This window comes from Biomphalaria glabrata, chromosome 1 (genome assembly GCF_947242115.1).
Source record: "Biomphalaria glabrata chromosome 1, xgBioGlab47.1, whole genome shotgun sequence".
Lineage (NCBI taxonomy): Eukaryota > Metazoa > Mollusca > Gastropoda > Planorbidae > Biomphalaria > Biomphalaria glabrata.
In genome coordinates this window covers 14,855,647-14,983,076 of record NC_074711.1, presented here as the reverse complement: position 1 = coordinate 14,983,076, position 127,430 = coordinate 14,855,647, and the positions used below count along the sequence as shown (strand labels likewise).

The window sequence follows — 127,430 nt, the reverse complement described above, 5'->3', positions numbered from 1 at the left end:
AGTTCTATAGTTCCATCCGGACCTGCATTCAACCTTTAGTCAATACAGATTCTAGGACATACTATTTTACGCTAGTGACTTTTTCCCCTCATCGAACTCTAGGTTAGGTTAAATTTCGGTCTTTCTAAGGAGAGAGGTCTTGTCACGATCAAGTATTTCCCTGACAGTGATCGCCCCTTTATTTCCCCGGCAGTGATCGCCCTTTACTCCCAGCTTACTACACTAGTCTTGCCTTCAGTGCGAATCTGTTTATTAACAGCCTGGGACGCTGGTGGGTGAGAGAGAGACCAAACAGGGGGAGATGACTTTATTGAACAAAGTTCTATGTTTACAGACAGGGCTAGGCCGGAATGTGGACGTGTGGACATCTTCACTTTCGCAGTTCTTGTCAGTTCATCTTCTTCAAGACTTTCTAGAATGCACCCCCTTCCCTATTTCGTGATTTTTCCCCCCTCCAGCAAACCAACCATCTTTATAATCGACCCCTTAGTTCCTCCTTCCTTCTCCCTCTCTCCTCTCCTTCGTTTCTTTCCGTGAACTCTTCTCTTAGAGTCCCCTTGTCAGCCCAGTGCTAATATTGAAGGAGGGACGTATTGAGACAAGGGAGGGCACCGTGAGGTGTCTTGAGCTGAGATGCCAGCCAGAGTTGTGGGACGTTAATGAAGCAAGTTTAAACAAATGCTGACGTCTTGAACAGAGCATGTCAGAAAGTGTTCTCTGGACGAGATTTGAACAAAAGACACAAACTAAACGACGGTTCAGATAGGCAGACTGTAAGCGGATATGACCTGATTATTTGTGGTGTAAAAGAGAACAACACATTTGAGTCTATAGGAATGTAAACCCAATACAAACACACATTTCTTATTCCATATGCTAAGACAAACCTGTACAAGTGCTTCATCTTCTCTGCTGCTATTAGAGCATGGAATGAGTTGCCTAAATGGAAACCAACGACCTGATTTTAAGTCACCGATTAACAATCATGACTAGACTGACATAGGTATGCGGCTTAGGACGTAATTATCTTCTCTTTTAAAGAAACGTCTGTTATTTATAAGATAAGATACGATACACAAATTTTAGGGCTATAGAGGTTTTAAAAATCATTTTTTAGCTATGCATGTTTTGAAATTAATCGCATGGACTACAGACTTAAGACGGGGGCGCAGTCGCCGAGTGGTGAAGCGCTTGGGTTCCGAACCTGAGGGTCCCGGGTTCGAATCCTGGTGAAGATTGGGCTTTTTTATTTCGGCATCTTTAGGGCTCCTCTGATTCTACCCAGTTCTAATGAGTACCTTGCATTAGTTGAGGAAAAGTAAAGTGGCTTGGTCGTTGTGCTGGCCACATGACTCCGACTTTATTTACAGTCTTAAGATAAGCATTTAGTTACTTGTTTCTGCGATTTGAAAAGATGTTTATGGGGATATAGGCCAGGGTTACATTTATATTTTATTTGGGTAGACCTACGTATCAAAGACAAATGGTTCAACAAAATTTTGATCACTTGACAGTTGGCTGACAAATGGTTCACAGACAGCTGGTTCAACAGCAATAGGTTCACTTGACAATTGGTACACAATTGGCAATTGGCTACCGGACAAATAGTTTACCGGCAAATGTTGCCCAGACAATGGGCTCACGACAAATGGCTAAATTGTGGATTGAACCAATTGTCGGGAACGAAAGATAGGTAAACTTTAGAATCACATTGGCGAAGACTTCTTTAATGATTTCTTTGAAAGAACACTCTGAATGATCTTGTTGCAGACGCCTATCACTAAACAGAAGGCACTACGATAAGTCTTGCTTTGAAGATGCAGCGGAGTCATTGAATTCAACATTGGTAATCATCTTCTTTTGATCTGATTTGTTACCAGACAAACATATTGTGAATAACTAACCATTTCCAGACAAACATATTGTGAATAACTAACCATTTCCATTTCCAGACAAACATATTGTGAATAACTAACCATTTCCATTTCCAGACAAACATATTGTGAATAACTAACCATTTCCATTTCCAGACAAACATATTGTGAATAACTAACCATTTCCATTTCCAGACAAACATATTGTGAATAACTAACCATTTCCATTTCCAGACAAACATATTGTGAATAACTAACCATTTCCAGACAAACATATTGTGAATAACTAACCATTTCCAGACAAACAATTAACACTGTGAACAATTAAACATTTCCAAATAAAATTTATTGTAGAGAACCAATCCGCCTCAGACAAGGTTCAATGAAGAAAAAAAAAACTTTAAAAAATTATCTCAATATTGTAAGATTTATTTCCATTTTTCTATATCAAATAAAATAAACTATATAATTAATTGGATTGATTTATATTTTGTTTAAGGGGGGGGGGATGAATACCTATGCAAAGAGAATGGGAAAGGGTAGAAAAAACAAGTAAAAATTTTTACCAGACAGACAGACAGACAGAGTGAGTTGATAAAATCTTGTAAAAACTCTTATTGACTTTTAGGAGATCAACAAAATACTCAGACACGTAAAAATAGTAACAAGAACACAGACACACGTAACAATATAACCAAGAACACAGACACACATACAATCATACAACCAAGAACAAAGGCACACATACAAACATATAGGGTCGCCCTGAAGTCTTTGCCTTGCTCTGCAGAAACAGGAACTTAAGATCGCAGTGATGACATCAATATTTATAATAGCAATATTTCAGGTGACAGCACCATTCCTCCGGACCATTGTTACCCACAGGTGGAGACGATAGGACAGATCAATAGATCAGTTAATGGAGACAGCAGCTGAAAGTGACAGGCCATGTTTTTCACATCTCCGGCCAACAATAGGGCTTAGCCAGGGTGCAGGGGACACGGTGGAGGTAGGGGTGCTCCGAGCCCGAGACATAAAATTATTATGTCCAAAGAAGAATGATCAGACAGATAAACGAAATGAAAATGACAGCACAATACAACAGCCTTTGGATAGAACAAAAAAAAAAAAGAAAAAAAAATTGATTATCATATTGTTATTGTCAATTGCTTATTGTGTTGAATTTGATATGATGAGATTTTTTGTTAGTATTTTTACAGAAAAGGTGGTGAAAATATATCGGGTTAGTTATAATTATTTTGTTTTCCCGTACATAGAATGATTCTCCTGTTACTGGACACTGTTATTACAATTAAATTGTTTTAAAATGTGTAACTTACAATATGTTTAGTTAGAGAATCAGTAGTTATAAATATTTCATAACCAGTGTCACAGATTACATTATAGAATTGTTTGTACATTTCACTTTTGAAAGTAATATAAGCCCTCGACATGAGTCTCGGGATTTAATCCTCAAATTTAGACACTTGACATTCAAGTCAGGATTTACCCAAGGGACGTAATTAGTATGTTTGAAATATATTGGTTGATTTGAATTTAAACAAAGACATTTTTGAAAAGAGTTAGCGCCAGAGAATTGGCGGTAGTAAGAAAGAAAAGTCAGTCGAATAAATAATGTCCTGGTAGTCAGTCACGTTTCTAAGAGCTCTGTTTGAAAAGCCTTTGTAATATGTTCCATGCTCATTGATTTGTAATTTGTACATAAACTGTACTTACGTTGTATTTAATAAAGTTCCAGAGTTTTGTTTTATCAAAGAATTGTCAATTGTGATTCTAGATCTTCATTTTTTGTTAACTATTGCATTCAAATAAAATCCCCGGCATCACAACACATCCTGACATCATACCATCAAAATGTTGTGACATATTTGGCACTCTCCGACTAACAAAAGTTCATGGACAACTTTTAACGAAATTTATTCAAGATCTAGATCTGGGACCAATTTCTAAACTCTTCAAAGGAACTTCATTCTTATTTAACGGAGGACAGAATTTCTGTGTTTAACAGGTCAGTTGGTTATCGATAATTCTTTTATAAAGATTTTCGTTAGAGTTACGTCTAACTCACGAAAACTATTATTATATGTAATTGGCAAAAGGAATAAGACCAATATACATAATAACTGGCATTATTAAAAGACCAGTAAAGCAAATAACTGGCATTATTAAAAGACCAGTAAAGCAAATAACTGGCAATATTAAAAGACCAGTAAAGCAAATAACTGGCAATATAAAAGACCAGTAAATCAAATAACTGGCATTACAAAGAAGACCAGTAAATAATCATTTGTGCAGCACAAAGTAAACAGAAGACCAGATTTAACCAACTGTTAAACCAGTAAAAAGTACATCGGCTCAATAGATCTATATTATTATTATATCTGAGATAAAGCCAAAATCCAGATATTGAACATTTTGCTCCAATACAAGAAACTAACAAAGAAATTAAATATGGCTTCCAGTTCTAGAACACAACGATTCTTCGAATTAATAGAATTTGCCAAAGAAAAGCAAATTTCAAAGCCAGACCAGTGGGCAGAGAAACAAGAAGAAAAAGAATATCAAGAGCAAGAAGCTGAAAAACAAAGGCAAGATTCTGAAAAACGCATGCAATTAGAAGAAAAAAAATTGCAAGACGCCGAGAAACAAAGGCAACATGAAAAAGAAAAAATGGAATTCGAAAAACAAAATAAAGAAAATAAAGAAAGCATTCCAATTCAAGGTCAATCAAATATGTTTGACAAATACAGATTAATGAACAAAATATCGGCTTTCAACGAAAACATTGACAATATGGACTCGTATCTCATAAGATTTGAAGAAATAGCTACAACATCCGGTCTACCTGAAGCACATTGGTCGAGCTCACTCCTCACCCTTTTGACTGGCAAAGCTGTCAACATTTGCTCACAACTGTCCATCAATGAACGCAGCACTTACTCTGATATCAAGGAAGCTCTACTGCGCCAATACGGAGCAACCTCAGCCAACTATAGAAAGAAATTCTATAATGAAAGGCCACAGCAAAATGATGATCCTCAAATTTTTGTAGCTAATATGTCAATGTGGTTTGATAGATGGGTATCCATGGCAAAAATAGAAGAAAGTTACCAAGCTCTTCGTCAACATATTATTATCGACAACATCACCCATGCTCACTCAGAAGATATTCAATCCTACATTATAGAGAGAAATCCTACTGATATACAGACATTAACCAAGATCATCAGACAATATAGAGCAGCCTATCCAAACAAGTCAGTCAAACCATCTGTTGAAGAAAATTTTGTCTGCTTTGCTCAAGACAAAAATGCAAGATATAAGTCAGATGACAAAGTCAAATGCAACAAATGTCATAAACTAGGGCATTTCACGTCTCAATGCCGCAGCAGAACCACAGAATGTTCATTTTGCCATAAAAAGGGTCACCAAACTCATGAATGTTGGAAAAAACAGGCAGTCTCCAAAAATCAAAATTTTGATAGACCCACATCACCAACTCAAAGATACAGCAATAGAGAGCAATACAATCTCAACAAAGCACCTGGAAACAATAAACCAGACAACAACAAACCTCGCTACAGAAGTCATTCACAGGACTCCAGACCACAATATATGCCAAACAGAAGCTCATATAACAGAAGCTATTACAATGAGCACTCAACTATGACAGTCATTGCAAAGTCCAATGGTCTCAAATTTTATCCAGGCTTTGTAGGAGACAAGAAGGTGGAAGTTCTTCGTGACACCGGAAGCACGTCCACATTAGTACATGAACGCTTCGTACACGCAAACCGTTTCACAGGCAACCACGTCCAAGCCACTGCATTCAACGGAACTGTCAGCAAGTTGCCTGAAGCCATCATTTATGTTACCACACCATTCTTCAGTGGTCAAACAAAAGCATTAGTAACACCCAATCTACCAGTGGACCTAATCATTGGAAACATAGAAGGAGTTAAAGAATGCACTCCTCAAGAACTTACTGAATGTACAAATGCCATAGAGCAAGGTCAAAAATGTTTGGCAGTAATGACAAGATCCATGTCCAGACAACAAGAACATTTGGCACCTGAACAAGTTAGCCAAATTAATCACATGGCTACCTCAGTTACTCAAGTTATGCAGAATGCAACAGAACCAGTTACTAGTCCAGTAGCCAACAACAATCAAGAACACTCAACATGGACACCCCCAGTTACATCAAGCCCATCCCTACCGGTCATAAGTCCACCTCCAATTCCCGAATGTCCATTGTTGAACTTTGAAGAACAAGACGACATGCCCAGAGTCTCTAGCAATGATACAAGAACTCTAACTGGTCAAACTGAAGTCAATCAAGACAAGTCATATTTCACACATGATGACTTCATGCATCAAGACTTGAATAACACTGCATCTGCATCATTACCTACCAATACTATGGTATGCATTGAACATTTCTGCTACAATCAAGACAAGTCTCATGAACCAGAATCAGAAGCAGATAACAAAGAAATTTTTATTCAATCAACTTTGGCTATACCAGACAAAAGAAAAACTATGCAATCTGACTCTATCACTCATACAAGTATTCCTCATTTGAAAGAATATGAGTCAACTAAAGAAGCCATTACAACCAAGAACATTGGAAGTCAAAGAATATTACATGAACACATGAAATCAAAATATTTTGCTCAAGGAGATCAAGTCAATTTACTGTTACCAGATTTCAGTAACAAACTGTTTTACAAATGGCAAGGTCCATTTACCATCACCAGAAAGATTTCCAACCTGCTTTATGAAATCAATGTCAACAAAGTTACCAAAGTATTTCATGTTCATATGTTTGAACATTACCATGAAACAGATAATGAAGACATCAAAGCAGAAGTTGAACATTTTACAAGCTTAGCAACTATTCCTGAGGAAGAAGAAGAAACATCATCAACACCCATTCCTGAGATAGATGTTTCATTACCAGCATCAAATCAAATTGACATTCCCAAGGTCATCACTATGAATGACATAGCACTACAAACAGTGAAGAACATTAAAGTGTTTACAGACCATGCAAATTTCTTTACCAGTGTTTCTGAGACATTTCCAGTACTGCAATTTGAAAGAAACTCAGAGAGCAACAACATTGACAACACCAAGTTTCATCCTCCCTCTACTCAAGGGGCAACTTTTCTTCAGAAAGGAACAAATGAACTTCTTCAACATTGCTATATTGACCGATTGAACTCAGACATGTTCAGTCATTGCTCTATTGAACATTCTAATGCAAAGCATTCTGCTACCATTGTTCTACAGCGTCAAAGTTCATCAACCAGAAAATTGAGTTTTGGTTTCGGACAGTTCTTATTTTCACCAAACTCAAACGCGGTTCAATCAGACATTATCTGTGAGATCATTATGACATGGAGACAACAGCTTCATGAACTGAAAGACCTTTTCTTCAAGTTTAGAAAACGCGTACACACATCCATGACGGACACTCAGAAGTATTCCGAACTTCACACTTACATTTTATATATGTACTACAGCATATTTAGTGCCACTTGATCCATTATCATTCATACTCGTCAAGGAAGAACAGTATTCAGTTGTACTTAATCAATTAATTTGTCTACTCATTTTTTTCACAGGAGTTCTATATCAGATTATGTTATATTTATTTCAGCACCAAGCAACCCACTGAGGAAGGTCATTCATTCAAGATACTTTGTTTATTATGTTTCAGCATCTTTGCATATGACATGCATCAAACATTTTAATTTTTAAATCATGAGCATTTTATTTCAGGTATATTATTATTGCATATATCCTATTATGATAGTACAGATACATGACAGACAATTGGAATTTTTCATGTTGAGATTTATATCACATTGAGTATTATTTTCTCAGAAGATTGTCATGTACTATCACAATTATTTTTCTATGTCAATTTTTCATATGCAATATATTTTTTTTCCATGTACACATTTTCACAAATGAGTTATAATGTCATATTTTAATTTCATCACGAAGCTTCATAACTTATTCAATTCAAAATTTATGCTTTGTACAACTTTTGATATTGTTCATGACAAGCATTGTCTCATTTTCATAACCACTTGAATAGTGAGACAGGTATTCAAAGTCATCAATAATTTTATTCACTGCATTTACATATTTTTTATCTCCAAGTTGACTTTATTTTGTCATATGTTACCTCAACCATTTTTCTATAATTTCATGTATGGTATTTTGTGTATATTTAAATAATTTTAATACATATGAGCATTTCTATTACCATACAAATGCTAAATGGAGAGGGGGGTAATATGTCACAGATTACATTATAGAATTGTTTGTACATTTCACTTTTGAAAGTAATATAAGCCCTCGACATGAGTCTCGGGATTTAATCCTCAAATTTAGACACTTGACATTCAAGTCAGGATTTACCCAAGGGACGTAATTAGTATGTTTGAAATATATTGGTTGATTTGAATTTAAACAAAGACATTTTTGAAAAGAGTTAGCGCCAGAGAATTGGCGGTAGTAAGAAAGAAAAGTCAGTCGAATAAATAATGTCCTGGTAGTCAGTCACGTTTCTAAGAGCTCTGTTTGAAAAGCCTTTGTAATATGTTCCATGCTCATTGATTTGTAATTTGTACATAAACTGTACTTACGTTGTATTTAATAAAGTTCCAGAGTTTTGTTTTATCAAAGAATTGTCAATTGTGATTCTAGATCTTCATTTTTTGTTAACTATTGCATTCAAATAAAATCCCCGGCATCACAACACATCCTGACATCATACCATCAAAATGTTGTGACAACCAGCTAAAATTGAATAACGTTTCTAAGTTTGAATTTCGCAAACAGCCCTAGGAGAAGTCGTTTTCAGAAATGATTTTGCAATATTTATGTCTATCAGAAGGAGAATAATACATTTTTATTAGCAATTATTTTGCAACCTAACGGCGTACAAATAATCAATATTTTTTTATGGCGTATGGTTTCGAAAAAAAAGACAAACATGTATTGCGCTATACAAGTGCAGAGATGGCCTTTGCAGTGGCCCTGGGCTAGTGTCCTATTAGGGTCAAGAATATTGATACCATAGGCTGACGGTGACAAAAGATTCTCTTTACCGCGGACTTCTCCAGGGGAACGGGGCCTGGAGCGGTTGCCCCACTCGCCAGCCCCTAGGGCTGCTTCTGTTACAATCCATGTTGTATACTCTACAACCAAGAATTGTACTGTACAAGACAGGTAGAACGTTTGTAAGTAATATTGTGCATTGCACAAACCTTGTCGAAAATTTTAGAGCTCTTACAGTAAGTTGTACAAACCTTGTTCTTATTTGTCTGTACAGACCATGTCTTGTCTTACTTTGACCATGTCTTACTTTGTTTATCAAGTATGACCACATCTACTACAATTCACCTTCACCTTTCCATTAGCCTGTTGGACCGTTGGGACTTCACACGTGATCTGTCCACCGTCCTTCTCCATTTCCTTTCCATCTTTTGCCAGGATAAGAGTCTCTTTCATTGATAAGTCCGTCCAGTATTTAATATTGTCTTCCTATTGATTCTTTTCTCTGCATCACTTTCTCTACCCTGGTACCGTTCCTTGCTGAAAGGTCTTTCTGAGCCCAGAGGTTCTAGTACCGATTAGTCTTACCTTGCACTTTGGACAGTAATCGAAACTCCATCGTGTTGCAAGGCATAAAATGAGTTATCAACTGTTTTTATGTGAAGCCTTTGAGATAGTTGTGTAGGGTAACACGTCAGGTATACTCGCACTTCTAGGAGGACAGGTCAACAGATCGGCGACAAGAGTAAGAAATACAAGGGAAATAACCTGCATTAAAACAGGAAATTAGATCTTAAGGAAATTTTACTCATAGGCTTAAAAACGCAGAGTGTTTTATTTTTGCTATTTCCCATTTCTTTGGCTTGTTGGATATGCCCATTGATTGAAGGCTTAATTAATTGGATTATATCAAAATCAATAACCGGAGTGGCTTATTTCCCTTGCTAGTTTCGTGATGTGCTTACTTCCCTTACCTTGATCGTGACTAGAGAAGTATCAGGTCGAAATCTATTATTTATGGACATGGAAACAACCGAATCATACAACCAACTTCTATATAGGCAAGTGAATCATACAACCAACTTCTATATAGGCAAGGGAACAGAATCAACACAACATTTATTCCCCCCATGAATGTGTTATGCTACTCAGATAATGACAAGATGATAATTTTAAGATTGCCAATAACGTCAACATTCTTAATTGCAAAGCAATCGTGCTACTTCATGCAATTAACCGGACTATGCAAATAAGCAGAGATTCTGTTTTTTTAATAATAAAAACTTAACTACATTCAATTTCTGCTAATACAAATATCCTGCAATTGAGGGAATTCAACAATTATAAGTTATGCAATTAAGTGGTTTGTACTGTGGTGGAGGGATCTATTGAAGATTTTCTAGACAAACTACACAATGTCAAGGACGCTAGAGTGAACGTTATTGTTACCAACTACATAAAAAGGAATCGAGCTATAATCTATATATAATATCCCATAACTTGACAGTTTATCCTCGTAATGTATATATATATATATATACAATATATATATGTAGTATCGCTAGCTAATTGGCCATTTGTTTTAAAAAAATAAGTTGTAAGTTACAAAGTGAAAGTCAATCCATAGTGAAATGATTTTGCTGATAAAAACGGAAGAGGTTAAACAAAAGTAAATGTTACTCTGCAAGGCCAAAGATTGCACAGTATTATCGGACACCTTTTCAAAAACACAGTTTACTCACACACACTACCTTTTGTTTTTTTACACCGGATATACCAACACAGGTCACTATTTCTAGTTCATCCGCCATGTATGGAAATCTCCAATTGTTTGAGTGTGACAAAAATCAAAACGCATTAATTTCATTTTACCTAAATCTATTTTTAGCGGCCCCCGAAATGAGAAAAGACGCTAGTAGTTTTGTGTGGAATGTCTGTCCGTCCGTCCGCCCGTCCGTCCCATTTAGATCTCGTAAACTAGAAAAGATAGTGAAAATTCGACATCAAGATATTTTAGACCATTCAAAGTTCTGATGCAACGGCTACTTTTTTCTTTTCTGAAAGCGAAAAACCTAATTTTTTAAATCACTTATGCAAGCAGTTTTTTCATAAAATACACCACTTTTTTTTACAACTATTCACTATTAATAGTAACATAAAACGGGAGGCTCTTTAGTAGGAGAGATAAACATTTACCATATTTTTAACATATTTATGCAAATGGTTTTAGATTTTTTGTCAAAAATATTTTTTTTTACATTTGTATTGCTAAGTTAAGTAAGTTCTACATGTAGACAAAAAAATGCTTATTTTTTTAAAGAGAAAAAAATCTATTTAGTATGCATATAAGTTGGACATAATTTAAAACAACAATTGATAAGTAGTTTTTCATATTATTGCGTGAACTGCAATAAGCACACCACACTATACAACTCTGAACTTAAAGAATTTTTTATTTGTTTTTATTTTATGGAAATGTTTTTTTTTCTTGAGGATTTGATGAATAAGAGATTGACCAATTGATTGATCAATTAGATATTCATTATATGACATCAGTTAGGCCAGGTTCTCATCTAACTTTACATTCACTTTCACCTATCCTTTGGGCTGCTGGACCACTGGGGCACTACACAAGATCTGTTAACCTTCTTTCTCCATTCTTCTTTGTCATTTGTCTTTGATAAAATTTCATTCTGATGTTCTTTCTGAAAATATTGAAACCTACCTTTTTACCTGCCTGGGTGGACCTCTTCGGGGGCGGATTTTGAGTTTGTGTTTCCACGCAAACTGTCTCAGTAACCTTGTTTTTGCTTATTTTTATTTAGGTCTAAATATATATATATATATATATATATATATATATATATATATATATATATATATATATATATATATATATATATAATTATTATTATACAATTATTATAATATAATTATTAAATACTAGTCTATTTTCATTTATATGGGCTAGGGCTTGGTATAACCCAGATATGTATAGCTCATAGGATGCTGGACTTTCCTTGTTGACAACGGGTCAGTTGTCTTTGACTTCCATTGTTGACCACGGGTCAGTTGCTAGCAAGCTTAAATGTTGTGGCATAAAGAAAGTAAGGAAGTTGTTTAGTTTAAATGGCAATGTCTGCCTGTTATAGTTTATGCAACGTTACTACTGCTTATAGCTAAGTTGTGTTAATGCTGTCTGCATTAGTCTGTTGTTGTTTATGATATTTTGCTGTATTTGCTGTTGGTCTATGTATAGTTGATTTGGTGTAGCATTGCTGGGGTCTATGTATAGTTGGTTTGGTGTAGCATTGCTGGGGTCTATGTATAGTTGGTTTGGTGCAGCATTGCTGTTGGTCTATGTATAGTTGGTTTGGTGTAGCATTGCTGGGGTCTATTTGTAGTTCACTAGTTAGCTGGCTTTTAGTTCTGTTTTAAAAGTTCTGTGACTCTAGTGGAAAGTATGTTTTTCTTGTTTAGTTTTTGTTTTTGTTTTGAAATGTATTTTAAAAAGTATTTTTTTTTTTTTGTGTTTACAAGCTCAATTAAATTTTTGCTTTAGTTTTTTTATTAGTTGAGTTGTCCGGTAACGTAACTGGTAATTCAAGACCTCGAGTTCAGATTCAAACTCAAGTAGCTGTTTTTTTTTAAAATTGTTTTTGAAAAGGCAGCATAGAAATGTTCTCCCAAATACTCATTCTCACCCCCCTCACCCCCCCCCCCCAAACGGTCCTCAAAAATGATTGCATCAAAGCGAACTTAGAACGAACAGAAACTAGTTTAACGGTAGAAAACTTTCGAACGAATTGTTTTAACAAGAGTAGCCTTTAAATAAATCACTGGTTCTACCCACTAGCTACTCCCGTTGATTTTGTCCCATATCTATCTATCACTATATAATCTTATTTAAAAATTCCAAGATGCATTTCATCACTAATTCTTTGAAATTTGGAACAAGGATATACATCTCACTTGTTGCCCAATGTCAGAGGAAAACTAATGAATCAAACAAGTGAATATTTATTTGAAATGGCGTTAGAATTCCCCTATTCAAGACATGGCTAAAGCTCACTATGGAATGTGCCACAGAAATAGGATTCCCTTTCATTGTAGTGGATCACTTGTTTGTCGCATATCCATTGCATTCAAAGCATCTCTTTATAACTAACACAAAAACTTGGAAGACAGAAAGTGGCCGCGAGAGCTAGTAGAGGGTTATATATTGGATACCTTCCTATACAAACAGACATCTCACGCGTGACAGGAGCTACTTGTATACATACCTCTAGCACTTGGGATGATTATTAGTCTCTTACCCTTTTTTCTCTTTTTCTTTCACTCTTTCTCTGGCTCTGTCTCCTCTCTCTCTCTCCGGCTCCAGTCTGTCTCTACTCCGCTCCCCCCCAGACTCTGTCTGTCTCTCCTTCCTTTCTTTCTCTCTCTCAGACTTTACAGTTTCTCTGTTCTCTGAGTTTCAAGTACTCCGAGACTCTAAAAAAAATTAGAGGTAGTATTGTCTATTACTGCTAAAGGAGCATTTTACAGAGTTCAGAGTTAATGAAGTTCACATATTACACAATCGTGTAAAGAATGTCCATGAATCTCTGGGACTGATCGAACCGTTTCCAGACATGAATAAACCTTAAGAACTAATTGTACTAATTTTGACTTTGTCAAGATTCAACGCCATTTTCTTAACAAATTAAATTGATTTTTTTTCTCACGGGATTTTTTTTCGCGGTGATGTTTGCTGACCTAAGAGCTGCCATTAATTTGTAAAAAAATCTTTTTGTATGTTACCAGACGACAATCGTAGACATAAGTAAGAGACAAACCAAGTCCATTACCCCCTCACCCGTCCCTTTCCCCAAACACATTTTCTATGGCCTGGTCGTGCGGTATCCATGTTTGACTATCGTTGGGTTGTCTCGATGGTCCCAGGTTCATACCCTGCCCGCTGCCATCACACGTCGTCCTGCGGGAGGTTTGGGCTAGGAAGTAGATTGTCTTTAACTCTGAGGGAACATCGGAAACATGTCTAACATTTTACACAAGAAATATTTTGTTACCAGAAAGATAGCCTCTAATGTATAACATGTTACTTTCTCTCGTGTAGCATGAGATACCGCGGCATGTAAGCCAAAACTTTTACAATTTCAATAACTGTGAACCAAAATACTGAATTCTGGAGCCCCAGTGATCAACTAATAACTAAAATTATGTTGACAACTTTAAAAACATTATTTTATTCCAGTTTATGTCAAATGGAGTTATGACGATTACTCGAACTTTATATATTATCTTTTGTTATAAATGGTAGACGTTCATTGAAGAAAGTATATTAATACATTACGTTGATAATAACAATTCGAGATATGGTCCCAGTAGGTCGTTACCTTTTCTGAAGAATAGAATCAGTTCAATGATTTGTATGATGGAGATTTGGGTGTTTATCTGTCACGTACATCTATAAGAAATTAAATGTGTTGTGTGTTTTTCTGGATATTTTCATTCACTTTTTTCTAATTATTTTTATAGACCCATTGTAGTGTTATTTACTACTTCTTTTTACCGCAAAGTAAATTAACAAAAAAACAAACAAAAAAAAACAACAACTATGAATAGACTATTTTAGGTTTAAAAAGTGGCAATATATTGTTGGTATCACATACCTATCTAGACTGGACATGGAGATCTTATAACACAACAAAAACGTAGTGAAATTTAAAAAAAAAAAAGCTGAAACAAGGCGTTGTTTTGTAAAGTACTTACCTATGTATCATATAATACAATTTTTAGATCTAGTAATGGAGCATAAAAAAACAACAACAGCACTCTCGTCTCTATCTATCTATCTATCCATCTACATCTCTCTCTCTCTCTCTCTCTCTCTATATATATATATATATATATATATATATATATATATATATATATACCTGTATATCTATCTATCTACCTTTATAATATATATATATTTATATATATATATATACTTTTTTTTGTAAAAAAAAATAGGTGCCGGTACTCAGTGATTAGGTGTCGGTACTCAGTAGTTGATTGCCTAACTTTTAGCTACTAAAAATTAATAATATAGGCCTACGTTAAATACAAGAAAAGTAATAATTTTTTACGCCGTACCGGTGGGTACCGTCACATAAAAAGCCCTGTATGTAGTCTGTAATCTGATTATCATCGGATAAGAATTTGTTTCCTTTGTCCAGTCTAGGTATACTATACATATATATAGGTCTATTAAGTCCCCTATGTCTAGGTTTATATTTTTCAAGATGTCTCTTAAAACTTGAGTATGTTGGTGTCAAACATTTTTTCTTACCTTTTTTTTTGGTCAGAGAACATTAGCTCTATTGTCTTCTCATTTTACTTTAATCTTTCATTTATTTTAATCTTTTTTCGAAACCAGCAAGTTCCTCTGCTGTCTGTCCTGCCTGTGTTTTCACGTTAGCTTCAGTATTGCATTTCCAATTTCTAAAAATCGATTCCACAGTATCGAGTATTCACCTAGGCTGACCTGTTCATCATTCGAGTAATTACATTAAATGCGCTGAAGACCAAACCAAGAGCTTTCCGAGACTTAGTTCTTCTCTGGCAATCCGCCTTTTTTTTTTGTCCAGTCTTTAAGCCAGATTTTGTGGAAAGAAACAATTCAATCATTTTTTTCCAGGCCAAAAAAAAAAAGGTCCTATAATAGAGCATGAAAAAAATTGCTTGGAAAAAAAAAATCAATATTAATTAAACAACATAAAATAAATTATTCTAGAGAACGTCCATAGTATTGCTTGGAGGGGGGGGGGAAAGGGTAAACATTGAAAAAAATATTTTCTTTTAAATTCCTGAACAGGTGAATGATTTTTCCAATCTCACGCAGAAGAGCTGTTCTCTGACGCTAATGATTTTTCTTTCTTGTCTGGCAGACGTTTGAATAGCTTCAGTCTGTATGTCCTGTACTGACTGCCATTTCTCAGAGTTTAACGATAACATTAATATGTCTAGATGCCGTTTAGCTTTGTCTGCCTTGTTTTAATTAAAACAAAATGTTAGATTACAGAACGACGACCCCCCCCCCCCAACCACAACCACAACCACAACCACAACCATCACAAGTTCAATTCTGAATGCAAATTTATTTGCGACTATCAGGATTCGAAATTGTGACGCTCCGTTCGTTTGTTGATCTGTCTACACCACTCAGCCAAGAGCTACAACATCCAACTACTGCTTCTTCTCTAGTGCTATTAGAGCATGGAATGGGTTGCTTGAGTCAGCCAGGAAAACCAATGACTTAGCAGAGTTTAAGGTAAACCCGATGGGTTTTGGTAATATAATTTTTGAGTCAACTCTCCACTTTCTTTTTTCTCCTACTAGTTAGGTAAGACTTAATGTGTCTGCTACTAGTTAGGTAAGACTTAATGTGTCTGCTACTAGTTAGGTAAGACTTAATGTGCCTGCTACTAGTTAGGTAAGACTTAATGTGTCAGCTACTAGTTAGGTAAGACTTAATGTGCCTGCTACTAGTTAGGTAAGACTTAATGTGCCTGCTACTAGTTAGGTAAGACTTAATGTGTCAGCTACTAGTTAGGTAAGACTTAATGTGCCTGCTACTAGTTAGGTAAGACTTAATGTGCCTGCTACTAGTTAGGTAAGACTTAATGTGCCTGCTACTAGTTAGGTAAGACTTAATGTGTCAGCTACTAGTTAGGTAAGACTTAATGTGCCTGCTACTAGTTAGGTAAGACTTAATGTGCCTGCTACTAGTTAGGTAAGACTTAATGTGTCTGCTACTAGTTAGGTAAGACTTAATGTGCCTGCTACTAGTTAGGTAAGACTTAATGTGCCTGCTACTAGTTAGGTAAGACTTAATGTGTCTGCTACTAGTTAGGTAAGACTTAATGCGTCTGCTACTAGTTAGGTAAGACTTAATGTGCCTGCTACTAGTTAGGTAAGACTTAATGTGTCAGCTACTAGTTAGGTAAGACTTAATGTGTCTGCTACTAGTTAGGTAAGACTTAATGCGTCTGCTACTAGTTAGGTAAGACTTAATGTGTCAGCTACTAGTTAGGTAAGACTTAATGCGTCTGCTACTAGTTAGGTAAGACTTAATGTGTCTGCTACTAGTTAGGTAAGACTTAATGCGTCTGCTACTAGTTAGGTAAGACTTAATGTGTCAGCTACTAGTTAGGTAAGACTTAATGCGTCTGCTACTAGTTAGGTAAGACTTAATGTGTCTGCTACTAGTTAGGTAAGACTTAATGTGCCTGCTACTAGTTAGGTAAGACTTAATGTGTCTGCTACTAGTTAGGTAAGACTTAATGTGTCTGCTACTAGTTAGGTAAGACTTAATGCGTCTGCTACTAGTTAGGTAAGACTTAATGTGTCTGCTACTAGTTAGGTAAGACTTAATGTGTCTGCTACTAGTTAGGTAAGACTTAATGCGTCTGCTACTAGTTAGGTAAGACTTAATGTGTCTGCTACAAGTTAGGTAAGACTTAATGTGTCTGATACTAGTTAGGTAAGACTTAATGTGTCTGCTACTAGTTAGGTAAGACTTAATGCGTCTGCTACTAGTTAGGTAAGACTTAATGTGTCTGCTACTAGTTAGGTAAGACTTAATGCGTCTGCTACTAGTTAGGTAAGACTTAATGTGTCTGCTACTAGTTAGGTAAGACTTAATGCGTCTGCTTCTAGTTAGGTAAGACTTAATGTGTCTGCTACTAGTTAGGTAAGACTTAATGTGTCTGCTACTAGTTAGGTAAGACTTAATGTGTCTGCTACTAGTTAGGTAAGACTTAATGCGTCTGCTACTAGTTAGGTAAGACTTAATGTGTCTGCTACTAGTTAGGTAAGACTTAATGCGTCTGCTACTAGTTAGGTAAGACTTAATGCGTCTGCTACTATCGCATACTTTCGGTTCAAAACAGCGTCTGGCGATGTTAGTGTCCTACTACCGAATGAATACCGTTTTTCAACATCATGGACCACTTAAGTTGATGACTAACAACATTATGGACCAGTTAACTAAAACTACTGTAGCAACATCATGAATTACTTAAAGTTAATGTGTAGCAACATCATGAACCACTTTAAGTTAATATGTAGAAGCCTCATGAACCACTTTAAGTTAATGTGTAGAAGCCTTATGAACCACTTTAAACTATTGTGTACATACATCATGAACCACCTAAAGTTAATGTGTAGCAACATCACAAATAATTATCACGTGACTTTGAACAATTAGATTAAATCAATGAAGTCTCAGAAGTGTTTGATACTTATGAACAATTGAATCTACAGAACACTTGCATGGCCCTGACGGTCGAGACTACGATAACAGGCAACAGGTGACGTAACACATCACTGCACAGTGTGGAAGCTGTTTCGGGTATCCATCAAGAAATGGCTCATTATGCAGACAATTCTAGATAAGCTTGATCAAGGGACAGTCCCGTCAAATGTCTTTGTTACAATTATTCTAATTCATCTTGTTTTGTGACTAAGATGTCTTGAGAGATTTACCGAAGTGTTTAAGGAAAAGTATCCGAGTTAAAATCTACCAGCTTTCTATCTGTGGGATGTCTGGCTTAAAGACATGAATTGTTTGGTGGGTGAAATTCTCCTGTAGATTTGTCATTCTTTGAGTTGTATTCACTGAAAGCCCTCCCCCCGCCCTCTAAAACAAAAGTAAAAAAAGATGGCACCTTAGTTCACTGGGTATGTTATAGAAACATAAAAGATGTTCTTTATAAAAGCAACAAAAACTGTCGAAATAATGAGAATTTATAAACGATGTTTTATTTTTTATTTTTATATCTTTATAAAACACAACGTTTTCTTGTTGGTTCATGTGTTGTCTATTGGGGGATTCTCAAAACTTTTCTGGACGGGGAAGGGGGGTTGTTTTTGTCTTCCTTTCCCCACCCCCTTTTCTATTTTATTGTTCTTTTTCTTTTGACGACTTTTTTCCCGCTGCCAAGACTGTGTGATACTCTTGTCTCGTGGGATTGAATTGAGGTGACGAGCCGACATCTCTAGAGAACAACGCGACAACTCACGCCAGGCCGTGCCACAACTCGGTGAAACCTAGCAGACGACTTGATGTGACGCGCTCCCAGGCTTTGAGACCCCGCCACGTCCAGCCCCTGTCAACTTCTGACTTACCAACATTCAGAACAAACAAAGTGTTGTTTTTTTTTTCCTATTCGAAGGACAAGAGGGAAAGGTAGAACTAAAGGAAGAATAAAAGCTGTATGTGCTTGATCGATTAGTTTTGTCTTTTGTTCTAAATCTCTTACGCAATCAAAGGATTAGGGTTATTATTCTCTTTGTATGCTTGTATATTATATATGAGTGAACAGAAACAAGTTTTTTACTGTCTAGAATAAATATTTCAGTGCTGGTTTTTGCTAATTCTTTTTTTTTTCTTAGAAATTATGTCATCCTTATACGTTCCGGAGTAATCCTTATGTGCTTTCCATCTGCACTGAGTTTGGAAAATATGTTATACGAAGGATTTCTTGATAGCGATTTTGAAAGTAGGCTTCCAAGACAAAACAATGGATGAAGTTTGAGAAATAATAGTGTAAAGAGTGCGTTAGGTGTAGTTAAAGAAACAAAATTTTTTGAGTTTCTTTTCTTGAAAGTTGAGATGGAAAGAAAGAGGAGCAGCAATGCTGACGGCAGGGATGGGGTCGGGGAAAACAACGTGAACCCCGTCAACACGCATGTTTTTATCACAGTGCCAGAGGAAGACCTTGGCTTCTCAGGGAATCTCAAAAAGTACGGCAAGAAGTGCATCCAAGGCAGCAAGCAGAACGCCCTGCTTATCGGCCTGTTGCTCTCGGTGGTGATGGGAATACTCTTGGGCTTGGTCATCCGAAGCACCAAGGATAAGTTCAGCAAGCGGGAGGTGATGTACCTGGGTTTTCCCGGAGAGCTCCTCATGAGGATGCTGCAGATGTTGATCCTGCCCATCATCCTCTCCTCTCTGATCTCAGGCATCGCAGGCCTCGACGGGAAAACCTGCGGCAAAATGGGGCTGAGGACCATTGGCTATTTCACTGTCACCACTTTCATGGCTGTTTTCCTGGGGATACTGCTGGCTATGACTATCCAGCCTGGTGGTAATGCTGACCGGAGCTCTATGAGGCGGTACGGCAAAGCGGAACCTCTCAACTCTGCTGACACTTTCTTGGATCTTATCAGGTGAGATTAGAAACAAGCTAATGCACTTTGAACTCTTTCAATGTCATGTTAGTTAGAAAAAAAAATAATCTTAGAATTTCATGTTGTTGTTGTTGTTTTTTTTGATAATCCAAATTTTCTTAGTGACACACACACACACACATACACACACAAACTATCAAGAAAGAAAAAAAAAAATAAATCGTACACTATAAAAAAATGGAACGAATCGAATCTTTCCGCTAAAATGTACTGACACTAGATTGCATCAGATGTGGACATTTTTACGTATACAATGTTTAAAAACTTGAAAGAGTTTTATTTTATTTGCTTGTAATGTATATCTGAAGGACGGGAAGTGAAATGATTGCTTGCAATGACTTACTGTCTTGAATAGCTTTTGAAAACTACCAACATCACTAAAGGCAACATCCTATAACTGTCACTGACACCACAAGTAATTGAAACAAAAATAGATTGCCCGTTTTTAAAACATATTTTCTTATCTCATAGATACATCAACGTCTTTCAATAAGTGACTAGAACTTACTTAGAACTGGCCCTGCTTAGAGTATATAAACATCTAGTGATAACCCTCTAGATGTAGATTTAGAAGATGGTGCGCAAAATGTTCCTGAACATTAATTTATTAAACTACTAGCCGGATATTACCCGCGGCCTGCGGGCGTTAGTTTTTTTTTATTTTGTCACGAAAATGAAAGTAGGTTGTGAACATGGGTTTACCCGCTCAGCAGATATTTTCATATCAAAGACTGAGAAAATGGATTTACCCGATTTGTTAAAAATAGATATATTTTCATTTTTTTTTACTTTTGTGGGTGGAACATTTAACATACACTAAGATCTCCGCCATGATTCAAGGAACATTTATGCCAAGTTTTATCAAGATTGATCCAACGGTTTTGATTTCTATACGGGACATACATAGATTCATTCATTCATACATACATACATACATACATACATACATACATACATACATACATACATCGCCTTACTTTCTGATTTATATATTAGATTAAAATACGTTAAAATTCCCGAAAGCGTAATCTGTATAATATATAGTTTGAGTAGTACTCTAGCCAAATTTAAATATTTTTTTTAACTTTGAAACATTATAGTGGTCAAACTAGAGTTTCCTCAGTGTGGCCTAAGAACTAGAATCTTTTCCTATATATTACAACTTTCAAATTTCTATGAAAATCGCTAGAGCCGTATCGAGATCCGTGTCGAGTTTTTTCCACTCTGGTTTTGCTGATGAGTTTGTCAGCTGAATAGTGGAATTTTTCAAAATAAAAAAAAATCAATAATGAGCTTACTTGGAGCTTCTTGCACGACTCAAGAAAACGACAAAATAAACACACACACAGATAGACCTATAAATCCTATTTATAGACAGGCATAGTTTGACCTTTAAACTTCCTGAAGAAATCGACATATATGTATATTACAATGCCTCTGTCTATGTGCTAATCATAGGTAATGACTTGATTGTTAGTGCCATCACATTGACTCCTACAGTCGTAGACTCGCTGACTGTTGTATTGCCCTCGCAGTAGTAGAGGTATAGAATTTTTCTTCTTTTTTTTAAATAGGAGACTTCTTTCAAAAGACGACTTCATTCAATAGGTGACTTCTTTCAAAAGACAACTTCATTCAATAGGAGACTTCTTTCAAAAGACAACTTCATTCAATAGGTGACTTCTTTCAAAAGACAACTTCATTCAATAGGAGACTTCTTTCAAAAGACAACTTCATTCAATAGGAGACTTCTTTCAAAAGACAACTTCATTCAATAGGTGACTTCTTTCAAAAGACAACTTCATTCAATAGGAGACTTCTTTCAAAAGACAACTTCATTCAATAGGAGACTTCTTTCAAAAGACAACTTCATTCAATAGGTGACTTCTTTCAAAAGACAACTTCATTCAATAGGTGACTTCTTTCAAAAGATAACTTCATTCAATAGGTGACTTCTTTCAAAAGACAAAAGACAACTTCATTCAATAGGAGACTTCTTTCAAAAGACAAAAGACAACTTCATTCAATAGGTGACTTCTTTCAAAAGACAACTTCATTCAATAGGTGACTTCTTTCAAAAGACAACTTCATTCAATAGGAGACTTCTTTCAAAAGACAACTTCATTCAATAAGAGACTTCTTTCAAAAGACAACTTCATTCAATAGGAGACTTCTTTCAAAAGACAACTTCATTCAAAAGGAGACTTCTTTCAAAAGACAACTTCATTCAATAGGTGACTTCTTTCAAAAGACAACTTCATTCAATAGGAGACTTCTTTCAAAAGACAACTTCATTCAATAAGAGACTTCTTTCAAAAGACAACTTCATTCAATAAGAGACTTCTTTCAAAAGACAACTTCATTCAATAAGAGACTTCTATCAAAAGACAACTTCATTCAATAGGAGACTTCTTTCAAAAGACAACTTCATTCAATAGGAGACTTCTTTCAAAAGACAACTTCATTCAATAGGTGACTTCTTTCAAAAGACAACTTCATTCAATAGGAGACTTCTTTCAAAAGACAACTTCATTCAATAGGAGACTTCTTTCAAAAGACAACTTCATTCAATAGGTGACTTCTTTCAAAAGACAACTTCATTCAATAGGAGACTTCTTTCAAAAGACAACTTCATTCAATAGGAGACTTCTTTCAAAAGACAACTTCATTCAATAGGAGACTTCTTTCAAAAGATAACTTTATTCAATAGGTGACTTCTTTCAAAAGACAACTTCATTCAATAGGAGACTTCTTTCAAAAGACAACTTCATTCAATAGGTGACTTCTTTCAAAAGATAACTTCATTCAATAGGAGACTTCTTTCAAAAGACAACTTCATTCAATAGGTGACTTCTTTCAAAAGATAACTTCATTCAATAGGTGACTTCTTTCAAAAGACAACTTCATTCAATAGGTGACTTCTTTCAAAAGATAACTTCATTCAATAGGTGACTTCTTTCAAAAGATAACTTCATTCAATAGGTGACTTCTTTCAAAAGATAACTTCATTCAATAGGTGACTTCTTTCAAAAGATAACTTCATTCAATAGGTGACTTCTTTCAAAAGATAACTTCATTCAATAGGAGACTTCTTTCAAAAGATAACTTCATTCAATAGGAGACTTCTTTCAAAAGACAACTTCATTCAATAGTCAATAGGAGACTTCTTTCAAAATACAACTTCATTCAATAGGTGACTTCTTTCAAAAGATAACTTCATTCAATAGGTGACTTCTTTCAAAAGACAACTTCATTCAATAGGTGACTTCTTTCAAAAGACAACTTCATTCAATAGGTGACTTCTTTCAAAAGACAACTTCATTCAATAGGTGACTTCTTTCAAAAGACAACTTCATTCAATAGGAGACTTCTTTCAAAAGACAACTTCATTCAATAGGTGACTTCTTTCAAAAGACAACTTCATTCAATAGGTGACTTCTTTCAAAAGAAAACTTCATTCAATAGGTGACTTCTTTCAAAAGACAACTTCATTCAATAGGTGACTTCTTTCAAAAGACAACTTCATTCAATAGGAGACTTCTTTCAAAAGACAACTTCATTCAATAGGAGACTTCTTTCAAAAGACAACTTCATTCAATAGGAGACTTCTTTCAAAAGACAACTTCATTCAATAGGTGACTTCTTTCAAAAGACAACTTCATTCAATAGGAGACTTCTTTCAAAAGACAACTTCATTCAATAGGTGACTTGTTTCAAAAGACAACTTCATTCAATAGGAGACTTCTTTCAAAAGACAACTTCATTCAATAGGATACTTCTTTCAAAAGACAACTTCATTCAATAGGTGACTTCTTTCAAAAGACAACTTCATTCAATAGGAGACTTCTTTCAAAAGACAACTTCATTCAATAGGAGACTTCTTTCAAAAGACAACTTCATTCAATGGGAGACTTCTTTCAAAAGACAACTTCATTCAATAGGTGACTTCTTTCAAAAGACAACTTCATTCAATAAGAGACTTCTTTCAAAAGACAACTTCATTCATTAGGTGACTTCTTTCAAAAGACGACTTCATTCATTAGATGACTTTTTTTCTATAGGTGACTTCTTTCAAAAGGTGACTTCTTTCAAAAGGTGACTTCTTTCAGTAGGTGACTTCTTTCAGTAGGTGACTTCTTTCAGTAGGTGACTTCTTTCAGTAGGTGACTTCTTTCAAAAGGTGACTTCTTTCAAAAGGTGACTTCTTCAGTAGGTGACTTTTTTCAATAGGTGACATCTCTTAGGTGATTTTTTTTTCAATAGGCGACTTGGCACGTCTATGAATAAGGGATGCCGGGCATGTTAGAGAAATGAAAAAAACAATTTGTGCTTATTAACCACCAAACTGAAGTTGAATGTTATTTAGTCATAACCTTTCTACATGTATTAAAGATTTACCACGAAACCACAGAGAATCGTGAATTACATTCAATGGTGAATTATTGCAGTTTAGGCGTGTAACTCTTGCCTTAACCAGCAAAACGTCTTGGCCTTCTAAACACCTAGAAGAAGGAAAAACTCTGATTTCAAACCTCCAGCCCTGCAGCTATACCCAAACATGGAAAAGCCCTCGTAAATCAACCCCGAAGAAAAATCAGGAGCCGGCGACCCCTTGGTAGCTTGCAGCAGAGCCCGCAATCCCAATGATCTTAAACTGTATCGGCACCAGCCGCGTGGAGAAGTGGAGACTGCTGAGTGGGCGACATCGCTCCGACCATAGATAATGCCCAGGTATCGGCACCTGTCGTTAGCCGCGTGGAGAAGTGGAGACTGCTGAGTGGGCGACATCGCTCCGACCATAGATAATGCCCAGGTATCGGCACCTGTCGTTAGCCGCGTGGAGAAGTGGAGACTGCTGAGTGGGCGACATCGCTCCGACCATAGATAATGCCCAGGTATCGGCACCTGTCGTTAGCCGCGTGGAGAAGTGGAGACTGCTGAGTGGGCGACATCGCTCCGACCATAGATAATGCCCAGGTATCGGCACCTGTCGTTAGCCGCGTGGAGAAGTGGAGACTGCTGAGTGGGCGACATCGCTCCGACCATAGATAATGCCCAGGTATCGGCACCTGTCGTTAGCCGCGTGGAGAAGTGGAGACTGCTGAGTGGGCGACATCGCTCCGACCATAGATAATGCCCAGGTATCGGCACCTGTCGTTAGCCGCGTGGAGAAGTGGAGACTGCTGAGTGGGCGACATCGCTCCGACCATAGATAATGCCCAGGCATTCATCTCATTTCTTTGAGTTGATCCAAAGTCGCTTCGCAAGTCAATGCAATTTACAGCACTTGAGCGATTCCGGTATACCATATTTAAAATAATTCGTTGTAAAGACATTTTGATTTTGCATTGGGACCTCAGTACAATGTAGCCTATTCTCCAATTTTCTAATAATTGTACTAACATTTGTGAGTAGTACAGGGCTCTATATCAAATCTGCATTATGTAGTCTATGATGTGAACATTAGCCCTAAGTAAACTCCTTTAGGTCTGTTCTAGATAGTAAAATAAAAAGAAGATACCGATCGAAGTGTATGCTGACAACAGAGAAGCTTTATGTCTGTTCTAGATAGTAAAATAGAAAGGAGATACCGCTGGAAGTGTATGCTGACAACAGAGAAGCTTTAGGTCTGTTCTAGATAGTAAAATAAAAAGGAGATACCGATCGAAGTGTATGATGACAACAGAGGAGCTTTAGGTCTGTTCTAGATAGTAAAATAAAAAGGAGATACCGATCGAAGTGTATGCTGACAACAGAGGAGCTTTAGGTCTGTTCTAGATAGTAAAATAAAAAGAAGATACCGATCGAAGTGTATGCTGACAACAGAGAAGCTTTAGGTCTGTTCTAGATAGTAAAATAAAAAGAAGATACCGATCGAAGTGTATGCTGACAACAGAGAGGCTTTAGGTCTGTTCTAGATAGTAAAATAAAAAGGAGATACCGCTCGAAGTGTATGCTGACAACAGAGGAGCTTTAGGTCTGTTCTAGATAGTAAAATAAAAAGGAGATACCGCTCGAAGTGTATGATGACAACAGAGAAGCTTTAGGTCTGTTCTAGATAGTAAAATAAAAAGGAGATACCGCTCGAAGTGTATGCTGACAACAGAGAAACTTTAGGTCCGTTATCAGGGGCGGACTGGCTATATAGGCAAACGGGCAAATGCCCGGTGGGCCGGTACCAAATGGGCCGGTCTGGTCGCGACCAAAGAAAAAAAAATTAACGCAGACAACTTAAAAAAAAAAGGGACAGCAGCAAGACACAAGGCCGAACACGTTTTCTTGTTGTTTTTTTTAAATTCTTATTACAATTAATTTTGTTTGAAATTCATCAAGAATATCATCAAAAAAAAAAATACACTATACACTGTATGTGTTATCATTTGCAAAACGTTAGACCGTACTTTCCGTAATGCACGAGCGGCATGGACTGCTTTGATGTCTTCGAGGCTGTGTTTGGCCTCATCATTTTGCTGGTCGGCATGGACCTTTGATGGCAATCCCATTTTATTTTGCTCCTTCCCTCCCCCGTCTTTTAATGGTTCCAATGAAATTTAACCAAAAAGAGGGATGAGAGAGGTTACGTTAGAAAACATTGCTATAAAACAGCAAAAAAAAAAAAAAAAACGCGAAAATTAGAAATTAACTTTAACACATACACACAGCCGCGAAATTGCAATCCACCCTACTTATTCACATCTCAATAGGGGTATAAAGCTATTCTTTCTGCGATTTGATAAGAAAAAGTAAGTTTCTTTTTGTTTATTTTTAATAACATAGATCTAAAAATACTACACTTAATTAAAATATTTAATAAAAAAAATAAATCTATATCTAAATCAATTTTTATACAATTATAATTAATGGCAAATTTATGCTTAGTAAAAATAATACGGCTAGTCTTCGAGTCCGAAGATTAGTGAGGAATGCAGTATTTCCCTTAACTGCGCAGCCCCAGCTCAGACCAACATATTTTGACACATCCAGGGCAAACATAACCATTGTCCGCAGGTGGTCGATTTAGATTATACTTTCGCCATCTACGTTTGTCCTCGGCAGCAGATTTTCTTCTGCGCTCAAATGTGTATCCCGCGGCCTTCGTGAGTGACCTCCAGCTGTCTCGTTCTGAGGCCGCATTCAACCAGGTGCTCTCTTCTACGCCAGCCAAGGAAAGTTGACGCCTAAGCTGGTCTTTGAATCGTTTCAGTGGGACGCCTCTGTTACATCGACCACCTTTTAACTCACCAAAAAAGACTGCCTTCGGCCTACCCAGCGTAACTGTCGGACCAAAAGAAGTCCCTCTATACTGTCCATACCGGCGTTCGCAGAGGACATCGCTATTTGTAGTGCGGTCTTGCCACCGTATGTCCATGATAGAGCGCTAGCATCTTTGGTAGAAGCGCTCAAGAAGTCTTAGATGTTTCCTGTATAGTGTCCATGTCTCAGAGCCATACAGAAGGGTTGAGAGAACCACCACCTGGTTTTTGTAGGCATGCGGAGCGATCTGTTCCGCCAAACTCTCGCCTGAACGCGTCCAAAAGCGCTACTAGCCCTGGCCAGATGGTTATCAACTTCCCTTGAAAGTGAGGCGTCATTTGACACTATACTACATAGATATGTGAAGTGGTCTACCACATTAAGGGGCATGGAGTAGCTCCGTTATAACCATCTCCTTTGTTTTTGTATGGGATAGTAGACGTCGAAGATTGAACATATTGCCGTCAGAACGAAACCGGATATAGATGCCTTCGTGCAATCGCTGCCTCATTTGACCCAGCATTACGCCAAAGAAGATAGCGAATAGAATAGGAACAAGTACACAGCCCTGCTTCACACCATTTTCTATTGGGAAGTGATAAGAAAGGGCACCATTGTGTCTGATCAGGCCTCTTTGACCCACGTGAAGCTGCTTGAGAATGGAAAGGAACGTAGGTGGGCATCCCAACCTAGCTTAAATCCTCCACAAACCATCGCGACTGACTGTGTCGAAAGCCTTGGTGAGGTCCACAAAGGCAGCGTATAGGTTTAAGTTCTGCTCTTTGCATTTTTCTTGTAATTGTCGCAGAACAAATATCATGTCAGATGTACCTCTACCGGCTCTGAAACCACATTGGCTTTCAGATAAGACCTCGTCCACTAAAGAGTGGGTTAGTCGGTCGAGCAACTTAGTATGAAGTCATTAATGATGAAAATTATTACAATAATTACAATAAGTACCTGGATGACCGATCCTAGCTCGGTTAAATAATTTCCTAAGTCATTTTGGGAATATTTTTGTAATTACGAAAATGAACGATCATATAAATACTACTAATCTGAAGAGTTACATTTAGTGTTCTGTTAGTTCTAAATGTAATTATACATGGCGATTAAATATAAAGTCTCTTATGTCCTTCTATAGTCTAGACAAACCACAGCTCACATCCGTCTTATAGTTTTACAATCCATTTTTTGTGTAAAACTATTGTAGGTCTACTATTACTGGCTTAGAAGAAAGTCTTTGCAGTGTAACTTCTTAGATGGTTGCGTTCAAACATTTCATTATGGAATTAGTATACATTCATTATGTCTTTAGTACGAAACATCAAGTGACGCAAATCTCTACGTTATAGGGTAAAACAGGCACTTTGTGACAAAGTAAAATGGCGCATTTTTTCTTAATAGACTTAAATCATTGCATTAGTTTTCTAAAGAAACGTTTCCATGGGACACCTCTGTTACGCCAAACAATATGCTCGTTACCCATACGGGATACGTGCCCTGCCCAGCCTGACGGTTGGACTATAAGAAGTTCATACCATCCATCCATCCCAGTGGTGCTACAGCCCGTGGAGGGATATGGCCTGCTTATACACATCCCTCCATTCAGATCTCAACTGGGCCTTCCAACTCCAAGCCCTAACCCCAAGCTTTTTACCGAGGTGTATAGTTAAATAAAAAGAGGCTGCAGCGTACGCAAACTCGTTGGCCGCTGGCTAGATATCATGTTCAGTGTGAGCACGTAAGGCGTAGAGAAGCTGTGTTATGACCATTTCCTTTGTTTTGGTACGGGACAGTAGACACAAAGCACGAACTTATGGTAATAATTCAACAGCAAAAAAAATAATAATAAGGCTTGTCTTCGATTCCTAAGATTAATGAGGATTGCAGTATTTCCCGTGGCTACGCAGCCCCTGCTGTGACCTACAAATTTTGCCACATCCAGGGCAAGCATAACCATTGTCAAACAGTGGTCGATTAAGATTTTCTTTTCGCGTCTGCCTCTGTTCTCGGCAGCAGATTTTCTTTGGTCTCAAATGTGTATCCGGGGCTTTGAATAGAGGTAATTCTTTAAGTCCGTCAGTTACGCTGGACAGAGCGGTATCCTGTATGGAAGACGAATCTCAGACGAACGCATGCCAAAGGCAGTCTTTTTTTGGTGAGCTAAAAAAGTGGACGACGTAATACCGAAACGCTTAAAAGACAAGCTTAGGCGCCAACTTGCTTTAACTGAAATAGAACAGCTGAAGGTCACCAGCAAAATAAACAACAAAGTACAAGGTATCTATCTACACCGCTCTAGGCAATTCAAGTGTTATCAATTTATAAAGCCTTCAAAACACAATAACTAATCGTACATTGGTACATTTAATTTCATTACTTTTCTTTCATAGTTCTATAATAAATCAATCTACAGTAAGATGGTGTGCAAATGTTTAATTACGTCTATTGATCCTTGAGAACTCGTTCTTGTTTGCAAAGAAATATTTTAGTGTACTGCGGTAAGCCTAGTGACGTAGGCAGCGTTTTTCCCGTTCACGTCACGGAAAATTTTCATTCATAAAACATTCTAGCCAAAATTAATTTTTCGATAATGAGGCATTTTCAAACCGATATAACGGTCGACCTCGAGTTTTCCCGATGTGGCCAATGAGTTGAGAATTTTTTTCTCACTATTATGCACATACCGTGAACTTTTAAAGAAAATCGTTAGAGCCGTTTTCGAAATAAAATTTATATATATATAAATATATATACATACATACATACATACAAGAATTGCTCGCTTAAGAGTATAGGATTTATATAGCGCTGTCACATCCGATATTTAATGAAAGGAGTTTTATATTTTCAATAATGGGTCATGGTATATTCGTATACAAATGGCGTTTTTGAGAATGTACTAGGAGGAAGCAAGAGCTTTTCACATTAAGTAAGTGCCTCTCTAACCGTTCTACTTTCTCTTGTCTTTTAATGGAATGGGTTGCCTGAGTCAGCCAGGAAAACCAATGATTCAGTATATTTTAAGTCACAGATCAACATACATGACTAGATTGACACATGAAATGCGTAAGACGTAACAATTTTTTTTTTTGAAGAAACGTCTGTAATCTGTAAGTAATACCAAAAAGCTTCAAACTCATTAGGCTGCTTTTGTATTGTTTATAGTTTTTATAAATAGAATACACTATGTAATCCTACGAATGCATACATCCAGTTTTCGATGCATTATCAAACTTTATATATTTTGTAGAGAATTAGGCTTACACCTATAATATAACAGATGGGCGTAGCCGGGAGGGGAGGGTCTTCAAACCATCACTTGCCTCAGACCTCATTGTCTGAAAAGGAAATTTTACTTACTGCCCAGTGCAGCCAACTTAAGCAAACTACAGTCACCAAATTTCATGAGCGTAGCCAAAAGGGGTTTTGTGGTTTCCCTTCCCCCTCCAGTACAAAAACTAAAGCATTTTACCATTTTCTACCAGTCGCTGGACTCCATTGAATAGCAGATTAGGTTTTTGAATTTTTTTAGCGAAAGAGTAGCAGGCTAATTGCACTGTAGATACCTCAAAATATGCATTTTTAAAGCTTAAAATAACGGAAATAATTCTTTGTTCCGGGGGAAGCCCCGGACCCCACTAGGAGGAGCTCATAGCGCTCCCCCGGACTTCCTAGCTGCCCTTTGGCGGTGTGTACTGTCTTTCCACTAATTATAGGAAGAGAGTATTCTAGGCTAGAAAAAAAAAACGTTTGAAAGAATGAAAGATCCGAATATAATGAAGGTTAATTACATATACACACACAGACACATATATATATGTATATAAATTGCGGAGTGGGATAAAAATCCCCCCCCCAACCGAAAATATATGACATGCCATTTGTGGGCCGGTTTATATGGTAATGCCCGGGCCGATTTTGATACCCAGTCCGCCCCTGTCCGTTATCGTGAGATACAAGGGAGACGTAGTGTAGTAATCAATTAAAAAGTAAAAAGTACGTGGACCACTCTGAAAGAATGAGTGATTGAATGAATGAATGACTGAATGAAAATGTGTGGTGAATGAGAATGAGTAAATGAATGATTAAATGAATGAGTAAATGAATGGTATGTATGAATAAATAATAGAGTGAGTTGATGAGTGAGTGAATGTAGGAATGAATCAGTCAATAAAGAAATATATTTTGTGGATTTACTTCACGATGTTCGCATCTAAATTCGAATGTAGAAAATTGAATATCTGGCAGATGAGTTAGCTCGCTGAACCTGTGTATCAGATGAAACAATGACATAAAGGAACTCAGTGGCATAGCAGGGGTTGGTGGGAGGTGGGTCCAAATTCGAAAGTCCCACGGGCCCCCACTTGCAATGTAATCTTGCAATTCATGGTGTTATATAAGCTAGTGGCCCTGTTACATGTATCCCACACAGATTTACATCTTTCCGGCGTGGTTACTTTCATGGAGTAACCTGCGTTATATATTATTTAAGCTATACATTCATTAAGTACATGATGTTGAATGTCAAAATGCAGGGGCCGACTAAGAGATCAAGCCCTCCCGGGCCTTCTAGTCCCTAGCTACGCCCCTGAAGGAACTGTTGACCTTGAGGAACAATAGACCTATTAACCTACATAAAAGAAAAAGAACAGCTGACTTGAAGGTCAAGATGAACCTGAAGGAAGATCTTACCCCCCACCAACCACGAAGGTCCTTCGACCTGTAGGAGCAGTCTATACCACTTATGACATCATTCTTTATGAACAGTACTATTTCTCATGCCCAGTAGTAGCGTCGCACATTACATCAATGCGTCAACCAATGAAAATCAGAGTACAAATCATGTGATCCTCTCGTCTCCTTAGCCCTGGGGAAAGCCTCTTACGTGTGACACATGAACGGCACGAGTTGTCACAACTGTCACATGGCCTTGTTATATCCGGAATGCCTCTTAAACAGATGACAATCTGCCAACGTGACTAGACCAAGTGACAATAACAACCAGAAGATGTGGTGATAGTACACTTTGCACGTGTGGTCATTGGGTTTTACTGCTAGAATTCATGGAACTTTTCGTTTCCCATCTTTTTCTTTGATTTCACCTCATCCTTAGGTCTTTGAATAGTTTCAAGAAATATGCCTCGCTCACAATTGTTATATGTTAATAAAAGATTGTCTTTTCAATTCAGAGTTTTCTATCAAACTTTATCCATATAAATATATATATTTATATATATATATATACAGTCTTGTATTAAAAGTCCAACAGTGGTGTCAGAACAGTATTAAAACAATCGATAAGATAAGATAAGGTAAGCCAAGATAGGATAAGTTAAGATCATTTTATTGGTCCATGCAAATGGAAATTCCATTTGTCCATCTCAGCACTACTACTATAACTATAAAGAAAACAATGAAACAGTGGTAATGATACCACAGTGAAACAATAAAACAGTAATTACAATGAAACAGTGAAAAACTGAACACGTTAAACGAAGAAAGTACACTGCAACGGGTGAAAAATAAGACCTTGAAATAAATATTATTATAGCTTTTATATAGTGCTACTTTCATGCTTATAGCATGGTCAGAGCGCTCTGGTCAAATCTCATTTGTGGACCAGTGCGGTGGAGGGGGTTTCCTAAACGCAACTCTGCCCGAGCCGGGTGTCGAACCTCGAGCCCCTTCTAGGTAGCCAATACAAGTCAAATTCAAACGCACGTAGCCTCTCGACCACGCTTGCCACATAATAAAAGAATGTAATAAATAAAACAGTAAAAAAAAAATCTGTTTTTTTAAGACGACTTTGAATTGAACTCTTATATTTTAGAAAGCACAAACTGGCCAGTACATCTATTCTACGTTCCCTAGTGAAGTGCGCTGTACGCAGATGCTCCTGACTTGTAGATCTAAGCTTTTAATATGATTATCTTCAGTATACTAGTAGAAAAAAAAAAGCCTCGCCTTTATCTGGGGTCTATCATATCTTTTTTACACAAAAAGAATTATTAAATGAATATGTTTTTCTTACCTATTATAATATATTTTTCCTAGAATGTTTTTTCCTAAAAGCAATTTTCGTCCTTAAAAAGTCCGGATGTTTTCCTGGGGAGTTTTTTAATTATTTCGTCTCGGCTTATTGTCTTTTTTATCACCAGGAGATGATGAGCTAATCTCTTTCTCTCTATCTCCTTGCTTGTCTCTGTCTCTCTATCTCCTTGTTTCTCTCTGTCTCTCTATTCTCATCTTCTTTCTCTCTTCTTTATGATGTAATTACTTCATGGTATAAATTTAATGGACTTTAAGGATTCTAAAGTCTCAAATATCGTTTTATGATTTTCCCCATTTCATTTAAGATTACAATCATGAACAAAAAAATCTACTGTCATCAATAAATGTCTTGATATGATGTTAGTCTCCTACGGTTATGTATTCCCACATGGACTGCTTCTTTGTATTAAAGTGTGGATTCCCCTTTCAGACCTTTTGATCTTTAAGGCAGATGATGTAAAGGTCAATCTGTCTCTATAGACGACTGTTAACGAGAGTGTCAAGTGGCCTTTACTTTCTACAAGCTATCTCATGAATCTATAAGAGTTGGGTGGACTCAGGGGCGTTCTAAAAAATCCCGAAGTTGAAAATATCCGTTTCAACCACGATGGAACACGAGACCAAATCAGTTGGGTAGTCAAGCTCTTTACCATTCAGCCCCCACGTCGCCAGTTTCTTTGTATAAATATATACAATGGATAAAACTGAACTCCTCCCACAGCCCCCACCTCATCCACATCCCCCCCCCAAAAAAAAAAGGAAAACAACAAGTTTTTCAAAACAAGATAGCTATAGTTGACACTTCTTTATTTGCTTCATCATTGGCTGTTAGTGAAACTGCCGGAGTTTAGACCATAGTGTTTTCATAATTGCTTTTGCTTTTGGTTTGCTTTTCATTGAATATGTTTAAAAAAAATGGTTCTATAAGTTAAACTGAAAGTTTCATACGATAGTGGGAAGCGTGGTCGAGAGGGTAAGTACGCTTGAAATTGGCTTTGCTTGGCTATCTATGAAGGGGGCTCGAATTTCGACACCCAACGCGAGCAGAGTTGTGTTTACTGAGCGCCTAAAGGCGGCACGGAAAACCTTCTCCCAGATACCCCCTCCCCCCCACTGGTCCACAAATGAGATTGGACCAAAGCACTCTGAGCATGCTATAAGCATGAAAGTAACGCTATATAAAAGTTATACATTTATGGCATTTATGAATATGACATTCTCCCCCGATTCCTCATGATTGGATGGCTGCCTGGTCGTGCGGTTTGCGCGCTGGACTGTCATTTGGATTTATCGATGGTCCCGGGTTCAAACCCTGCCCGCTCCCATCCCCCGTCGTCCTGCGGGAGGTTTGGACTAGGAAGTAAACTATCTTCAACTCTGAAGGAACATCCGAAATATGTAAAACAAACAAAACATTTTACAAACGATTATATTAGATACTATCTAAAAACCCGGCTTTGCTATGGTTGAGCCACACAAACGCTCCATTTTGTTTCCAGCAAGTGAGAAATCCCCTGCGATTGAATGGTTCAGGGACTTCTTATGTACATATAGACCTATAGGTTTTCAAAATTGTAAATCTACAACGTGAGGTCAATGAACATTCGGAATGAATGATTGTCAGGGTTGTGTTAAAGCCTAGGCTCGTTTGCCCGGGACCCTGACATTCAACAGACACCTTCGTGCTTACAATAAATAATTGACTCACTGTTAACAATGTAATTGTTTAATGACATGAATATAAGTAATAATGACAACTGATGAAGTAATGACATTGAGTCTAAAATATTCTAATATTGTGGTTATAGGAATTAAACAATAATTCTGCACCTTGCTATCATACAACGCAACACAATAATACGTTCAACACTGGCCAACTGCCGATAACAAACTCCAATGTAATCTTGATAATCCCATTTATAACTCCCAGTAAAGACATAAGAAAGACAAATTGAAAGTTCTAGTCCCAAAACGCTAAAGCAGCGAAACAACTGCGAAATGCAGTAATGCCTTAAATACTCACCCTGAACAGGGGAACACAGAAGAATCTCAAACACACGACGTTACACCAGCATAATAACAAAACCAGTCCATAAACTTACAAACAAGGCAACCAAGAAAGTGCGTTCAAAAATTGTGCACTTAATAAACATTGGTGCTAGAATGCCATAACCTACGCACCGACAATGATGTGTGTACAGAATCTATCATTGGTATGTTTTTAGTATACAAATGTATGCGTCCTCTTAGCTGTTATAGTATGAGCCACTCTGCTGAGCACACTTGAAAGCAAAAGATCAAAGAGGTTGAAGAAATGCCCAGACAGGTCGGAAGCCATTGGGGAGTTGAGATGAAGGGGTTAAGTGAAGTATGTCCGTTTGTGCTAGGCCAGAGTGCGAGAAAACTTTGATTGTCGCTGATATAGAAATGACATAAATTAGTTTATTTATAAATAAGTTTCAGGATGCGAGCATGAAATCAGCCAGCCAATGCTCACGCAGCAAAAGATGGGCCAAGAAAAGTCGACAGCAATCCTATCGAGACTGCTACAGCGCTTATCGATCTCGATCTGGTTGGAAGAAGAAAAAAAAACAACTAAAATCACTCATGCGTGTCCGTTCCGACAGAAAAGCCCGACAGCGTAATTAAAAGTAACATCATCAAATAATCTATTCCTAGTGTACATAATACATGAACTGGCCAATCTACGATATCAGCTTCCAGTGACCTTGTCTTGTCAGTAATGTCGTCGAGTGAGATACGAAAGTAAAGTATTTTTCTTTGAAATAGTATTTTTATTCACATAAGTATGTTCTTTAAAAAGGGCATCATAATTTAAAAAAAAATTATCAGAATAGTTTTAATGCCGCAGACTTACCAACCTCCAGAATGTTCTGCATTGCTATCTCCTAATGACTGACAGGTGTACTCCTTTTTCAATGTCATATTGTATTATCAACTTATAAAGTATCTGTTGAAATTGATATAAGTATAAATGAATAAAATATTTTGTTAAATTACGATCTATTTTTCTCTTGATACAATTTATTGTTTATAATGGGGACTAGCATTTTTATAATACCATAATATGCACATGTAAGACAACCATTAGAAAACTGGAAAGTAAGAAGTATACATATTGAGATTTATAGACACAGTTTGTTTTTACAGAGATGAGGCACTGTAATTCATAAGTGTTTAAAATGACACTACTACAGTGAAACATGCAAATACTTTAATAGACGCTCTTACATTCAATCATACATCATACTAATTGGAAATAATACAAATGTTCTCAATATCTCCGTATTGGAATCTTAAAAGGATATAAAACAAAAAGGGAAAAACTGTATAATTCTAATCGGGTTAGCTTTTCATTGAATTTGTTTCAAGAAATAGTTCCAAATGTTAAACTGAAAGTTTCATACGATAACACTATGCACTGACATTAAACAAAATAATAATAAAACCAAACAAAAACAGTATCACGTCTTTTAAAGCATCTTATATTTTGTTTTTGTACTAGGGGAAGGGGAGAAGCAGAGGTGCTAACACATACCCAGCTGTCTGGGTACAAATACTTCCGGCGGCGGGCCTGACATCTAAATGCAGAACCAGGGGATAAAGTCTCATATTTGGATACATTGAGTCTTATCTTCAAAAAAAGAAGATGATTACGTCCTACGCGTCATGCATCTAGTCATGCATGTTAACCAATGACTTAAATTCTGCCAAGTCATTAATTGCCCTGGCTTGCTCAGGCAACCCATTCCATGCTCTAATAGCGCTAGGGAAGAAGGAGTATTTGTACAAAGTTGTCCTAGCATACGGAACAAGGAATGTGCCTTTATCTTTGTATCTTTCTGAGTATTTTATTAGGTTTTGTTTTGGTATATAAATACTGAGATACTGTAGTTGCTATTTTCTTTTTAGAGCGGCCTTGTATTCAATTCAGGTTTCTAAACATGTCTTCTAGATGTATTCTCGTACAAATCACACAAACACCATTTTTTTCTTTCTATTACATAAACTTAAGGCACTGAAATTATTTTTCTTTTATCGTTATAGTGCCAGAGTAATACCGGGATAGTATTTTCTGTACCAATCCTACAAGCTAGATGGTAAGGAGGGGGCTGGGCAGCCAGCTTCTATACAAGGGCGTCTCCAGTAGAAATCATCGTTTGTAGGATTCGGTCATTTCATGAACTAGATACAAACATTGACTTTATGTTCATGTATATGTTTCTATATTCGATACTCAGGACGCTGACATTCATGAAATGGAATACTTACCTATACATGTGCACAGGATTTTAGAAACGCTAGCTTATATATTAAAAAAAAAGAACAATTGGATCTAGTCTACATTTATTAGTCAACAAGCAATATTAAAAAAGAAATTTATATAAAAAAATTATCTTAAGGGAAGACCCGCAAAATCGTTTGCATAGATCTCAATACGTCAGGATTAAGCATCCTTTTCAGATACAATTTTTAATTACCACTAATTTTTTACCTTATTGCTATTTGAATAAAATAGACTCTTGTATCGACATTGATAATAAATAGTTATTCGAAATTTGAACTTGATCCGAGAATGAGAATTAGAAAAAAAAAACTTGTCTAAAACGTAATAAGGGACTTTATACAGCAGCAGTTACTTACCTTGTTCGATAAAAAAAATTAATTATGTAAATAATTAGTACATTTTTTGATTGTTGCAAATTTTGTTAGCTATTACAAATAATAGTGTAAAGTTTCAAATTGATCCAGGAAAGGGTGTGGGAGATATAACGTGTGCAAAAATTGTACCAGACCGACAGAGTGAGTTGATAGAAGCTTTGTAAAAAGAAAGTTCTTAAAATAGTTTTTTTTTATTATTCTAACTGGAGTGCATAAATCAACAAATCCTTTTCCTTATTCTTGTAAAAAATTATAAAAAAAATAAAAAACCGAAAGAAAAAGTTGTGTTCCTCCTTTTTTAAAAAATAAATCACTTTTAATCGGAACTGTTACCATCATGGGCGTAGCCAGGATTTTTTTTCGGGGGGGAGGGTTTGGGGGGGGGGACCGACCTGTCCCCCCCCCCCCGCGAAAAAAAAAAGTATATATATATATGTGTGTGTGTACATAATTAATCTTTATTACATTCTGACCCTTTCGGAAGACGTTTATTGTTTATTGTAGACTCCCCGCCCTTGCTAGCAAGGGGGTCTGGGGGAGTTCGCAGCGCTCCCCTAGCGCGGGGCGAAGCCCCGCCGCCGAGCACTATTTCTGGTATTGAAAGCCAACAAAATGCATATTCTGAGGTATCTACAGTGCATTATCTTGCTATTAAAAAGTTTTATTTCAAAAACCTAATGTGTTATTCTTACTGACTTAGTCCCTCTCGAGCCGTTCGGCGCATTTTCCGGCAAGCTGTTTCCGCAACTCTTATTTTGCGTAATTCATTTTGTCGGAAAACATGTCCCGCAAAACCTCATGCGACGCTCTGTCACAACCTTACTAAGGATTCGACTCCCAGTTCGGCATATGATTTCTTTGATTTAGACCCGATCTCTATGCCTGACTCCTAAAATCTGTCTTAGCCATCTTTGTTGAGACACATTTAATGATTTTAAATTTCGGCAGAAGACTATTCACACTTAATTAATGGAGCCCAAGCCACTGGTAGAAATTTGTAACCTTTCTTGACTACGCTCTTGGAATTACATGCCTGTATTTCGCTTTAGATTTTATATCGACAAGGGAAAGTTTTTTCGTCAAATCATTTGTTGAGAAATCTCTGGAGTTTTTTTTTGTTTTGTTTTTAATTCAAAACCCCATTTAGCTACGATCATAGAATTTGGTGACTGTAGTTTGCTTTAAAATAATATTGAAGAGAGAGGTTTTCAACTCTAAACGCTCTGTAGGGGAATTTTAAACTCAAAACCATCTGGAGGGGTTTTAAACTTTAAAGAAAAAGCCATCTGGAGGAGGGGGATTTAAACTCAAAACCCCTTTGGCTACGCTCATAGATTTTATAGTGTGTAATTTGCTTTTTTTTTTATATTGAAGAGGTATTTTTTAGCTTCAAACCCCAACTGGAAGGGGGAGGGGGGTTAAACTCAAAACCCCTTTGGTTACGCTCATAGAATTTTGAGTGTGTAATTTGCTTTTTTTATATTGAAGATGGGGTTATCGTAAATTTTGGATGGGGTTTTAAAATCAAAATCTTCCTCAACTGTGCTGTTGGAATTTGGGGATTGTTGTTTGCATTTTTTTTGTTTTGTTTTATAGAAGAGGGGGATTTAATTGCAAAAACCACCTAAAATAAATAAAATGAAAGCAAAAATCAGTCACTTAATTCCGGGGGGGGGATTTCATTTCGGGGGGGGGGGGGTTTGAACCCCAAGAACCCCCCCCTGGCTACGCCCATGGTTACCATTTAACCAGCCGGAAGTTTGAAAGCACTTTTAAATCCTGACCTGATAGAAACCATTGTGTAGAATAAGGGGAAAAAAAAAGGATGCCATTGAAGAGTCGAGATTACATGGTCTGCCAAATAGGAGCGAAACAAAGCCAGAATGTGTTTATCAAGTTTTGTATGTTAAGCCTCTAATGCCTTATGGTTTGAAACTAATATTTTTATTTTGAAAGACGTTTTTTTTCCCTAAAACCCTGACAATTATTTTTGTTTCAGTTTATAGTATTTTTATGTTAAGGCTTCTTACATTCGTATGTTAAAGTCTCTCATATTATTTTTTTTTTGGGGGGGGGGGGGGTAAAAACCTCTCAAATTTTTCTTCTAAAGCCTCTAATATTTTTCTCTTTTGAGGCTGTAGTGTAATGGCGAATTGCTGAATAATAAAGTTAGTAATATTTTTATTAAAAGCTTCTAATTTTGAGTCTTGAGTTTGACAGGAACACAGTAAATAATACACATGTTTGTCAAATGCTTGACGTGTTTTGGATGGTCCTTCAGAGTTGAAGATAATCTACTTCCTAGTCCACAACTCCCGCAGAACGACGGGGATGGCAGTGGGCAGGGTATGAAAGAGGGACCATCGATACGACTGAAGGACAGTCCAGCGCGCATACCGCACGACCAGGCAGACAAACGTACTAGGTTAGAGACATTGAGCAAGTAGTCTGGTTAAATATTTCATAGAACCGAGTCCCTGACATCAATCCTTTGGTTCAAACCACTAGCTATTCAATTATTCATTCTGGTTTTATGTTTCCGAATCACGGAATGTACAGTTCCATGTCTGTTTCTAGAGTCGAGACCTCAAAAAGGAAGAACTGATTTTTACAAAGCTTATAACAGCTTACTCTGTATCCGTCTGGCCAAAAGTTGTGTACACGTTATGTCTTCAACACCCAAGTTTGAATCAGGTTACAATTTTGTACAGCTATTTCTTGTACTGACAAAACTATTGATAATTTATAATTTTGTTTGATATAGAACAAGGGAAAGAAATCGTACTTTAAAGATATGGGGGTATATGTTGAATTAGTCCCCTTGAGAAGACTTCTGCCTTGAGTGAAAAACTTTTTTTTAATTATGTATTTAGAAAGCGATCACGGTAACATTCCAATGATACCATTTTCTTCGTGTTTGATAAGTACTATTAAAGCATTACTGTATGTACAAAAGAAAACTCAGTGAACCGTGTGGTCTTTGAAAACAAGTAAACTCCTTGTGTTTATAAATGTTTGTGTGACTTATAAGTTAGTTAATAGTAGCAAGTAAAGTTAGACAATTTGTTCTCTAAGAAACTAAACTGTTAACACAGACATGAAGCTCAGTGTTTTTACAAAGCTTAGATCAGCTCACTCTGTCTGTCTGTCTGTCTGGGCGGAGTCTTGTACACGTTAGTTCTCCCACTTTCCAGTCTCGGGTCAAGTTGAAACTTTAAAAACAATCGCTGATGACATCACATAAATGAATCAAAAATGTAATGAATTAGTTTATGAATTAGTCGTAATTAATTTCAATATCATGTAGGTCGTTGTCACTTCCTTTTATGACATCGAAAGTGTATCATCATTATTATCATAAACATATACTTCTTCATCTGCAATATTAACACATATATGACAATTACATTTAGTTTGCAATGAAACTAGAGTTTTAAGCTCTATGTAGATTCAGATATCACTTCGAACTGTACACATAATAATGTGTAACTTGCACGATGAAATTTATACAGGAATATTTTGAAACATGACATTCTGATTAGTTTTGAACACGAATGAACAGCTGAACATTTTGTTTGTTCTTCCACAGAAACGTGTTTCCAGACAATTTGATTGTCACGTGTTTCAATGCGGTAAGTTTTTTTTTCATTGCTTTTGTGTCTCCAGGGGTTGTTCACTTGCAACGTCCCTACCAATATAGCAATGGCTTGAGTGTCGTTGTTGTTGTTGTTTTCTAATGAAAGTCACTTAAACAATTAGCCTAAGACAGGAACGCTAACAATATTTCCAGTGTGAAAAGATTATTTTAAGATTGTTTAAATATTGTTTTGGGATTGTTTTAGGACTTTTTTGATATTGTTTTAAGATTTTGTTTTGGAATGTTAGCAAATAAAATAAAAAGAGATCAAAGGCTTCGTCTCTTGTTTGTTCTACAAGTTTCTGAAGTCATTTCAAATGGAAAGTTCTAAAACTCTTGTGGAAAACACACGAAGGACCCGGGGGGGGGGGGATAGCGGCAAGCAGGAAACCAAAAAGTAAACAATATGTTGACAAGTCGAGTTAATCTGATTAGATACATTTTTTAGGGGGGGGGGGAGGGGTTAACCACTCTAATTTGACGCACTGTCTCCATTCATGTTATTTAGTTGTTATTTCTTTTTCGGAAATAAATGCGTTTGTAATGTGCATAAGCTAGTTCGACTAAATATTTCATGGTGTACTCAGTAATAGTCGATACTATTAATTCAATATTTATAGTCAAATGGTATTCACCGTCTAGTACTCCCCTACCCCCCCCCCCTCCTTTTATACTTATGTTGCCTCTTTCCATGTAGTACAAAATATACAAATGTGTTTATCTTTATAACAAGCATGTCCTAGGCAGGACAAAATACCTGAACTTGTGTTTTTATAACAAGCATGTCCTAGACAGGACAAAATACCTGAACTTGTGTTTTTATAACAAGCTTGTCCTAGACAGGACAAAATACCTGAACTTGTGTTTTTATAACAAGCTTATCCTAGGCAGGACAAAATACCTGAACTTGTGTTTTTATAACAAGCATGTCCTAGACAGGACAAATTACATGAACTTGTGTCTTTATAACAAGCTGCCTAGGCAGGACAAAATACCTGAACTTGTGTTTTTATAACAAACTGCCAAACTTCTGAGTTTGTTTTGCACATACCTTCTAAAATACAAATCATTGAGTCCTTGCCCATACCATATGCAGGACGTCATTTGATGACTGCAAACTGGATTCAAACTCTGGACCATTGTGTCTATAGTCCGAAGCGTCTACCAAACGACCAGGAAGCCACCCCTCATTTAGTTTTGTTCTGTTTTCCGAGCTGTTTCTGACCATCCTGTCTTCCATATATCTCTTGGACTTTCTTTACCTTTCTTTACTTCTAAGACAATGACAGCTTGTGCTTGCTATTATCTTGTTATATGCACCAATCAATGTCAAGGCTGCCTCTCCATAGAATTTACATTATTCTCTTGTTGACCTTTAACCATTTCTATCATTCTGTAATGTTCAGTCATTTTATTTGGTTTGTCTAGACCACAACTTGTCCCTAGTGCAACAATTTTATAGTTTGGGTTTTGATTAGCAAATGGCAGCACAATTTTATTGACAAACACTATTGAATGCTATTTTCTATTTCTGTGACACGAGCGCATTAAAGGGCTAACAGTTATAACTATGGCTATGTCATCTTATCTGTCTTGTATTTGATACATTTGAATAGTTATTTTTATATGTTGCTTATTACTTGACAAGTGTGGTCATGGTGAACAAGGACACGTCTCATTGGTTCCAGAATACTACTGAGACTGGGACGTACTGGTCGTGGTGGCTGAGTGGTAAAGCGCTTGGCTTCCTTACAGAAGGTCTCGGTTTCGAATCCGGGGGAATACTGTTTTTTTTTTTTTGTATTTTGCCATTTTTCACCCATATCTAATATGTACCTGATATTAGTTGGGAAACGTATAGACCTTTAGTCGTTGTGCTGTCCACACGAGACCCTCGTCAGCCGTCGGCCACAGATACAGACGATCTTTATATCATCTCCCCTATAGGAAAGGCAGAGGCTTCCAAAGACGTTAAACATTGTTCGGTCTCGACAAAATAGCTTTATGTCAATGTTGCTTAGAAGACCAAAGATGATGATTTCAATGTTAGGAATTTCATACATCTATTAAACATACATGACTAGCAGCACCAGGGACCCAGTGTTTAAGAGAGAAAGTAGTGAATTAAAATGCTTACGTTGAGGAATTTCATTGTTGCGACAAAGATTCAAATTTTTATCGGCCATATCATGAAGTTGCTCAAATCGAGTGCATATTTCCATGAATAATCCAGTCTCAGGTGGTATACATTTCTCACCGTAGTTTGTGTGTGTGTGTGTGTCCATACTGAAACTTCACATTTTTCTCCTGGCAGATCAACTTGAGGAGCCCGAATATCTGTACAATTCAATGGAATGATGAGAGCAGCCAATGAATTGTGAATTGTGATTAAGAATTGACTTTTGGAATACATTTTCGACACCGAAGAATCAACCCCTAATGACCACAGAATTATTGTATCTTTGACCTATGCAGCATCTTTACTAGCATCTTAACCTTAATGCTTATGTCTGTGAGAATTCTGGAACTTGCCCAGTTATCATTCCTGAAAAATAGAAGTTTGAATCAGCCTTGAGATGTTAGGTGTATGTGGGACATTTTAACAAGCTTTCTTTGAGACGTCAAGTGTATTGTGGGAATTTCATTCATCCATGAGATGTCAGGTGCATTGTGGAAGTTTGATCCAGCCTTGAGATGTCAGGTGCATTGTGGATGATAAATCGCGAAATGATTGACTTGTTTTTTTTTTGCTATATAGTTCGCCTTCAAAAGTGACAATTCTATTATACAATAAATTACCTATGTATTTGTAATACATGTACATGTAGTCGACCTGGTACTTGTATAGTAAAAGTTGGTCATGTCATCAATCTTGTTTTTACTTTTACCCTGATGCCCACATAGCGTCAAATATTTCAATTAAGGTCAGATAAATTACTTGGTCTCTGTAGAAACACTGATGTATATCGTGAACCAACAAAAAGCTGAGAGAGGAAGCAGGCCTCTCTGCAGCTGACCAAACCTATCCATGCCAGGTATGTGGCCGGCTTTACAAAGCGAGGATTTGACTTTAAAGTCGTCTTCGAGTTCATAGGAAATGAAAAATGTGTGCATCTTCGATAAGGAAGGAGGAGCTCTATATCGTGAAGTAGTGCTTAAAAGTAAATACATACCAGTGGGAGGGGTAGATTTGAAGTCCCTTACAATATGACTGCCTACAGCAGCCCCACTAGCACAATGCTAAGTACACCTCTGGGATTTTCAAACAAAAAGGTAATACTATTAATCTGTTATCTGTTTTTTTTTTTTATTTTTGACATCCGGTTTGCTAAAGTATAGTAAAGGGGTAAAGAAACGAAGACAATAAGGAGAAATGTGGTAGCGATATTATGAAACTTAAAAAAAAAACTCAAGAAAATGAAAAGAGGAAAACTGGAAGAGACTTTGAAATGAATTTTATTTGAGTTTTTATTATTCATCGATTTACCTCTGTTTATGAACATCTTCTATATCAATGTGAGCCAATTTGAAGAAGAATACTTTTTGTTCAATAAAAAAAAAAACTATTGAAAGCCACCATGACTTAAGCATCAGTTTGATCTCCGGAGTCAAAATGACCCGACGAGTTCTTTCATCCCCACAAACCAGGCAATAAAAGCCGAGACCTTTCTAACTCAATAAACGACCATCTCTTTTAATTAATTCAGATTTTTTTTTATTGCAAATAGGCGAAATTCGCCTTTGATATTCTCAATCAATAGTTGTATCGAGTGTGTGTGAAAGTGCATGTGTGTGTGTGTGTGTGTGTGTGTGTTGTGTAACATACAAGCTATGTATCCTCGTACTATGAAGTATTTTCTAGCTCCCAAAACCCAGCTTTTGAAAATAAGAAAATTGAAAGTCTTGTGGCAGCATTCAATTAATATCTAAAATGTAATTAATGGCCTTCTTTTCAAACGACTTCCGCACAAAGATCACCTTATAATAAGAATCTAATCTACACTGTTAATGTAAATGATGTCAACTACAGCAACAACATCAACAACAACAACATCATCACCAACAACAAGAACATCAACAACAAACAACAACATTCACAACAACATCAACAAACAGCATCAACAACATCATCAACAACAACAACATCATCATCAAAAACATCAACAACATTATCAACATCATCAACATCACATCATCAACAACAACAACATCAACAACAAACAACAACAACAACATCAACAACAGCATCAACAACAACAACATCAACATCAACAACATCATCACAACATCAACAAACCACACCAACAACAACATCAACAACATCAACAACAACAACATCAACAACATCAACAACAACAACATCATCACAACATCAACAAACCACACCAACAACAACAACATCAACAACAACATCAATAAACAACAACAGCAACAACAACAACAACAACAACAACAACAACAACATCAATAAACAACAACAACAACAAAAACATCAACAAACCACACCACCACCAACAACAACATCATCACAACATCAACAAACCACACCAACAACAACAACATCAACAACAACATCAATAAACAACAACAACAACAACATCAACAACAACATCAATAAACAACAACAACAACATCAACAAACCACACCACCAACAACAACAACATCATCACAACATCAACAAACCACACCAACAACAACAACAACAACATCAACAACAACATCAATAAACAACAACAGCAACAACAACAACAACAACAACAACAACAACATCAATAAACAACAACAACAACAAAAACATCAACAAACCACACCACCACCAACAACAACATCATCACAACATCAACAAACCACACCAACAACAACAACATCAACAACAACATCAATAAACAACAACAACAACAACATCAACAACAACATCAATAAACAACAACAACAACATCAACAAACCACACCACCAACAACAACAACATCATCACAACATCAACAAACCACACCAACAACAACAACAACAACATCAACAACAACATCAATAAACAACAACAGCAACAACAACAACAACAACAACAACAACATCAATAAACAACAACAACAACAAAAACATCAACAAACCACACCACCACCAACAACAACATCATCACAACATCAACAAACCACACCAACAACAACAACATCAACAACAACATCAATAAACAACAACAACAACAACATCAACAACAACATCAATAAACAACAACAACAACATCAACAAACCACACCACCAACAACAACAACATCATCACAACATCAACAAACCACACCAACAACAACAACAACAACATCAACAACAACATCAATAAACAACAACAACAACAACAACAACATCATCATCATCAACAACATAAACAACAACAACAACATCATCATCATCATCATCAACAACAACATAAACAACAACAACAAAAACATCATCATCATCATCATCAACAACAACATAAACAACAACAACAACAACATCATCATCATCATCAACAACAACATAAACAACAACAACAACAACAACAACAACAACAACAACAATAACACGATTCAAGAGAGACGTGCGATCTTGAAATAATGACGACCATCTCGATTTAATAGATGTCTCAATGGATTAATGAAATATATTTAGTTCAATTGTCTATTTTGTTCGATTCGACAGACTCTTGATAAAGCAAGGGCCCATGAGAAGATTCGAAATTGATGCCCCCGAAAAACTTTATGACAAAAACTTTATATATTTTTTTAAATGATGACGACACTTCATTACTTTTAAGAGTTTGACAGGCTCAGCTCAATGATAATAAAAAAACAAATCAACGCTGAAGTGATTTGATACATCTATGATTTAGCGATTCAGGCCAAACTTTCACTCTCTATGTATTGCTGAGGAAAACTGACGATTCGACTGTCTCAGACTTGTCGAGTTTTGATTCCACAGATCTGGTATGGGAAGCTATTGGCTCTTGATAGGTCTGGAGACATGCCTTCACTAGGTGCAACTGCAGAGTTACTATCCCTGGATTTTAAAAGAGTAGAAATGAGACCCAAAATGTTAATTGCTTCTAGGAAAATAAGTTAGTTTTTGTGTTCGATAAGAACTTATTTAGACAAATATTTCTAACCCTAGTCAACGCTTTGATTTAAAGAACGTTCAGAGTACTGTCAAATTAAAAGGTAAAGCTGGAAATAAGATACCCTTAAATATGAAGATTATTTTCATCTCATAAACAATAAATGTTTTTAAAATATTTTTATAAAAATAAATGTGTTTGAAAACTAGATACTCGGAGGAAATCAATTTGTTTATTTTTAATTGACTCTGTGGCACTCCAGTGTAGTATCTAGTAATGAGGATAACACCATTGCTATACTTGATACGACATTTAATAAGGAAAAAAAACTTGCTTCAAGAAAGGATTGCACTAAATGGTAAATAACTAGAATTTTTCAGATTATCATCATTTTGTATTGCTTCTCAATATCCTCGAGGGCGCCTTCACAATAACACGAGACTCACTGATCTGGCATAATAGCTTGATGATTGGCCAGAAGCTGTAACTTGCAAGAAAATTAAGAAGGAAGCAATTGAAATAAAACTATTGATTAACTATTAACGCGGGCCAGCATTAACGCAGTTCCAGGGTGTTTTAGAGCACATTAAGCGGAGGAGAATTTTTATTGAACTTCAACAGTTTTCTCAGAACATGAAGAGTTTTTTTTTCCTGTTCTATTTTTTTAAAAAATGTTTTATATTTTAAAGTTTAGATGTTAATTTATGTAAAATGTTTTTTTTCTTTCTAGGTTCTTACAAAAACTATTATTGTGTTTTTTTTCAAATATGAATTGTGATAACGGTCTTGTTCAACAGTGCTACTGGGGATAATAAATGAGAGACATTTTAATGAAATTGGTATTAATTTGAATTCCTTTTATCTTCTCTATTTGTTTACTTAGGCGAAAAACTTTTTTTTTTAAATCTTAAAAATTAGAAATTAATATTTAAATTACAGAGAAAAGAAATAACATAGTTAGTTCCCTTTGTCGTTTGAACATTTTGTACATTGGAAAAAAATGGAACGAAATTATGATTACATATTAGTTTTCATGTGAATTTATGATAGCAAATAATGATAGCAAATAATGATAGCAAATAATGATAGCAAATAATGATAGAAAATAATGATAGCAAATAATGATAGCAAATAATGAAAGCAAATAATGATAGCAAATAATGATAGCAAATAATGAAAGCAAATAATGATAGCAAATAATGATAGCAAATAATGAAAGCAAATAATGATAGCAAATAATGAAAGCAAATAATGATAGCAAATAATGAAAGCAAATAATGATAGCAAATAATGATAGCAAATAATGATAGCAAATAATGATAGCAAATAATGATAGCAAATAATGATAGCAAATAATGATAGCAAATAATGATAGCAAATAATGATAGCAAATAATGAAAGCAAATAATGATAGCAAATAATGATAGCAAATAATTAAAGCAAATAATGATAGCAAATAATGAAAGCAAATAATGATAGCAAATAATGAAAGCAAATAATGATAGCAAATAATGATAGCAAATAATGATAGCAAATAATGATAGCAAATAATGATAGCAAATAATGATAGCAAATAATGATAGCAAATAATGATAGCAAATAATGATAGCAAATAATGATAGCAAATAATGATAGCAAATAATGATAGCAAATAATGATAGCAAATAATGATAGCAAATAATGATAGCAAATAATGATAGCAAATAATGATAGCAAATAATGATCAATAATTTAGAAACGTCAACAAAACTTGGATCGCTTTTGTGGCTTTCATTTGTCCCGACCACCCCCACCCCCATGGCCTCTTCGGTTACTTTGTCCAGCTTTGAGCTGTCCAATCTCCTGTCACTTTTGAAATGATTTGGAGATGATGGTCAAGATAAACCCATCCAACTTATCAAGGCGAAACATTTTTGACCCACTTATCGGAAGCCAGATCAGTGACATTCGATGAGATGTCGGTGTGACAATGTTTTACAGCCGAAGCGTCCATGCATCAGAGATGTGAATCTTAATAAATTAAAACATGAAAAGTTATTGATGAGTAAGATGATCATTACATTTCTGAACTTTGTCAAATTTATATTAAATTACATTTTACAACGTTGATATCAACTCAATCTGTCTGTCTTCCCGTCTGTCTGTCTGACTATCTGTCTGGTAAAATGTGTGTACACGTTATTTCACCCACACCCATTCTCGGATCAATGACATAGACAAGACATGAATCAATAAAAAAGTAACCAATATGATAATTAATTACTGGCTAGTATGTATACTGTTCAATAGCAACAAAGGAAACTTATACTTCAGTATTCACAGATATGGCTAAATTTGTTGGGTTTAGTCCATTTAAATAATTGTTAACGCTTTTTGTTCCTCACGCATTCTCCGATCAAGTTGATACACGAAAAACATGAATCAATAAACAAAAATACTCAATTACTCAATTAATTATTGTAATTAATTATTTTGTTTGATATCCAATAAGAGAAATAACTTTAGATACATTAGATCTATTTTTAAGGACGGAGTTTCTTCCCCTTTAGATACGCTTTGTTTTTTTTTTAAATAAGGAATTTTTTAATATTTTGATTGTTTATATTTTCTTGTTAATGTGATTAGTTAGACAATTTCTATTTCTTTCCCTTATTCGATACCAATATTATTAATCCAAAATAATTAATATCTAAGAGTTAATAATCTAATTGGTCATTTCTTTTATTGATTCTTGTGTTATCAGGTAAAAGAAATAATTGTGCAAAATTTCAGCTTGATCTGAGCTTGGGTGTAGGAGACATAACGTGTACAAACTTTTTACCAAACAGATAGACAGAGAGCGAGCTAATAAAATAAGCTTTGTAATAAAAAATATTGGCAACTTTGCTTTGAGAAGCTCCGTGTAACAAAGAAGTCATTGGATGCCTTGTTGTAGAAACTCTTATTCAGGAACAAAAGTTGACTAATTGAATTGAACTCTGATAACAAGTGTTTTATTTCTGTCTGCGGAACAAACAAATGCAACTAGTTTATCTAATTTTTTTTTTTTTTCTGTTTAGTACCGCACCAAGGAAGTCCGTGTACCAATCATGTCAATACCAGTGGTCAACCTTTCAGCTACCACCACATCGACCATCACTACAGAGACGATGACCACAGAGAGTCCACTGGCCACCACCCTCAACGAAACAGGTGAAATTGGAGGTCATTGTTGAGTTTAAAGTGATCATTAAAGGTCAAAGGTTAACAGTCGTTTTTTTTAAATCAAATTATTTCTTTCAAGATGGTTTTACAAAGCAGCTGCTTTAATCTCTCCAGCTGCGAACCTGTGTTTAAATTTTTTAAAGAGAGGGTTGAAACTTGAAAGACTCAAACCTAAAACCATCAGATAAGTAGCGGCGATCTCTTCTCTTGAGCATTTCTAATCTCTCCAGCTGCAAACCTGTGTCTATCAAAATCAAAGAATTAACAAAAAAACTTCATGATGGAAACCTTTTACAAGAAACATTTTTAAAAATGTTGGAAAGCCAAAATATGTTCACCGTGTACTGTTATATTCAACAGTTAACAGCCAATTACTTCATTGGCTGGAGATGGTTCTAGGAAGTGGGAATAGCATAAGAAAAACTAGATGCTAAGTTTAAAACACTAAGCAATTAAGAACAGATCCAAAAATAAAATTCTAAAATAAAATAGGAGAGGATTATTCCTTTTATAGTACACTTTGCCTTGTCACTGTTTATTGTATTCATACTGTTTTGTGTAATCTCTTTATTGGTCGACGTGTATCTGGAGAGTTGGGAATGTTTGATGAATACAAAAGAAGGGAAATAATCACATACATATCAAACTATGAAGTGTACGTAGTGCACAAGGGTCAGAGGTCAAGGCTGATAACTTGTAAAATAATAGTTTGTAGAATCTTTTACATGTTTTGGATGTTCCATCAGATTCTGAAGATAATTACATCCTAGCCCAAATCTCCCATGGGACGATGGAGGATGGCAGTGTTTTGGGTTCAAACGAACCTCAGTCCAGAATGTATACCACACAACCAGACATCCAAATGACTTACCTGAAGCAGAAAATAATTAGGACTAGATCTACATTGCATTTCAAGCGTTTCAAGCGCCCCAAAACTTTCAAACTTTGCCAAAAACTGAAGATAAAGAGATTGAGAGAATCCTTTGTCCTTGAATTATCAGATCAGAAAAAAAGAAGAATCAACATTCAAGCCCTTTGATTCACTCAATGAAGTAAATAGTTACATCTTTACATACTAGTATTTAAAAATTCAAATGGAATTCAAATAATTCTTTAAGGTAAACAAAGTTCAAGGTCAGACGTAATGGATGGCTGCCTGGACATGCGGGATGCGCGCTGGACTGTCGTTTGGACTTCTAGATGGTCCAGGGTTCATACCATGCCCACTATCATCCCCTGTCGTCCTGCAGAAGGTTTGGACTAGGAAGTTAATTATCTTCAACTCTGAAGGAACATCCGAAACATGTAAAACATCCGAAACATGTAAACCTCTTGCGCGTACCAAGACTAGTGACACAGAGATTATGTTTTTCTATGTTGTTGTTTTTTGTTAATTTTTGTTGTTTGAAACAAAAAAAAAAAAAGAAGAAAACGATACTATTCTTATTTGGTTTGTTTTCAGAGGAAGTCCAATACGACATTTCACTACTCAACGAAGGCACGGGAAAACCAAATGTCCTGGGAATCGTCACTTTCGCCATTCTTTTCGGCATCATGCTGGGCAGGATGGGAGAGAGGGGGAAACCCATTCTGGCTTTTTGTGATTGTCTGGTCGAGGTCACCATGAAACTGTTTACCTTCTTTTTGTGGTGAGTTCAGAAATACGTCACGATCATGTGTAGCCCAACATTTGAAGAATGTCCTTGAACTTCATTTGATCATTGCTTTTAGTAGTCATATATTTTTATTTTTAGTTAAAGTTTCCAAAGGTGTGACTGTCATTATTGTTTCTAAAATTGTCATTCTGACTTTCTGAGTGTAAAGTGTTATCTACTTTCTTTTATAAGAAAATGAGAGAATTCAAAGAGTGACTTTGTACACATTGGTTTAGCCTGCACGTTCTTTCAGGGTTATATTTCATCATTCTGACATACAGTGTTTATTTACTTGTCAATATCTGCGATTGGCTACAGCTTGGTCAGCTAACAAAGTGGGGGGGGGGTAGAGTTTGAATCTGAACTTGAGCATAGTTGTGTTTGCTGAGTGCCTAAAGGAAGCCTTCTCCCAGATACAGCCCTCCTCCTCCCACTGGTCTACAAAAAGAGATTGGACCATAGCACACTAAGCATGCTTTAAGCATGAAAAATGCGCTATGTCATTATAATTACAAGTGCATCTCTATATATGAGAGATACGTATTTCGATGTTAATATTTATTATACGTTTAAATTTCCTGATTTATTTTAAAGTTTAAAGTGTATGTTTAAATTCAACAAAGTTCTAGATCGACGTTTTGTTCTTTTAAGTCTCTTATCGAGTTTTTCATTAAACTATTTGAATCTAACTGCAATGTTGTTGTTTTTTAATAAATCATTACATTGGATTGACTTGTGCTACAGGTATTCTCCCTTTGGAATCGCCTTTCTGATCGCTGCCAAGATCGTAGAAATGGAAGACTTTTCAGTTCTGCTGGGCAAAGTTGGCATGTATTTCATCACAGTCCTGATTGGTCTTTTCATTCATGGCTCCATCGTTTTGCCGCTCATTTACTTTGTACTGGTACGGAAAAACCCGTACACTTTTATCTACGGCATCTCCCAGGCTTTAGCCACAGCATTTGGAACATCGTCCAGGTAAGGCGGTCTAAATGTCCATCACACCAACACGAACTGGTCTAAATGTCCATCACACCAACACGAACTGGTCTATATGTCCATCACACCAACACGAACTGGTCTAAATGTCTATCACATCAACACGAACTGGTCTATATGTCCATCACACCAACACAAACTGGTCTATATGTCCATCACGCCAACTCGAACTGGTCTATATGTCCATCACGCCAACTCGAACTGGTCTATATGTTCATCACACCAAATCGAACGTGTCATCTTTGTTTACTCTTAGACTAGTGTTTCTCATCCTTTTTTTTCATTCGCAGGCTTCAAATAGAGATTTACTTTTGATTGGACAGTATTGCTTAACATAGTGCATTGAAAAAAAAAAAAAAAAAGACAATTTTCAGGTTTTTCTTTGCATTTATACTTACAATACGATTGAAATCTACATTTCTACGTCATTCGAATTTTAAAAGACTGTTGCTCTTATGATTGGCCTGGAGCCGATTCCCTGACTAGTATATAACTGCTAAGTATGCATTAGCCATAAATGGACAGTATATGACTGCTAAGTATGCATTAGTCTTAAGTGTCCAGTAGCCTATATGACTGCTAAGTATGCATTAGCCACAAACGACCAGTATATGACTGCTAAGTATCAATTAGCCATAATTTCACCTTTGATAAAAAGACTGTACAAAAAATGTAATGGAATCAATGAGTTCCGTGGTGCGTATTGGGACTAACCTTTATTCGCTGTATTTAATTCATTCGTGTTCTTATGAAATAACTTTATGGCTTTTCTTTTAGATGTAACATTGACATGATATATGTCGCAATCTAAAGTATATATGTCGCAATCTAAAGTATATATGTAAAACGTACATTACTGTCAGTGTTAGTAGCACAGCACGTTATAAACTTGTTGATAACATTAGTTCGGTAATTCTCTATGTTCTCTATTTTTGTTTACCAGTTCTGCCACAATGCCGGTCACATTAAAATGTCTGGAGCATAATAATCACGTCGATTCCCGAGTGGCGTCTTTTGTCATTCCTGTGGGGGCGACTATCAACATGGATGGCACAGCCCTGTACGAGGCTGTGGCCGCCCTCTTCATCGCACAGGTTAACAACCAAAGTATGAACTTCGGAAATATCATCACCATCAGGTGAGTGGACCATAGTGGTCAAGTAGTTTAGCGTTCGACTAAATATCTTGCTTACAAATGGCATCAGTGGTCAAATAGCTCATGCTGCAGTCATAGTAATTGTGTAGTAGTTATGGCATAATACGTTTTAAAAACAATGAGACATGGACAGTATCCAATCAATCGTCGCATCATCATGATGATATTGTTGACAGGTTAAAAAAAAGGCAATTTGCTATAAAGGCTTGTACATAAAAAGATAGCTTGAGTAATTGAAATCCTCAATAACTATGAAAGTGCGGGGCCCAGCGCGGTCGCAAAGGTTGCAGTGCCTCAAGGCCGGCCCTGCAAAATAGCGGCGTATGTTACGCCGTGGGTCGACTAGTTTAGCTTTATTTTAAAAGTAAATTCACAAAAGTAGACCTAATGTGTTATATGAAACTATTTGAACTGACCACGATTCCCATGTCAACGTTACTTCTACAACATACTAGAAAGAGCCAGAATCTATTTTTAATTGCTGTAATTATTTTTAGTACAATGGGAACTTCATCGTATCTTCTCGAACCAAATGTATAGTAAACATCTTCTTTACAGATCTCACGAGACCTTGACATTACGTAACACATTCATAACCGTTTCATTTTCGCGCCCCATCTCTTCCAAAAAAACATTGTCTTTGAATCCATCGTGTAACCAGCTTGTCCTGGTACCCCGCGTGTCCTGGTATCCAGCTTGTCCTGGTACCCCTCTTGTCCTGGTACCTAGCTTGTCCTGGTACCCAGCTTGTCCTGGTACCCCGCTTGTCCTGATACCCAGCTAGTCCTGGTACCCCGCTTGTCCTGGCACCCAGCTTGTCCTGGTACACATATTGTTTAGGCTCATTTCGCTCCTTATCCTGTTCAGGGGAGACAGTTTGAGAACTAGTGCAGCCTGACACACAAAAGAAGCTGGAAAGTACACTTCAAGGGAAATAATTTATTAAAAGAAAGTTCCATTAAGTTTATTGGGTCGTAAGTATTTTTGAGGATTACTTTACGTTTCAAGAAACTAGCCGTACGATGATTGGACAGCAGTTCAATGAGGAAGTGTTCAGCTGTAGATGGGGGCTTGATCGGGTATTACGCTCCTTGAAAGAGATTGTGACACATTCCTAGGAATGGCAACGTAAGGAATGGCACACACACACAATTGTAACAGACATATTTTCTTATATACGCAAGATCATCAAGATGTACCAACAATATATTATATTTATGGTGATTATTTTTTAAAGGATTTATTACCCCTTGTTAGGGTTTATTGTATTATTCATTGGTTTAAGTTTTGTAAAGATGCCTAATGAATTCAATCTATCCAAGCTACCATGTACCCGAGAGATCGTCAAAACATGACCAATGAATCCATTGTCAGTTCATTTTCAGATATTTCTAGTCTTAGACTGTAACCTAAGCAAATTATTGTTGAGATTATCTTATATAGGTCCTATATAAGATTATAGAATAGACTTAAATAAAAACAAAACTGATTAAATGAACTAATAAATAAAGTCTCCATTAAAACACGGGCAGAGCAAATTTCTTTTGAAGAGCTATCTCAAGATATCTCTCTATTGTATAGCTTTTAAAATGCATGCAGCAGTGTATATATAAATGACACTGATTTACACTCAGTCCTGCGATGTACACTAATCACATCAATTTACATCCAAAAAAAACAGCGTACTCATCACAAATATTGAGATGACATTATTTCCATATCTACATTGTTCAATTATCATCCGCTGTCAGTTAGAAATGTAAATCCATGTATTTTTACCAAGGGTTAGAATTGCCCCAGCCGATTCCTTATATCTACCTGAGGCTCATAGGACAGGTTTATGATAATAATGATCTTTATAATCATTAAGGAAATTTATCTAGAGACTTGCGCATTACATAAAACAAAACATGATTGAAACATGCAGTAAATATTACATTACGTCATTTATTTTAAACTGTTTCATTTATATGCTATGAATTGTACATCAAAAATACATCAACGTATAATCAATATAGCGTGATCACTTTGTCTTGTATGGATTTAGTTTCAGAACAAAAATGTATTACTAGTTAATGTCAAGTAAAAAGCTCCATCCGAAAACAAAATGTTGGTCCATCAATCGAGACAACAATTTGCTTGTGACTGGACAGTGCTGCTTAGCATTTTGTAGGGCTTTAGTTTTAGAGATTTAGTTTTACCAGAATTCCATCTCATTCTGTTTTGGATTACTCCCCTTGCGCCTCTGCCACACCCATCCATCTCCCCCCTCCCCCATTCCAAATGAACGTGGCGTAGTTTGACTTTGTATTGCTTGCAAGACTTGCACATATAGTGTGTTAGGTGAAATAAAAGTGTTTTTCTGAGTGTTCTATAATTTTAAAATTCTGTGCATTGTGGTAACGTCTAACCCTGAGAAAGACTACATTCTACACTCTATGCAGTAAAAAGTGTGTTAATAGTTCAGAGAATGTCGTGCACTCTTCTTCAGTCATCTTTCCAGCTTCGACTTCTAATCCCCCCCCCTTGCTAGCCTTGTACAATTCCCTCTCCCCTACTATTTTCTCGATGTACTCACGACATTCAACAATCATTGATTGATCATGGTGAGCTATCGATTGTATTCCAAAAAAAATCTTTTCCCCTGTCAACATTTCATTCGGCCTCTGTTTCCCTACTTCTACCGGAACTCACCCGATTGGCATCCAATGGAAACTTTAAACTGGTGAGCGCCGGAAGTGACCTGATCGGAGACCTACGGAAACACTGAATGCGAGACCCGAAGACCGGAAAAAAAGTTAGAAATACCGGTCGTGTCTAACTCAGCTTTTAAACACTCTTCATGTGCTGTTTGTTTGAGAAGCCAGTGGTTCTTAAAATGTTGATTTAAAAAAATGTATCTAGGCAGGCAATAGATATGAGCTTCTAAGAAATATATTTTGAATGATTAGCTCTCTGCAATATTTTCTAAGCAGTATGGAAGCAACTAGATATTTTTATTTCAAAAGTACAATGTTATTGGTCCAGAAGTCTGAAATCTCACTTGGACTATTTAGCGTCGTATTACATTATACTTTCAGTTTTCATGTTATAACAACTAATGAAACTATAGAATACATTTTTTTAAATATTTCTTTTCCTAATGAAATGCAACTTTTTATATTTAAGTATTTAACTTGTCACACAAAAAGTTTTTTTGTTTTATTCAATCGTTTCCTGCCTTTTGCTGCTAGTGGTCATCTCATTCTAGAGGCCTGTAGTACATATACTGCGTCATTATTACAAGGAGTCTTTCCACTGAGCTCTGCCTAATTAAGTTCTATTAACAGTACATCTAATGACTTCTACACAAGACGGGGCTCATGTCCTTTCTCCTTACTCAATAGAAAGAAACATTGGTATCCAGGGCGGGAATACTTTTGTTCCCAAAGATATACTGAATCTGTCAAATTTCTACGTAAGATTTTAGAACCAATTTTGACATCCGTGGCCATTCTGATTCCTGAACCCAAGAACTATCGGATAGATAATTAGATATTGAACCCAAGAACTATCGGATAGATAATTAGATATTGAACCCAAGAAGTATCTGAAATTAGAGATATTTAAAACAAATGTATATATTGAAAGCAAACAGTGGATTTTTTTTTTAAATTCTCTTCTCACATTGTCACATTGTGTTCTCTGATCTGTGTCACATAGTGTTCTCTGATCTGTGTCACATTGTGTTCTCTGATCTGTGTCACATAGTGTTCTCTGATCTGTGTCACATTGTGTTCTCTGATCTGTGTCACATAGTGTTCTCTGATCTGTGTCACATTGTGTTCTCTGATCTGTGTCACATAGTGTTCTCTGATCTGTGTCACATTGTGTTCTCTGATCTGTGTCACATTGTCTCTTATGTTCTCTGATCTGTGTCACATTGTGTTCTCTGATCTGTGTCACCTAGTGTTCTCTGATCTGTGTCACATTGTGTTCTCAGATTTGTGTCACATTGTCTCTTATGTTCTCTGATCTGTGTCACATTGTGTTCTCTGATCTGTGTCACATTGTGTTCTCTGATCTGTGTCACATTGTGTTCTCTGATCTGTGTCACATAGTGTTCTCTGATCTGTGTCACATTGTGTTCTCTGATCTGTGTCACATTGTCTCTTATGTTCTCTGATCTGTGTCACATTGTGTTCTCTGATCTGTGTCACATTGTGTTCTCTGATCTGTGTCACATTGTCTCTTATGTTCTCTGATCTGTGTCACATTGTCACATTGTGTTCTCTGATCTGTGTCACATAGTGTTCTCTGATCTGTGTCACATAGTGTTCTTTGATCTGTGTCACATTGTCTCTTATGTTCCCTGATCTGTGTCACATTGTGTTCTCTGATCTGTGTCACATTGTCTCTTATGTTCTCTGATCTGTGTCACCTAGTGTTCTATGATCTGTGTCACATTGTGTTCTCTGATCTGTGTCACATTGTGTTCTCTGATCTGTGTCACATTGTGTTCTCTGATCTGTGTCACATTGTGTTCTCTGATCTGTGTCATATTGTGTTCTATAATCTGTGTCACATTGTGTTCTCTGATCTGTGTCACATTGTGTTCTCTGATCTGTGTCACATAGTGTTCTCTGATCTGTGTCACATAGTGTTCTCTGATCTGTGTCACATTGTGTTCTCTGATCTGTGTCATATTGTGTTCTCTTATCTGTGTCACATTGTGTTCTCTGATCTGTGTCACATTGTGTTCTCTGATCTGTGTCACATTGTCACATTGTGTTCTCTGATCTGTGTCACATTGTGTTCTCTGATCTGTGTCACATTGTGTTCTCTGATCTGTGTCACATTGTGTTCTCTGATCTGTGTCACATTGTGTTTTCTGATCTGTGTCACATTGTGTTCTCTGATCTGTGTCACATTGTCTCTTATGTTCTCTGATCTGTGTCACATTGTCTCTTATGTTCTCTGATCTGTGTCACATTGTGTTCTCTGATCTGTATCACATTGTGTTCTCTGATCTGTGTCACATTGTGTTCTCTGATCTGTGTCACATTGTGTTCTCTGATCTGTGTCACATTGTGTTCCCTGATCTGTGTCACATTGTGTTCTCTGATCTGTGTCACATTGTCTCTTATATTCTCTGATCTGTGTCACATTGTGTTCTCTGATCTGTGTCACATTGTGTTCTCTGATCTGTGTCACATTGTGTTCTCTGATCTGTGTCACATTGTGTTCTCTGATCTGTGTCACATTGTGTTCTCAGATCTGTGTCACATTGTGTTCTCTGATCTGTGTCACATTGTGTTCTCTGATCTGTGTCACATTGTGTTCTCTGATCTGTGTCACATTGTGTTCTCTGATCTGTGTCACATTGTGTTCCCTGATCTGTGTCACATTGTGTTCTCTGATCTGTGTCACATTGTCTCTTATGTTCTCTGATCTGTGTCACCTAGTGTTCTATGATCTGTGTCACATTGTGTTCTCTGATCTGTGTCACCTAGTGTTCTCTGATCTGTGTCACATTGTGTTCTCTGATCTGTGTCACATTGTGTTCTCTGATCTGTGTCACATTGTGTTCTCTGATCTGTGTCACATTGTGTTCTCTGATCTGTGTCATATTGTGTTCTCTGATCTGTGTCATATTGTGTTCTCTGATCTGTGTCACATTGTGTTCTCTGATCTGTGTCACATAGTGTTCTCTGATCTGTGTCACATAGTGTTCTATAATCTGTGTCACATTGTGTTATATGATCTGTGTCACATTGTGTTCTCTGATCTGTGTCACATTGTGTTCTCTGATCTGTGTCACATAGTGTTCTCTGATCTGTGTCACATTGTGTTCTCTGATCTGTGTCACATAGTGTTCTCTTATCTGTGTCACATTGTGTTCTCTTATCTGTGTCACATAGTGTTCTATAATCTGTGTCACATTGTGTTATATGATCTGTGTCACATTGTGTTCTCTGATCTGTGTCACATTGTGTTCTCTGATCTGTGTCACATTGTGTTCTCTGATCTGTGTCACATTGTGTTCTCAGATCTGTGTCACATAGTGTTCTCTGATCTGTGTCACATTGTGTTCTCTGATCTGTGTCACATAGTGTTCTCTGATCTGTGTCACATTGTGTTCTCTGATCTGTGTCATATTGTGTTCTCTTATCTGTGTCACATTGTGTTCTCTGATCTGTGTCACATTGTGTTCTCTGATCTGTGTCACATTGTCACATTGTGTTCTCTGATCTGTGTCACATTGTGTTCTCTGATCTGTGTCACATTGTGTTCTCTGATCTGTGTCACATTGTGTTCTCTGATCTGTGTCACATTGTGTTCTCTGATCTGTGTCACATTGTCTCTTATGTTCTCTGATCTGTGTCACATTGTCTCTTATGTTCTCTGATCTGTGTCACCTAGTGTTCTCTGATCTGTGTCACATTGTGTTTTCTGATCTGTGTCAAATTGTCACATTGTGTTCTCTGATCTGTGTCACATTGTGTTCTCTTATCTGTGTCACATTGTCACATTGTGTTATCTGATCTGTGTCACATTGTGTTCTCTGATCTGTGTCACATTGTGTTCTCTGATCTGTGTCACATTGTGTTCTCTGATCTGTGTCACATTGTGTTCTCTGATCTGTGTCACATTGTCTCTTATGTTCTCTGATCTGTGTCACATTGTCTCTTATGTTCTCTGATCTGTGTCACCTAGTGTTCTCTGATCTGTCTCACATTGTGTTTTCTGATCTGTGTCAAATTGTCACACTGTGTTCTCTGATCTGTGTCACATTGTGTTCTCTGATCTGTGTCACATTGTCACATTGTGTTCTCTGATCTGTGTCACATTGTCACATTGTGTTCTCTGATCTGTGTCACATTGTCACATTGTGTTCTCTGATCTGTGTCACATTGTCACATTGTGTTCTCTGATCTGTGTCACATTGTCACATTGCATTCTCTGATCTATGTTAGGAATAGTAAAAGAAAAATAGTCTGGGTTTTATTTATTTTTTTTACATTCAGGAAGATTTAAAAAAAAAAAAAGAAAGACTCCAGTAGCTTAAGTTATTGCATAGCAAATAAAATTTTATAAAATTTTTCTGTAATGAGTCTAGGTCTAACAACTGTTTAGTTTTCTTGTGATGAGTCTAGAACTTTCAATTGTTTAGATTTTTTTATCACAGACTCTTGCACAAGTCTTTTCCATTCATGATCTCTAAGATTAGTCTTGGCTGTGCGCAGTCTCAAGTAATCCTCTTTTTCCTTTCACTTTCTGAATCTAGAGATTAAAGCTTTTCTCTTTTCCTGACAGAATTTTTTTTTTACTTCGTACATTCCAATCTATGTATTGCTAGCGTTTCAATGGTGTTTCACTAAAAGTGTGTTTCACTAAAAGTGTGTTTCACTAAAAGTGTGTTTCACTAAAAGTGTGTTTCACTAAAAGTATATTTCACTAAAAGTGTGTTTCACTAAAAGTGTGTTTCACTAAAAGTGTGTTTCACTAAAAGTATATTTCACTAGTATTAATGTTATTTCTATTTCATTCTTGTTTTTTGTTAAGGTTAATTCTGAGCAGGTATTTCTTAGAAAATGGAATATAGTTCTTGGGAGTGTTCATTTCTATGTAGATAACCTTTAGGTCGTTAAACATTTTACCAAAACATGGAACTTAATAGACACGGAAAAAAGGTGGAACTAGTTCAATAACTCAGATTGATTGTAAGGTAATAGAAGACACAGTAGAAAATAAACTTGGCTGTCAAATGTGTTAATCAAAGGAACTATGTTTCTAGCTATCTAAGGACGGCGGATGTGTTTACGTCTAGCATCGAACCCAATTCCTGGCTGACAAGCAATAATAGCCACATTTATTGAACAAAACAGATGAAGTTGCTCTGACCAACGTTTTAGATTTTTTTTTAGCTAGTTGATAAATGTCTTAAAGCATCTATTTTTTGTCTCTAGAACCAAAAAAAAACACTTGATCAATCATTAATTAAATCTTATAATGAATGTATATATAAACTGTTTATTGCAAGCTATACAGAGGGAATGTGTCCCTACTGACCTAAACTATTACAACATTAGTGAACGCCAGCTTCTCTAACCCATACAAAGATGTATTACAATATAGCGTGACTGCGTTGCTGTCCAAGTTTCTTCCTATAAAAAAAATCTAAGAAATATGACTGTCAAATAATAGAGCCTCTTTTGGGCTTATAATCTGATTTTATTGACTTATGTTGAAAACAATATTTTGATTTGTTTTAGCATCTCTACTAGTAGCGTATGTAGCAAGGTTAGGAAAAGAAATTACAAAGTAATGTCCATATATGAAACAAACTATTACTTATAAAGACAATTTGAATAAATAAGAAATGTGCTTTTATTTTTGTGTTGATCTTTCTTTTTTAATAAAATAAATCAATGCGTAGAATGATTAGTGCACCCCAATTGTATGTACATGCAATATGTGTTTTTATTTTTTTAATATATGTACAATATGTTTGTTGAAAAAAAGATTTCCCTTTAATGATTAGATTTTATTTAAACTCCGCAACCTCTGTAGTTTTTTTTTAGCTGTGATCTGACTTGATGACAACTGAAATGTATAGATTTAAAAAGGAAATCTCTTCCATTGGTTCACTCTGAACATTTGAACAGAGTCAATGAAATGTCTTCAATCACACCAGCTTATCTGGAATTTACCTGAAGCTCAGTTTTTAATTTTTTTTTCATAGGACTTTTAGGTTTTAGTTGTTTTATTTAAACCTCTAATGATCTAACTTTCTACAAAGATAATTCCCGCGCTTTCCTTGCTCTAGAAGGAACTCCATTTCTGTAGTCAAATTCTTGTTAGGAGACTTATGAATGCAGGTCTTGTTTCCTGGGCTGTATGGACACCGTGCTGTGCGCTGATTAGCTTATAAACTATGTCATCCAGAATTGTTCTGACATCTGATCAATAGAAGGGACTGTCTAGCTCGTGGATGGAGTGGCACGAGATGACATTGACATTCAACGTAGTTGCTGGAGCTGCTACAGGATGATTGCTTAAGAAGGTCAACCGGCCATCTAAGTCGCGAGAACAGAAGTTTTATTCTTTAGTTGACTTCAAGTGGTTTTGAATAACTTGAACAAGAAGATTGAAACTCTACAGGGGCAATAATCCACGAAATATTTCTCTACTCTACAAAGGAATATAATCCACGAAATATTCATTCCTATTATAAGGGAGAAAACTATCCAGTAAAATTTCTCCTAGCTCCACAAATATAACAATCCAGTAAATCATTTTCCTTACTCTTCAAATATATTATAAATATTTATCGCAATTAAATAGATCTATCGTCTGACTAAAAACATTAAATGTGTAAATAAGATTTTGTATGAAACTTTTCATTTTGTTTCCTTAAATGTATTATTATACCATAGGCCTCATCCTATACGACCGTAGCATATTTTGTGAATACAAGGACTATCTGTTTCTGCCACTAAAAGGATAAACTGTGTATATTATCTAAAAACCGGTGGACTAACAGGTGCCCTAGAAATCCCGAGATAAAAAATTCCGGTCTTCAACCGGGTCTGTAAGCTAAGTGCCTCCTGTTTATTTTATAGTTTCCATTTCAGACCATAGGGTCTATAAGGCAGATAATGGTAAGGTCATTTGTTTCTGTGGCCAGTGGTTAACTAGCGGGGTGTCATGTGGCCAGCACAACGACCAACAACCTTTACTTTCCCTACTAAAGTCAGGTACCCATTAGAGTTGGGGGTGGTCTCAGAGGCACCCTAAAAATCCCGAAGTTCAAAATCCCAGTCTTCATCGAGACTCGAACACAAGACCCCAGGTTCGGAAGCCACCGTACCCTCCCCCTTTTTATTTTATTTTCTATTACTCCATTTATTATTGCAAATGAAAATGAAAAAAACAAAACAAAAAATGTTGAACAATTCTAAGCTCTGTATTTCTAAATGGAATTAGTTACAGATTATGTATACTTTGGAATTTAAAAGACATTTCAATGTAAATAAAACATCTTCTAAGAAACTAGTTAATATTATACGAAACCTTTTATTCTTGACTTTAATTATTAAATAATACATCTACTTCTTTATTATAAAAGTTAAAGGTGCATAGCTTTGGAATACTTATAATGTTAAAAGTAACACTAATCCTAATGTATGTAATGTACTTTCAAACGTTTAGCCTTTTAGGAATCGATACACTAAAGAAAGATGTGGTATTTATATCTCTATTTATAGACTTATAGTTTATTTGACTTAAAACGTTTGTTTGCTCCTGGCCACGTCTGAACGAATTTGATATTGCTAATAAGGCACGGAGCTGCATTTGCCATGTTGAATGTCGCACAAGTGGGTCGTCTTGTGCGTGTGTGTTAATGGCCGGATCGATCAGACCAGATCTAACAACAATGTATGCCAAACAAGCCTGCTGCTATTTCATGGTGTGGCTTCGTTTGATTGCATTCCTGGCCATTACTTTGGCTAACGCATGCTGGTCCACGGATCAATTCCAACAAGAGTTTGAGGCCCGCGAGCTTATCTAGTATTCAGCGTTCAAACTTTTTAGTTCAAATATCTTTTTTTTTTAATATTTATATGAGCTCTTTTCATAGTTATTACTCTGACAATAGCGCCTTTGAGGCCTCTGCTTTGGAGGCATTTGTAAGAGTATAAAATATATTTGTGTGCGAAGTGCCCAAGGCATCACTGATTTACGTCAGTCAATGTGACAAGGGCAGCAATAAAATATGTCCTGGAAGAACGGGGATTTATTGCTCTAGACCGAATGTGAAATATTCAGAATGTTTGTTTTAAATACTAATTTCATGTCCGAGACTTGATCAGCTAAACCTGTGTTGTTTTATTTATCGCTCCGTTTCTTTTTCAGCATACCATTGTAATATGTATGCTGTTTTGTACTCAAATGAGTTTGATATCAAATTATAGAGAAAAAGTTGTAGAAGTAAAAGTTCTCACCCTTCACCTTCCCCCCTCTCTCCCCACATTTCTCTCCCCACCCCATCCCACCTAACATCGACATAAAATTCACGAACTTAACTAACTGATACAAATCTCAATGAAATAAAAAATTCACTCTAAGTAGGTTTAATCTTTAATATTTATTCGGATGGCTACATGGTGGTGTGGTATGCGCTCTGGACTGTTGTCTTGATTGTCCCGTGTTCGAACCCTGTCCGCCGCCATCCTTCCGCTGTCCTTGGGCTAGGATGTAACAATCTTTGATCTGATGAAATATTTGAAACATGTCAAACAAACAATTAGAATCGCTAGATTTCAATCTCTTCCGGTCTTTGGTTTCTATCCTCAAAGCTGATCTGAACCTCAATGTGCCCGCTGCAGTGATTATTATTAATATCATATTATTATTATTACTATTATTATTCAGGTCGTCATTATTTCCTACATCCAAAATAGTTTCGTCACCATATTGATCAAGATCCATGCATAGTATATATGTATCAACTATCTGATTAGACCATGATTAGACTGCAACTTTAAAACATTGACAAGAGTGCGCTGTGAGGGGACGTAATTCTCAACAGTAAGAGGCTAACTAAACCGTTTGAAAGGCCTGAGGACCACCTCGTCTGATACATACCAAGAGTCTATGGGCAAGGGAGAGTCAGCACTAGGAATACATTCTCGATGGGATTTAGCTATTTGTAAGAATCACAGATGTCACCTATGAAAATAAAGTAGTCACAGTACGACTACCGCATTGGCTGTGAATCCAGCTCCAAGAAGATCTCGACATAGATGTTGATTCAATTGTTGGACACCATCCAAATGGTTCTTCATAAAGGCTCGTAGGAACCATCCTGGCCACAGTTTATATTGCATCCAACACGACCAGGTAACGATCATCTATATATATACTTCTCTTCTTCCCTCAACAGTTTTGTCGAGTAGTAAGAAGTAAGGGAAAGATCACTCTGCGGATAGTTCAGGAGAAAACAAGAGGGGTTAGGGTTAACAACATAGCAGTGCAGAACCGTTGCAATAGCACTCTTTTTTAATTTTTTATTTCTACCTCATGTTAAAAAAAAGGGGGGGGGGGCAAGTAATCTACTCTGCAGTAACTATCGAGGCGACAGAGCACGCTCCAGAGTTTGGACACAATGGAAATTTTTGCAGCTCGGTCGGAGGGATAACAGAGTTATCCTAGGAGATTTGTATGAGTTTTCAAAAGATTTTAATAATTTTCCGGATATTTCCACGACTTTTTCGTATATTTTGCAATTTCAGGAGATTTCCAGGACCTCCTGTAAAATCGACAGGAGGCCGCGGGAAATCTGTTATAAGTTATAAAATGGTTTAATTTAATAATTTATACACCTAAAATTAGCGGGTCCTATAAAAGTGCTGGGCCCACTGAGGTCGCATAGGTTGCAGTGGCCTAAGGTTGGCCCTGCAAAATAGCGGAGTATGCTACGCCACCGGTCAACTAGTTTCAAATAATACTGTCACTTTTCAATGAACACCCTTCCCACATTGCACCTCCAAAGTACGCCATGATCTCTCGTGTTTCAGTGCAGCCAACCGTGGTAACTTTGTACGCTTCACCTGTCCTGATGATTCGACAGTAATGATGTAAATAGTAACACAATGTTGAGTCTGGCATTGGGCGCACGTTTTGATTTTTGATAGTTGATAGTTGATAATTGATAGTTACTTTCGTACCATACTTTAAGTTGAAGACGTGTAGAATGACATTTTTAACGCTTTGATCTCAGAGTACAGTTAACTCTTTACTTGTAACGCTTTGATCTCAGAGTACAGTTAACTCTTTACTTGTAACGCTTTGATCTCAGAGTACAGTTAACTCTTTACTTGTTACGCTTTGATCTCAGAGTACAGTTAACTCTTTACTTGTTACGCTTTGATCTCAGAGTACAGTTAACTCTTTACTTGTTACGCTTTGATCTCAGAGTACAGTTAACTCTTTACTTGTTACGCTTTGATCTCAGAGTTCAGTTAACTCTTTACTTGTAACGCTTTGATCTCAGAGTACAGTTAACTCTTTACTTGTAACGCTTTGATCTCAGAGTACAGTTAACTCTTTACTTGTAACGCTTTGATCTTAGAGTACAGTTAACTCTTTACTTGTAACGCTTTGTATCATGTTTTATGCTTTACATGTTTCGATTGTTCCTTCAGAAAGTGTTACATCCTAGTCCAAAACAGCGGGAAGGACGGCGGAGGTTGGTGTCGTGTAGAAATTCATGCGTCCCTTGTTTAATCACTACACATTAAATGGCTGTTTGTTATAAAGTTTGAAATATATATTGTCAGGTTTAGGATTTATTTGCGTTTTTAACTAGCTGTATACTGTTAAGGTCCCGGGGTTCAACCTGACAAGAACATCACTCACACACAGTCGTACGTACAGTAAACAACTAGGTGAATAGTTTAAATAACAACAAAAATAAATGAATTTAATTGTATGAAACATATATGTGTATGTACAATGAGGATGACAAATAGACAGTATATATATTAGATATATATATATATATATATATATATATAATAGGTATATATAAAGATATTATACAATAATTAATTTAAGCACCTTTGCTACGGCTATTAACTTGTCACCCTGGCTTTATGGTCCACCAGACTCTGACCGACTGGCGTCACAACACTGCCAACCTTGGTAATAGTAAAGTTTGACAATGACAATGAAAAAAACTGCAATATGTATTTCTGAGACGGCAAGCGACGCCCACAACTCCAACACTGGCACCCTATAAACGAAATAAACACAATACTCTCAACTTCTACACTAAAAATAGAAATAGTGACAACCTCATACAACATACAATAATAGATATCACAAACGAATAACTCACCCTAAACAGGGGTCCCAAAAATCCAACTGAATAATAAGTCCGAGAAACAGGTACAGACAAATAACGTTTTACGAGCCAACACACCGTCCGCTACAACCAAACTAGAGGGTGAACTGCCTCATGACAAAGAATGACCGATAGATGTCACCGGACTTTGTGACGTAGCAAAACAATTCAAAACAAAAAAATACAAGACACTCTCGCCCCGTACACGTACTACCAGTAGAGGAAATAAAAAAAAAAACAGAGTTAGGAGAAAGAAATAGACACTTGTCTATACTACACGACATCCCCCCTCCTCGACGAACTGGAAATTTTGAAAGAAATTCCAGTCATCAAAAATCCTTTCGAAGACAAAACTTTGTAGCAAGAACAAGGAAGAACAAAATGATCATAAGTGCATCTATGTGACATTTCAAAATGTAATAATGGAAGAAAAAAAATGATGGGGAGTCACCAATTAATGAACCAAGGAGACACAATACACGTCAAGATAAAAATCCAATAACAAAGAAAAGTTGGTTACCTTGACTTTTAAGGTGATCCATATTAACTTGGGCCAAGAACCAAGTTATATTACAAAATCATATTTACAAATACAACATTAATATAATATACCAACTTATATTTATAGTAGATAAATACACATTATATTCTTGAAATTAGTATCATTTGCATAATATAAAACACAAGTTCAAATGTTATAACACATAGAGACATAATATAAATGGCGGATGGAAGTCTATATCAATCTTGAACAAAGATCAGCCAGCAGATTGTGCTCTCCCTTTACGTGGGCAACGTCAAAGGAGTAGTCTTGTAGCATCAATGCCCATCTTGTGATACGTGCATTTGTAAAGTTTGTGCTCCTGAGATACGATAAGGCCTTGTGATCAGTCAGCAGGTGAAATGTTTTACCTGCTAAATACCTGTCCAGTTTCTTAACAGAATATACTATGGCTAATCCTTCCCGTTCAATAATAGAGTACTTCTGCTCCCGAGGCAACAACTTACGGCTTACGTACTTTATGGGATGTAACACACCTTTGATACACTGACAGAGAATACCAGAAATTCCTTTATCTGAAGCATCGGTCTGAAGAAAAAAAGATAGAGAAGGGTCAGGTAAACGAAGAATAGGATACTTACTCAAACAAGTCTGCACTCTATTCAATGCCTCCGCACACTCATAGTTCCAGTCCACTCTTATAGACTTGCCCCGACGTAGTAACTCTGTAAAGGGAATACTAAATCCGCGTAACTCGGAATAAATTTGCTGTAATAATTTATCAGACCAATCAAACTACGTATTTCTTTCTTTGTAGTGGGTGTTTTAAATTCCATGATCTTTTTTACATTGCTAGGATCAGGTTTGATAACTCCCTGTCCCACATTATGACCCAGAAATTTAACACTAGTGTAGCCCACCTCAAGTTTATCTGGTTTTAGTGTAAAGCCGTTCTCTCTTAGAGCGCAAAAAACATTTCTGACACTTTTCGAGTGTGATTCCCAGTCTTCACTGAAAATACAAATGTCATCGAAGTAGAACAATACATTTTCTACTCCCCTTAGCATACTCTTAACAACCTTATTAAAATGACTTGGAGCACCGCTCAACCCAAAGGGTAAGTAGTGGAACATATAATGCTCCCCAAGAACTCTAAACGCTGTAAAAGGTTTGCTCGTTTCACTGATCGGAATTTGCCAGTAACCCTTTGTTAGGTCCACCAATGTAAAGTACTTGGCTTTATACAACATGTTAAACAAATCTTCTTGTTCAGGAATTACCTCAGCAGGTATTTCAGTAATATTATTTAATTTTCTAAAATCTATACAAGGGCGGAGTGTGCCATCTTTCTTCTTAATTATAACAACTGGCGCTGCATAAGGGGAGTCCGTCGGCCCTATAATTCCCAATTCTAACATGTTGTCGATTTCTCGCTTCACTTTCTCTTTCATATGAATGGGCACCGCATATGGTTTCAGAGCTATAGGCTTCTTATCAATCAATTTAATTTTAAACTTTTCGACTGTGGCCCTGCCAGGAACATTGGATATAATGTCTCTATACTCTGTTAAAATTTCATTTACTTGCATCTTTTGCATATGGTTCAAATTGGGGTTAATTTTGACCTGTGTGAAGACATCCTCGTGAATCTTCTCTTTCTGCGTAATTTCTAGCGTTGGAATGTTAGGTAGCATATCATCATTATATTCATCCTGCTCAGCAACGTCTTCCTCCCCTACAACTGAAACCATATTAGCTGACAAAAGTTCATTTCTATTTTCATCTGCAACAATTAGGTTATCTCCCTTCTTTACCCTACAATGGTATTTCATAAGTCTGTTTATATGATATATCTTTGTCATATTTTCTTTCTGGATAACATAATTAAATTGGGAAATCTTGTTTAGAACCTTATACGGGCCCTGCCAAAACACGGACAGCTTACTGTCTCTGTGTGGTTTGAGGACTAAAACACAGTCACCCACATTTATATCACGCCTCGATGAGTATTTGTCATATTGTTTCTTGTATTTATTTCTGTTTGCCTTACTGTTGAAATTAGCAATAGCAGTCACCTCAGATAATCTTGTCTTCAAATCCAGTAAATAACTGAATACATTCTTGTACCCATTTTGCTCTTCGTTATTTACGAACACTTGCTTTAAGATAGCCAAAGGGCCCCTCATTTGTCTTCCGTAGACAAGCTCAAATGGTGACATTCCCGTTGTTTCGTTAGGAACCTCTCGGTAGGCGAACAGTGCTGCGTTGACTTTCCGGTCCCAATCACAAGGGCTATCCTGACACACTTTCCTTAGAAAAGATTTTAAAGAAGAATTAAGTCGTTCAACCATCCCATTAGAGCTCGGGTGGTAAATGGTAGAATGCACTGGTTTGACAGAGAAAAAATTACAGACCTGATTGTACAATTCCGAAGTAAACTGTGGGCCTTGATCACTTAAAATTTCAGTCGGTAGCCCAATTCTACAAAAAATACTAGTTAGTGCTTCGATAACTGTTTCTGTGTTTATATTTCTCAGTGGTATCGCTTCTGGCCATCTCGTAGCAACATCTACTACTGTCAAAATATACCTATTCTTATTGTCAGTTAACTCCAATGGGCCAATAATATCTGTTGCAACTTTATAAAACGGAGTGGTAATAACATTCATTTGGCCAAGCTCCACTCTGTCACAACGACGTGGCATCCTAGCTTTCTGACAAATATCACACGACCTCACAAACTCTTTTATGTCTCTATCTAAACCTTGCCAGAAAAAATATTTGTAGATTTTACTTTTAGTCTTTCTTAATGACAAATGTCCTGCCAACATACTCTCATGAGCGGTTTTCAACACAATTTCTCTCTTAGCTGAAGGTACAACTAACAGTCTTTCTTCCTCACCAAACTTTCCCCTAAACACTCTGTACAATAGTCTATCAAACACTTTATATTCCACACTTCCATTCTTTTTATTATCTACACAACTGTCCACATGTCGCTCCCATAGATCTTTTAAAGACGGATCACTCAACTGTTCACATAAAAATTCTTCGCTTGTACCTAGCACATCTCGACATTCTTCCAATACTCCACAATCACTTACAGTGCCGCCCTCAATCTCCTTATTTGTCATTGACCTAGTTACTGCTGAGCAATTAAACTCACGACTCACATTACTGTCAACATTCCCAAGAATTAAATCTGCAACCGGATCTTTAAAGCAAGCTACGACATATTTACCGACAATGTAATCCGACTCAATACTCACACATGCCAATGGATAATCCTTCACTGTCCCATCAACAAGTTTTAATTTATAAGTACCAGGAATCATGTCTTTCTCACCAACTAATGAGCTTCTAATTCCTATAACACTCGAACCAGAATCTTTCAAAACAGACACACTTATCCCATTTACTCTCCCCTTTTCAAACTTCAGCTTACCCACAGACTTATCACGTAATGTCTTATCCACATATGAAAAAGTTTTTCTCTTACATGGGGAAAAATACTCATCTCCTTTCCCTAAAGTACAATTTCCACAATTTTGAATATTGTGAGGACCACTCAGTCATCTATAAGAACCTCCTGGGCCTTGATCTCTGTTTTGATATGCCCCAGTACCACCCGTTCTACTGTGCCTGTTATTGTAAGAATTCTCGTATGTAGCATAACTTTGTCTCCCAACACTATTGCCGCGGATTCTTCGACCGTTACCATCAAACTGCCTTTGGTAGCGACCTTGTGATGCATTTCTACTGGGCCTTTGTGTGTTAGTGGAGATTGTGGGTGCGTTCCTATATCTAACATCAGAAGCAGGACTAGAGTTAAGTTGCGAACGTTGAGGGCATTCTGACGCTTTGTGGCCTCCCCTCTTGCACTTAAAACAAATAATTAAGTTACTCTCAATCCCTGGACTTCTATTTCTCACAGACTCACGACACGCTGCCGCAACATGCGCACTTTCTTCCTTACAAATAGACACATCTGACCCCGACTCACTGCATGCTGCTGCAACATATACACTTTCTTCCTTACAAATGGACACATCAGAACCAGCTACCTTAAATCCTTCTATAACTTCTAGCATATTATCTACTGTTCTGTGCTTGCTCAAAACTAGTTGCCTGTATACGTCACTCGAAACACTTTCTAAGATCCTATCTTTGATCAACAAGTCTTTTAACTCCTCCACTGTTTTACCGACTTCGGCCATCTTGCACCAATTGTCTAATGCTGTTCTCAATTCTGTTACATATCTCCTAAAGTCGTTTTGACTTGGTCTCACGAGATGGAATCTTTTGCGGCAGGTTTCCGCGTTGATATCTGCATGGCGAAGAAGTGCAGTCTTGACTTCTTCATAATTCTCGCTAAGGAACAGACTGTCCCTTAGCATGAAGTTTCTGAGTGCGGTGGTCAGTTTATATGACAACAGCAAGGACCACTCTTTTCTCTCTATTTTGCACCTACCTGCAACGGCCTCAAAGTGTGTTAGGTAAGCTAGGAGGTCGTCGTCATCTTTCATTCCCTGGAAACTCTTGTCAAGCCTGTCTAAGACATTCTTGTATCGCACATCCCCTGACTGTCCTGCCGCCCCGCCTGCCTCTGGCGCAGACTTTTCTTTAAGCCTAGCCAGTTCCAACTCCTCTTTCCTCTTGATTGACTCCTTGGCATCTCTTTCCTTCCATCTTTCGTGCTCCTCGCGTTTGGCCTTCTCATCACGTTCAAATCTCTCTTCTTCCTCTTTCTTCCTAGCCTCTTCTTCTGCCTTCGCCTCTTTCTTCAACTTCTCCTGCCGCTCAAACCTAGCCTCTTCTTCTGCCTTCGCCTCTTTCTTTCTAGCCTCTTCTTCTGCCTTCGCCTCTTTCTTCAACTTCTCCTGCCGCTCAAACCTAGCCTCTTCCTCTGCCTTCGCGACTTCCTTATCTCTATCATATTCAGCTTTCCGTTCCTTCACATATTTCTCTAGCCTTTCCCCTTCGTACCCCATAGCACGGCCATCACTAATAAATTGTGACGTTACCGTTAACCTGGTTTCCATGGTCTAAGTGCCTTACTGTGTTAAGCTAAATCAACTAATACTATTATTATTATTACTATGATATACTATAATATACACACATAAGATGTAAACTACAACCTATGAGTGTGTCGTATGGCAAAGAAAGAGAAAACCTATCGGAGCAGTATCCAACGTCGGAGAGAAAACGCCTCACTCCAGGCCGATGCGTAGAAAGGTAGCTGCTACAGGGACTTCCAAAACACCAACACAGGAACGATGGCCTCTAACACATGTATCAACGGTCAATCCCCACACACTTGTCTGTTGTCGGGAGCGAGAAGACACTCGTCACTCGGTCATAAGTGAAGCACAAAATTTCATGAAAGAAAAAATTAAATAAATGAATATAAATCACAATCTTGAAATATCAACACCTATAGTCATATGATGATGAGTTCAAAATCATAAATGATGAATTTAGCATTGGTACAATCCTCAATATCAACAATCAACACATATGGTAATATGGCGGTGAATTCAAACAAATTAATGATAAATTTAGCAATGTTTCAAGCCTCTGCTACTTTTGATGTCCAAACAATTATGAGAAGTACACAAACATTTTTTTTTTCTTCAGCAAATTGTACCCAATAACATCAAATATAAATACAATAAAGGGGTATTAGGCAGTATATATATTTTTTTTATTTTATAAGATAACAAGACTAGATAAGACAATCTATGACCTAGTAGTCACAGCCGGACTCTGAGCCCCCATTTGTCAGGTTTAGGATTTATTTGCGTTTTTAACTAGCTGTATACTGTTAAGGTCCCGGGGTTCAACCTGACAAGAACATCACTCACACACAGTCGTACGTACAGTAAACAACTAGGTGAATAGTTTAAATAACAACAAAAATAAATGAATTTAATTGTATGAAACATATATGTGTATGTACAATGAGGATGACAAATAGACAGTATATATATTAGATATATATATATATATATATATATATAATAGGTATATATAAAGATATTATACAATAATTAATTTAAGCACCTTTGCTACGGCTATTAACTTGTCACCCTGGCTTTATGGTCCACCAGACTCTGACCGACTGGCGTCACAACACTGCCAACCTTGGTAATAGTAAAGTTTGACAATGACAATGAAAAAAACTGCAATATGTATTTCTGAGACGGCAAGCGACGCCCACAACTCCAACACTGGCACCCTATAAACGAAATAAACACAATACTCTCAACTTCTACACTAAAAATAGAAATAGTGACAACCTCATACAACATACAATAATAGATATCACAAACGAATAACTCACCCTAAACAGGGGTCCCAAAAATCCAACTGAATAATAAGTCCGAGAAACAGGTACAGACAAATAACGTTTTACGAGCCAACACACCGTCCGCTACAACCAAACTAGAGGGTGAACTGCCTCATGACAAAGAATGACCGATAGATGTCACCGGACTTTGTGACGTAGCAAAACAATTCAAAACAAAAAAATACAAGACACTCTCGCCCCGTACACGTACTACCAGTAGAGGAAATAAAAAAAAAAACAGAGTTAGGAGAAAGAAATAGACACTTGTCTATACTACACGACATATATATAAGAAAAAAAGTTTCGAGCTACACTAAAAGGTGTTTTTTTTTAAACTTTGTTTAGTGTTTCTAAACTTTCACTAGTGGCGCCTTACCCCCCCCCTCCCCACTGTCAGAAGAAACTAAGGGTCTGGGGGTGGTCCCACAGAGGGGTCGTGGAATGTTTTAAGAATGTAAGTAAAACAATAGAAACGTAATGCCTATAATAATAACACAATGTTCCGGTTTTATTTGCTTTTTCTCTATGTTTGGAATTTACGTAAGAATTTTGAACGAAGCTAGTCCGTCGAGTTTCTTTGTTGTTGTTTTGTTTTGAAATAATATTTTCTAGACGAAAAGGAATCTAAACGCTCTCCTAGCGGGGATTCGGTGCGGAAGTTGGATACTTAGCTGCAGAAATTCTTTCTCCTGGCGTCTACAAATCACAATTTTTGTGGCCAAAAATGCAAAAAAGAGCGCACATTAAAAACTAATAATGTAGGGTCTGGCCGATGTGGGCAGAAGTCATCCTAGCGACATACTAGAGTGTAGTACTAGAGTTGGATGAAAATCGACCAATTTGACATAGGAAAGTCGAGAAGAATCGTGTTTTGCAATGCCTTCTTCACACGTTTTGTAGGCGTTTTTTAGTAGATGAAACAACGCTTCTTATAAGAAATATTTCAATGGTTGAAACGTTGTCATTTGACATGGTTACTATTCCAACCTGGACTGGTAGCGACAAAAATGTCAGGAGTTCGCGCTCCCTTTGAGAGAAGGTCACGTTAGAGAAGCGCTGGCTAGTTGAACCAGAACTTCATCGACCAGATGTTCAACGACTGAACAAGGAGGTCAAAACGACATGTGATAGTGACCAGACCACGTCGTAGAGAACATTTGAACCGACTTCTTTTTTCTTCAACAAAAAGTACGTGCCTGGAGCCTGGTCAGCTCGATTGGTCAGAGAGTTTTCAAACGTTTAGTCCAAGAAAGGTCAGGCGGTATCTCACTTTCTGTCTTTAAAAAGTCAACACTTGCGCATTGTGTTGCCATGGCAACAGTTGGAGCTAAATTCACTGCGTCATTCTGTCTCCTAGTGTGTCCTGTAGAACAAACAAAAGTAAAAGTAAGTCATTGCCTTGAAGTTTTAAGATGTCAATTAACATTGCTGTACCTATAGATTTGTACATTAAAGCGATATCCAAGAGTGAAATAAATAGGTCACATCTGGACCTTCATCATTAAGTAGAAATGTTTAATCTTATTCTTTAGATCTATGACAATGAACTTTAATATGCTATCATTAGTCAAACACTTATCCAGCATGAGGGGCGATCGCACCCCAAAGGCGATCTTTTATTTGACAAGCTTAAAGGTTGATGGTGCCTCTCGTGAGCGCTATAAAGACGCATTTATGCCATCTCTGGCAAAGAAGAATGTAGGTGGCAGCAGATGGCCTCTGAAATAGACTTTTGAAGGATTGTCATGAAGTCGCGGGACACACATTTAAGGCCCAAAGAAAGACCCTTAATTTTCATTCACATTTCTTATCTTATCTTATTATTTTATTTACAAGCGTTTAGTATCAGTAGAAATATACAGAGAACATAGTCGTTTCCTTCACTCTGCAATCAAACGGCCATCTAAAACAAAAATATTGTACACGGTATTTTCATTTTGTAGATATTTCCACTTTTTTTTTCAACAAAATATCTTTTCAAGTGTTTAAAAATAAATCTAAAAAATACCCATAAAAACATAAGCGTGGGAGTTAAAGAAGGTGCGAAAGAAGAAAGCTACTTATTGATCTCAGATCTTCTCTTGAAAACGAAACATCAACGGTAATAGGCTTACAATACATCCACAGGTTCTGAGGTGTAGAAAAAAAAAACCCAACACTTCTTCCCATATTGCACTGCTTACAATACATTCACCATGTCTAGCGTGTTGCAACAAAATAAAAGGTTTTTCCTCCCATGATGCACTGCGTAATCAACAACTCAGTTCTCTTGTAATATCGAAATCGAGTTAAAAACCTCTTCAGCGATACTCTGGAATCAGCGAATCCCTCTCGATGACACCTTAATAAATTGAGATAGCGCGGATCGATACCTTGCTTTATAAAAAAAAAACGAATGAGGGAGAAAAAAAAATTCTTTATTCTGCCTCTAAGATTAGCAAACAGAGGCGGAATCGGTTTGGAGTCCGTAATGAGTAAAATAAAATGTAGAGGCAGAAAAAAAAAAGGGGGGGAGGGGGAGTCGACAGAATGTTCTCCTAACACTCACCACGCTTTCTTTCGTCTGAATCCTGGTTTTGGGTGTCCATCTCATTCCGAGGCCACCCTCCCCCCCCTCTTTTTTTTTAAAGGGTTCACATCGATCTCCGCCAGCTTTTAAAGCATTCTATTCCAATGAAGTAGCACATTTGAGATATAATCATTTCATTACATCTGCAAACCCGGCCTGATGCTTCTCTTTGACTCCAGGCTCGGGGTAAGGGAAGAAACTCTACAGCCTATAAGATTTTTTTTTTGGGTCCCAAACGACTTGAGTGAGTTAAGGAGACACCCTCCCCCATCTGTTATCTCTCTTGATGGAGGGGGGGGGGAACACCTTTTTTAGGGATGCAGAGGGTTAAGGTTCTTACTTTTATTTGGTGCAGGCGGTCATGATCTCTCCCTTACCGCTCCCACCCCGCTTCTTTGAATCGACGTCACAATTTCCTGTTTTCTTGTGTTTTACGGATAAACAGAATGAGTAGTTTCCCTTTTGGAAAGCATTACTAGTGGGAGTAGAATCCATTTATAGTATTTGAAAATGGAGTAGAATTCTTCGAATAGGGATTAGCTACACTTTTAACATTTCATTTCAATAGGTTTTGACTGACAATAAACAATAGTAGGACATGTACATTCCTTCATCAAGCTGTCTTGATCAAAACCTGCGACTTAAATCATAGCTGAGAACTTTGACAGAACTTTTTAAAAAATAAGTACTTTATCAGAAATAAGTACTTCATCAGAAATAAGTACTTCATTACAAATAAGTACTTCATCAGAAATAATTACTTCATTAGAAATAAGTACTTCATTACAAATAAGTACTTCATCAGAAATAAGTATTTCATTAGATATAAGTTACTACTTAATCAGAAACATTAAGTACATCTACAGACATATGTATCTAATTAGAACTTGGCACTTAATCAGAATTTTATTAAAAAACTCATTTTTAGAGCTAACCAGAAAACAATAAACAAAGTTTTAGAATTTCATTTATAAATAATATGTGCATTATGTGAAAGATACTATACTCTACTGTAGTCATTCGTCCGTAAGTAACCTTTTGAAATGGACTATTTAAATTTAAACAATGCTAGAGCGATATGTAACACTTAAGGCAGTCAGATAATATACCGTAAAGAATTGACGGGTCTAGAAACGAAAGAGAAGGCTTTACAGCGTCCACATTGTCTCCACATGAACTCTGTCTGTCGGCCTGGCTAAAAGTTTGTACACCTTATTTCTCCCACACCCAATCTCGGAAGAAGCTGAAATTTTGCAGTATTATTCATTCTACCTCACAAAACAAGAATGAATTAAGAAAAAATAATTAATACTATTGTCAATTAATTATTGTTTGGAATCGAACAAAGGGAAGAAATTATACTTGACAGATGTGGTGGTATAAATTGAATTAGTTCCCTTTTTTGTGTATGTCGTCTCTTATAGGTCTGAAACTAACAATAGATCCTATAAAACATTCTATAGTCATAAGCACTTCGCTGGCACAGTGGTTAGTGTCTTGGCTTGAGGAGGATGGAGCCCTCGAGTTAGCATTGAAGTCGTACAACGTTGTTTTTTAAATAAATGCATTTAAACATTGATCACGGTAACATTCACCCAGATACTCCCTTCATTGAAATCAATTCGTCCCTCTGGTGTTTTTATAAATAATATTTTAGAAGTGAAATTGCCTTTTTAGCGCCATCAAATGGGGAAGTGCCATATTTATTTTTTTGTAAATTGTCGATCCGTCCGCCCGACTGTCAGATTAAGATTCAGGTACTGGAAAAGGTATTGAAAATCCAATTTTATGATATTTAGCAGATTACAAAGCTCAGACACAAGGGGCTATTTTTAGCGGCCCCCGAAAAAGGAATAGACGCTATTAGTTTTGTGTGGTCTGTCCGTCCGTCCGTATTTCCCGTTTAGATCTCGTAAAGAAGTAAAGATATTGAAAATCCAATTTTATGATAAAAATGGCAGATTCCTTATTTTCCGACGCAAGGGGCTATTTGTATTTTCTTGAACCAGACTGTTTTAACTCCATAAAATTAAATATGTCGGCTTTTATGTGTATGTTTATTTTAAAAAATAAGAATATCAACCATATTTAAGTAAAAACAACAACAACGTGGCCACGTAACAGAATAAAACTTTTGATTTTGTTTACTTTTCTTAAATGTATGCCTACGGTTTTGTCATTTGGTACAATAAAGTAATTTATGCCATTTCTCTTTTCAGAGCTACAAATAATTGATCCAGTTTAAATTTATTTTGTTTTGACAAAGTGACTCGTTTGTTTAAAGTGATGGAAATATTGAAACCGTTCTTGTAGCTGCCCATTACTTCAAAAGTCCTAGTGTTGACTTTACGGGGGCTGCATTTGAGTTTGTAATCTTGTTTTTAATTGGGTCTAAATCTCCAGATTAAGTTTTTACCAGTAAAGACCCGGTCACGATTCTTCAGTGGGTCAGTAATTTCACCCGATTCTCATACTTGATCTCACAATTTTATTTTGACACTGGCGCTTTGTAACGATTAGTGCAAGTCATTGATTCCATGTAATTCACAAACGACTTTAGTAGATCATCAGCTGTCATCTTGCGTTTCTGACTTTAATCATTTACCTTGTTAACAAAATAAATTGAAAGAGTAAGTTTGTTTCTTGGTTTTCTATCTTAGAATAAATAAACTTTTAAAAAAATGTAACAATTCTTTTTTTGTAGTAGTAGTATTCAAATATTTTTGGGTATAATTCGACTTTATGGTTGGCCCTAGAGAAAGGCCATTTTGTAATTGCGGCTGTCCTGCCATTCATTTTACTATAGATTAGATTACTTAGACAGGGTTAGAAACCTCGCATCATGTACATCCCAGGCCAAGCACTGTGCTACGGCTAGCCTTGTAGATTTTAACCATTAAAATTTGCTACTTTTGCATGTTATGTGGTGTTATGAAGTGTGGTGGCTAGATGGTAAAGCGCTGGACTCTTCAAATTCAAGTCATGTAACGACCGTCAGCAGTGCATTTTAGGCGTTTACTGATCAAATTTTAGACAATCAGTTGTATTGGCCACTTGACATCCACGCTTTGGTCACTGAGACAAGTGAATTCTACATGACCCACTGCATTGGCGCCAAGTTCTCGAAGGGAAATTGACGACATCGTTCAATCAGCCCTACAGACTGTTCTCGTTTTTTAAATTGTCGTCTGGCATTCCTCACAGGGGCAGTAATTCATATCGCTTTATTTCAAAATGTGTTTTGACATGGTCTCCCCTTGTTATTGTAGCTCACTCACCAGGACAGGAGCAGGCAACTACTTTTAAAAGTGCTCCAAGATTGACGCTGTCTGTTGCTAAACAGCGATCGAGAAGTTTGTCCTGTTCTGCGCGCGTGCACTCACTCACACACACACACACACACACGTCTGACTTCCTCATTATCTCTGGGGCTAGGCGACGTACAGCGACGTCATTAAGGAGGCTCCCTGTCCTCACAAGTGCCGGCTCTAATAGAATAAACCGTGAGGGTCTGGACAACAGGTTCGCCAATCAAGTAGAGACCGCTGGTCAGACAATTAGAGCCCTGATGAGATCAATACAAATAAAAAACCGGTGGCCTGTGAGGATAGACCTGTCTATCGTTTGTTGGAGACGTCAGAATACGAGGCATTTATCTGACATTTAATTCATTTTTTTCCTTATGTTTAAAGAAACATTTCATTTTTTTTTCACCACATGTTCTTGTTCATTCGTGTTCATTTCCTCGTTCTTCTTTTGCGTTCATCTGTTTGTTCCGTGTTGTATAAGACTGTCGGTCTTGTAGTATGAAAGTAGTTGTTCTTTACAGAGCTTGTGTTAAATCAGACGTTGCTCCAGTCTCTCTAGAGTTTAGAATGGAATATGCTTAGCGTTCTGGAGTTGAAGTGGGAGTCTTTGTTTAGCAGCTTCCTATGTCTTTTTCTCAAAACCGAGTTATCACTTTTGAGTGAGACCAACTGCCTTCTCATACCAACATTTTTTTTTCATAATCTAGATTTTTAAAAAATCTGTTAATACTGTTGAAGTGTATATAAATTATAATATAAATTATAATATAAATTATAGATCTAAAAAAAAATTACTGTTTAATAAAAGTGGTCCTTTCTATCGATCACTACGTTTATTACCTTCGATTACATGAGACCTAAATGTAGGCCTACGTTTTGTATTAATTACTGGTGACTGTTCTTATGCCAATATGAATTAAAGTAATGAGAGATAGGAATGACATTCTCTATGGATTTCGTTTTTTTAATTGTATACTCTATAAGTAGGCCGACATTTATAAGTAGTGCCTAAAAATTACCCAGATGTAGTAGAAAATACTAAACATAAACTTTACTAAACGAACGGCAATTTCAAAATAGAAGCATCTACTTAGAGTGAATTAGAAAAGAAGGGTGATCAAAAATAAGTCTACTAGAACAGCTTGTCTGAAAATGGATAAAGTTTTTATCGATCTGTTTATAAAAATCCAAAAAAAATTTTTCTAAGCAACACAAGTAAATCGCGCCCATTTGATGCCATCATTTTATTTGGTAGGCATTGCGGAATGCGCGAGAACATGCGCAAAGAACCTGTTTTCTATACGGTTTTGTAAAAAAACCTCGAATTCGTCGTTCCTTTAGTATACCCGATTAGTTATTGTGTTTAAGTGCTATATAAATACCTAATTAAACCTTTGCGCACCATCTTATTGTACGCTCTATTAGCTTTGTCAACAAAGTAAAAGCTACCTACACGACTTTCTGCAATTCATTGGTCTCCTTCAGTCGTGAAACGACTATGGTTCATCTCGTACACTTTTCCATATGGCTGTGGAGCCCTATATATTGCATGTCAAGGTGGCGTTCGCTTTGGTGGTAGTGTGACAAGTCAAAAACTCGCTGTCAGAGTCACTCTAAATTATCACAGCATTAATTATTATTTTCCATTATTTATTTATTTTATTTCAATTATTTCCCCGTCCTAACCCCAATTTCTTCACCCGCACCACCCTTTCCTCTCCAGGCTAGACTTAGTTGACCACATTGGAGATAGCTAAGGCGCGTCCTTTCATTTATCTGCCCTTGATCGGGGAAAGGTAAACACACAATCTCTTTTGTCTTACCCGCCGGATGTCTGAAGGACGGTCGCGGTTTACACCACCTTGGTTTGAATGCAAGCTAACCCCCCCCCCTTTCTCCTACGTCTCTCTTTGATCTAGGAGATTACTCAAGTCAAAGGGCCTCTCGACGCTCCCATCTTAAGTCTAATTCACCCACGTGTATGATAATTCTTAGCCTAGGACATTTCCTGTGCCCGCCCACATTTTCCAGGCATATATAAAGTGGATCCAAATCAAATCAGACCCTCTTATTTCTCATTGTTGTTGAGCTATTGAGTCTGGACTATATCACTTATTCTCCCTCCTAGAGGAATACCTGGTGGTAAGCCGAACTTAATCACAAGTTCCATCTCAATTACTTTTGTGCTATTTCCATTGGATATTATCATGTGAATTTTATTAGTTCATTTATATTTAATTAGTGCATTGTGTATTTCTCACTGGCCCTCCCTCAGGTGTCTGCCTATTTGCCTACTGGCCTATCTAGGTGCTTAGTGCTATTCAGCACTGCACTAGCTCACTGACCTGCCTATTTGCCTACTGGCCTATTTAGGTGCTTAGTGCTATTCAGCACTGTATTTGCTATTGAGAATCATCTATTGCCTAGTTATTGGATCAACGATCTATTTACCTGCAGTTGTGCTTAGTGCTATTCAGCACTGCACTTGCCTACTGAGATCTACTCAACTCTACTGCTTGGCGCTATCGGCATTGCCCGCCTATTCGACAGCCCACCTGTCAAGCTATTAGGTGCGACGTCCCTATGGATTCAGATCTGTGTGAGACGTCATAGCTACGCCAACCCTCTGCAACTCACTGGACATATCCTGTCAACTACGCTGCCCACGGCAGATCAGCTCTGCCCGCAGTAACCTTGTGCCCACGGTAGCCGGCCACCCGCCCTACTGTGCCCACTACAGATATTAGATTTTGGGGATTGAGACTCCACAAGAACTATATCACCGGCGTCCCTCTATCCGCTAGAGCGCCACCTCCAGCTGCAGAACCTCAAGCCAGGACACAGCCAGCTGCGACATCAACAGGACAACCAGCTAAGTCAGAGGACAAAGTGACATACTCTCTTATTAGGTGCAAGAGTGATGATTAAACATAGAATATACTAGAGATAGATGCAAACCCTCCCCCTTTTTATTATTATATGTATATTTATGTAAATAAATATCCTTTATTTTAACTTTTGTATCTATCTTTCATTGCCTTGTCTCGTTGCGTGTCTGCTCCCGATTCATATGCTGATAAGTGGGGTGTGATAGCTTTAAAAATAATCATCCCCTAGACATAAAACGAGCCAAACACACGTCACATTTCCCCACCTGTCACATTTTGGGGGCTCGTCCGGGATTTAACCCATTAGTACAGCAGGCACGAACAGGCAGCAATAACTAAATTCCATATCAATATTTTTCTTAGAATATTTATAAGTATCATCACTTCGCATTATCAAGAGTGTCACTTCTGTCATATTTTATTTACTTATTATTATTGCATTTCATGTGTAATATTTTCTTGCAGGAATTTTGTGATTAACGTAGGCAGACACCACATTCCTTTTGCACTCTTTCCTATAACCAGCGACTCACTTTCACTAACCCACTTTCTTTAATTCTAGCTCAATCCTATTATCCATTCTATCGGCCCCTCCACCATCCTAGTACCTCTCATTACCCACCCCTCACCACTATGGCCAGTGGCACATTCTCCAAAGAGCACTCTGACTTAATGCAGAAAATAGCTGAATTCAAAGAAATAGCGGCCACCCTATATAATGATGAGGCAGAACGAAAAAAATATGTGATTGAACGTTTTGAGGCATTTCAAAAGGAAGAAAAAAGAAAGGAGGAGGAAAAGGAAAGGGAAGAAGAGGAAGAGGAAGAAAGGAGATTAGCAAGGGAGCATGAGTTGGCATTGAATGCGATTAGACAGGAAATCAGACAGCGCTATAGACCGCAGAGTTTGGAGCTGAGCACCACACCCACAAGACTAGACCAGGAAACAGAGGAGAGCGAAACCACAACTCATGTCCAAATTGAGTACACTGCCCAAACGGAAACAGAAGTTGCTGCTAAGAATGAGACTTTCATACCTGATATCCCTCCTCTCGACAATTCCACATTGTCTACACAGCCCAACCCTCCTGCTCAGTCCAATGGTCCTGCAAACTGCGATGCCCCAATCCAGCCCATGCCCTCAAGCAAACCCCAACCTAGAAAGGCACCAATCCAACAACCAGCATTGCACAAAGACTACCCAGCACGTAAGCCTCGTCATAACCAGAACAACCAAGCCCACCGTGACTGCAACAACAGCACGCGTGGCAACAAAACTAACTGTGCCTACCGTGACTGCAACGACAGCATGCGTAGCCACAAACCCAACCGCCAAAAGCAGCAGACCTCACAGCGCATTTCAGTAATGACCGCGGTCCCCAAACCCTCTGTGACTAATCAGCAAACACGCACTGATAGAGCAGAGGGCGACCCATACGTCATATCAACACTGACTGTGGCCCCTGAACACACTGCCCTTGGCCCTACGAAAACGGAAGTCCTACCGGCACTTCCTCACCCTGTCTCATCTTCCCCCGGGATAGAGACCATTCTGGTTAACGGGCGGTACGTCCGATCCCTATTTGACACAGGCTGTGCGGTAAGCTCAGTAATCTGCAAAGCACTGGTTGATCCGGCTGATCTCACAGATAGAACTGTGACGATTCAGTCCCTTGACCGTTAGATTCCTCCAAAGATTCTTCCTATTGCTAGGGTCCACGTAGAATGCAAGTACGTTCACGGCACCATTGACGCAGCCGTCATGGATACGCCAGTATATGACTTCATTCTAGGCTCCAAATATGTCCCTCTTGGAGTAGTCAACAAACCGTACTTCTCTCTGCCCGTCGGTAGATCGACGAAGCAGAGAGGTGGCCGCAACCAGCAGGTTGGAAGCCCTGGTCGCCACACTAACACGCCTAGTCCCGACTCATCAGCGAAGCTCAAACCACACTGCCCTGGCATTGACACTGCTAGGAAGTCACAGGTTAAGTCGTACACCCGCACTCGTGAGGGTCCACTTGACCCAGGCTACTCAGCCAAAATTAATCAACCTCCCCCTGGCATTGATAGTGTCAGGAAGTCACGAGGTAAGCCGAACCCTCGCGCTCGTGAAAACACTCCTCTTCATGGCTCCTCAGCCACCATTCTAACTCAACCTCCCCCTGGCATTGATAGTGTCAGGAAGTCACGAGGTAAGCCGAACCATCGCGCTCGTGAAGACTCTTCTTACCCTGGCTCCTCAGCCACCATTCAATATCAACCTTCCCCTGGCATTGACCGTGTCAGGAAGCCACGATGTAAGCCAGACTATCGCACTCGTGGGGATGTTCTTCGGCAGAACTCTACATTCTTTATCAGGCCACTCTTCCCTGACATTGATCGTGTCAGACGATACCGAGGTAAGCTGACCACTTACTCTCGTGAAGAAGCGCCCTACAGCGGCTTCGGAGGTAAGCCCCAACGAGCACACGTGCCTTGGGCACCCCGACTAAGCCCCAATCACACTCCCCAATCCGCCCCAGGAAGGAATGATTACTCACCCAATCGCCCAATCTACTCTCCCAAGCAACCCCATATGTTTCACTCAGGTGACTACATACACAGGGACGGGAAGTAGACCACGGAAAGACTTGGACAGACTCTCCTCCTGGCATGGCTTTCTCTTTATTTTCCCAGATTTTTTTTTCTAATGCTGTGATAACAACTGATCTTAAAGTTAGAGTGACATCAGTCTGCTCGCACTTTATGGATCTTTCTGCGATAGATCCATCTTGGCGGCGGCGTATGTGACAAGTCAAAAACTCGCTGTCAGAGTCACTCTAAATTATCACAGCATTAATTATTATTTTCCATTATTTATTTATTTTATTTCAATTATTTCCCCGTCCTAACCCCAATTTCTTCACCCGCACCACCCTTTCCTCTCCAGGCTAGACTTAGTTGACCACATTGGAGATAGCTAAGGCGCGTCCTTTCATTTATCTGCCCTTGATCGGGGAAAGGTAAACACACAATCTCTTTTGTCTTACCCGCCGGATGTCTGAAGGACGGTCGCGGTTTACACCACCTTGGTTTGAATGCAAGCTAACCCCCCCCTTTCTCCTACGTCTCTCTTTGATCTAGGAGATTACTCAAGTCAAAGGGCCTCTCGACGCTCCCATCTTAAGTCTAATTCACCCACGTGTATGATAATTCTTAGCCTAGGACATTTCCTGTGCCCGCCCACATTTTCCAGGCATATATAAAGTGGATCCAAATCAAATCAGACCCTCTTATTTCTCATTGTTGTTGAGCTATTGAGTCTGGACTATATCACTTATTCTCCCTCCTAGAGGAATACCTGGTGGTAAGCCGAACTTAATCACAAGTTCCATCTCAATTACTTTTGTGCTATTTCCATTGGATATTATCATGTGAATTTTATTAGTTCATTTATATTTAATTAGTGCATTGTGTATTTCTCACTGGCCCTCCCTCAGGTGTCTGCCTATTTGCCTACTGGCCTATCTAGGTGCTTAGTGCTATTCAGCACTGCACTAGCTCACTGACCTGCCTTTTTGCCTACTGGCCTATTTAGGTGCTTAGTGCTATTCAGCACTGTATTTGCTATTGAGAATCATCTATTGCCTAGTTATTGGATCAACGATCTATTTACCTGCAGTTGTGCTTAGTGCTATTCAGCACTGCACTTGCCTACTGAGATCTACTCAACTCTACTGCTTGGCGCTATCGGCATTGCCCAGCCTATTCGACAGCCCACCTGTCAAGCTATTAGGTGCGACGTCCCTATGGATTCAGATCTGTGTGAGACGTCATAGCTACGCCAACCCTCTGCAACTCACTGGACATATCCTGTCAACTACGCTGCCCACGGCAGATCAGCTCTGCCCGCAGTAACCTTGTGCCCACGGTAGCCGGCCACCCGCCCTACTGTGCCCACTACAGATATTAGATTTTGGGGATTGAGACTCCACAAGAACTATATCACCGGCGTCCCTCTATCCGCTAGAGCGCCACCTCCAGCTGCAGAACCTCAAGCCAGGACACAGCCAGCTGCGACATCAACAGGACAACCAGCTAAGTCAGAGGACAAAGTGACATACTCTCTTATTAGGTGCAAGAGTGATGATTAAACATAGAATATACTAGAGATAGATGCAAACCCTCCCCCTTTTTATTATTATATGTATATTTATGTAAATAAATATCCTTTATTTTAACTTTTGTATCTATCTTTCATTGCCTTGTCTCGTTGCGTGTCTGCTCCCGATTCATATGCTGATAAGTGGGGTGTGATAGCTTTAAAAATAATCATCCCCTAGACATAAAACGAGCCAAACACACGTCACATTTCCCCACCTGTCACAGGTAGAAGGGCTTTTCTTCAAGAATCGAGGCTCATGTTTTCTGACTGTCTATAGCTTTCTTGGTCACCGTCTCTCTCCAACTAGTGCGGTCTAAGGCTATGTCTTCCCAATGGTCAGTATCAATGTTCACTGATTTTATATCCCTTTTTATTACATCCACGTAACGGAGGTGGGGGCCACCTGTTTTTCTTGAGCTAGACGCAAGTTGCCGTACAGAATGATTTTCGGGATGCGATTGTCCTCCATCCGGCGAATATGTCCGAGCCAGCGCAAGCGGCGTTGCCTGAGGACCGTAAAGATGCTGGGAAGGCCCGTTCTCGCGATGATCTCAGTATACGCACTCTTTCTTTCCATGTTATTTTGAAGATCCTTCGAAGGCAACGCAAGTGAAATGAGTTTAGTTTTCTCTCTTGTTTTGTGTAGGTTGTCCACGACTCGCTGACGTACAGTAGCCTGCTAAGAACGCATGCCTTGTAGACCTCCATTTTGGTGTGGCGTAGAGTTCGGAGTAATGTGCATTTGTTCGCTCTTGTCTGTGATAGTTTCCCCAGTGGTTGATTTGAGAGGTGCTGACTTGTTTTGGGCAGGTCCGAGCGCCTTTTTGATTCCATCAAACATCCTTCTTATGTTGCCTGCTTGAGCAGCGAGCTGAATCCTCTCACTGAGCTCTATCCAGTATTCATTGGCACAGATCCGTGCTGTCCTCTACACAGTGGCTCTAGCGTCTTTCAGAGTTAACAGATTGTATTAGGTAGGTTTCGCCTTGTATGTAGCGAGTGCATCTCTCTTTGCTCTGATGACAGGTGCTAGTTGATTTAGAGTCGAACCAATCGTTTGGCCTTGTATGTAGCCAGTGCATCTCTCTTTGTTCTGATAACAGGTGCTAGTATAGTTGATTTAGAGTCGAACCAATCGTTTGGCCTTGTATGTAGCCAGTGCATCTCTCTTTGTTCTGATAACAGGTGCTAGTATAGTTGATTTAGAGTCGAACCAATCGTTTGGCCTTGTATGTAGCCAGTGCATCTCTCTTTGTTCTGATAACAGGTGCTAGTATAGTTGATTTAGAGTCGAACCAATCGTTTGGCCTTGTATGTAGCCAGTGCATCTCTCTTTGTTCTGATAACAGGTGCTAGTATAGTTGATTTAGAGTCGAACCAATCGTTTGGCTTTGTAAGTTTTCTTCCAAAGATGTCCAGGGAAGTCTTTTGTATGGTGGACTTGAGGTGTTTCCATTTTTCTGTTGCTGTATTTCCAGAAGCACTTTTGTAGTCGCGTTCAAAACATCTTGTTTACATCCGATTGGAGTCTTCCAATCTGCTTAGTATAGTGGATTTTTTAGGGAGAAGATTGATCTTACAACATACCTAGGAATGATCTATGTCACAGTCTGCACTGTGATAGGACCTGGTAAGCTTGACAGATTTTAAGCACTTTTGTCTTACCATGATTAGATCTAGTTGGTGCCAGTGTTTGGAGCGAAGATGCCGCCAAGATACTCTGTGCTGTGGTTTAGTCTTGAAATAGGTATTAGTGACACAGAGGAAGTGTAGTGATAAACCTCGAGGAGCCATTTTCATTTACTTTTCCGACACCAAAACGCCCAATACAGCTGTCCCATGCAGAGGTGTCAGATCCAACGCGTGCATTGAGGTCGCCGAGGATGATAACCTGTTCCGTATTTGGGCTCTCGCTGAGAGCAGACGAAAGGTTGTCATAGAACATGTCTTTGGTCTCTGGTGTGGAACTCAAAGTAGGAGCGTAGGCACTTATCAAAGTTACGTGTCCAATAGATGTGTTAAGGCGTAGTGATAGGAGTCTTTCTGAACAGTTGCACTTCAGCTCTACTTAGTTCAGAAGTGTGTTCTTAACTGCAAAACCATCGCCGTGTTCCCTTACTTCACTTTCGGCTTTGCCTTGCCAGAAGAATCTACTAAGTGTTTGTAAGAGTCTGTGCATTATAAATTACAAGATAAAAAAGATGAATATTTATGAAATGCATTGTAGTGCTTGTAATACTTTAATAGTGAGTACTCTTTTTACAGTGCAACTGTCATTCTTATAGCCTTCACAGAGCGCTATGGTCAAATCTTTTTAGTAGGACGTTGGGTAGCGGGTGCCTGTAAACATAACACTGCTCGAGTAGGGATTAAAACTCGATCCCATTTGATAACTAGCCAAGCGACTCTTGTCACCCAGCCACATATCACACGCCGTATACCTTATGTCAAGATAAATGTTGCATAGAAATATGTTTCTTTTAAGTCGCTTAATAATGAAATATAAATTACAAGTAAAAAAAACTATCCGTTTAAACACAAAGTTATGAGTATTCGTATGTTTGATGGTTTTAGAATGTACTAATTGATGACTCGAATCCCTTCCCCTTTATGTATGAACCTCCCAATACAGTCGATAAATATTTACTTTGACCCATTTCTAAAATTTATTGTGACATGTAAACAAATAGATGTCATCTATACATCTGATAGGTCAAGTTTTCTTTTCAAAGCAAATAACTAACTATTACCAGTATTACCAGTTCAGATAGCTTAGAATAGTTAACTTTAGTCCTATTATACAGGGTAATATTTTATTTTGCTGGCGATTTATCGTAATTTGTACAATTTTGAAAGTCTTCTGTCCCATACCAAAACAATGACATTGAGAACTAACAGAACACAACAGCAACTCTTTAGATTGGTTGTCTTTACCCGACCGTTCATTGTCGTCATTGCCAAATATTTCCAAGATGACTTTTGGTATATACTTCCTTAAGATATTATTCGACCGAGCGAGGTTCGGTCACCTGGTACTTTCTATGAAAGAAAGCAGGTTGGCTTTGTGACGTTTTTTTCCTTTGAGCGAAAAATAGCCAAGAGTTTTGGAAATAGATGCACTAGTTTTAGACTTAGCTACTTAGAAGGCCGGAAAAAATGAATTTTAGTGAATAAATGTTCGATTAATTTATTTTAAACGATGAACATGGAACTAGATAATAGCTTGTATCAATGTTTACTAGTTTTACACCTAGAAGAATGAATGTAAATAATGTGAAAAGAACTCATAAAACACAAGTTTGTTAATTTGAAACACCTTTAGCTACTTAGAAGAACTGATAAAAACACAAGTTTGTTGATTTAAAACACCTTTGCGTCGTTTAATTCTATTACGCAAATGTACAGGCATTGACTTTTGAGACACTATTACTTAAATGAACCAAACCTAATGCCACACACTAAATATTTGTTTTGGTGGTTGGAGGGGGCCCACCTTGGGATTTCTGAACGATTTCTGAAATAAAGTTTTTTCCCAGTCAATGATCTATTACAATACATTCTTATGATAATTTGTGGAAAGAATTACCTACTTTTTTGAGTATTTCGAAAACTTTAATGAAGATTATTTTGTATAAGCTAGACCAGGGCGCATTGCACGATTACAAATGGCGCACTACACCCCTTAGATAATACAAGCGTGTCTGATCGTAGAAAATAGGGTAACCGATCTGAAAACAATGGATCTATGGGAATTTTGTTCATTAACTACTATGATGTTAATGAGCCCCAAAAATACCCAGATATCTCTTTGGATTGTCAGTTACATTAGTTAGGTCTATATTGAATGACCTACATTGTAAGTATATTTACCAACACAAAAACTCTTTTAAAAAAAATTGCAATTGCTCTGCCTTTTTATACTATAATTGAAAAAGCTTATATTTAGTAGAAACGTTTTTAAATGCGTTTGTCATCTCTATGAAATAAGAAATGTCACACTGCATACTGTGATGTAATGAAAAAAGAACTACATGGACGCTATATATAAAAAATAGTCTTCCCAGTTAATATCAAAATGAGCTGAGAACAGAAAACAAATTAAACAATGAAATAAGATACAGAGTGCTTCTACTTGGAAATGACCCAATATTTCCTAGCTTTCAATGAAGATGGCGAGTCCTCCCTAGAACCTGACAACTTTACAACCTTGTCGATTGTAATGTCAAACAAGTCTACGTTAGGTTCTTCCCATTCTTCCCCCCCAACAGTGCACAGAGATGAACAAAAGAAAAACAGAAAGTGATTTGGAAGTTGAATAAAATGTGGGAAAGTTATTTTTTATACACTTCGAGTCCATTAGGAAAACCAATGTCCATTGTTTGTGAGCGCAGTTTCTCGTATAACAGAAGATACATTTTTTTTCAGACATTATACAAAACATAAAGTTTTGTTTAAAAGGTTTTGTTTACATCAGTGATGCCCAACCTTATTTGGTCTGCGGGCCATTTTAATTTTCGGCATTCGTGTCGCGGGCCATATTACCAAAAAGAAAAAAAATACAATAAGCTATTTTTAATAGTTTTATTTGTTGACCTACTTACATAAATTAATGTGATGCTTGAAGTTTCTCCAAAACCATCTTCTGAATATCTGCCTGCATAGATGAAACACCAAGAAAAAGTTTGTCAACACAAATAAGTGCTTGAAAACATTGTGATCACCCTTAACGCTTGTTTTCGAAGATTTGCAAAAGTTTCTGCAGGTAACATGGAGTAGAAGTCCATAGTCTGCATCACTTGAAATTTGTCAAGCAGGGATGTCTGGCATTGTAAGTCAATCAGTTACAGTTGCAGGTCTGTCGGGGCACTTGACACATCGGCAGCAAACGGATTTTCAAAAAGACGGATTTAATTTTTTAAATTATGAAAACCCACAAATCTTTCATTGCAATTATCCATCAAGAGCCTCAGAAGTTAGATCATTCCTTCTTTTGGTCAAGTGAACAATATGCACCCTTTCCGCCTGTTGAATGTTGAATTTTGTTTGGAAAGCGCTTATGTCTGTATACACATGCGAAATCAATGTGTCTTTCCCTTGTACTTTGGTGTTGAGTTCATTTAGATGTGATATCACGTTAAAAAAAAAGTCAAATCCCACAACCATGATTTTTCCCTCAAAAATATTTCAATTTCGTGTCTCAAATTTTAAAAAAAGTTTTCACACCTTTCCTCGACTTAAACAGCCCCCCCCCCCTCACTGGAAATAGAACGTCTTCATATTCGGACTCTATTTCTGTCATTCAACGTTCTTGTAATTTGATGAAATTTACAGTGTTGAGCACAATGATCATCACATAGTCCAGATTCAAAACCTTTCCACAGAGATTTTGTTGGTGAATGATGCGGTTCAGTTCCATTTGACTCAACCACTTTTTAAATAACTCTTACTGTCAGTCCGCTGTGACATCCAACCATATTTCTAGCGTCATCCGTAGTCACTCCAACTAATTTATTCCAAGGAAGAGCAAGGTCCTCTATGATAGTTGACACTTCTTTGAACAGGTTTTCTCCAGTTGTAGTCCCATGCATACTCCTCATAGCTGCTAACTCTTCTGTTATATCAAAATAGCTGTTGTACCGCGAATAAATACTAAGAGATGCGCAGTATCAATTATGTCAGTGGACTCGTCAGCGCAATAGAAAACTTTTGGAATTCTGCTTCTCTCTTTTAATTGTGAATGGAGATTTTCACCCATATCTTCCACTCGCCTTGTAATTGTCATGCGAAAAAGGCTGCTAGCTTCTACTGCATTCTTTTTTTAGGGACAAATTTCTTCCATCACTGCTAGCAAACACTTTTTTTTTTTTTACACATTTGCCATCGGAAAAAAATGCTTCATTGTTCTACCTAAAATGTGAGCAACTCTGTAGCTGGCCCTTATCTTTGACTCATTTTCTTGTCTCTTTTTGTTAAATATTTTCGTCCATCCCCCAATCTCTAGTCGTAACTTGACAATCTTGTCTTCGCGGCTCAAACCAAGAATGCCACCATATGCGTTTATGTGTCTGGTTTCATAATGCCTTTTAATGTTATGTTCTTTAAAAACAGCCACACTTTCTTTACAAATCAAACATGTTGGCTTTCTATTTTATTCAACAAAAAAGGAAAGATCTGTCCTCTCTTTCTGAAAGCTTCTACATTTAGAGTTCACTTTTCGTATCTTTGGCTCTCCCACTTTATTAAATCACAAACGTTAAACAGTACGGTACCAATGGCTTTGATATCAAAAGAACACGACCCAAAATGATGCTCTATAGATGCTCTGTGTTGCACACACAAGGTGTCAAGGACACGACTAGCTCAAGACAGTAGCGGAATCGTCCAAGAATTAAAATAGCTGTCAAGTCTTATCGCCATTGAAAAAAAAAAACAACACAACACTTGTGTTCTTACAATAAAACAAATATTGACTACAAATGTTAAAATAACAAACCTAAAGGAGGAAACCATCCAAGAAAGGGTTAGAATCCTAACATCAAGAGAATAGTTTTTCAACATTCTAATATTTTGAATTTTTTTTTTTTACATTTTGTTCCAATGTTTTCGCGGGCCGGATAGAAGCACGTCGCGGGCCGGATCTGGCCCGCGGGCCGTAGTTTGGGCATCGCTGGTTTACATCGTCAAAATCAAAGAAGACAATTTTCATGGTCTCTCATGACTTGTAACAGGCTACTGCAGAAATTGTTCATAGTTAATTTGGTCATCCTATTTTCCGATTGTAGACATCATGGTTATTGTCCTACTGTTGTTGACATCATGGTTATTGTCCTACTGTTGTAGACATCAAGGTTATTGTTCTACTGTTGTAGACATCATGGTTATTGTTCTACTGTTGTAGACATCATGGTTATTGTTCCACTGTTGTAGACATCATGGTTATTGTTCTACTGTTGTAGACATCATGGTTATTGTCCTACTGTTGTAGATATCATGGTTATTGTCCTACTGTTGTAGACATCGTGGTTATTGTTCTACTGTTGTAGACATCATAGTTATTGTCCTACTGTTGTAGACATCATGGTTATTGTTCTACTGTATTTGACATCATGGTTATTGTTCTACTGTTGTAGACATCATGGTTATTGTCCTACTGTTGTAGACATCATGGTTATTGTTCTACTGTTGTTGACATCATGGTTATTGTTCTACTGTTGTAGACATCATAGTTATTGTCCTACTGTTGTAGACATCATGGTTATTGTTCTACTGTTGTAGACATCATGGTTATTGTCCTACTGTTGTAGACATCATGGTTATTGTTCTACTGTTGTTGACATCATGGTTATTGTCCTACTGTTGTAGACATCATGGTTATTGTCCTACTGTTGTAGACATCATGGTTATTGTCCTACTGTTGTTGACATCATGGTTATTGTTTTACTGTTGTAGACATCATGGTTATTGTCCTACTGTTGTAGACATCATGGTTATTGTTCTACTGTTGTAGACATCATGGTTATTGTCCTACTGTTGTAGACATCATGGTTATTGTCCTACTGTTGTAGACATCATGGTTATTGTTCTACTGTTGTAGACATCATGGTTATTGTCCTACTGTTGTAGAAATCATGGTTATTGTCCTACTGTTGTAGACACCATGGTTATTGTCCTACTGTTGTAGACATCATGGTTATTGTCCTACTGTTGTAGACACCATGGTTATTGTCCTACTGTTGTAGACATCATGGTTATTGTCCTACTGTTGTAGACATCATGGTTATTGTCCTACTGTTGTAGACATCATGGTTATTGTTCTACTGTTGTAGACATCATGGTTATTGTTCTACTGTATTTGACATCATGGTTATTGTTCTACTGTTGTTGACATCAAGGTTATTGTTCTACTGTTGTAGACATCATGGTTATTGTTCTACTGTTGTAGACATCATGGTTATTGTTCTACTGTTGTTGACATCATGGTTATTGTTCTACTGTTGTAGACATCATGGTTATTGTCCTACTGTTGTAGACATCATGGTTATTGTCCTACTGTTGTTGACATCATGGTTATTTTTCTACTGTTGTAGACATCAAGTTTATTGTGCTACTGTTGTAGACATCATGTACGAACATAAGTATTCTACACGTCCTCCCATGCTAAACGATGAAACAGGGATTCTTCCGAAGGGAGCCGTCTCCAGTTTCCATGGAAGCTTGAAAAGCCAAAAACATCCTGGGAAATACAATGCTCAATGTTTTTGTTAGTGCGTTTACCAGCAGACAGATCAGCGTGAATTTTCATTGTTCCAATGTTATTAAGTTCAACACTATCTATATATATATATATATAATTCTCTTCATGGCTCAAGAGACTGGACACCACGTAAAGGAAAAATCACTCTTTTATTTCTACAAGTCATACTAGAGTTACCTTACGGGAAAAAAAGAGAGGGGGGGGGGAGAAAAAGTTGTATTCACCCGTCACAAAATAGCAGGGCTGGACTTAACCGTTGTGACCAAGATGTCATGAAAGATCATTCTTTTATTTATTTCTACCCCACGTATTTTTATCGACGAAAAAAAAAGGGGTGGGTGGGTATAAACCAGTAATCTACTCTGTATTCACCCGTCACTAAATAGAATGGCTGGACTCAACCGTTGTGGGGCCCTATGCAAAACGGATTCATTCTTATTCATTATTCATTATTCATTCATCATTCATTCTTTACTACGTACAGAATTTACGAGCCTTGCGTGTAGCGAGGTCATACAGTATATCATAAAAGTTTTATTTACTACATAGATCACGCTCAATAGCAAGAATTACCAAATGTTTCAATCTATCTACGATAATTGTTGACCTCAACTAATTCTTCATTAGTTTGAGGCTCGAGAAGCTTCTTTCACCAGATTCCACAATTACGGGTAATGCATAATGTCCTTTTTTTAGCGCGCTTAGGATTGGAGTTTTCCATATTGAATGACACTCCAAAATGACCATTTTTGTCTATATATTTCTGGAGATTTGAATGTTTTCAAAAGATTTTAATAATTTCCGGAGATTTCCAGGACTTTTTCGAATATGTTGCAATTTCAGGAGATTTCCAGGAGCTCCTGGTAAATCAGGAGGCCGCGGGAAATCTGTTATAAGTTATAAAATGGTTTAATTTAATAATTTATACACCTAGAATTAGCGCGAGTCCTATGAAAGTGCAGGGCCCACTGCGATCGCATAGGTTGCAGTTGCTTAAGTCAGGCTCTGCAAAATAGCGGCGTATGCTACGCCGCCGGTCGACTAGTATACTTAAAAGTGGCTAATCAATGCAACCAGCTACTTACTTTATGTCTTACATTCATTTGAAACATACAACATACAACATATGTCTGATGGCCACTTCAACAAACTTTGAAGAATAAATAAAAGGAAGTATTATAAGTTTTATCAAAATAAATAAAAACAGTTCTATTTAATTTTATTGTATTAAATAGTCAAAAATAGACTTGAGAAGATACATTTATCTTAGTGTTTGGTAACGCAAGTGACTTTAAGCAAATTTCAGAACACTTTCTGGCAACTGACCTACAAAAACACAATAAACTTATCATTAGTTGTCTCCCTTCTCTTGTAATTCCTTGATTTCAATTGAACCGTCTGCTTTCAGTTGTCCATCCATTCGATTCCATCCCTCCCTTGGAGTCGGCAGATTAGACGAGTGAGATAAAGAATAAGAGGGAGAGCGAGAGAGAGAGAGGAACAAGACTACGAAGGAATAGAAAGAAAGTAGAAGCATATTCAGTTAGAGGGAGCATGGATAAAAGTGTAAGAGAAAGAGGAAGAAAGCGATCCAATTATTCAGTACGTGTGTGGTGTCCACAAGAGGTCAGTCAGGGCTGGGTCGATCTTGGTCACATTACCACTAACATTGGGCTATATGTGGTCAACAAGATTATTGTCTTGACCCCACCCTCCCTCAACTCCGCCAGTTCTGGCTGCCCATCAATTCATATCTTAGAACCTCTATAAGCCATCTTTTAAAAAATTATTGAAATATTCTGTGAAAAAAAAAACAGATCATCCTCGTTAAAGAATGTACGAACGTTGGTAGCTGTGGGCCATCCATCCATGTCTATGTCGACTATGACTATGACGACTATGACTTCCTACTCTCCTGGAATTAACACAGAAGTACCTATAGGTGTACTAAGTAACTTAAACATTATTATTGTTCAAATTTCTTGGACATCTTAGGTAGAAAGAAATGCATTGTTGTGACGAGATGTTAATTTAGTTGATAATTGGCTTGTATGTTTAGGTCTAGGGGAAATTTGATTAATTTTATCCCGCTCACATATAAGATTTTGTACAGGCACACCGCAACTAACAGTAAGAACAGACCAATATTATAAGTTTATAAATAAATATAATTTAATAAACGAAAGTTTACAAAAGATAAATGATCAAATAAAATTATAATCAAGAAACTAAAAGAAGGTGCTAATATCCAACATAACTACTCATCATGGATTGCTATTTATTGAGTGATTGGAGGAGAAGAATGTTCCTATGTCTGGCTACTTATTTTCTTAGCTGCTAGCCCGTGGGTCGTCTTCTGGCGGTCGTAGGACTGGCACTCAGAAGGATGAGTCATCCGGCTCTGTCTTAGGACGTCGGCTCGGGGTAGTCTCTATGCTGTAGGCAAGCTGACTCTAGCGTGAGGCCGCTGCCTGTTTATCAGTAGAGAGGGTTGGTGCTGCAGACTAAGTTGTAGTGGGACGATCTCTCAGCTGTGATCTCTAGCTCGTAGAGAGCCGTGCTAACTCAACACCAGTTTATCTTCTGCTGCGAAGGTTGCTCTAATCAGTCAGCATTAGGCAATAGCTATTGGGCAGAGGACAGTTTGGGCCGGGTACTGGGCAGATGATACTGGGCAGTATAGGGCACTGTGGACACTGGGCAATATGTTAAGGCCAAGGACAGTAGGCAATGCCTTCTTGCTAACAGGTTTGGGGGGGGGGGGGTATCTGATGTGGTCTGCTCCGGTTACAGCTTTCTATGGAGATCTGGTAGTTATAGCAATCAGGTGTAGAAATCAATCGTGTGTAGCAATCAGGGGTAGCAACCAGGCTGGGGATAATACAGACAATTAGGAACCTCCTAAAGACATTGAGTAGGGATTCCCATATGCCTTGCAATCAATCAGATGTAGGCATTGGTATCAATCCCAATAAGGCATTTAAGACAATTAAGTATAAAATCTCAAAGCATGCATATAACTCAATAACAAAAAGATACAAGTAAGATAACCACAATAAATGTGTCATCATACAATGTAGGATGATACTAGTCAAGATTCATCCATTAAATTTGATTACGACGATAAGCAATCAGTTACAGTAAAATGGGGAATGAGCATATTATATACTAAAGGATAAGATGAACATACAATACTAGGGATTGAGATACAGTAAAAGGGTTTGATATAATCAAAATGAAACTCATTCAAGGAACTATAAGTTCACAAGCGTGTGAGACATAATAACATGTATGAGGGATATAATAGAAATGTGAAATGATTAATTTCACATGGGCTCTGTAAGTTTAGAGCACTGCGATCTAAGTTCTTAGACAGTACTTAGATTCACGAAAGGGTATTGTTTACATCAATCACTAAAATACAGGAATGGATGAAACATAACAAATTAAATAAAATAACTATAGTTTCAAATGTAGACAACCATAGCGGCATTAATAATACTATATGAAGATGTGAAAAGTTATTAGGCCGCGGCGTGTAGCCCTGGTGCAGCGACTTATTGTGTGCTGGTCACCTGTCCAGCGGTCAATAATTAAAAGTTAGCCCTAGAGAAGCTAGTTAATGTTTTACGTCGAGATTTGTCCCGTGAGAAACATTGCCAGGGGAGATAAAGCCTAAAAGAATTTAGTTATGGGTGGACAAGAAAATAATTGTTTTAAGTTAAAAATAAAGTTTCCCACGATTTGCTGGGAAAAACTCAAATGAACTTTTACATGCAAATTTCGTATCGTCACAATTGTTTAATCTTTAACTTTAAAAAGTCGGCTAATTAATCTGAGCTACTGAACTGTATAACCGAAATTACTGGACAGTAACATTAAGAGTTACTGTACTATATAAAAGGAACGATTGGACTGTATATTCCAATAGTCTTTGGCCTTTTTTTTTGGGCTTATCTCTTTCTTTTCGTATTTTTTATTTTAAAAAATCCGACAGCGCCCAAAACTAAAAAAACTAATAAAGAAGCATGAGAAGAAAAATGTCAATAAAATATCATTCATATATTAATGTTCATGCTGTCAATAACAGATCGTTAATTTGATAACTATTCTACAAAAATGATGTCAAATAACTATCTGTGATTGAACGGGACTAACTAATCTCATTGTCATGACTTTCTTTAAAATCCTTTTTAAATAGTCCTTTTTTAAGCTATTGAATAGTAGGGCCAACTACTTTTAGGTTAAATTGTAAATTTAGTTTTATTTATTGTATAAATATTTTTAACGCTGAATTCACTAAAAATGAAATTAAGCTAGTGGGAACATTGTGCCTCATGCAGTTTGGCAATATTAGAAATATCAAGCTTTAAATTAGCCAAAGTATGGCAAAAGTCTTTTCTAGTTGCTACATCCTATTTCTTTGCTTACTCATCAAGTTTTTTACGCACTAAATCCAGTTTAACCATTTATGTTAAAGCTAAAAAATAATTCCAATTTCGACCACAATTTCGGAATTTTACAGGAACATTGAAGTGTAGCGGCATGTCTGTTGTGCCTTCCATGTAACATTGCTTTATACTTGAGACGAAATTTTGTAGATTGTATTTTCTTCCTACAACTCTATTAGAACATCAGTAACAGATGTTTAAAAATTGTCATTTATATTTAATTTTTGACATTATTACATCCTAGAAGCGGATCGTCATTTCTTCATAGTCATTAGTTATGTGAACTGCATAGACATCGATGTCCTTAGGCAGTAACTCATTTGTCAACAAACATGTTATGTAAGATTGTCAAACCCTTTAAAATAGATTTAATGTCTCAATAAAAGAGAAAATGATTTAATCAATGAAAGTCAATGTCTCACCATGCAGACGGAGGTTGGTTTCATTCATTGGCGAGAGATGCCCTACTATGTACAACAAATATTTTTTTTAGCCTGCTTTAAGTCGTCGTCAATGCTGTTTTTAAACAAGAATTTTGATACGAAATTCGTTTTAGTTATAAGTTATCTACTTTTATAGCGCGCAGTTTTGACATATCCTCTTTATATTGGCCAACACTTGACAGTCTAAATAAGACTAAATAGAGCCCAGATCTCTCTCTCTCTCTCTCTCTCTCTCTTATATATATATAAGATATATAAGATATATATATATATATATTACAAATGTATTGATAATTTGAACAAAATTTTAATTATTAATACAATAACTTACCTTATGACAGCTTAAGGGTGCAGATATATTTATTATGTAAATAATAGTATCACATTAAGAAATTAATCTGATACGAACAGCATAGTGCGCCATTACCCGGTAACAAAAGGCCTACTATTCATGATCATAACATTGGCCTAGGTCTAGTAATTTTAAGATTAAACGTATAAATTTATATGAGTTCTAGTCTAGATACAGTAGGTTCTATATCAAGATTCTATATCTAGTTCTAGATTTAGATTTATATAGGTCCTATAGACTTAGAAGTTAGATCTAACTCTAGATCTAGACTTAGATCTGGACTTAGATCTATTTCTATATCTAGAATCTAGAGTTAGATCTAGTTCTAGACCTAGACTTAGATCTTGAATCTAGATTTAGATCTAAAACTAGGTCTAGATCTAGTTAGATCTATGTCTAGTTTGTATGACAAATGACAATGGAGATATTAAATTTTATTAGCGAGGGGAAAGTGTATATCATTTGTGCACATTACAGCTTAAAGTAGGTCAAGATTTTTTCTTCGTGTTGCAAATTTATCTAATTTTGTTAGAAGAATAAATCTTTTTTAGTTTCTCTTTATTACAATGCAACATGTTATTAATTTTGAATGTATGGGTAAGGTTAATAACTATTGTTTTATTAAAAAAAATATAAATGTACGCTAAATGAATATATGGAGATGCTGTGGCTGAGGGGTAAAGCACTTGAAACCGGAAGTCCCGAGTTAGAATCCTGGTCAAGACTCTATGTGGACCACTTCGGGGGGCCGATTTTGAGTTTGTGTTTCCTCACAAACTGCCTTAGTAACCTTGTTGTTTTTTCTTTGTTTTGTTTCAGTGCACCTCTAATTACTTTGAGACCCCATTTTATGCCCAGCTCCCCCTTACTGCCCCCATTAAGCCCTATCACCCCTTTGGTTTCAGCAACCCCTCCCCAATATCACGGAATCGTTGGTATATTCGGAGTTACCGGAGCCTTAAATATACAAACGATAAAAAAAAAAAAGAAATTAGTCTGAAATAAAACAAATGTATCCAGACCAATCGCAAAGACATTTTAACGTGTGCATATGTTTATATATATATATATAAAATGGTTACAAATAAGGTTCCACACAAACTCAGAGGCGTCCCCAACGGTCTGCCCATGAGTCTGCATTTTTGGAAAGTAATGCAGGTAAATAAAATCGTTCAGTGTTACTATCAGAAGTTATAAATGTCAAACAGCCAACTACAATCCCATCTCCCTCCATACAAAGTGACGGTTTGGCAAGACGTGTATCGCTCAGTACTGGTTTCTGTTTTTAAAAGAGCCATAAATAAATAAACTAAAACAACACCAAAACGTCATTTATATTTTCACGTTCTTGTCATAGTTTTGGGAACACGTTTTAAGCAAGATTTGTTTTTTTATAATGCCAGGTAATGGAAGAATTGTAACAGGAAGTTGACAATAAAATTAAATGCCAGTTACCTTCTCATTAAGAATGAAGTTTAGCAGGCAGACTGTAGGAAAATGGAATGGAAATAATCGCTTGATGTATTAAAATAAAACAAAACAAACAAAAACACGATTTCTAGGGAAACTAGGAAACAAAATGTTTAAAAACTCCCTACACTGTGTCATAAACAAACAAACAAACAAACTTTGTAGTTAAATAGTGAACTCAAACTTTAATTATCTTTAATGAAATATTTGATTTAATTGGCATAACAAGTTATGTAACAATGTCATAAAAACTACATCAAAGTTGGACAAGCGCCTTCCTAGTTTTTTCTTTGCCTCATTTTGTTATCTAGAAAATGTAAAATTCTATCATTAACGAAACAATCCTTAAGGCTATTTGGTTCATTAATGCACTATAATAATAATATTTAAAAAAAATACTTTTTATCACTTGGTGTTGTCTTTGAAAACAATGCAGCCATCATTTTGAAAAACGAGGGAAATATTACAGACATGATTAGTAAAACTCTATGCTAATATTTTTTCTGTTTCGTTGTCATGGAAAGAAAAAAGTTTTTTTTTTTTTTGTTGGCGACAAGTTGTAAAAAAACGTGAATGAAAAAAACAAACAGAACAAACATAATTAAGAAAAGTGCCTGTCTCTCTCTCTCTCTCTGCTGTAACAGACATATTGTGACGTTGTTTAGTGCATTCAATTCATGAGCTGAAGTTTGCCCAGACACCATTAGTGTATCTCATATGCCTCGGTTTTATTGTCAGTGTCCTTTTGCTGTTATGTCATGTTTACCTCCCTTGGTCAAAGGAGATTGAAATTTGGAATAATACATTGGTGGAATTCAGAAGAAGAATTCAGAAAGAATATCTTTAACATGTTGCTATCAACGTTTGGTAGGTTGGTGCGGACTTGAATGTGACTCTAACAACCTCTGGTGGGTAGGTTAACATATCGCTAACTACATTTGGTAGGTTGGTGCGGATTTGAATGTGACTCTAACAACCTCTGGTGGGTAGGTTAACATATCGCTAACTACATTTGGTAGGTTGGTGCGGACTTGAATGTGACTCTAACAACCTCTGGTGGGTAGGTTAACATATCGCTAACTACATTTGGTAGGTTGGTGCGGACTTGAATGTGACTCTAACAACCTCTGGTGGGTAGGTTAACATATCGCTAACTACATTTGGTAGGTTGGTGCGGACTTGAATGTGACTCTAACAACCTCTGGTGGGTAGGTTAACATATCGCTAACTACATTTGGTAGGTTGCCTATTACTTTAACAAGTCGCTAACAGCTTTAGTTGGGTAGGTTCAGGCTTGAATGTAACGCTAACAACCTCTGGTGGGTTCGTTCAGACTTGAACGTGTCACTAACAACATCTGGTGGGTAGGTTAACATGCCACTAACAACTTCAGTTGTGTAGGTTGAGGCTTGAGTGTAACGCTATCAACTGCTTGTATGTTGGTTCAGGCTTGAATGTAACGCTATCAACCTCTTGTATGTTGGTTCAGGCTTGAATGTGATGCTATGAACTTCTTGTGGGTTGATTCAGGCTTGAATGTGATGCTAACAACCTCTTGTGGGTTTGTTCAGGCTTGAATGTGATGCTAACAACCTCTTGTGGGTTTGCTCAGGCTTGAATGTGATGCTAACAACCTCTTGTGGGTTTGTTCAGGCTTGAATGTGATGCTAACAACCTCTTGTGGGTTTGCTCAGGCTTGAATGTGATGCTAACAACCTCTTGTGGGTTTGTTCAGGCTTGAATGTGATGCTAACAACCTCTTGTGGGTTTGTTCAGGCTTGAATGTGATGCTAACAACCTCTTGTGGGTTTGTTCAGGCTTGAATGTGATGCTAAATGCCTCATGTAGTTAATGTCCCACTTGGCAGCTATGTGTATAGACATTGAAATTCTGTTTAGATGTAGCGAAGACTGGGAGGAGGAGAGGGGGGGGGGTGTTGTTGTCCGTCTATTGTAAATCTTGGCTCCATATTAATATCCATAATATCCATATCTAATAGAGCCGAGACAAATCGTTTTAAAATGCCTCCACACTAACATGCGACGTCGTAACCTGTGGGCAGTTTACACCCATAGACGTCACAGTTCGGACATTAGATAAGTGAGGCGGTGTGAGGTCTAGGTTTGGGTGGGTCATGTGACCGGTTAAGGTATGGCTAGGAGACAACTGCTGGACTATCTATTCAAAAGGATCTCGTTGGGTACCATGAATTGGAGGTCTTTTTCCCCTGTCAGAAATTGCATTTATATAGACATTCACTATCATTTCTGATTGAAAATCTCCTATTTCTCGTATGCCATGTATAGCATATATACTTCATTCATTGTTTTTGCATTTAGTGTCACAGTTGTTTAAACCAAGGTCAACTAAAAAAGTCAAGGTCTTCGACATTCAATTACTCTATAGAATTACATTAGTCTGCTTGACAGTTAACTGGTCAGCGTCACATTGTTTGTGAGCTACTGTATAGAAGCAAGTGAAACTACGCAAAAAGTCAATGTAGTTTTGTAAGTCTTAAGGAGGCGGAGGCGTGGTGGTCAAGGGATAAAGCGCTTGGCTTCCCAGCCTGTGGATCCCGAGTTCGAATCTCGGCCAAACCGGAGAACTTTAATTTCGGGATTATAAGGGTGCCCCACCCAGATATAATAGGTACCTGACATTATCTTGGCCACATGACATCCTTGTTAACTGTAGATCATAGCAACAGATGACCTTTAAATCATCTGCCCTATTGATGACAGTTAAGATGTTTTGTTTCTTCCAGGCCGTGAGTGTGAATCTATTTTATTATCATCTCTATTATTTTGTTGGATGTTTAGTCACTATGAAACGTTTGTTTGTAGAAAGTATCATATAATACGTTTGGGACGTTAGAGAGTGCAGTTCTCTATATTTGGATCTATAAACGAGAGAGATACAGACAGTCAGAAAGACAGACCGACAGATCGATATTTCACCTACATGAGAAACTAGCTAGATCTATCAGATTGGTACTAATCTTCTAGTACTAGCTACATCTAGCTGTTAAGTACCTTTGATGCTATTAGTAAAACCTCACAGTTTGGCACCACAGTGGGATGACCTCACACGTTGCTCATGCTTGGAACACAAACCTACCCGATACAGTCACATAGCCACAGATACACTCACGGATTTAAGCATCCATTTAATATTAGGATGCAATTATTGATAATCGCCTACGCGGTAAAGCCGCAAAGTGCCGTCTGCTGAGGCCATGTTTGCTGAGCATCCAGCTTTTAATCTGTTTGTTCAATGTAACTAGATCTAGTGGTAGCTGAATAGAAGAAGGCAGATAGAAGATTAGATTGGGAGGTAGCTCGACACTAGACTTTGGAATGATACCATCCCCTTTTTTTTTTGCTTGCTATAGAGACAGAGACACAAAGCGAGTCTCAAGTCTTTTACTTAGTATATAGTCATACAATGTAAGGTTTACAATTACATAAATATGGAACAAAACATGTAGGTGGTGACAGACAGACAGACAGCCCGGTGGAGTGAGTTAATATAAGCTTTTTATACATGTTTTAATAAATATATAGGCCTACTTCTGGAGACCGGGATCGAGTGCTGACTATGCAAAATCCTGTTGCGACACGACATGCATATTTTGCCACATCTGATGCAGACAAAGCCGTTGTCATCCGTGGATCAACTTTTCTTTATGTTATCCACGGCCGTCTTCTGCAAGGGCTTTTCTTTAGGCCTCAAACGTGAGAGCTAGACTAAAATAAGCTTTCCAAACACTTCTTAAAAATAGATTTACCTCTTAATTAGAGATTCCCTTACATTGCAGAATAACAATTAATAGCTGGCTTATTGTTCATAGTGTAGTAGAGTTTTAATGACGCTTGTGACGTCATGTCGTCTGCTGCCAATCAGCAGGGAGAACAAACGAACGTTTTTTAATCAGCTTTTTTTTAAAAAAAATAATGTACATGTACAGGTGACTGTAAGCCTTTTTCTGCTCAAAAACACATAGAACCAAATCCGCTGGGCCGTGAACGGTGAACCGCCAGTAGGTGGTCTACACAATGTGTACTGACCTGCCTGACTACACGCTGTGTAACTGCACAAAATAAATACTAATAAAGTTGTCTGCGGAATAGTGAAGAATGTACCGAAGTGTTATAATGGAACATGGAATCGGGTGGTGAATACTTCTTAATATATCATATTGTTACGTATTTCTGAATCTTCTGGCTAGATGTATTAGTTGGCACACAAATAAAAACACTGTAAAGAACTTGATGACTAAACTTTCAGTTTCATATAACTTTAATGACTATTAACTCTAACATTACTGTAACATGTAGCGTAGAAGACTGTACAATATCTGTCAGTTTACAGTTAGCTATACTTCGTTGCACTGCATCTCTTCACTTCGTTGCAATTCCTCTCTTCTCAACTTGCATCGAGCCGTATTCCACAGAACAGACCAACGACACACTTCCCAGTGTCGCTCCAGGTCTCCCAAAGCTGAACCAAGTCGTACTCAAGTCTACCGAATCAGAGCCGCACACGTCTTACATCGACTGTATCGACTGTAACGGCTCAAGTCCACTGTAGTTCGCTGTATAGACTTTAACGACAGTAGTCCACTCCAGTTAACTCTACCCTAGTTAACTTGCACCGAGTCGTACACATTTCTCTTCCACAGAGCCGCACACGTCTTACATAGTCTGTATCGACTGTAACGGCTCACTCACGACTCCATACGACTGACTTTCACATTAACTCTCTGGCTTATAAAGAGTACCTAATCGCTTGTCCAAAGTTGCACAAACACTCCTAGTATCCTCTGGAATAACATGTCAGGAAACGTCACATCCTGTCTTTATTTATACATGTAGATTCCAGAAAACACTCGCTGCAGTGTCATCAAGTCGGGGTCACACGTAGTGACCTTTATCTGTCACTGTTCATTAGTAACTGTCCCCCTACTTAGATCTGTTCGTCCCCTGGAACAACACGTGTGGACACGTCACATCCTGTCTTTGTTTGTACATGTAGATTCCAGGGAACACTAGCTGCTGTGTCATCTCGCCGGGGTCATACGTTGACCTCTACCTATCACTGTTCATTTGTAACACTGCCCCCTTCTTAGATCTGTTCGTCCCGAACAGATTCTACTTCATCACGATACTGATGAAATCGATCGACGATCAAGTAGAAAGCTTTGGTGGTTGCCCCCTTCTCAGAGATGTTCTTTCAATCTGGCAGTTGTCCATCTTCTTTCCATAGAAGAATGGGAGCCAAATCCTCATTTTTCAGCAGTTCCTCACAAATGTTTTCATCAATCTTGGTATGGAAACATCGACCTTCAAATGACGACATTGGGCAGCATTCTAACGAGTTCGTGCTTCACTCGCTGAGTTTTACATTTTCAAGCATCTTTTTACAGAGCTTCTTTAGAGATAACTAGGTTCATCACAGTACAGCAATATTCACATGCTCTTCTTTTAAACAACAGCAACTGACTTGGGTTTGTACGATGTTGGGTTGATCTTCTTGTACAGTTCTGTCACAGATGGTTACTCACTACAGTTCTGACATCTTAAACTACTTCTTTTCTGTCCTTCTTGCTTCTGACTTAATTAGCGTTCTTCTAAAACCTCTGTTATACTTCATCAACCTATTCTCACGAGGAATGTTCTTAGATTATTCATTAGTGGCTTCAGACTTTCAACTGATTCGTAAGGCTTTCTTCTTTGGTCTGATGGTTCCGGACAGAATCTTTCTAAAAACATGGGCTGTGGAGTTTCATCAGTGCAGGTGGGGGTCTATCAGTGGGAGAAGTGGTGGGCTTGTTTTCTAACAACATGGGCTATGGAGTTTCATAAATGCAGGTGGGGGTCTATCAGTGGGAGAAGGGGTGGGTTTGTATCTTGATCTTGTTGGAGCCATCCACGTTGCACTCTGCATATGTCGCTTTCTCCGCCTCCTCAATTTGATATTTCTTTGGTTGCGTTGATGTCGTTGTCTTGCTTTCCTGTCGATCAATGCTGATGGCAGCGACTTAGCACATAGGAAGGCATTGTATTTCATAGCTGTAGTCATCAAGACTGTTGATCTAACAAGTTGCTTCAGCATTATTCTTCGATGGGTGCTTTGCGAATGAGCTGCAAGTCCACTTGAAGGCAAGTTGTCAAACACGTCAGCACCTTTATCCGAGTCTGGATGACTCGACTGTGGGGCAGGTTGATAACATTCAACGTGCAAAGGTCCATCAACTTCAGCATCAGTTTCTATTGTAATTCCTTGACTATCACCAGGGCTTCTCGCGCCTACCTTGATAGCTGTACAAGCTTCTGTTAAGTCTAGAGCTTGTTGGTGTATTTCTTGGCATTCACAGTCTTCTTGCATAGCTACGTACGTACAGTTCTTGTCAAACGCATGAGTGCAGTAATCAGCTTCGAGTTCCTCTCGTAGACAATGGCAGATAGACAGAAGTCTTTAAGGCCCACAGCAACAGGCTTGGACGCAGACCCAACGTTGTCTTGATCTGTTTGGCTAGTTGAGGTACTCAAATCAGGTATATCTATAGCTAAAGCTTCGGTCAAACTATAGGTCTCTTCTATTGTTTCTTCAGCGGTCTCATTCTGCTTTTCGTTGAAATAGTAACAGCTATCGTCTCTTTTCATTTCTTGTGGGCCACATTCGTTTGGTTTGCTATCACAGTCACAGACAGCACAACCATCACCAGCATCCCTATCGTAATTGTCTGTATCGCCACATTCTTGGTTGGACAATTGTTTGCTGTTCATCAATGGTGTAGCTCTTTCATCTGTCGACTCAATCTGGCCCTGCTGGGTGTTCAGCAGCTCGTTCATCGTGATTATCGTTTGATCTTTTATCGTATCTGTTTGTTCTTCTGTCTTGTTGGACTTGGTAACTATTTGTTCATTCTCATTCATGGCTTTGATCAAATGGTTAAATGAAGAAAATCGAGTGTTGATTTCTGATTCTATCTCCTTAATGCTCTCATTCACCGAGCTCATTTTGTATTGCAAAGTTCTCAGGAGCTCCATCGTATTAGGTTTGATTTCAAATTGGCAAGTGTTCGGATTCTCATCTTCCTCCAACAGGGCTTGTCTTAGACGTGCTATTAGCGTTTCCTTATTTCCGTTAAGATGTAGACCTCTTTCTCGAAGCTCTTGTCTAAGTTCTTTCATGTCAAGTTCATTAAGAAGTTTGGTGGAATACATTCTAGCCAGAAAGATCCCACTTCTGACACCAATTGTTACGTATTTCTGAATCTTCTGGCTAGATGTATTAGTTGGCACACAAATAAAAACACTGTAAAGAACTTGATGACTAAACTTTCAGTTTCATATAACTTTAATGACTATTAACTCTAACATTACTGTAACATGTAGCGTAGAAGACTGTACAATATCTGTCAGTTTACAGTTAGCTATACTTCGTTGCACTGCATCTCTTCACTTCGTTGCAATTCCTCTCTTCTCAACTTGCATCGAGCCGTATTCCACAGAACAGACCAACGACACACTTCCCAGTGTCGCTCCAGGTCTCCCAAAGCTGAACCAAGTCGTACTCAAGTCTACCGAATCAGAGCCGCACACGTCTTACATCGACTGTATCGACTGTAACGGCTCAAGTCCACTGTAGTTCGCTGTATAGACTTTAACGACAGTAGTCCACTCCAGTTAACTCTACCCTAGTTAACTTGCACCGAGTCGTACACATTTCTCTTCCACAGAGCCGCACACGTCTTACATAGTCTGTATCGACTGTAACGGCTCACTCACGACTCCATACGACTGACTTTCACATTAACTCTCTGGCTTATAAAGAGTACCTAATCGCTTGTCCAAAGTTGCACAAACACTCCTAGTATCCTCTGGAATAACATGTCAGGAAACGTCACATCCTGTCTTTATTTATACATGTAGATTCCAGAAAACACTCGCTGCAGTGTCATCAAGTCGGGGTCACACGTAGTGACCTTTATCTGTCACTGTTCATTAGTAACTGTCCCCCTACTTAGATCTGTTCGTCCCCTGGAACAACACGTGTGGACACGTCACATCCTGTCTTTGTTTGTACATGTAGATTCCAGGGAACACTAGCTGCTGTGTCATCTCGCCGGGGTCATACGTTGACCTCTACCTATCACTGTTCATTTGTAACAATATCATATTCGTCACTCATCTCACGCGTTGGCCTCCTTCAGTCGTAGAACGACTGTGGTTCATCTCGCACACTTCCTCTTGTAAGTGAGATGAAAGCCTGGGCATTGTTTATGGTCGGAACGTTGTCGCCCACATAGCAGTTCCTCCCTCTCGGCGCAGCTGATGTGACCAAAAGAACGGAATATCCGTATCTGCCAGGCTTTAGCACGGTGTGCCACAATCTGCCTAAGGGTCACCAGCTCCTGATTTTTCCTCAGGGTTGTCTCCCGAAGCCTTTCCCGCGTTTGGGTATAGCCGCAAAGCAGCGGAGGTTTGTATTCAGAGTTTTCCTTCTCCTAGATGGGTAGCCAACCAAGGCTAACGAGCCCCTCCTGCCCAAAGCTTACTGGTTTAGGCGCCAGTTACTCGCCTTTGCCCCTTCTCCTGTCTGTGGTAACGGTTCCGCCAGGCTCAGTATCTGAACCACTCGTGAAGGCCAGGAGTTGGACTGGTTGTCAGAGGCATGCCATTGGAAGCATTTTATAGGTAATAGTGGGCTTAAGACCATTACAAATTTAAAAACACACACGAAAGACGAAAATGTCGCAACGTCAATTAATTTATAACAACATATTCACGAAAGTAGATTGTACATGAAGCTTGAAACTTTTTGACTAATTCCGCTTATTGTTTCACTTGTGTCTATAAATATGCACACAGGAAGTGCTTTTGATTATGTTAAACTCCCTTGGCTATATTTAAAATTTATATAGAAAACTTACTGTTGTTCCTCGAAAGGTAAACTGTAAACCTGAGTATTATTATTAGAAAAAAAAAACCCATCTCCATTGACCTTGACACTAATTAATATCTGACAAAAATGTTTTTAAAAAAGTTTTCCTACTTCAACACTAGTCCAATGTTTTCATTTTAGTACGTTTTCCTTTAGTTTCCTTTTAGCACTACCACACATTTCTTTATATCGCTTCCTCTTCATTTCTCTTTTACTAAATTGTTTTGCTTGAAGAACATAATAGGGATTTTATAAATCTAGTGTAAACAAAGAGCGGTTTTCTTCTATTTTGTGACACCCGAAGCAATTTATTTGATAAACAAGGTTACAAAGACAGTTTGTGTGAAACACAAACTCAAAATCGGCCCCCGAAGTGGTCCACCGAGAGTCTTCAGCAGGATTCGAACACGGGACTTCCGCTTCCAAGTGCTTTACCCCTCAGCCACAGCATCTCCATATATTCTTTTGGAGTACACTTAAATTTTTAAAAATATTAATTATTAACCTTATCCACACATTCAAAATCAATAACATGTTGCATGTAATAAAGAGAAACTAAAAAAAGATTTATTCTTCTTACAAAATTAGATAAATTGGCAACACGAAAAAAATACATTTTGACGTACTTTAAGCTACAATTGTGTACAAATGACCAAAAGACTTTCCCCTCGCAAATAAAAATTAATATCTCCACTGTCATACAAACTAGACATAGATCTAGCTAGATCTAGACCTAGTTTTAGATATAAATCTAGATTCAAGATCAAAGTCAAGGTCTAGAACTAGATCTAAGCCTAGATCTAGAAATAGATCCAAGTCTCTAAACCTAGATGATCTAGAGTTAGATCTAAGTCTATATCTAAGTCTAGATCTTGATCTAGAACTATAATCTTGATATAGAATCTACTATATCTAGACTAGAACTCGTATTATAATTAAGTAGCCGTTGCATCAGAGCTTTGAATGATCTAAAATATCATGATGCCCGATTTTCATTTTCTCTTCTAGTTTCTGAGATCTGAAAGGGACGGACGGACGGACAGATGGACAGACAGGCCACACAAAACTAATACCGTCTTTTTGCCTTTCGGGGGCCGCTAAACATTAGTTCATTTTATACGTTATATAAATTGGTTGCTCTAAATATGATTAAATTAAATACAACGAGTTTTGCTTTCCCTCAGTATAACAGCCACTGCCGCTTCTGTGGGCGCTGCTGGAGTTCCCCAAGCTGGACTCGTCACCATGGTGATAGTTTTAGCGGCCGTGGGACTTCCCATTGATGATGTCACGCTCATTCTCGTCGTCGATTGGTTCTTGTAAGTTTTTTTTTTTGTACTAAGCTATCGTTCGTTAATTTGAATGTACATACATGTAATTTATATCATCATAAATTGAAACTATTCATAATATTATCATTTTTGTAACAAGAAATATTTGCTTTATTATTACAAAGCTTATATTAACTCCCTCCCTCTATCTGTCTGTCTTTCTATCTGTCTGTCTGTCTGGATGGATTTTTAACACTTTTTTTCATTCACGGATCAAGTTGAATTTTTACACTATTATTCACAATCAAAAGTAAACATATAAATCAATACAAAAATAAAACAATTAGAACATAGATGCAGTGCGTATGGCCAGTTTCAAAACTTCCTTTTAAGAAACAAAATCCCTCCAGTAGATACACATTATGAGCCACAGGCAACGCAAGTGAAAACTGTTTAATATATGCGCTCAGTGCATGTATGTTGACTAGCCCTCGCTATTATAAAGAGGAGCGTTCACTATACAGGCAATGTAGACTAGCATTTTGTTTGCCATGGTCAGTTTAGTATTTTCCCAGACATGCCTAGAAAGTGTGTTACCTGTAACAACATCAGAGCAATGAAAAAAGTTATTGGACTTCCGACCAGCAAGTGTGTATGATCACCAGTGATCATGCACTGCAAGTGGAGCTATGGGTAGAGAATTGTGAAAACTCTACCAGATCGTAAATTTGATCTTGCTAACCGCTTCGTCGAACTTCTCAACACTTTGAGTTTTAGATTAATTACATATTGTTTAGTTTGTTAATTTATTTTAAAATCTCATCAATCTCAGTCTTTTCACTCTCTAGATGTGCGCGCATTCCAGTTTTAAATACAGAACTGGCTACTTTGGTTTTCCGTAAAGAAACGAATCCAGTCCTATCCCTGTTAAGATATATCTGTTAATATTGTATATAGAGCAGCGAGAACTTCATACTGTAGGTCACGATGAGACCATGAATATTGAGAATGAGGACAGAATTCAGAAAGTGGTCTGTTCGTGTTTACCAGGCACGAAAAGTAGACTCACATTTTGTCAATATTTTATCTTGTCTTATAAGTTGCAGATTTTTCTCCTTAACGTAAGATAATTACGTCCAACGCCCGCTAAGCGTATCCATGCGTCAATCTTTTTCTTTTTTAGTCGGGCATTTTGATATGAGGGGAGCTGAACACTGAACAAATGATCTCTGCAAAAGACGAAACAAATAAAGGTCCGAGTTTTGAACAAGCAGGAGAAAGTAATGGATAAAAATAGTTTAATTACCATGTTCGAGTGTATTTTTTAAAATCAACATAAAGATGTTTTTTATGCCATAGATTGGTATGTCAAGTTTAGTTAGTAACTAGATAAGCTTGAAATACCAACCACTAGGATAGAAGCAAACACACAACTATGTTGTACACGAAATTCCATTAGAAAAAAAATAATTTGACCGCGCTCTTGTCGAGTTCATGTCATTGAAGTTTATAGAGCGTTTTGTTGTTAATCGTTTGTGAAGCGAAAGACCAAAGACAATATCTTAGGAGTGGCAAACTGCTTAATACAAGATATTGCCTTATAAGTTGTCAATACGAACTCTTTGTCTCAACAATCACAAGGCAGACCTATATTTAGAACCTATCTATTTCTCAACTCATACAAGGTACAGTAGAGCACCTCGCTAGACAAACAGAAAATGTCTTTTCAATGTTTACCACGGGAGTGTCACGCAGTTTAGAGGCCAAGTCTGGATGGCACTTGTCGATAAAAGCAAGGTGCTGTAAGGGATTTAGGGAGTTGAAGACCTCGCCATTACTCAGAATTGTTTCCATTGATTACCGGCCTTGGTGTCACAGAGCTCGCAGAGTTGAGGAACTTTTATATCCTTTTTTTTTTTTTTGTAACCTCGCTCTCAATTTGATAAATGCAAACATGGCGTGTTCTAAAGAGGAAAGTTCAATGATTGAGTATGTTCTGCATCAGGGCAAGGAAGATGGAAAGTGGCTTTTTAAAAAAAGTTTAGTTTCGGAATTTAGTGTTCCTTTTTTATGATCACTCTAATAGATAGATAGCGGGTATAGGAAGAGAAGAGCCCACATTAATTGGTAAGATAGAGGTCTTCAATTATTTTTCTTTTTAAAGAGAGATAGGGACAATATTGAAAATGTCTATTTTACCTTAAGCTATACTCTTCATTCTATACAGATTAAGGTTAAGGCGATATACAGACATACATTCATGCAGACAGAAAGACAGACAGACAGATTGATAGATAGACAGACAGACAGACAAACATACAGACAGACAGATTGATAGATAGAAATGTAGATAGACAGATAGATAGATAGATAGATAGATAGATAGATAGATAGATAGATAGATAGATAGATAGATAGATAGACAGACAGACAGACAGACAGATAGATAGATAGATAGATAGATAGATAGATAGATAGATAGATAGATAGATAGATAGATAGATAGATAGAGATAGATTGATAGATAGATAGATAGATAGAGATAGATAGATAGATAGATAGATAGATAGATAGATAGATAGATAGATAGATAGATAGATAGATAGATAGATAGATAGATAGACGTAGGTAAGTGGGCTGGTAATATAGATCGCTTTGTTTAAAATTTAGCGTTAAAATCTCCAATTCTTCGTTTATATTTATGAATTTGTTTAGAATGATTTAGCAGCTGTTAGAGATTTGATTTTTGAATCAGGTGTTCACTTTTAACATTTATAAGATCGTAACATACACATTTCACTTATAACATTTATAAGATCATAACATACACATTTCTCTTAAAGCGTCATGATATTTTCGAAATATTCGGCATGTCTGGTTAGTAAATGCTAGTTCAATAAATGGAGTTACCAAAGTACACATTAAATTCAACTCATTTGTTTGCATCAATTGCCAGTTTAAGCATGGTTTAAGCAAAACTTATCAACCCTAGGAAACGCCTATGAAGGAGAACACGCCTTTCACTGAAAGAGCCAGGTCACTTGTTGTGACATCACGTTTCAATCCCATCTACCCCCCCCCTCTAGTGTTTAGGGCAGCTTTAACGTCCATCTATTTTCCCGGTCCACAGGGACAGGTTCCGGACCATGACCAATGTGATGGGGGACAGCCTTGGAGCCGGCATCGTCCATCACTACTCGGTGGATGAGATGCCGCCGCTAGAGCATGACCTGCACGACCACGAGATGGAGAAGCTGCCCAACGGTCAACAACAAGAGACCACGCCCGTTTAACACGACTAATCGTTTGTCTTCTCTCGTTGGTTTCATTTTTGTTTTGTTTTTGTTTTTTTTTTTTGTTTTTTTTTTCGTTTTTCACCACCACCACCACGAGCGTAATGACGTCATCAGTACTTAAGAGTTCAGTGGACAATGAACTGCTTTCCAGTGATGGTCAGGTATTTCTCTGGACATCAGACAATGCACAATAATATATTGAGTTCACAATAAAACTAGACTAGTTGCTGACTTAGACTGAACAGTTTCTCTAAGTTGTGGATATTTATTACGCAACTAGTTAAGACCTAATAGTTATAAGTGGTAGCCGAATGTGACCAGGGAAGAGTAGAATAACTCAAGGGAGAGAATAACTCTGCTCCTTGAGTTCTCTCCTTCCACATGAGTAAATGAACGGAATATAATGTTTGGAAAACGAGGTTTATTAAAGATTATTTTGAAGAAAGTCAGGCAATTGTGCTACTTTCCTCTGATATTATTCATGCACCTAGGATTAGTTTAGATGTTTAGTTAAGTTATTCATGAGGCATTGGTTGAACCACTGATATTTATCAGACAGACCTACTGTAATGGATGTTTTACAAAACACTACCATACAATACAATTATACAATATCACTGGAACGCTGTTGTGTTGTTTCAACAATGAATTCTATGTTAAAGTAGAGCTGTACTTTTAGAAGACTAATACTAATGTACTATTCATGTATGGCTTACAATGCAAACTCACAGATATTGTCTTTTCTACTTGCTCTGTTCTATCTCTAGTGTTGTTGGGTCTACAAAGTTTTCTTTTTTTTTTTACCGGTTACTGATATAAACAAAATTTGATGGACTTCTTTTAGTATTACAACTTAATATGTTCTAATGTAAAGTACAATTGTATTTGTGGTACACTACAACCTGCAGCTAGGCAAAGGATTCAATATAAACTTCTGATTAACGAATGAAAGGTTCACTATTTAGGCTTCACAGACTTTTGTAGTATACTAATTTGAAAGATATTATCATTCAACGCCATGGACTTCAGCCATGCATGGTAATCTAAATTCTATTGCCGACTATTTTAAGTGCTTTTGTCTTCATGCTCACAGATGAAGGAGTATGTGCGAATTTTTTTCTTTTAAATATTTCGTTCTGACGTCATCACTTTTTGTGAACAACTGTACATACTAGTACAATGTATATTGTGTACAGCGATGTGTACATAATGGTTATGTCTTTAAAATTAGGCACGTCAAACACGGTCAGCAGCTGTACTAAGCAGGACATCAAGAGAGAGGCGATCCATTCTTTCACGTTGTCCAGCCAGGTTTTCTTTGTGCTCCCTCGTACCTTGAAGGATAACTTTTGACAGTGAGTCATGTCTTACATTGTGGCCGAGCCACCAGGCCTTCGTTTCTTCACAGTATTGAGGAGCTCTACCTTTTTTTAGCCAGCCAGTGTGTTGACTTGTAAAAGTACAAACTCATTTGTTTTCTTTTCCTTGTATCAGCAGTTTTCTGTAGCATTTTACTCTCAAAGGATTGAATTCTTCTTTTGGCCTAAGTGTCCAACTTTCACCACCATAAGGAAGTACATAGACCACTAACCTTTAACGAATAAAATATGCTGGCAGTTTTAATTATTATTGGAAACTGATGCTATTCTTACAGATTTTCCAGAATTTAGCACTACGGAATTTAATATTTCTTTCCATTTGTATCACAAACATTCTAGTATTAATTGGTCACCACAATGATCTTTCGATATAGTGTTAAAATTTCACTCTGTGTAATAAAAAATCAACAACTTTGCAGCTCTCAAAACGAAACAAATATGACCAATGCGACACTCCACTTGCCCCACGTTTGACTTGCCTAATTTAAATGGCATTTATTTGAACCTGTTTTGTCTCCTGTCTCCGAGTAAATCGGGAAGTCCCGTTAGAAACCTGTATTAGATGGTGGCTATTTAGTTTTGATGTAGATTTAAATGTATTGGCCTCGTTCTACGTCACAGTCTACATTTATACATCATGTAAATAACACACGTACTTTTGTATACATGATACATTGATGAACTATTGTTTATTTTATTGTGTTTTGGATACTTTATGTAGGATTGTGATACAACGTTAAGGTTGTGATAAACTGTCATGAGTTGTGATAATTTTTAATGGGGCTGTGATAAACTTAGCACACACATATTGAAGGTTGTGATACACGTCAACCATAACGGGTTGTCACTTTGTGGTTGTTTTATTTCGTTGCTATTTATTTTTTTCTATAGAATTTATCCTAGGGTTAAGTGTTGTTGTTTTTTTTTTCATTATTATATTCACGCGAGAGAGAGAGAGAGAGAGAGAGAGAGAGAGAGAGAGAGAGAGAGAAGAAGTGGAAGAAGAAGATGATAACGAATAGTTGTAATGCAGCTAGGCTTAAAAATGTTATCAAATGTTTATTTCAGAAAGCTATTTTTTATATATAAAAAGGGAAAAATGTTTAAGATTAATTAGTTATTGATAAACTAGGAAATGGAATTGAGACAAACATACCCAAATGAGAGAGAGAGAGAGAGAGAGAGCAGCCATTGTGCATTTTATTCCGAGACGTGATGACAAAATATGAACTTCCGGCTGGATGAACCGCCAACATTACCATCTCCAGTTCACCGAGCCGCCACATTGCGTCTGCTGGCGTGAAATAGGAACTCCACACACCCTGGCTCCACCTGTTCCCACCAATTAATTCATGTGATGTGACGACTGGTGAAACACAAGACTGAAAGTAGGTTAACTTAAGAGAATGTGGGCTAGCCAGGGGCAGCTACTCGGTAACGTCTAAGAATGATTTGGTTTATTACAAGAACAAGGACTGTGGTGATGCTGTTAAAAGATGAACAAGTAATATCATCGTGTTCTCTGTGGATTAAGAAGAAATTGAATTGCTATTTGTTGTTTTAGAATAAAATTTATTGAATTGTCCCCATAACAAAAAAATAGAAATTGGAATGTTTATAAATATTACTTATTTACTGAGGAAAGTTCAAAAGCCTATTTCTACTGCCAACGATAGTGAATTTGTGCCAGCATTATGCCGAATTACGCGTACCAATGTAGTGCTTTCATATAAAATGGAATTCAATATATTTTGTTTTAAATAATGAGAAGCATTTAGCAAATGACAGTAAATAATGACAACAGTAGATTTGAATTTTGATTTTTTTTTAATCCAATTAATCTCGTCAAACATTGACAATTATCAATAGTTTAGCAACATTTCTCGATTCTTCTCGGTCATTTCAGTAGTTTATTGAAACATTGATACTTGAAACTTTAATGTTAAATCTTATAAATGTTAAAAAATAATGTGAAAGAGAATAGATGGATATATAATGCTTGAAGTAAAATTCTTATACTGTGAAGTTAAAATTCTGCTAAAAACAACCAATTCATTTGGCATTAGTCCAATGCCGTACACATTGTTTTTATCTTTTGATGCTATCTTGGGAGTAATGGTAGCTTGACTTCCCCTGTAGCTATATAAACAGCGAAATGATAAATAGTTCAATACTGTAAAGTCAGTTTCTTATCTGTGTTATTACTTTTGTTCTATAAGGACATTAGGAGCATCCTGAAAGCTCTGGTCAGACACAAGACTTCCATTTTAAAAAATGGAACTACTTTCAATTACGTAATGGCCAAGCTCATTGTCCGAATACAAAGTCTTATCACAAATAAAGCTAATTACTAAAAAAAAAAGTAGTTCTTTTGCTGTCCCTAAGTGAACAAAAAAACGAAAGTATTCTGACAACATTTCCTCGTTGAAGAGTTCATCCATGTGTCGTCTGCTTTGTTCAACTTCGTCTGGAAAAAAGAAACAACATCATTGATTTAATCTGATGCAATGACAACAAGCTTAGTAGTTGAATTAATCAGAACGGTCTAATTATCAGCGGCGTAACAACATGTGGGTGATTTACAATAAAGTGTCTTTTTTTTCCTACTGTTCGTTCTTCTTTTTAAATTTACGGAATGTTTCTTCTAGCTCATGACAAACTTTCTCTCCCTCCTTCAAGTTGTGCTCTCTAAAAATTGCGCAATCGCAGACGATCTTTATGAATAGATTAATATCGTGGCGCGGATGGAGATCAATTCTGGTCCTTCTGTCTGCTCCAGACTTCCCCCGGTCTCTCTCTCAGGATTCCGACATTGGATATTGTTGTTGTCTTTTATTTTCCCAATCTGGGCCGCGCACTAAAGCGTCTAGAGCATGGCAATGTCTTAGTGACGCCCTGGGCATGTCATTCTTCTCTCCCCTCCACAAACGCGAGCGCGTGCGTCTGTGTGTGTGTGTGTGTGTGTGTGGTTAGAACAAAAAAGGCTTGAGGTGGGGGGTGGAGGTTGTCTTTAAACCACTGATGTTTCTAATCGGCTCTGCTGCCTGGGCATCACAAGGCAGTCATAATGAAATCAATACCTGAAAACTAAGCAGGAAAAAAGTGTGATGTGTTGGTATGTGTTGATGTGTGTGTGTGTGTGTTTTTAGTATGCGCCTGCTGTAAACATACGTTGGCTATTCGCCAAGAGCTTGTGGCCAGTGGTCTTCCCCACCCCCTTTCCCTGTTTTGTTTCACTTGCCTAGAAAAGTCACTTGAAAAAAAAACTGAGCAGAAAATTTTGTTAACACGATATCGTTGGTATTTTTCAAGGGACATTCACTTGTTGAAATGTTGATGTGTATTCAGTGGCTACCTGGTTTGCAAGCGCTCTGGACTGTCCTCTTGATGGTCATGTTTGACCCTTTCCCGCCACCCTCTCCCCCGCTGTCCTGCAAGAGGTTTGTGCTAAGATGTTGAAACCTTCACTTCTGAAATACGTTACGAAAACGAAACAAGTAGCTCACCTGCGAATAACGTGTTCCAAGTGTTCCAGGTGTTCTAAGTGTTCCAGGTGTTCTAAGTGCACACTCGTTCAAAGTTAACCCGGCATTGCCCCAGAACATAAGAAATATATGCGCTGAATAAATATGTTACGTTGAGTGTCCATCACCATGGAATTCACAAAAAAAAAAAAAAAATAACCGCGGGCCCGCACTGAATTTCATTACCTGTTCGCTTACATAACTAAAATAAAAAAAATGTTTTTTGTGAGACCAATATGTACCGGAAACAGAATGTTGCTAGGGCTGCCACTCATCATACTTTGAGAATCTTCTTCCCTCTATTTTTAAAAGCTCACATTAACCCATTAAGCGCTACTTTTAAAGAAGGACATCCACTTATTTCTCTGGCTTTAAATGTCCAAGTCATTACAGAATGTGTCGATGTCACTCACAAGTGTTCGTCTTATTTTCCAACTGACCAACTTTTTTGTTACAGCAGATCCTGAAAAAAGAAATTCGATTAATTAAATGCGAATATATAATCGTAATGAAATAAAAAAGCGAATCACATTTGTTTCAACGAATTTCTGTGACGCCAATACGGAGTTGATATTATTCTGTTCACTAAAAAATGCATGTCATATTTTTTTCTGGCTGTGCAGTCGCTACATAACTTCATAATGTAATGACGCATGTAATTGTTTTTATAAACCAATGTTTAGGCAATTTGTGTGTAACATTGAATTGTTGTTTTTACGACATTGGCAGTTGACACGACAAAGTTCACTGCCTGTGTAGAAACTAATTGTGGTCGATATTTTTGTACTGAGTAGCTCCACTAGCGTAGATTGTGTTTTGTTTCACACACACACACTTCATGTCAACTCCATGTACATTGATGTCATTTGTAACTCGTCACCTCGTCTACCTCTGGTTTTACTGTGTCATACTGTAGGGGGTAATACCTAACATAGCATCATTCTATAGTTTATATGATTAGAAGATGAACAAATAACGTAGTCATGGTTACATCAGCACTTCCTGTTTCTCTTTTGTACGAGTTTTTCTCCCATTTAGTTTTTTTCTTGGTATTATTTTTATACTAAAAATGTTTGTTTTTTTACTTAGAGAAGTTGTGCGTTCTTTAATAAACAAATTAAAACAAACGCATTGGATGTTTACTTTTTGTTGTAGTGTTGTAGTGCTAAGTAGTAGAGTAGTAGCTCTCTCTCTCTCTCTCTCTGTTTCTCCTCTCACTCTCTGTCTCCTCTCTCTGTGTCTCTCGCTCTGTTTGCTTCATGCCTGAACAACTCGTCGAGGCCACCAGACACAAAAAACGTCCAAGACTAACCTACACAGACTGTCAGCAGGGCCGGTCCTACAGATTGCGGGGCCCTAAGCGAAACGGATTGCGCGGGGCCTATTCTGGGTTGTGGTAAGGATAATAAGTGAAAATTAACATTTTGTATTAGAAAATAAATTCGTCTTTGCATTTTATTCATACTTTACTAAGTACAAAATCACTGTCAAATTAGCTTTACGAGCCATCTACAGTAGATAGTAGTTTTTCAACAAAAAGCTGATAAACATTCAGATCTGTCTTTTAGATTTACTATCGACTAGCAAAATATCGCTTTTGTTTTTATTTTAAGAGGTCGAGATAGATTTAGATCTATATTTGTATGCCAGCGACTATTAAAGTCAATTAAGAATTTGAACTTCTTGTTTGGGTTAAAATTCGCCTTATTACATTTTATTAAAAGAAAGCTAACAGTGCCGGTTTTTTTTTAATTGCTAGTAGGATTGGCGTTTTCCATATTGAATGACACCCAGAAATGACAATTTTGTCTGTTTTTAAGGAGATTTGCATCAATTTCCAGAAGACGTTAATAATTTCAGGAGATTTACATGACTTTTCGTATATTTTACAATTTCAGGAGATTTACATGACTTTTCGTATATTTTACAATTTCAGGAGATTTACATGACTTTTCGTATATTTTACAATTTCAGGAGAATTCCAATTGCCTTTAATAATAAGTTAAAATGGTTTATTTAATAATTTACATCTAGAATTTGCTCGGGGCCTATGAAATTGCGGAGCCCAATGCGGCCGCATAGGTTGCAGTGGCCTAAGACCGGCCCTGACTGTCAGTTGCTGTTACAACAAAAGTTGAGAGTTGTGAGGCAGACACAAAGGACGTCCAAGACTAACATACACAGACTGTCAGTTATTACAACAAAAGCTGAGAGTTGTGATTCAGCGATAGATAGGGGAAAGGGATGGAGAGCTGACTTATTTGGTAGTCCGAAAGCTCGAGCTGTGACCTGGTTTCCGCACGAGATTTGGTCTTTTTAGTTGCAAGTCTGGGACATACATCCAGATAGCAATCCATCAGGGAGCCTACATTTTAGTCGTCAATGGACCTCATTCACCAATCGTAAACAAACAACATTTAGTCACGTGATCTTATTGATAAAACAACGAAAAAAAATTGTCACGTGACAACCATCATGAATTAAACATGAGATCGTAAATTATATAGAAGAGATAGAGCACCACGTGGCTAAATGTTGTTTGTTTACGATTGGTGAATGAGGTCCATTAAATTTCAGCGCAAAGTGTTTTGTATACAGTGCTAAGGAAGTGTTAATACCTTACTAAAGATGTGATAATACAGTGCTAAAGCAGTGCTAATACAGTGGCAGAGATGTTAATACATTGCTAGAGATATTCTAATACTGTGCTAAAGATGTGTTATTGCTTCGGTAAAGCATAGTGCTAAAGTAGTGCTAACTCTGCTGTGTGTCACGATGTGATTTTGTAGAGAACTGTGTATTGTCTCCACAACCATATGACACGTGGATTCAGAAGTGCCTATAAGTCTATTTAAAACACAACTAGGATACAATGAAGTTGCTCAGAGAGGAATCAAATTTTCTTTAATTTTATGGTTTCAAACTCAATTCAATAAAATGAGTAATTCAAAATAGAACTTAACTAGAGTTGAAAGAACAATGTGAAAATGAAGGCGTTCAAATATAAGCCAACAATAAGCACACTAAATAATGAACATGGAAAAATAACTAAAGACTAGCAAATGTGACCAATGACTATTGACTATCCCACCCCGATGGCCAGCTTCACATTCCTTATAAAGTAGGGCATGTCGGTCTTTCTGAATTGTTTCCGACACTGATAGTAACACATTAAAATAATTCCCACTTGACCCTTTATTTAGTGTATGCAAATCTATGTAGTCTAGAATAATCTACTTTATTTTCTCACGCTCACGCAATGTGACCTAAATAATATGGACAGTTGACATACTACTGGACAGCCGTTATTGTGTGCTGTCAAGAGTGACATTATACACACGTGACACTCTACTCAATCAGTGTTAATAGAATGCTAAATCAATATTAATAAAGTGCTAATAAAAATGCTAACTCAATTTACCGTATTTTCGCGCATATACTCCCCCCCCAACCGCACACAAGTATACCCCGCATATAGTCATACCCCGCATACTGGTATACCCCTCACATTAGTTATACCCCGCACACTGGTATACCCCCTCCCCCCCCCCCCACACACACTAGTATACCCCGCACACGCATTTACCCCGCACAAATTAAAAAACAACAACTCACAATGAAAATCGTAAAAAACACACCCTTATATACCCCGCACGTGGAAAGCGTGACATAACGTAAATTACCGGTATATAAAGTACTATCATCGGTACTTTTTGTTTTCTAGAGGTTCATAATGAGATGTTCATAAAGATTCCCTATGTTCATTTCACAACCAGACAGCCAACTCTAGAAGGTATAAAGACCCACTGGTATGTACATAGTTTCCTTTAGGCTATGTCAATGAGTAAACTTCGCACCTTCGTATGACCCGCACATCTGCCATCCGTGAACAAATAAAGTATAACCCGAGAGTTTATGCATTATACGGTGATTCCGGTCAATGTTTCAATAAGTTAACCTTCTCCGATAGATGACATCCTTAAAGCTCTACGTGGTTCTGTCACCAACATACAACAATACAATTTGAGAAACTCCTTCAGGCTGACAGGAAAATAATTCGCAATAAAAACAATCCCATGAACATTTATTTGGAAAAGAAAGAGTTTCAATATTTCCTAGGCTCAAATACAAAGATTTACTGCTACAGGTATGAACGACTGTATAGAAAATACAATAAACCTGCATATACGTAACCCTGCTGAAACAAGTAAAACAAAGATTGTTTGGGTCACAAGGCCTCCGGCAGCTACATAACAAATAAAAAAAGACAAACAATAAACACAAAATAGGCTTAAGTGAACTGATCAGTCCGATGTTGTTCTCTATCGAGGCAGATAATAAATCTATGCATGTTTTTTATATTAAATTATTTCCGACTTACTGAGATCCCACTAAAAGTTTCTTGTTCTCTTTGACCGATCAATCGAATTATAATCATCATTGTTACCCCTTGACACCCTTAACGTCTTAGTACGCTGAGAGTTATTGGGTATCGAAGTGTAGTTATCAATGATAGCTCTACCTGGTTTTGACTATTTTTTAAATCTGTAATTGCAAACCTGTTCCTTTTGAATATGACGGTTTAGTATTAATTAAATGATTTCTTTTCTTCCAATCAGTCTAGTAACTTCTAGTAACTTCTAGTAACTAAGTCACTTCACGCCCACTTATCTCTGTCCTCTTCTGTTTTAGAGGTAAAAGTAAAGAAAGAAGTCAGTCTAGTGATACTAAGACACATTTGAAGACCCCAGACAGACAGAAGTGATACTAAAACACATTTGAAGACCCCAGACAGACAGAAGTGATACTAAGACACATTTGAAGACCCCAGACAAACAGAAGTGATACTAAGACACATTTGAAGACCCCAGACAGACAGAAGTGATACTAAGACACCTTTGAAGACCCCAGACAGACAGAAGTGATACTAAGACACCTTTGAAGACCCCAGACAGACAGAAGTGATACTAAGACACCTTTGAAGACCCCAGACAGACAGAAGTGATACTAAGACACATTTGAAGACCCCAGACAGACAGAAGTGATACTAAGACACATTTGAAGACCCCAGACAGTCAGAAGTGATACTAAGACACCTTTGAAGACCCCAGACAGACAGAAGTGATACTAAGACACCTTTGAAGACCCCAGACAGACAGAAGTGATACTAAGACACATTTGAAGACCCCAGACAGACAGAAGTGATACTAAGACAGATTGGAAGACCCCAGACAGACAGAAGTGATACTAAGACAGATTTGAAGACCCAGACAGACAGAAGTTATACTAAGACAGATTAAAGACCCCAGACAGACAGAAGTTATACTAAGACACATTTGAAGACCCCAGACAGACAGAAGTGATACTAAGACACATTAGAAGACCCAGACAGACAGAAGTGATACTAAGACACATTTGAAGACCCAGACATGTTCATTTC

At 37.4% G+C, this 127,430-nt stretch overlaps 2 protein-coding genes across 5 annotated transcripts; one reads left to right on the top strand and one right to left on the bottom strand.

Annotated features, from left to right (window-relative positions):
• Window positions 1-19,082: 19,082 nt before the first annotated feature.
• Window positions 19,083-123,111, top strand: LOC106060444 (excitatory amino acid transporter 1-like). Of its 3 annotated transcripts, XR_008776977.1 has the most exons (9): window positions 19,084-20,189; window positions 41,794-41,836; window positions 50,991-51,123; window positions 52,598-52,784; window positions 53,535-53,768; window positions 54,733-54,927; window positions 113,705-113,839; window positions 116,922-121,983; window positions 122,020-123,111. XR_008776977.1 is itself a non-coding variant. In XM_056024085.1 (8 exons), the coding sequence occupies exons 1-7, from the start codon at window positions 19,633-19,635 to the stop codon at window positions 113,801-113,803; spliced, it is 1,440 nt and encodes a 479-aa protein (XP_055880060.1). In that variant the 5' UTR covers window positions 19,083-19,632; the 3' UTR covers window positions 113,804-113,839; window positions 116,922-117,056. The 3 variants fall into 3 exon arrangements, 2 of the variants coding, with proteins under 2 accessions (XP_055880060.1, XP_055880052.1); XM_056024085.1 differs by lacking the exon at window positions 122,020-123,111 and having other exon boundaries at window positions 19,083-20,189; window positions 113,713-113,839; window positions 116,922-117,056; XM_056024077.1 differs by having other exon boundaries at window positions 116,922-123,111.
• Window positions 72,857-75,368, bottom strand: LOC106073061 (uncharacterized). Of its 2 annotated transcripts, none has more exons than XM_056024091.1 (2): window positions 74,145-75,368; window positions 72,857-74,090 (listed from the first exon to the last, which is right to left on the bottom strand). In XM_056024091.1, exons 1-2 carry the CDS (start codon window positions 74,378-74,380, stop codon window positions 72,911-72,913), a joined length of 1,416 nt encoding a protein of 471 aa, XP_055880066.1. In that variant the 5' UTR covers window positions 74,381-75,368; the 3' UTR covers window positions 72,857-72,910. The 2 variants fall into 2 exon arrangements, with proteins under 2 accessions (XP_055880066.1, XP_055880069.1); XM_056024094.1 differs by having other exon boundaries at window positions 72,857-74,177; window positions 74,232-75,366.
• Window positions 123,112-127,430: the final 4,319 nt, after the last annotated feature.

Bases quoted from the DNA above. Each gene is read 5' to 3' on its own strand.
- LOC106060444 (XM_056024077.1), top strand. From the start codon at position 19,633: ATGGAAAGAAAGAGGAGCAGCAATGCTGACGGCAGGGATGGGGTCGGG. The intron at 20,190-41,793 runs GTGAGATTAGAA...GTTCTTCCACAG, and splicing joins ACTTTCTTGGATCTTATCAG to AAACGTGTTTCCAGACAATT. The intron at 54,928-113,704 runs GTGAGTGGACCA...GCTTTCCCTCAG, and splicing joins GGAAATATCATCACCATCAG to TATAACAGCCACTGCCGCTT.
- LOC106073061 (XM_056024091.1), bottom strand. From the start codon at position 74,380: ATGGAAACCAGGTTAACGGTAACGTCACAATTTATTAGTGATGGCCGT. The intron at 74,091-74,144 runs GTTTGAGCGGCA...AGAAGAGGCTAG, and splicing joins AAGGCAGAAGAAGAGGCTAG to GAAGAAAGAGGAAGAAGAGA.